The 144,179-nt window shown below is 43.4% G+C and overlaps 1 protein-coding gene across 4 annotated transcripts; it reads left to right on the top strand.

Moving 5' to 3' along the window:
• Window positions 1-58,079: 58,079 nt before the first annotated feature.
• On the top strand, window positions 58,080-126,324 carry kdm2ba (lysine (K)-specific demethylase 2Ba). 4 transcript variants are annotated; one of them, XM_034169663.1, is made up of 10 exons: window positions 58,080-58,231; window positions 80,422-80,646; window positions 91,335-91,478; window positions 93,619-93,705; window positions 95,827-96,117; window positions 104,640-105,454; window positions 105,580-105,743; window positions 120,810-120,971; window positions 121,232-121,450; window positions 126,104-126,324. In XM_034169663.1, the coding sequence occupies exons 1-10, from the start codon at window positions 58,178-58,180 to the stop codon at window positions 126,208-126,210; spliced, it is 2,268 nt and encodes a 755-aa protein (XP_034025554.1). In that variant the 5' UTR covers window positions 58,080-58,177; the 3' UTR covers window positions 126,211-126,324. The 4 variants fall into 4 exon arrangements, with proteins under 4 accessions (XP_034025554.1, XP_034025553.1, XP_034025552.1 ...); XM_034169662.1 differs by lacking the exon at window positions 126,104-126,324 and adding an exon at window positions 125,367-125,604 and having other exon boundaries at window positions 95,836-96,117; XM_034169661.1 differs by lacking the exon at window positions 126,104-126,324 and adding an exon at window positions 125,367-125,604.
• The last annotated feature ends 17,855 nt before the right edge of the window (window positions 126,325-144,179 follow it).

Genomic DNA, 144,179 nt, shown 5'->3' with positions numbered 1-144,179 from the left:
CCGTTAGTTCCCCCCTGGCAGATCCCGAGCAGCCGGGAAAGCAGGCTGACTGGGTGACTGTGAGGAGGAAGCGTAGTTCTAAACAGAAGCCCAGTGTACACCGCCAACCCGTTCACATTTCTAACCGTTTTTCCCCACTCGGCGACACACCCGCCGAGGATCAAACTCTGGTTATTGCCGACTCTGTTTTGAGAAATGTGAAGTTAGCGACACCAGCAACCATAGTCAATTGTCTTCCGGGGGCCAGAGCAGGCAACATTGAAGGAAATTTGAAACTGCTGGCTAAGGCTAAGCGTAAATTTGGTAAGATTGTAATTCACGTCGGCAGTAATGACACCCGGTTACGCCAATCGGAGGTCACTAAAATTAACATTGAATCGGTATGTAACTTTGCAAAAACAATGTCGGACTCTGTAGTTTTCTCTGGGCCCCTCCCCAATCGGACCGGGAGTGACATGTTTAGCCGCATGTTCTCCCTGAATTGCTGGCTGTCTGAGTGGTGTCCAAAAAATGAGGTGGGCTTCATAGATAATTGGCAAAGCTTCTGGGGAAAACCTGGTCTTGTTAGGAGAGACGGCATCCATCCCACTTTGGATGGAGCAGCTCTCATTTCTAGAAATCTGGCCAATTTTCTTAAATCCTCCAAACCGTGACTATCCAGGGTTGGGACCAGGAAGCAGAGTTGTAGTCTTACACACCTCTCTGCAGCTTCTCTCCCCCTGCCATCCCCTCATTACCCCATCCCTGTAGAGACGGTGCCTGCTCCCAGACCACCAATAACCAGCAAACATCTATTTAAGCATAAAAATTCAAAAAGAAAAAATAATATAGCACCTTCAACTGCACCACAGACTAAAACAGTTAAATGTGGTCTATTAAACATTAGGTCTCTCTCTTCTAAGTCCCTGTTGGTAAATGATATAATAATTGATCAACATATTGATTTATTCTGCCTTACAGAAACCTGGTTACAGCAGGATGAATATGTTAGTTTAAATGAGTCAACACCCCCGAGTCACACTAACTGTCAGAATGCTCGTAGCACGGGCCGAGGCGGAGGATTAGCAGCAATCTTCCATTCCAGCTTATTAATTAATCAAAAACCCAGACAGAGCTTTAATTCATTTGAAAGCTTGACTCTTAGTCTTGTCCATCCAAATTGGAAGTCCCAAAAACCAGTTTTATTTGTTATTATCTATCGTCCACCTGGTCGTTACTGTGAGTTTCTCTGTGAATTTTCATACCTTTTGTCTGACTTAGTGCTTAGCTCAGATAAGATAATTATAGTGGGCGATTTTAACATCCACACAGATGCTGAGAATGACAGCCTCAACACTGCATTTAATCTATTATTAGACTCAATTGGCTTTGCTCAAAATGTAAATGAGTCCACACACCACTTTAATCATATCTTAGATCTTGTTCTGACTTATGGTATGGAAATAGAAGACTTAACAGTATTCCCTGAAAACTCCCTTCTGTCTGATCATTTCTTAATAACATTTACATTTACTCTGATGGACTACCCAGCAGTGGGGAATAAGTTTCATTACACTAGAAGTCTTTCAGAAAGCGCTGTAACTAGGTTTAAGGATATGATTCCTTCTTTATGTTCTCTAATGCCATATACCAACACAGTGCAGAGTAGCTACCTAAACTCTGTAAGTGAGATAGAGTACCTCGTCAATAGTTTTACATCCTCATTGAAGACAACTTTGGATGCTGTAGCTCCTCTGAAAAAGAGAACTTTAAATCAGAAGTGCCTGACTCCGTGGTATAACTCACAAACTCGTAGCTTAAAGCAGATAACCCGTAAGTTGGAGAGGAAATGGCGTCTCACTAATTTAGAAGATCTTCACTTAGCCTGGAAAAAGAGTCTGTTGCTCTATAAAAAAGCCCTCCGTAAAGCTAGGACATCTTTCTACTCATCACTAATTGAAGAAAATAAGAACAACCCCAGGTTTCTTTTCAGCACTGTAGCCAGGCTGACAAAGAGTCAGAGCTCTATTGAGCTGAGTATTCCATTAACTTTAACTAGTAATGACTTCATGACTTTCTTTGCTAACAAAATTTTAACTATTAGAGAAAAAATTACTCATAACCATCCCAAAGATGTATCGTTATCTTTGGCTGCTTTCAGTGATGCCGGTATTTGGTTAGACTCTTTCTCTCCGATTGTTCTGTCTCAGTTATTTTCATTAGTTACTTCATCCAAACCATCAACATGTTTATTAGACCCCATTCCTACCAGGCTGCTCAAGGAAGCCCTACCATTATTTAATGCTTCGATCTTAAATATGATCAATCTATCTTTGTTAGTTGGCTATGTACCACAGGCTTTTAAGGTGGCAGTAATTAAACCATTACTTAAAAAGCCATCACTTGACCCAGCTATCTTAGCTAATTATAGGCCAATCTCCAACCTTCCTTTTCTCTCAAAAATTCTTGAAAGGGTAGTTGTAAAACAGCTAACTGATCATCTGCAGAGGAATGGTCTATTTGAAGAGTTTCAGTCAGGTTTTAGAATTCATCATAGTACAGAAACAGCATTAGTGAAGGTTACAAATTATCTTCTTATGGCCTCGGACAGTGGACTCATCTCTGTGCTTGTTCTGTTAGACCTCAGTGCTGCTTTTGATACTGTTGACCATAAAATTTTATTACAGAGATTAGAGCATGCCATAGGTATTAAAGGCACTGCGCTGCGGTGGTTTGAATCATATTTGTCTAATAGATTACAATTTGTTCATGTAAATGGGGAATCTTCTTCACAGACTAAAGTTAATTATGGAGTTCCACAAGGTTCTGTGCTAGGACCAATTTATTCACTTTATACATGCTTCCCTTAGGCAGTATTATTAGACGGTATTGTTTAAATTTTCATTGTTACGCAGATGATACCCAGCTTTATCTATCCATGAAGCCAGAGGACACACACCAATTAGCTAAACTGCAGGATTGTCTTACAGACATAAAGACATGGATGACCTCTAATTTCCTGCTTTTAAACTCAGATAAAACTGAAGTTATTGTACTTGGCCCCACAAATCTTAGAAACATGGTGTCTAACCAGATCCTTACTCTGGCCCTGACCTCTAGTAATACTGTGAGAAATCTTGGAGTCATTTTTGATCAGGATATGTCATTCAAAGCGCATATTAAACAAATATGTAGGACTGCTTTTTTGCATTTATGCAATATCTCTAAAATTAGAAAGGTCTTGTCTCAGAGTGATGCTGAAAAACTAATTCATGCATTTATTTCCTCTAGGCTGGACTATTGTAATTCATTATTATCAGGTTGTCCTAAAAGTTCCCTAAAAAGCCTTCAGTTAATTCAAAATGCTGCAGCTAGAGTACTGACGGGGACTAGAAGGAGAGAGCATATCTCACCCATATTGGCCTCTCTTCATTGGCTTCCTGTTAACTCTAGAATAGAATTTAAAATTCTTCTTCTTACTTATAAGGTTTTGAATAATCAGGTCCCATCTTATCTTAGGGACCTCATAGTACCATATCACCCCAATAGAGCGCTTCGCTCTCAGACTGCAGGCTTACTTGTAGTTCCTAGGGTTTGTAAGAGTAGAATGGGAGGCAGAGCCTTCAGCTTTCAGGCTCCTCTCCTGTGGAACCAGCTCCCAATTCAGATCAGACAGACACCCTCTCTACTTTTAAGATTAGGCTTAAAACTTTCCTTTTTGCTAAAGCTTATAGTTAGGGCTGGATCCGGTGACCCTGAACCATCCCTTAGTTATGCTGCTATAGACGTAGACTGCTGGGGGGTTCCCATGATGCACTGTTTCTTTCTCTTTTTGCTCTGTATGCACCACTCTGCATTTAATCATTAGTGATCGATCTCTGCTCCCCTCCACAGCATGTCTTTTTCCTGGTTCTCTCCCTCAGCCCCAACCAGTCCCAGCAGAAGACTGCCCCTCCCTGAGCCTGGTTCTGCTGGAGGTTTCTTCCTGTTAAAAGGGAGTTTTTCCTTCCCACTGTAGCCAAGTGCTTGCTCACAGGGTGTCGTTTTGACCATTGGGGTTTTACATAATTATTGTATGGCCTTGCCTTACAATATAAGGCGCCTTGGGGCAACTGTTTGTTGTGATTTGGCGCTATATAAAAAAAAAATTAAATTAAATTAAATTAATCAACACTGGATCCATTCCAGTTTGCTTACCGGGTCAACCGGTCGGTGGACGATGCAGTTTCTCGGACTTTATACAATGTAATGAAGCACCTCGATCTCAGAAATGTTCGTACCTATGTCCGACTATTATTTATTGATTTTAGCTCCACTTTTAATACAATTTTACCGTTTAAACTGCACTATAAAATGATTGAATTAGGTTTACCTCGCAATATTTGTAATTGGATTTTAGATTTTCTCACGGACAGGCCTCAGGTAGTTAGAACTGGTACGTACGTCTCAGAGTATTGTTCTGAATACTGGCACACCACAGGGCTGTGTTTTGAGCCCGTTTTTGTACTCTCTGATGACGTCAGACTGTGCAGCTATTTTTGATAACAATCTAGTCTTCAAATTTCCAGATGATACAACAGTGGCCGGATTCATTCGTGATGCAGATGAGGGCAACTACCGCCACCAGGTCGACGAGTTGATGAAGTGGTGTGCCGGAAACAACCTCGAGCTGAATGTCGCCAAGACAAAGGAGATTGTAGTCGACTTCCGTAGGAATAAGACTCCAATTTCACCTCTGGTGATAAATGGCTCTGAGGTAGAGTTTGTAGATACATTCAAGTTTCTCGGGATCCACATCTCCAACGACTTGACCTGGTCGGCGCACGTCAAGCACTGCGTTGCGAAGGCCCGACGCCGGTTGTTCTTCTTGCGGTGGTTGAGGGGATTTGGAGTTGACAATAGTCTTCTCCTGAAATTCTATCATTCTGTCATCGAGAGCGTCTTGGCGCTCTCGATTACAGTGTGGTATGGAGGAGCCACCGTTGAAAACCGTAGTCTTTTGGATGCTGTGGTTTCCACGGCGTCAAGGACTGTGGGAGTGGAGCTTCCTCAGATGAATGAACTATACTTGCAATGCATGGAGAGGCGAGCTGGAAAGATTCAGGCTGACAAGTCTCATCCCTCCAACGAACTTTTCAAGCTACTCCCATCAGATAGAAGATACCGGTCATTAGCAACCACCTCAACCAGAGCCTACTCTGGATTTTTCCCCTCAGCCGTCCGCCTACTAACAAGTAAATTGTAGTAGAGTATTTTTTGTTTACATCGTCTCGGGTCAACGTGGTGAATATATTTATTATGTAATGTTGTATTTTATTTTTCAAGAAAGCGCATAGGACCAAAATGATTTCCACATTGTATGTATCTGTATATATGATGAGGTGAATAAACGATGAACCTGACCTAAAACAAAACACAGACGCTGAGGGTTTGTCTCCTTCCTGTGACCTAAAACAAAATACTGAAGCTGATTGTCCTTCTGTGACCTAAAACAAAACACAGAAGCTGAGGGTTTGCACCCTTCCCATGACCTAAAACAAAACACAGAAGCTGAGGGTTTGCGCCCTTCCCGTGACCTAAAACAAAACACAGAAGCTGAGGGTTTGCGTCCTTCCTGTGACCTAAAACAAACCACAGAAGGTCACGGGAAGGAGGCAAACCCTCAGCTTCTCTGTTTTGTCTTAGGTCACAGAAGGACAATCAGCTTTAGTATTTTCTTTTGGTAACAGGAAGGACACAAACCCTTAGCTTCTGTGTTTTGTTTTAGGTCACGGGAAGGACGCAAATCCTCAGCTTCTGTGTTTTGTTTTAGGTCACGGGAAGGACACAAACCCTCAGCTTCTGTGTTTTGTTTTAGGTCACGGGAAGGACGCAATCCCTCAGCTTCTGTGTTTTGTTTTAGGTCACAAGAAGGACGCAAACCATCAGCTTCTGTGTTTTGTTTTAGATCACGGGAAGGGTGCAAACCTTCAGCTTGTGTCTTTTGTCTTAGGTCACTGGAAGGACACAAGCCCTCATCTTCTGTGTTTTGCTTTAGGACACAGGAAGGACACAAACCCTCAGCTTCTGTGTTTTGTTTTAGGTCATGGGAAGGGTGCAAACCCTCAGCTTGTGTCTTCTGTCCTAGGTCACAGAAGGACAATCAGCTTCAGTATTTTCTTTTAGGTCACAGGAAGGACACAAACCCTCAGCTTCTGTGTTTTGTTTTAGGTCACAGAAGGACAATCAGCTTCATTATTTTGTTTTAGGTCACAGTAAGGACGCAAACCATCAGCTTCTGTGTTTTGTTTTAGGTCACAGAAGGACAATCAGCTTCATTATTTTGTTTTAGGTCACAGGAAGGACGCAAACCATCAGCTTCCGTGTTTTGTTTTAGGTCACAGAAGGACAATCAGCTTCATTATTTTGTTTTAGGTCACAGGAAGGACGCAAACCATCAGCTTCTGTGTTTTGTTTTAGGTCACAGAAGGACAATCAGCTTCATTATTTTGTTTTAGGTCACTGGAAGGGCGCAAACCCTCAGCTTCTGTTTTTTGTTTTAGGTCACTGGAAGGGCGCAAATCCTCAGCTTCTGTGTTTTGTTTTAGGTCACTGGAAGGGCGCAAACCCTCAGCTTCTGTGTTTTGTTTTAGGTCATGGGAAGGACACAAATCCTCAGCTTCTGTGTTTTGTTTTAGGTCACGGGAAGGGCGCAAACCCTCAGCTTCTGTGTTTTGTTTTAGGTCACAAGAAGGACGCAAATCCTCAGCTTTTGTGTTTTGTTTTAGGTCACGGGAAGGACGCAAATCCTCAGCTTCTGTGTTTTGTTTTAGGTCACGGGAAGGACGCAAACCATCAGCTTCTGTGTTTTGTTTTAGGTCACGGGAAGGACACAAACCCTCAGCTTCTGTGTTTTGTTTTAGGTCACGGGAAAGACGCAAATCCTCAGCTTCTGTGTTTTGTTTTAGGTCACTGGAAGGGCGCAAATCCTCAGCTTCTGTATTTTGTTTTAGGTCACTGGAAGGGTGCAAACCCTCAGCTTCTGTGTTTTGTTTTAGGTCACAAGAAGGATGCAAACCATCAGCTTCTGTGTTTTGTTTTAGATCACGGGAAGGGTGCAAACCTTCAGCTTGTGTCTTTTGTCTTAGGTCACTGGAAGGACACAAGCCCTCATCTTCTGTGTTTTGTTTTAGGTCACTGGAAGGGCGCAAATCCTCAGCTTCTGTGTTTTGTTTTAGGTCACTGGAAGGGCGCAAACCCTCAGCTTCTGTGTTTTGTTTTAGGTCACAAGAAGGACACAAACCCTCAGCTTCTGTGTTTTGTTTTAGGTCACTGGAAGGGCGCAAATCCTCAGCTTCTGTGTTTTGTTTTAGGTCACTGGAAGGGCGCAAATCCTCAGCTTCTGTTTTTTGTTTTAGGTCACGGGAAGGACACAAATCCTCAGCTTCTGTGTTTTGTTTTAGGTCACGGGAAGGACACAAACCCTCAGCTTCTGTGTTTTGTTTTAGGTCACAGGAAGGACACAAATCCTCAGCTTCTGTGTTTTGTTTTAGGTCACTGGAAGGACACAAATCCTCAGCTTCTGTGTCTTGTTTTAGGTCACGGGAAGGACGCAAATCCTCAGCTTCTGTGTTTTGTTTTAGGTCACTGGAAGGGCGCAAATCCTCAGCTTCTGTGTTTTGTTTTAGGTCACTGGAAGGGCGCAAACCCTCAGCTTCTGTGTTTTGTTTTAGGTCACTGGAAGGACACAAATCCTCAGCTTCTGTGTCTTGTTTTAGGTCACTGGAAGGACACAAATCCTCAGCTTCTGTGTTTTCTTTTAGATCACAGGAAGGACACAAATCCTCAGCTTCTGTGTTTTGTTTTAGGTCACTGGAAGGACACAAATCCTCAGCTTCTGTGTCTTGTTTTAGGTCACGGGAAGGACACAAATCCTCAGCTTCTGTGTTTTGTTATAGGTCACAAGAAGGACGCAAATCCTCAGCTTCTGTGTTTTGTTTTAGGTCACGGGAAGGACGCAAATCCTCAGCTTCTGTGTCTTGTTTTAGGTCACGGGAAGGACGCAAACCATCAGCTTCTGTGTTTTGTTTTAGGTCACGGGAAGGACACAAACCCTCAGCTTCTGTGTTTTGTTTTAGGTCACGGGAAAGACGCAAATCCTCAGCTTCTGTGTTTTGTTTTAGGTCACTGGAAGGGCGCAAATCCTCAGCTTCTGTATTTTGTTTTAGGTCACTGGAAGGGCGCAAACCCTCAGCTTCTGTGTTTTGTTTTAGGTCACAAGAAGGATGCAAGCCCTCATCTTCTGTGTTTTGTTTTAGGTCACTGGAAGGACACAAATCCTCAGCTTCTGTGTCTTGTTTTAGGTCACTGGAAGGACACAAATCCTCAGCTTCTGTGTTTTGTTTTAGATCACAGGAAGGACACAAATCCTCAGCTTCTGTGTTTTGTTTTAGGTCACTGGAAGGACACAAATCCTCAGCTTCTGTGTCTTGTTTTAGGTCACGGGAAGGACGCAAATCCTCAGCTTCTGTGTTTTGTTTTAGGTCACTGGAAGGGCACAAATCCTCAGCTTCTGTGTTTTGTTTTAGGTCACTGGAAGGACACAAATCCTCAGCTTCTGTGTCTTGTTTTAGGTCACGGGAAGGACGCAAATCCTCAGCTTCTGTGTTTTGTTTTAGGTCACTGGAAGGGTGCAAATCCTCAGCTTCTGTGTTTTGTTTTAGGTCACTGGAAGGGCGCAAACCCTCAGCTTCTGTGTTTTGTTTTAGGTCACACGAAGGATGCAAACCCTCAGCTTCTGTGTTTTGTTTTAGGACACAGGAAGGACGCAAACCCTCAGCTTCTGTGTTTTGTTTTAGGTCATGGGAAGGGTGCAAACCCTCAGCTTGTGTCTTCTGTCCTAGGTCACAGAAGGACAATCAGCTTCAGTATTTTCTTTTAGGTCACAGGAAGGACACAAACCCTCAGCTTCTGTGTTTTGTTTTAGGTCACAGAAGGACAATCAGCTTCATTATTTTGTTTTAGGTCACAGTAAGGACGCAAACCATCAGCTTCTGTGTTTTGTTTTAGGTCACAGAAGGACAATCAGCTTCATTATTTTGTTTTAGGTCACAGGAAGGACGCAAACCATCAGCTTCTGTGTTTTGTTTTAGGTCACAGAAGGACAATCAGCTTCATTATTTTGTTTTAGGTCACAGGAAGGATGCAAACCATCAGCTTCTGTGTTTTGTTTTAGGTCACAGAAGGACAATCAGCTTCATTATTTTGTTTTAGGTCACTGGAAGGGCGCAAACCCTCAGCTTCTGTGTTTTGTTTTAGGTCACAAGAAGGACACAAACCCTCAGCTTCTGTGTTTTGTTTTAGGTCACTGGAAGGACACAAACCCTCAGCTTCTGTGTTTTGTTTTAGGTCACTGGAAGGGCGCAAATCCTCAGCTTCTGTGTTTTGTTTTAGGTCACTGGAAGGGCGCAAACTCTCAGCTTCTGTGTTTTGTTTTAGGTCACAAGAAGGACACAAACCCTCAGCTTCTGTGTTTTGTTTTAGGTCACTGGAAGGGCGCAAATCCTCATCTTCTGTGTTTTGTTTTAGGTCACACGAAGGATGCAAACCCTCAGCTTCTGTGTTTTGTTTTAGGTCACACGAAGAATGCAAACCCTCAGCTTCTGTGTTTTGTTTTAGGTCACACGAAGGATGCAAACCCTCAGCTTCTGTGTTTTGTTTTAGGTCACACGAAGGATGCAAACCCTCAGCTTCTGTGTTTTGTTTTAGGACACAGGAAGGACGCAAACCCTCAGCTTCTGTGTTTTGTTTTAGGTCATGTGAAGGGTGCAAACGCTCAGCGTGTGTCTTCTGTCCTAGGTCACAGAAGGACAATCAGCTTCATTATTTTGTTTTAGGTCACAGGAAGGACACAAACCATCAGCTTCTGTGTTTTGTTTTAGGTCACAGAAGGACAATCAGCTTCATTATTTTGTTTTAGGTCACAGGAAGGACGCAAACCATCAGCTTCAGTGTTGTGTTTTAGGTCACATTTCCCAGATCAAATCCAGTGTTTTGAGTCTCTTACATCAACAGTCTGCCTGTAATCGCAGATTGCATGTGACACTGGGAGAGATTCCACATGGGCGAAGGTGAAACAATATGTTTTGTCAGTTTGGCTAAAACGTGTCTGATGAGGCTTTTCAGCCGTTTTTGAGACAAGAATTGGATCTGACTGTGGAAGATGATTTTTTACTTTGGGGATCCAGAGTTGTCAAGCTGAGGATTTGTGTCCTTCCTGTGACCTAAAACAAAATACTGAAGCTGATTGTCCTTCCCGTGACCTAAAACAAAACACAGAAGCTGATGGTTTGCATCCTTCCCGTGACCTTCTGTGTTTTGTTTTAGGTCACGGGAAGGACACAATACCCTCAGCTTCTGTGTTTTGTTTTAGGTCACGGGAAGGACGCAAATCCTCAGCTTCTGTGTTTTGTTTTAGGTCACTGGAAGGGCGCAAACCCTCAGCTTCTGTGTTTTGTTTTAGGTCACTGGAAGGACACAAACCCTCAGCTTCTGTGTTTTGTTTTAGGTCACAAGAAGGACGCAAATCCTCAGCTTCTGTGTTTTGTTTTAGGTCACGGGAAGGACGCAAATCCTCAGCTTCTGTGTTTTGTTTTAGGTCACAAGAAGGACGCAAATCCTCAGCTTCGCTTCTGTGTTTTGTTTTAGATCATGGGAAGGACGCAAATCCTCAGCTTCTGTGTTTTGTTTTAGGTCACAAGAAGGACACAAATCCTCAGCTTCTGTGTTTTGTTTTAGGTCATGGGAAGGACACAAATCCTCAGCTTCTGTGTTTTGTTTTAGGTCACGGGAAGGATGCAAATCCTCAGCTTTTGTGTTTTGTTTTAGGTCACAGGAAGGACACAAATCCTCAGCTTCTGTGTTTTGTTTTAGGTCACGGGAAGGACGCAAATCCTCAGCTTTTGTGTTTTGTTTTAGGTCACAAGAAGGACGCAAATCCTCAGCTTCTGTGTTTTGTTTTAGGTCACAAGAAGGACACAAATCCTCAGCTTCTGTGTTTTGTTTTAGGTCATGGGAAGGACGCAAATCCTCAGCTTCTGTGTTTTGTTTTAGGTCACAAGAAGGACACAAATCCTCAGCTTCTGTGTTTTGTTTTAGGTCACAAGAAGGACACAAATCCTCAGCTTATGTCTTTTGTCTTAGGTCACAGAAGGACAATCAGCTTCAGTATTTTCTTTTAGGTCACAGGAAGGACACAAATCCTCAGCTTCTGTGTTTTGTTTTAGGTCATGGGAAGGACACAAATCTTCAGCTTCTGTGTTTTGTTTTAGGTCACAAGAAGGACACAAATCCTCAGCTTATGTCTTTTGTCTTAGGTCACAGATGGACAATCAGCTTCAGTATTTTCTTTTAGGTCACAGGAAGGGCGCAAACCCTCAGCTTCTGTGTTTTGTTTTAGGTCACATTTCCCAGATCAAATCCACTGTTTTGAGTCTCTTACATCAACAGTCTGCCGGTAATCGCAGATTGTATGTGAAACCGAGAGAGATTCCACATGGGCGAAGGTGAAACAATATGTTTTGTCAGTTTGGCTAAAACATGTCTGATGAGGCTTTTCAGCCGTTTGTGAGACAAGAATTGGATCTGACTGTGGAAGATGATTGTTTACTTTGGGGATTCAGAGTTGTCAAGCTGAGGATTTGTGTCCTTCCTGTGACCTAAAACAAAACACAGAAGCTGAGGGTTTGTGTCCTTCCTGTGACCTAAAACAAAATACTGAAGCTGATTGTCCTTCTGTGACCTAAAACAAAACACAGAAGCTGAGGGTATTGTGTCCTTCCCGTGACCTTCTGTGTTTTGTTTTAGGTCACGGGAAGGACATGTAGAAGAATTTTTAGGTCCATATTTGAACTGTGATGAACTATCAAGTGTCCTGATCCGAACTGTATGTCCTCTGGTTGAACTAGCAGGTGTTCAACCCAAAAAAAGGGCTCTATTAGTCATTTAGTCTGTCAGGGGCTTTCCAAGGCCTTTTAGGTGCTTTCCCGCAGGCCGCGTGCAGGGGCCTCAGGCCAGCTGCACGTGTGGCTGAGGCCACGTGCGGAGGGGGCCTCAGGCCAGCTGCACCTGTGGCTGAAGGTCTTTTAAAAAAATCAGTTGTAAATCCTTCATGTTTTAATGGGAGCGTTTGTCACATTGAAATAATGGCCTAACACCTGCTTAGGGTTCACTAGAGGACGCTTCCAATAGAAAACCATGTCTTGGGAATGAAATAAATAAAAAAGTTGAAGGAGGAGCGATGCCCGCGGGTCTCCAATAAATAGACGAGCGCGGTTGTCATATTCAGTCTCTCTAGAGGACTCAGTTTGTCTAAGCTTTGTGTCGAAGGCTTAAATAAACTTAAAAACTCTGTGCATTTTATCTTGCTTAAGGCTGAATTATTCTAAAGTGTTGTGTCATTTTCTAGCATATCACTTGCAATTAGTTTGTGTTATCTAAAAGACGACATCCTGAGAAGACTAAAGACGAGCCGCGACAGAACTTGGAGAGCCAGCTTCAGGAGGGTCCAGGGGCATTCCGGCAGCCTGGGGCAGTCCAGCTCATCCCTCCAGACCGTAAATAACAGTGATCACGACTAAAAGGTAAGCAGAAACCTTTTATAATTTCTGCACGATCTGGAGGAGTGAGTCGGGATTTCCGCCCAAGTTGACAGGTGATATTTTTTAATTGCCTCTTACCCAAAAGAACCTGGACTAAGAAAATTGATAAGAGACTAAAAAAGATAAGATTGAAAATTATCAGGCCTTGTAGATAAAATGCTCAGAAGGTGTGTGTGTTCCCGGGAAAAAGAATGTCTATGTGAGTGAAAGGTCAGGAATGTTCATGAACTCTGGTGCGGAAAGAGTGCGTGGAGAACTAACCTGGATGCTTGGGGAATAATTGGTGTTGAAATTCGTTACTAACGTGCCGGCTGATAGCATGCGCTGTAGGGGTTAATTTAGGGGAGTATACTGAAAAAAAAGAGTTTAACAAGAGAATACGTGCAGAGAAAGCACAAGATAAGCACCTGAGGGGGCGCAGTAGAAATACCGTACGTGATAAAGAGATTTAAAGAGAAAAGTGCAAAGAAGCACAGCTGACAGTAAGTAAAAGAGCTCAATAAAGGACGTCATTTTTTAAGAAAAGAGAAAAACTATAAAAAAATAATAAAATAAATAGAGAGTTAGTGCAGAATACATGAGAATTAATGAAGCAGAAAATAGTGCAGTAAGGCACCAAATACACGCTTGTGGGGCGTGGGAGAAGAATAAGTAATTAAGTACACAGTAATATGAGTTTTTTTATAAGAAAAGAAAAAGAGAATATTTTCAGTGCAAAGGCACATTAAGCTCACGAGGAGCTCAGTAAGTGAAAAAAAGAAGGTAGAAGAAAGTGCAGAAAGGCACAGGATACGCACGCGAGGCGCGGTAAGGCGTAGAAGTAAATGAAATATTGTATGCTCAGAAAGGAGCTTGTGAAAATAATATAGTAGGCACAGGATACGCACGCGAGGCGCGGTAAGGCGTAGAAGTAAATGAAATATTGTATGCTCAGAAAGGAGCTGGTGAAAAATAATATATTAAGCACAGGATACGCACGCGAGGCGCGGTAAGGCGTAGAAGTAAATTAAATATTGTACGCTCAAAGAGGGCTTGTAAAAAGTAATATATGAAGTTGCTGACAGCGCCGGAGAAGCTGTCTAACGTGAAGAAGAGATACATGCTTAAACAGAACACATTGGTGTTAAGTGAATAAAAAGGTTGTTTAAAGCCGCGGAGTGAAAAGTGGCAGAAGTCTAGATAGAGATATATAGAAAGTTGTTTTTAATAATTTTTGTGTATAAAGCTGTTGAAAATTGTGTGTGGGAGAGTGGAGAGTAAGCGGGGAGGTGCAAGCAAAAAGCTGTGAGGGCTTGCAAGCTGGCTGACATACAAGATTAATGTGAAAGAGTACGAGGGGGAGGTATTTAGACCCAACAGGAGGACTTGGGAGGTGCATGACAGGCAGAGAGGAAAGTGTGAAACAGAGACAGTGAAGAAAAAGACAGGAGAAGAGTGCTATGTAAATACAGAGAAGGTAGATATTATTTCAAAGAGAGAAAACTAATAAACAAACATAGCAGAAAAAGACGAGAAGCAGAAAGTTAAAAAAAAAAAAATTAAAATTAGAAGGGAAATAGAAAGTCGGGAGCAAAGACATTAGGAGGTGTTAGGGTTGTAAGAGGATTAAATAAATAAAGTTGGTTATAAATCAAAAGAGTTAAAGCTTAGATTATAGTGAAAAAGCTGACAGACTGATCAATGCTTGGGACAGTCATTGATGGGAGACTTAAGTGATGATGAAATAATACTCCCAGAACATTACTTGACTGACGGAGACATCAAAACCCAGGGAATCAGGACACATTTTTGGCTGGAAAGGACCTATTTTGACAGGGTAGGAGCAGAACATTGGCAGGACGAACAAGAGATCAATCAGAAATTATGGCAGATTACTAAGGTAATCAATCTGAAGCAAAAGAAAGAACAATTCCCTCTAATTAATTGGGAGCTGCTGATAAGACGTCTGTGGCATCAGGGTTTAACCCCGTGGCTGGAGCTGCTTTGTGCTGACCCTAATAAAGAACTTAGCATACCATTAAATCATTTAGTAACACTACCAACCGATCCAGGTGAAGAACTGTTTCCTAGGTTGACTCTGACTGTGGTCCCAAGGAAGGTTCGGTGGGAAACAGGTAAATTTTCATATTTAGTTAAAGAAAAAGAAGACGGGCATAGCAGTTGGAAATTTAATCCTTTAAAGGGTTTAAAATACAAAACAGGTGTTACAGCCAGCAAGTTATTGGTCTGGATCAGGACAGCCCCTGAGGGACTACCAGAACACCATAGAAACACCTCACATAGCGTTTGTCAGGGTTACATGGGTAACTCTCAAGGTCAAGGTCGGGAAAGTACCCCGCTAGACTTAGTACTAAGAAAATATCCAGGAAAACGCACTAAGGCCAACCAATGTATGAGAAAGTGGCACAAAAGGTCACATGGGGGCAGGCAATGGCCTTTGGAGGGATCATTTGATCCGGTGATGTGTGAAGCAGTAGCGGTAGAAATACAGAAAAAAGAAATTAAAGATCAGCAGAAGAACGTAAAAAACAACAAAAAACGCACTGAAGAAAAAGAAGTTTTGGCCTTGTTCAAGCAGGAAGCACAGAGGCTACAGCAGAAAAGAGAAAAAATGACAGAGGAAAGATCCAAAGAGACTAAAGCCAGTGCACCGAGCTGGGAAGCAGAGCCACCCCCATATAAACGTCATGATATGGGAAAGACAGCTGGACAATTTGTATTAGGAACTCGTGAAGAGGACCAAGGCATGGATGTGGAGGGCAAATTCACACTGACACTAAAAGCTCGAGAGCCACAAGGAGACAGGTCCTCAGTCTGTCAAATGGATCATACAAGGTCTCCAAGTCCGAAAGTAAGTGGTCGCTCACCACGACCAGCAGGGGGGGCCGCAAATAACAGTGACACGGAGGCAGACGAGGATAAAGAGAGAGACCTGAAGGCTCCGCCTGCACATCGAGGTCCACTGAAAACCGTCCCCTCCCACCATAAGTCAGCCGACTGGACCTTCACAGGCTATAGAGGCTCCGAAGAGTGGCACAAGAGCTTCTGTGACACACTGGATCTGGCCAGAAGAGATAATGAAGAACTAGCTGAGCAACTTTGGCTAGCGAAGGAAAGAATACAAAGACATAGGGACACCGAGGAAAGAAGAATATTACAACAGTCGACGCCCAATCAAGGGAATCACATTATACAGCCACCCACCCGAAAAATTTCTGGTGAGATCATCGAGAGTGCAAAAGAGGCCCGACTCAGGCAAAGACAACAATGTGTAGCCAAAGACATAGCGGCTTTAGAACAGAATATAACCGACTGGATGGACTGCCTGGAACCAGTCAGTCGCACTCGATCTGGAAGACAGTATGGAGCCCGCACAGAAGAAGAGGAGGACGAAGACCTCATATGCCCATTGGTGGTTAGAAATGGTCATCATGTGTATACCCCATGGAGCTGGACAGACATGGTGGGGCTGGCCAACAGACTGCCAGACATCACCCAAGGAGCTGGGAGATGGATAACTGCCTTAGAAGAAGGCACTGCAGGGGTAACCTTGTCTTTAGGTGACATAAAAGCCTTGCTAATGCATGTCATGGGAAAACATGACACTGAAGAATTAGCAGGAAAGGTTGGACTAACACAAATGATGGGCACTAATCAACATGATGAAGTCCCCTTTAATCGCTATAGAAACTCCATGTGGGAAGGACTGAGAAGAAAGTACCCTGAGGTCTTGGATCCCTCTAAATTGGATGATGAGGAGTGGACACCTGAAGAGTGCCCAAAGAAGTTCCTGCACCGATTCCAGAAGAGATGGGCGGAGGAAACAGGAAATGCATGGAACCATTCTCCAGCAACTGAAATCCTGTTTAAAATAACTGTAAAAAAAAGCTCTACCAGATGAGGTTCAGAAAGCCCTAGATGGAGTCGTGGGACTATCAAAAATGAATTGGGCTTTATACTCTGAGCATATTTGTCACCATCTTGAAATCTACAAGAAAGAAAAACAAAAAGAAGAAGATGCAGCAAAATCCCTGACGAAAAATTGGTGCAGATGCAGTTGGGAGAGCTAACCAAAGTCAAGAAAGAAAAAACAAAGACCCAGGCACCAATGATGACCCCTGTTCCTTCTGAGTCGGCAAGCCTAGCCCCTACGACAAACACTGCTGCCACCATACAGGCACCTGTGGTAACAGCCACACCGAGCCCCCAAGGAGCAGCAGGGAGCACTGCTGCAGGAGAAGTCTCGGCACCAGTGGAGCATCACTATCACTACCATAGCACTGGCACACCCGGAAATGGACCCACCTACAGTCATGGGTGGAGAGGAGAGTCACGGAACTTTCAAGGTCAAAGAGGAGGGTGGCGAAGAGGATCTCGCCAACCTTCATTTGGAAGCAGATTCCAAAACTCAGCTCCCAGGAACAGTCAAGCGGGACCGCCTATGGGACCAACACCCCCAATAGGGGATCAACCCTCTAATGAGTGTTGGAGCTGTGGACAACCTGGACATCGAATGAGAAATTGTCCGGCCCGACCTTGGGTTGGACCCTCTGCCTATTGGCAATAGGGAGGCCTAGAGAAGACAGAGGGGGAAACGGTGGCATTGGCTATTTCGATGATACCTAAGGAAGAGCCAACCGTCACTGTTAATATACAAAACAGAGATTTCCCGTTCATGGTGGATACAGGGGCAACATACTCTTGCATAGGGAAAATGGGCGCTCATCTCCCCCTCTCTGGGTCTGTAATTAAGACCATCGGCTTCTCTGGGAAGACTCAAATAATACCGTTTACACGCCCACTTCCTGTAACGATTGCAGGAAAAACAATTGAAGCACCCCTGTTATACTCACAAAATACACCTGTGAATTTGCTGGGAAGAGACATTTTATGTAAGCTACAAACCCAGATAGCGTGTACCCATCAAGGACTGCAAATACACTTTCCTGACGAAGCACTCACCAACATTATGGTGCTTATGGACATGGAAAACAAGGGCCGACCTGTGCAACCCATGGTATACTGGCTGAAGTTACAACCAGAAAATTCAAATCTCCAACTGGAATGGGAAAAATGGAAGCCCTGGGCAGAACAACACTATGAAGCAGTATGTACACCTAGTTTACCTTTACATGTCACCCTGATGTTCGACGCCAAACAAGAACAAACTGACTATGCATGCTGCTGGGATGTATTGATGAATCAACGGCTGTTTCACATAACCACCACAGAAATTTATTTAGGCCCCCAAGGGGCCGCAGCTTCTGTCAAGCTAACTTCAGCTGAACAACAATGGTATCAAGTGCCGAATGCCACACCTCATGTGACCCTTTTAGTCTCAGAAAAGTACGAATCCCATGACCTAGGTCCAATGGTAAAGACAGCCTCAGAAGTTGAAGAATGGCAAAACATGGAAAGTCCACAAGTACATCTGTCAAAAGACCAGCAGTTTATACGAATTAATTTAAAAGTAAATGATGAGGCTATAGCTCAAAAAGTGGAGCTCAATCCTAGACCAGAGGGACAGATGGTGTTATCGGCCCAACAAGAGAAATTGTTAGAGCAAATACCACCAGTGGTGTGGTCCAAAAGCAAAACAGATGTAGGACTAGTAAAAACAGCCTTACCAGTAAAATAAAAGTAAAACCGGGAGCAAAACTGCCTCACCAAAGGCAGTATCCATTAAAACCTCAGGCTATTGAAGGCATAAAACCAGTAATTAAGGGACTAATGGCAGCTGGAGTTCTAATAAAAACTGCAAGCCCATGCAATACTCCTATCTATCCTATCCCTAAAAACAATACCAAAGAGTATCGGCTGGTACATGATTTGCGTCCTATCAATGCAATAATAGAAATGGATGCACCTATAGTACCTGATCCGCATACTATACTATCAAGCATCCCTGCTGGAGCAAAATGGTACACAGTAATTGATCTGTGTTCAGCCTATTTCAGTGTGCCTGTGCACCCAGACTCACAACATTTGTTTGCATTCACATTTCTGGGACAACAGCTAACGTATACACGGCTACCTCAGGGACTGAACCTGTCCCCAGCCATCTTTAACAAAGTCCTGGCTGAAGATTTACAACACCTTGATATACCCAGTACATTGGTGCAATATATGGATGATCTCCTTATTGCATCAGAGACTCAAGAACAGTGTGAAAAAGATTCATTAATTGTATTGCATGCATTGGCAGATGGAGGTCATAAAGTAAGTAAGGACAAATTGCAGTTCTGCAAACAACAAGTAGAATACTTGGGAAGACAGTTGTGTGGGACCACGCGATGTATAGCCCCAAGCCAAGTGGAGGCTATAATCAAGGCTCCCAAACCCCAAACAGTGGGACAGATGCTTTCATTCCTTGGGATGGCAGGGTACAGTCGGCCGTGGATTTGTGATTATGCTATAAAAACTGCACCTTTGCGTGCCATGATTAGAGCAGTGGGGCAAACAAGCAATGCAGCTCTCCTCGTCTGGACAGATCAGGCAACGGGAGCTTTTGAGGCCCTAAAAACAGACATGCAATCTGCTCCCGCGTTAGGTAACCCAGATTATGGGAAACCTTTCCATTTGTATGTTACTGAAAAAACTGGATATGCTTGTGCTGTACTAATGCAGGAAACAAATGAAGGAAAACAACCATTGGCCTATTATAGTACAAAGCTTGACAACATTGAAACAGGATTGCCACCATGCTATCCGGGTCTAGTAGCAGCTGCCTTTGCATTTCAAAAAGCATCATCCATAATCATGGGACATGCAGTAACGTTGTACACGTCGCATCAGTTACATGCCCTGCTAACCAGTCAACGTTTTGTCTTAACACAAGCTAGACGCACTGGATATGAAGTTGTGTTGTCCGTCCCAGAAATAACAATACAACGTTGTCACACGGTGAATCCCGCCACCAAATTGACCACACCGTTAGATGGTACTCCACATAACTGTGTGGCAGAGACAGAGAAATTTTTGAGAGCCAGAGAACATTTGTATAATCACGCCATAGATGCAGATCTAACCCTGTTCGTGGACGGCTCATGCTTTCGGGATGCCGCGGGATTGCATGCGGGTATGGGGATTGTTAAACTAAACACGGATGGCGAGACCTTTGAATTACTGGAGTCCCAAGGAATTGATCAGCCTTGTTCAGCCCAACTGGCAGAAATCAAAGCCTTAACTATGGCTTGCCAGATAGCTAAAGATCAACGTGTTAATATCTACACAGACTCAGCCTACGCTTATGGCGTATGTCATGTACATGCAAACATTTGGAAACAAAGGGGATTCCTGAGAGCAGATGGCACCCCTGTCACTCATGGAGAAGCGATTTCCCAACTGTTACAAGCTCTCCAATTACCGTCTGAGGTAGCCATCATTAAATGTGCAGGTCATCAAAAGAATAATAACATCATAGCTCAAGGTAACAATCTAGCAGATGACGCAGCTTGCAAAGGAGCACAAGGAGAAAATATGTTTCCCCTGCTAACCATCCAAGATTGTGCCCCACTGGTTTCACTTGACGCACTGATAGTGGCTCAAAGTAGGGCCAGTGGAGAAGAAAAACGAATGTGGGTTAAACGAGGCGCTATTGAGACACGCAGTCAGGGGCCAGCGGACAAGCTGTGGCGCAGTAGTCATGGACATTTTGTGTTACCCACCAATTTATTACGACATGCAATCATTTGGGCCCACGGACCCGATCATTGTTCGCAAGTCCAAATTATGAACAAACTAAAAGCTGTCTGGTGGTCACCATATACGGCAGCAACAGTGGACCGTTTGTTGAATGAGTGTGAGGTATGTGCACAGTACAATGTCCGGAAATCATTCACAGCCCCTTTAGCCCACATTCCGGTCCCTGATGGGCCATTCAGACATCTTATGATGGATTTCATAGACATGGGAGCTGAAAATCGAGTTAAACAAATGAGATATGTTTTGGTAGTGATATGCAGATTCAGCCGATGGATTGAGGCAGTAGCCTCTGCAAATCAAGACCATAAAACGGTAGCCAAATTCTTGTGCTGAGATGTCTTTCCAAGATTTGGCATTCCAGATACTATCTCATCTGACAATGGTAGGGCTTTTGTAGCCAAGGTTACACAAGAAACATTCAAACAATTGGGTATCAAACAGAAGTTTGGGTGTGTTTATCACCCTCGATCAAATGGGGCAGTGGAACGGGCTAATGGCATTTTAAAGAACAAACTAGCAAAAATCATAGCAGACAGCAATGGCAAACTAACCTGGCTGGATGCGTTGCCGCTTGCTTTATTGTCAATGCGCTCACAAACTAACCGACTAACCCATTTGACACCATTTGAAGCTCTTACAGGTCGGCCGATGCCTATTCCATACCTGAGAGGACCCTACGAAGGACCATCGCTGGAGCAGCTACAAGACGAATGGCATAATTATCTGAGACAGTTAACCCAAATACACAAAACTATCTTTTTGCAGGTCAAAGGTGCTACAGAAGACAGAGAAGCAGAGATTCCACTCGAAAATCAGAGCATCCAGCCTGGTGATCTGGTTTACGTCAAGGTGTTCAAAAAGAAGTGGGACAGGCCCCGCCGAGAAGGTCCTTTCAAAGTTATTCTTGCCTCACGTACAGCAGTCAAAGTAGACGGTAAGGACACTTGGTTTCATTTAAACCACTGCTGTAGGGTTGGTGGCCCAGCGCCCCTGCGGCCCTCGGCAAGCTCGTCTTGGCAGAGCCGCCGGGCCAAGGGGGGAAGCAGGAGAAGCCAGAGACCCTACAGCAGCACCGAGGGACGGCCACGCCTCCCTGCAGCCAGAAGAAGCACCGAGGGAAGGCCACGCCTCCCTGCAGCCAGGCGAACACTGGACAAGGCGCTCACAGAGACTGATTGAACAAAGACGACGCACAGCTTCAGAGAGTAGTGGATCCCTGCCAGATAGAGCAGCGACAGACTCAGATGCAGACTCAGAGACAACTGGAGACGCAGGCCAACAGACAGACAGAATACAGACCGACAGATAGACAGGCCACAGGAGACATCAGACTCGGACAGCAACTCAGTAGATTTACCGACAGAAGAACCGCAGGAAGTACAACCCAGACAAAGCACAGATACACCACACATCCCTAGTGACAGCTCATCTAGTGACGGCTCACTTAGTAGCACATCTAGTAGCACATCTCAACAGTCATCAGAGCAATGATTAAGGAATTATTCAAGGGATTGACAATACTACTGGTGGTCAGTATGGGAGAAAATAGACATCCAAAACATACAACGGACTGTGCCGTGGCCATGGCCGCAATAGCAGCTAAACAAGGCATTCTAAACACAGGAAAAACATATAATTTGGTATACATTAAATCAAAAGCCTACAAGAACATAGGAATACAGGGAAAGCTGGGGGATTACATATTAGGCGAAGCCATTAGCATCAAATGTGAAGAGGAGGGAACACTCAACATAGAGGTAATTTGTGATAAAAGAGGATGCAGGGAAACCAAGCAAGACGTAACTGTTACAGTACATGAAGCCACAAAATGGGTAAAATCAAACCAAGGAAAAAGAGGACAATTAGAAGCCTAGAAACAAGCAGTCACTTAGGGAGATGGGATCCCAGTACAGACCTAGCCCGCACACAAGGGTTGAAGACCAATTTATTTTACCAATGGTTGAAATTTTCGGCTAGGCAGATCAGTGAAAAGCCTTGCATAGCCTGTCACCGGAAAGGTGTGATACCTCAGGCTAAACCCCTACCTGATATCAACAACTGTTATAGGAGTCCCCAACATAACTCAGACCAAGCAGAATGCTATACACAATGTGTTATGAAAATGGCAGTAGGTGATGAAAAATATGCTGCCGACAGTAAACTTTGTCCAGTGCCCCTAAGTACAGAAGGAACCGTTCCACCTATGATTAAAATAGAGAAAGGGATGATACACCCATTCTGTATAGCTAAAGGCTTAGTAGCACAATACATAAGCGATTGGCAGGTAGGGACGACCCAGCCAAAACACCACATACAGTGTATGCAAAGCAGCAAGAATACAAACCGGCCAAAACAGCATGGAACATTACCGTCTGTCACACCCTGCCAGCAGCAGGCATACAGTGTGAACAAATAGTACCGGCCACAGGGGGTCTGTATTGGACTGAATCTCACCCATGCTTCATGGGTATCTACTCCAAATTTAGCTAAGGGAACGGTACCCTTAGCTGACATCTTTTGGATATGCGGACAAAAAAGGAAACTCCTGTCATCGCTGTCCCCGAATTGGAAAGGCCTTTGTGCTCCTGTGATGCTCACAGGAGCAATAACAGTAATTGAAATGCCAAATTCAATACAACCCATGCCACAGAAACTTCGTAAGAAAAGAGGAATAATGACGTTTAAAACAGACTACAACATCACAGTAAGAAACGGGATACCAGAAGGGATACCCCAACAGTTAGAAGCCATAGACAGTAGCAGAGTTAAAGCAGATGAAGATGCGGATAAATGGGGATGGGCATTGGCTCTGTTTGGGGTTACTCCAAAAATCCGTTCTAGGTTCCAGGAGGTGCAGTGGATTAATTACTTGTGGTATAATCAGCAAAGATACCTGAACTGGACATTGGCAGCAGTAGGAGCCTTAACCGAACAACTGCACGCCACCTCGCTAATGACAATGCAAAATAGATTAGCTATCGAGATGATGATGGCTGATGAACAAGGAGTTTGTATTATGATCAAAGCCACCGAATGTTGCACAGCTATTCCCATGCGTACAGGGGAAGACGGAAATTTGACAGAGCTCTTAATCACACTTGAAGAGATGCAACAGGAACTGTTAAGTAACTCCATAGGAGGGAGAAATGAAACTGACGATTCTGGATACATTGTAGGGAATGGAATGAATATTGGCCCACTATTTTCACTGTTTGGGACTCTAAGGAGAGGGTGGATATCATGGAAAGACTGGTTATACCAGATAGGTGTAATCTTGGCACTAACAGGGGTGGCGGTCTTGCTGGTAATATGTTGTGGTATTCCCTTGATAAAATTTCTGGTCAATAAATTGCTTTCATCCACAGTAGGACAGCTCCCACTGTTAGCCATCCGAGCCCTAGAAGAAAGCACAAACGAAACAGACAGAGAACCAGAATATATGGAAATGGATGAAATACCAATTATCCTCCCCGACAGCCCCCAGCTCCCTAATATTGTGGCGTACACCCCAGATAGGGAGGACTGGGATGGACCGTGCTTGGTGATATTGTAGACGAGGAAGAAGACATGCACGCACATTTACATTCACACACATGCACCCACAAAAATGAGGGATAGGATAGACAATATCTGAAAGAATGACATGGAGCTGTAATAATGAACGTATATGTATATTACTAGGACACAGGAGTATGGCTGAGAGACCAGACTCCCCTGATCAGGGACCTATGCCTGATCTGCCTCTATCAAGTCTGATTGGACTCTCAGAGCTGTTTGGAGAAGAGGATATACAGGAGGGATGGTCGAGACATGATTGGTCGCCACAGCCGCCATCCATCCAGCAGCTAAACCAGTTGGCAACAGAAGGATCTTCATCGTTCCAGCACCTAGCGATGACAGCTTCACAGAATCTGCCTGCAGCAAGAATCGGCCCGAGGACTCCACCATCACCTGAAGGACCCTTTGGACTCAGGAACACACCCCTTCCGCAGATGCCATGGAGACAGTCACATGTGCCAGTGGCAACGATACCCTCCAGGGGAGGCAGCCAAGGTCGGCCATATGCAGCAACTGCCCGAGTGCATCCTAGACCCAATTCACTGCTAGGACCTGTCCCCAGCTTTCCACCCCCAAGGCAGGAGAGATATTCTGATCAGCCCAGTACCTCTGGAGGAGGATCAGCAGGGGTAGACCTTAGCCGAACTCACCCACCAGGACAGAGGGGAGCTTTGTACAGGCTGCTAAATGCCCAGAGTGTCCCACCCACTTGCCTGTGCGACATCAACAATACTCCCCCCACACACGAAATGCCTTCCCCCTTGTACTTCCTGTCCCCTGGACTGCACAACCTTAATCTGGTCATGGTCACCCCACAGGACATGGCAATCTTGGTTCGAGAGCTTCGTCTTCCACAAGAGTCTGTTCCAAAAACCTTGGAGCAGCTCCTGCCCCTCACAAATCACATTCCCCATGAGCTATTTGAGGAAATCATGCCACAACTAAGTCAGACAGCTGCATACCTGTTCAGGATACACCGTGACAATGCCAACATCTCTTGTGCTCAGGAGGGCCTCCATACTCAACTGTGTGGTCTTCAGTCTAGTATGGACATGCTAGCCTGCATGATGGAGCATATGGAAAGGGAACAGCTAGGGCTGGCCACCACCACCCTGAATGTGGGCAAGAATTCTCTGGGGGCCCTGTACAACCTGGCCAAGCAGCACAAGGAGCTGGAAAGATCCATCAGAGAACTGCACGACTGTCTGAAAGCCAGAATTCCTGATCCTTCCCCCACTACCCCTGAAAGGCCAACCTCCCCATGTTCCCCAACTTCTCCCAAAACTTCAGATGCTGAGTAAATGCTGAGGAGCGCGGACTGACGTAATGGCACTGAACACGGACTATGATCTTGGTTCTTGAGTTTGAATTGCGGACTGGTTTCAGAAATCTGAGTGTAAATAAAAACAAAGAAGGATATATGTTAGTAACGAAGGTTGGGTAAATGTCTGTCCTTACCATCATCTGCGTAACACAGATAAAGCTAAATGCATACACATAGATATCACATTGCAAAGTTATAAAAAGGGGACCCTTACACGGCGTGTTTGTAGATTTAGTAGTAAAAATGCACCATAGGGACCCCTTTTTCTTAAATTATAGCATGCCTCAAGAGACATGCATCGCCTAAATTTGGCGTCTGGCCAAAAAGGGCATTAGAAAACAAGCTGAAAAAGAAGAAAAACAAAGTGGAGAATGTTGAGAAATGGCCTATAATGAAAACCATTATACGATTGACTAAGGCAAATGACTTAAGGACGGACATGAAGGGAAACCATTTATTGTGTTTATCATTTAACTAGACATAGCTGCGCTAACCTTAGAATAGTTACTTGATTGGTTGACTAAATAGTGGTAACGTAGGGGTTATTTGATGCATTTAAATAATAAATGTGTGACGCTTTAACAAAATAATATGTAGAACCAAGTATAATGGGTTGGAGCCTCTGGTTGAGTGAGTCAATAGATGCCAGAAGATGATTGGTTGCACTGATGTCAATGTAAAGCCTTTACTTTGCCATGATTAAGAAGTTGCTGTAACTTGTTTTATGTGGCCATTTTAAGTGCCTTGAATTACACCAAAACTCATTGTTTGAATGTCACCTTGCGTTGATATAATCCGGCTAATTGCTCACCTTGTGCCTTAGTATGTAGGTTCACCTGCACTGCAATATATTTACCGTGTGAAGTATCACTGATATTCATATCCGCACCAGAGTTATCAGTAAGTCGAGTGATGTGTTTTTCTTTTTATTGCAATGCACAAATGAGGATGTCTTGTCAGTAAACAACCCAAGAGTATAGTTGATGTAATGGGACTCTTTCGAGTCCCAGAGGAGGGACTGTAGAAGAATTTTTAGGTCCATATTTGAACTGTGATGAACTATCAAGTGTCCTGATCCGAACTGTATGTCCTCTGGTTGAACTAGCAGGTGTTCAACCCAAAAAAAGGGCTCTATTAGTCATTTAGTCTGTCAGGGGCTTTCCAAGGCCTTTTAGGTGCTTTCCCGCAGGCCGCGTGCAGGGGCCTCAGGCCAGCTGCACGTGTGGCTGAGGCCACGTGCGGAGGGGGCCTCAGGCCAGCTGCACCTGTGGCTGAAGGTCTTTTAAAAAAATCAGTTGTAAATCCTTCATGTTTTAATGGGAGCGTTTGTCACATTGAAATAATGGCCTAACACCTGCTTAGGGTTCACTAGAGGACGCTTCCAATAGAAAACCATGTCTTAGGAATGAAATAAATAAAAAAGTTGAAGGAGGAGCGATGCCCGCGGGTCTCCAATAAATAGACGAGCGCGGTTGTCATATTCAGTCTCTCTAGAGGACTCAGTTTGTCTAAGCTTTGTGTTGAAGGCTTAAATAAACTTAAAAACTCTGTGCATTTTATCTTGCTTAAGGCTGAATTATTCTAAAGTGTTGTGTCATTTTCTAGCATATCACTTGCAATTAGTTTGTGTTATCTAAAAGACGACATCCTGAGAAGACTAAAGACGAGCCGCGACAGACACAATACCCTCAGCTTCTGTGTTTTGTTTTAGGTCACTGGAAGGGCGCAAACCTTCAGCTTCTGTGTTTTGTTTAAGGTCACTGGAAGGGCGCAAATCCTCAGCTTCTGTGTTTTGTTTTAGGTCACAAGAAGGACACAAACCCTCAGCTTCTGTGTTTTGTTTTAGGTCACTGGAAGGGCGCAAACCTTCAGCTTCTGTGTTTTGTTTTAGGTCACTGGAAGGACACAAACCCTCAGCTTCTGTGTTTTGTTTTAGGTCACAAGAAGGACACAAACCCTCAGCTTCTGTGTTTTGTTTTAGGTCACTGGAAGGGTGCAAATCCTCAGCTTCTGTGTTTTGTTTTAGGTCACTGGAAGGGCGCAAATCCTCAGCTTCTGTGTTTTGTTTTAGGTCACTGGAAGGGCGCAAACCCTCAGCTTCTGTGTTTTGTTTTAGGACACAGGAAGGACGCAAACCCTCAGCTTCTGTGTTTTGTTTTAGGTCACTGGAAGGGCGCAAATCCTCAGCTTCTGTGTTTTGTTTTAGGTCACTGGAAGGGCGCAAATCCTCAGCTTCTGTGTTTTGTTTTAGGTCACTGGAAAGGTGCAAACCCTCAGCTTCTGTGTTTTGTTTTAGGACACAGGAAGGACGCAAACCCTCAGCTTCTGTGTTTTGTTTTAGGTCACTGGAAGGGCGCAAATCCTCAGCTTCTGTGTTTTGTTTTAGGTCACTGGAAGGGCGCAAATCCTCAGCTTCTGTGTTTTGTTTTAGGTCACTAGAAGGGGCGCAAATCCTCAGCTTCTGTGTTTTGTTTTAGGTCACTGGAAGGGCGCAAATCCTCAGCTTCTGTGTTTTGTTTTAGGTCACTGGAAGGGCGCAAACCCTCAGCTTCTGTGTTTTGTTTTAGGTCACTGGAAGGGCACAAATCCTCAGCTTCTGTGTTTTGTTTTAGGTCACGGGAAGGGCGCAAACCCTCAGCTTCTGTGTTTTGTTTTAGGTCATGGGAAGGGTGCAAACCCTCAGCTTGTGTCTTCTGTCTTAGGTCACAGAAGGACAATCAGCTTCAGTATTTTCTTTTAGGTCACAGGAAGGACACAAACCCTCAGCTTCTGTGTTTTGTTTTAGGTCACAGGAAGGACAATCAGCTTCATTATTTTGTTTTAGGTCACAGGAAGGACACAAACCCTCAGCTTCTGTGTTTTGTTTTAGGTCACAGAAGGACAATCAGCTTCATTATTTTGTTTTAGGTCACAGGAAGGACGCAAACCATCAGCTTCAGTGTTTTGTTTTAGGTCACATTTCCCAGATCAAATCCAGTGTTTTGAGTCTCTTACATCAACTGTAATCGCAGATTGCATGTGACACCGAGAGAGATTCCACATGGGCGAAGGTGAAACAATATGTTTTGTCAGTTTGGCTAAAACGTGTCTGATGAGGCTTTTCAGCCGTTTGTGAGACAAGAATTGGATCTGACTGTGGAAGATGATTCTTTACTTTGGGGATTCAGAGTCGTCATTCCAGAAAGTCTGAGAAACAGGTTACTTTCAGAGCTACATCACAGCCACTAGGGCATGGTGAAAATGAAGTCATTGGCTAGGAGCTTATAGTGGTGCCTTCATTGGATGAAGACATTGAAAATGAGGTCTATCAGTGTGATATCTGCAAACATCTTGATTGTCCAGAGTCCAAGAAGTAACTGATAACGAACCTCAATTCATTTCAAGTGAATTTGAGACATTTCTGTGAAGCTGAATGCTGTGAAGCATATCAGAAGTCCGTCCTACCACCCAGTCTCAAATGGATTGGCAGAAAATCCTTAAAAGGTCCTTAGCAAAACGTAGAGCACTTGGTGGTCTATCTTTGCAGCACTTTATTACAATTTTTTTGTTTGGTTATGGAAATATGCCACACGTGAGTGGGAAGTCTCACTACAAAATGGAGGCCAGTATCCGGCCCAAATCATAGCTGGGCCTGTTGTCGGGCTCGCACACAGCCTGACGCAGAAGTGGGGTGTGATTGTGAGATGAGAACCAGTCCGTGTTTCAAGCTTGTAATAAAGTTAGTCGTGTTTCCAGTGGAAACTCGTTGGCTTCCTTGGCTAATATTCAAACAAACATCTGTGACACAACAGGGAGCACTGAGGACTGTGTCTTTTGTCCATGTGGAACTGGCATTGTGTCAAGAAGAGCATCCGGTGTAAAACGTGTCAGATCCTTATGTGGAACTTTGCCTGATGTGATGCGGTGACCCTGTACATCCTGAGGGTAACCAACCAACAGACAATCAATCAATCAATCAATCAATTTTTTTTATATAGCGCCAAATCACAACAAACAGTTGCCCCAAGGCGCTTTATATTGTAAGGCAAGGCCATACAATAATTATGTAAAACCCCAACGGTCAAAACGACCCCCTGTGAGCAAGCACTTGGCTACAGTGGGAAGGAAAAACTCCCTTTTAACAGGAAGAAACCTCCAGCAGAACCAGGCTCAGGGAGGGGCAGTCCTCTGCTGGGACTGGTTGGGGCTGAGGGAGAGAACCAGGAAAAAGACATGCTGTGGAGGGGAGCAAACAAACAAACAAACAAACAAACAAACAACAACACTGTGCTTCTGATCAAAGTGCAAATATCAATCTATAAAGCAAGACATGTCTGTGTGAGTGTGAGTATGTGTCCCGCATAGCTCTCTATTTGTCAGATCGGCCTCAGCTTTCAGATATGGCTTGCGCATAGCACGATGATGTGCATCTTTTATTATGAAAATTTTAGAACTTAATTTTCAAAACCTTTATTTTGAAACCTTTATTTTGATTAATTTGAGTAATATTCATACTAGCACTGGTACCACAGTCTCTGATACAAAGAGACGGGTAGCGTGTTTTTGAAAACATGCCTGTGATTGGTCCATCTGATACGTCAGCTACTATTGGCTATCACGCCACGCTTTGTGATTGGCTGTGGTGTAACCGCTGAAAATGTGAAAAACAAACCAAAAGACTTGAAAAGTGAGACAAACTAGTTGCAAAATGTCACAGATGTGGGGGGTAGGAGTTTATCTCACCCCTGTCAAACCAAAATGAAAACCAGGTATTTGCTTTGTGTGTCTGGAATTCACACGGCAACCGAAAACATTTGGAGGTTTGAAACGTTGTAAACAAAGGCTGCAGCCAATCAGAGAGCGGCGTGTCTCAGCCAATCAGCAAAATGTCAAAATCCTGACTAAAAGTCACGTGACCAAATAACCCGATACCAACTCCTTTGCATTGGCTGGAGGAGTGAAACCAACTTATATTCATACTACCTAGATGGCGTGGCTCGCTGACATTACTGGTAGCAAAGTTAAACATCACATAGTTCATGTTGCTCACAAAATTTTGCAATAAAATGCCAGTGTTCCAGCAAATACTTTTACTGTGAAATAGTATTCCTTGCAACTGGGTTTTGACAACACTGAGGAGACGTTAGCTAACATTGTTTTTTTTTTTTTTTGTGCTAACACCAACAAATTTCCCTCTAATTGTACAACGTCTTACTTTAGCTGAATAAAATCTTATATTTGCTGTAAGTTCAAGTTTAAATAAACTGTGTTCAGGAGTTGAGGTACTGTGTTTCAAATATTCTGAGTGTTCTGTTTAATTTTGTCTTTTTGTTTTCATATAATTGATAATAAAACTGATTTTTTCCAAAGAATATGAAATACTGAATTCAAATAATAATATGCATATGTCATGGACATGAATGAGCGAAGCTTGTCAGCATCTCACCATGTCATTTAGGTCCTTCAGACTTTATTTTGAGTAAATGCTTCAGGGGAGCATTAGCATGGCAAAAACCTTTCAGCTTAAAAAGGCAGGGTCCGGGGGTCAGAGCCCCCCAGACCCTGCCTTTTTAAGCATTTTTCTTTATTTTGCCTCTCACATACTTGGAAAAGCTCCTCAGCATCTAACCATGTCCTTTAGGTCCTTCAGACTTTTTTTTAGTAAAATGGGAGCATGACTAAAACCTTTTAGCTTCTGGGGGGAGCTCCACCCCCCTCCCTAAGACCCCCCACCTTTTTAAGCATTTTCCCTATTTTGCCTTTCAGCTTCTGGAGGGGCTCTGCTCCCATACTCTCCACCTTTTTAAGCATTTTTCTTTCTTTTTTTTTTTTTTTTTGCTTTTCAGCTGACACCCCCCCCCCCCCCCCCCATTACAGCCCTCTTAACCTCCTGCCACTTTAAGCATTTTTTAAATGTAAATTAATCTTCAAAGTTTTTAGCTAGTTGACAGTAGCGCTGTACAATATGACCAAATTATCGTATCTCAATATTGTCATATATATTGTCATGTAAATGTCACTTATATACATGCTGTCCATATTCCTGAGCTGCTTAGGTGGGTAGGGAGAGTTCCCATGGGATAAAAAAGCTTTTCAACCGACCATCCCTGGTTCTCAAGACCAGACACCAAAGTGGCTCTACTTTCTATCTCTCTCTCTCTCTCTCTCTCTCTTTAAAGATATTTAGGTGTACCTCAGTAAACACTAGTAGACTTCCACCTTAGATTTGGAAAGTATAATAGAAGATATACCTTACAGAATTTTCATATCAATATGATATACGATATGACTATGATTTGACACAAAGTGCAGCAACAGTGAAAATTAAACCTTCTAAACAAAACAGTAATAATACCACACTCATTTTGCACTCATCATAAGGTTGGGATTAATTTGTTTATGCCATTTTAAATACAATAAATACAATAAATAAAGAAAGAATAAAAATTTCTAAAATTATCTTCCTCAAACTCAAACTGAAAGCAAATCTGTAAAACTTGATAAAACCTGAAAAAAAATCAGTTTTATTGCCTGTTTTCTTTAGACAAGTCAGGGGATGGAAACATGATAAGTGATAAGAATGGTGACAAAGGTCAGATTCAGTTTGTACAAGGGTCAAAAGTTAAAGTTGCTCCATTAATTTTGCTCCAGCTTTATTTATCATTATATTCACACCTAAACTCTGTTGAAGGTGTGAATATAATAAAGACACATGAGGTGGTTCAAGCTATTAGAAATTTATCAGTTAATAAGTCTTCTGGCTTGGATTCCATCTCTGCTGAGTATCTTAAATTTGCTCGTTTAAGGTTGGCTCCTCTTCTTGCCCGGTGCTCCACTGCCTTCATGGTCCATGGCTATCTTCCTGACTCCATGATGACTGTGTTGCTGGTTCCTGTTATCAAAGATAAAGCAGGGAAATTATGTAGCTCTGACAATTACAGACCTATTGCTCTTGCTAATGTACTGTCTAAAGTACTTGAGCAAATTCTTCTGGAGAGAGTTAATACTCTGATTATCTCCTCAGTGTTGTGAAAGTGTAGGAACACGGACCCACAACAGGGGGCGCAAATGAACGGACAATGGAGGAAGTCAAATAACAACACTTTACTGTTGTGAATGAGCACAACAAACACAGCAGGTCACAATAGTATGCAATGAAGTCAATGTACAGAACGTGTCATGTGGGCAGGCTCGAAGATAAGAGACGTCTGTCCAAAGCAGAACCGGAACCACACGATTTCCTCCGCCACCGAACCCCGGGAATACTGGAGCCGCCAAGTCCCGAACTCCCAGGTGGTCACTGCCTCCGCTTGTCGGATCTGGTACTGCTGGCGAGGAACAAAAACAGTTAGATGTAGGTGGGTTTACACCCAGCAACACGTATGGTGGGAAAATCCACCTCCACCTCTCATCAAAAAGCTGGTAAATGCAGGAGTATGGTTACTTATCAACAGGTAGGAGAAAAGTCCAACTCAGTCTCCAGCTGCAAGCACTCACTCTGCTGTCAAAAACACAAAGCAACAATGTTCTGCTGTCAGAAAGATAATTCAATCGGCTGAGCTCGTTACCTCCTAAGAATAGCGATATCTCAGCAAAGAGGTGGAGATGTCGTCCTGCTGATATACAGATGAAGATCAGATGATTGGTGACAGCTGTCATAGGTGATGAGTGACAGCTGTCACACCAGCGGCTCCTGTGAGGCGGCAGCGCCCTCTTGTGCCTGGAGCCCGCACTCCAGGCAGGGTGCCCTCTGGTGGTGGTGGGCCAGCAGTACCTCCTCTTCAGCGGCCCACACAACAGGACCCCCCCCTCAACGGGCGCCTCCTGGCGCCCGACCAGGCTTGTCCAGGTGGCGGCGGTAGAAATCGGCCAGGAGGGCTGGGTCCAGGATGAAGCTCCTCTTCACCCAGGAGCGTTCTTCCGGTCCGTACCCCTCCCAGTCCACCAAATACTGGAAGCCCCGGCCCATCCGACGGACATCCAAGAGCCGGCGCACAGTCCAAGCCGGCTCTCCATCGACGATCCGGGCAGGAGGCGGTGCCGGTCCAGGAGCACAGAGGGGTGAGGTGTGATGTGGTTTTACACGGGACACATGGAAAACCGAATGGATCCGCAGTGAGGCCAGAAGCTGAAGCCTCACTGCGGCTGGACTGATGACCTTGAGTATCTTGAAGGGACCGATGTAACGGTCCTGCAGTTTAGGGGAGTCCACTTGGAGGGGAATGTCCTTTGTTGATCAATCAATCAATTCAATCAATCAATCAATTTTTTTATATAGTGCCAAATCACAACAAACAGTTGCCCCAAGGCGCTTTATATTGTAAGGCAAGGCCATACAATAATTATGTAAAACCCCAATGGTCAAAACGACCCCCTGTGAGCAAGCACTTGGCTACAGTGGGAAGGAAAAACTCCCTTTTAACAGGAAGAACCCTCCAGCAGAACCAGGCTCAGGGAGGGGCAGTCTTCTGCTGGGACTGGTTGGGGCTGAGGGAGAGAACCAGGAAAAAGACATGCTGTGGAGGGGAGCAGAGATCGATCACTAATGATTAAATGTAGAGTGGTGCATACAGAGCAAAAATAGAAAGAAACAGTGCATCATGGGAACCCCCCAGCAGTCTACGTCTATAGCAGCATAACTAAGGGATGGTTCAGGGTCACCTGATCCAGCCCTAACTATAAGCTTTAGCAAAAAGGAAAGTTTTAAGCCTAATCTTAAAAGTAGAGAGGGTGTCTGTCTCCCTGATCTGAATTGGGAGCTGGTTCCACAGGAGAGGAGCCTGAAAGCTGAAGGCTCTGCCTCCCATTCTACTCTTACAAACCCTAGGAACTACAAGTAAGCCTGCAGTCTGAGAGCGAAGCGCTCTATTGGGGTGATATGGTACTACGAGGTCCCTAAGATAAGATGGGACCTGATTATTCAAAACCTTATAAGTAAGAAGAAGAATTTTAAATTCTATTCTAGAATTAACAGGAAGCCAATGAAGAGAGGCCAATATGGGTGAGATATGCTCTATCCTTCTAGTCCCCGTCAGTACTCTAGCTGCAGCATTTTGAATTAACTGAAGGCTTTTTAGGGAACTTTTAGGACAACCTGATAATAATGAATTACAATAGTCCAGCCTAGAGGAAATAAATGCATGAATTAGTTTTTCAGCATCACTCTGAGACAAGACCTTTCTGATTTTAGAGATATTGCGTAAATGCAAAAAAGCAGTCCTACATATTTGTTTAATATGCGCTTTGAATGACATATCCTGATCAAAAATGACTCCAAGATTTCTCACAGTATTACTAGAGGTCAGGGTAATGCCATCCACAGTAAGGATCTAGTTAGACACCATGTTTCTAAGATTTGTGGGGCCAAGTACAATAACTTCAGTTTTATCTGAGTTTAAAAGCAGGAAATTAGAGGTCATCCATGTCTTTATGTCTGTAAGACAATCCTGCAGTTTAGCTAATTGGTGTGTGTCCTCTGGCTTCATGGATAGATAAAGCTGGGTATCATCTGCGTAACAATGAAAATTTAAGCAATACCGTCTAATAATACTGCCTAAGGGAAGCATGTATAAAGTGAATAAAATTGGTCCTAGCATAGAACCTTGTGGAACTCCATAATTAACTTTAGTCTGTGAAGAAGATTCCCCATTTACATGAACAAATTGTAATCTATTAGACAAATATGATTCAAACCACCGCAGCGCAGTGCCTTTAATACCTATGGCATGCTCTAATCTCTGTAATAAAATTTTATGGTCAACAGTATCAAAAGCAGCACTGAGGTCTAACAGAACAAGCACAGAGATGAGTCCACTGTCCAAGGCCATAAGAAGATCATTTGTAACCTTCACTAATGCTGTTTCTGTACTATGATGAATTCTAAAACCTGACTGAAACTCTTCAAATAGACCATTCCTCTGCAGATGATCAGTTAGCTGTTTTACAACTACCCTTTCAAGAATTTTTGAGAGAAAAGGAAGGTTGGAGATTGGCCTATAATTAGCTAAGATAGCTGGGTCAAGTGATGGCTTTTTAAGTAATGGTTTAATTACTGCCACCTTAAAAGCCTGTGGTACATAGCCAACTAACAAAGATAGATTGATCATATTTAAGATCGAAGCATTAAATAATGGTAGGGCTTCCTTGAGCAGCCTGGTAGGAATGGGGTCTAATAGACATGTTGATGGTTTGGATGAAGTAACTAATGAAAATAACTCAGACAGAACAATCGGAGAGAAAGAGTCTAACCAAATACAGGCATCACTGAAAGCAGCCAAAGATAACGATACGTCTTTGGGATGGTTATGAGTAATTTTTTCTCTAATAGTTAAAATTTTGTTAGCAAAGAAAGTCATGAAGTCATTACTAGTTAAAGTTAATGGAATACTCAGCTCAATAGAGCTCTGACTCTTTGTCAGCCTTTGTCAGCCTACAGTGCTGAAAAGAAACCTGGGGTTGTTCTTATTTTCTTCAATTAGTGATGAGTAGAAAGATGTCCTAGCTTTACGGAGGGCTTTTTTATAGAGCAACAGACTCTTTTTCCAGGCTAAGTGAAGATCTTCTAAATTAGTGAGACACCATTTCCTCTCCAACTTACGGGTTATCTGCTTTAAGCTACGAGTTTGTGAGTTATACCACGGAGTCAGGCACTTCTGATTTAAAGCTCTCTTTTTTAGAGGAGCTACAGCATCCAAAGTTGTCTTCAATGAGGATGTAAAACTATTGACGAGATACTCTATCTCACTTACAGAGTTTAGGTAGCTACTCTGCACTGTGTTGGTATATGGCATTAGAGAACATAAAGAAGGAATCATATCCTTAAACCTAGTTACAGCGCTTTCTGAAAGACTTCTAGTGTAATGAAACTTATTCCCCACTGCTGGGTAGTCCATCAGAGTAAATGTAAATGTTATTAAGAAATGATCAGACAGAAGGGAGTTTTCAGGGATAACTGTTAAGTCTTCTATTTCCATACCATAAGTCAGAACAAGATCTAAGATATGATTAAAGTGGTGGGTGGACTCATTTACTTTTGAGCAAAGCCAATAGAGTCTAATAATAGATTAAATGCAGTGTTGAGGCTGTCATTCTCAGCATCTCTGTGGATGTTAAAATCGCCCACTATAATTATCTTATCTGACCTAAGCACTAAGTCAGACAAAAGGTCTGAAAATTCACAGAGAAACTCACAGTAACGACCAGGTGGACGATAGATAATAACAAATAAAACTGGTTTTTGGGACTTCCAATTTGGATGGACAAGACTAAGAGTCAAGCTTTCAAATGAATTAAAGCTCTGTCTGGGTTTTTGATTAATTAATAAGCTGGAATGGAAGATTACCACACCTCCTGCCCTGGCTGGTAGGCAGGGGCCGGGGACCACCGGCGGTCTGCATGGGCTTTTGCCCTCATCCGGGCCTTCAGCAAGGCAGAACGGGCGGCGCGCCACACCCGACGGCACTTCCGCAGGTGGGCCTGGACCGAGGGCACACCGACCTCTCCCTCCACCACTGGAAACAACGGGGGCTGGTACCCCAGACACACCTCAAAAGGGGAGAGGCCGGTGGCAGAAGACACCTGGCTGTTATGGGCGTACTCGATCCAGGCCAAATGGGTACTCCAGGCCGCCGGGTGCGCGGCCGTCACGCAGCGCAGGGCCTGTTCCAATTCCTGATTGGCCCGTTCTGCCTGCCCGTTGGTCTGAGGGTGGTACCCGGACGAGAGATTCACCGTGGCCCCCAGTTCCCGGCAGAAGCTCCTCCAGACCTGTGAGGAGAACTGGGGGCCGCGATCGGAGACGATGTCTGTTGGAATCCCATGCAGCCGGACGACGTGGTGGACCAGGAGGTCTGCTGTCTCCTGGGCCGTCGGGAGCTTCGGGAGGGCCACGAAGTGGGCCGCCTTGGAGAACCGGTCCACTATCGTGAGGATGGTGGTGTTGCCCTGGGACGGCGGGAGGCCCGTGACAAAATCCAGGCCGATGTGGGACCAGGGGCGATGAGGAACAGGCAGCGGCTGGAGCAGTCCCGGTGCCCTGCGGTGGTCGGCCTTGCCCCTGGCGCAGGTGGTGCAGGCCTGGATATAATCCCGGACGTCGGCCTCCAGGGACGCCCACCAGAAGCGCTGCCGGACAACTGCCACAGTTCTCCGCACCCCCGGATGACAGGAGAACTTGGAGCCATGACAGAAGTCCAAGACTGCAGCCCTGGCTTCTGGTGGGACGTAAAGTTTGTTCTTCGGCCCGGTTCCGGGGTCCGGGCTCCATGCCAGGGCCTCCCGGATGGTCTTCTCCACGTCCCAGGTCAGGGTGGCCATGATAGCGGACTCCGGGATGATAGGTTCCGGTGGATCCGACAACCCAGTTTTGACTTCGTCTTCATGCACCCGGGACAAGGCATCCGATCTCTGGTTTTTGGTCCCGGGGCGGTAGGTGATCCGGAAGTCAAAACGGCCGAAGAACAGTGACCAGCGGGCTTGCCTGGGGTTCAGCCGCTTGGCGGTCCTGATATACTCCAGGTTCCGGTGGTCAGTGAAAACCATGAATGGCACGGACGTTCCCTCCAACAGATGTCTCCACTCTTCAAGAGCCTCTTTCACCGCAAGGAGTTCTCGATTGCCGACGTCATAGTTCCGTTCTGCCGGGGTCAACCTGCGGGAAAAGTAGGCACACGGGTGAAGGACCTTATCGGTCTCTCCGCTCTGGGAAAGCACAGCTCCTATCCCAGAGTCCGAGGCGTCCACTTCAACCACAAACTGGCGACTAGGATTGGGCTGCACCAGAACGGGTGCAGACGAGAAGCGCCGTTTCAACTCCTTGAACGCGGCATCGCACCGATCCGACCAGGTGAAGGGGACTTTTGGAGAGGTCAGGGCTGTCAGGGGGCTAACTACCTGACTGTAGCCCTTAATGAACCTCCTGTAAAAATTTGCAAAGCCGAGGAACTGTTGCAGCTTCCTACGGCTTGTTGGTTGGGGCCAGTCTCTCACCGCCGCAACCTTGGCCGGATCAGGAGCGACGGAGTTGGGGGAGATGATAAACCCCAGGAAGGACAAAGAAGTGTGGTGAAACTCACACTTCTCACCCTTCACAAACAGCCGGTTCTCAAACAACCGCTGCAGGACCTGACGTACATGCCGGACATGGGTCTCAGGATCCGGAGAAAAGATGAGAATATCGTCCAGATATACGAAGATGAATCGGTGCAGGAAATCCCGCAAGACATCATTAACTAATGCTTGGAACGTCGCGGGGGCGTTTGTAAGGCCGAACGGCATGACCAGGTACTCAAAGTGACCTAACGGGGTGTTGAATGCCGTCTTCCACTCGTCTCCCTTCCGGATCCGAACCAGGTGATACGCATTTCTAAGATCCAGCTTAGTGAATATTTGGGCTCCATGCAGGGGCGTGAACACTGAATCCAACAAGGGCAATGGGTATCGGTTATGAACCGTGATTTCGTTCAGCCCCCTGTAATCAATGCATGGATGGAGCCCGCTGTTAAAGATTTTGTATATATGTTATCACTGTTAAACATTTGTACCTTTGTCTTCTTTCTTATGAAAACGTTATTGTGCTGTTTTGCACCAGTCTTAAGATAACCCTGAGAATGCACATATTATTCAACTTTGTTTTAGCATGCTGGGGTCAGGCTGAACTGGGAGTAAAGAACTGGAGGTTGTTTTGACTGTTGTGAATTTATGGCCTTGTGATATATGATGCTTAGTGTGAAGAACAGGACACTCCAGGCAGATGCAGAACAGATGATAAGTGCAACAAACGAACGGGATGTGCTGACCTTCGACGATAAGATTAAAGGAAAGAAACTGTTTTTCCTTACAGCTGCACTTATTGACGTATGTGTTTATGTTACGGGAAGAAACTTGTCTTGCGTTGTTCCCCCCACCCTTAGGACAAGTTTTATGATGTGGTTAGGGCTTCTCCAATAAAAAGAGCAGGAGCGCAGGCCAGACTTTAGTGTAGCTTTGGTGTACAGCCTGACTTGCACTCCTCGCGAGCTAAATTTGACTTTCTGTCTCACTGGTGTTTCTTGACTCTGTTTGTCTTGTTAAAAGTTTTAAGAATGTTTGGAGGAGAAAATACCCAACATTGACTGGGGGCTACGTCCGGGATCTCAACAACACCGGAGGTGTCCGGCGGAGGTCGTCAAGTCCAGACGAAAATCCTTGGCCAAGGTCCGATCGATTGATCGTGTCTGCAATTGTCGACCGCCGTTGGCATCATCTGGTTGACGAGATTTTCCCGAAGAAGACAGACAGGAGGTCGAGTCAGTGAGTAGAATTTCTTTGTAACAGTACTGAGTGAGTGGTGATCAGATCACATAAACAGTTAAATTCCGCAAGCGATGATACAGAATCGTCTGTTAATGAAACACAGTTAAACTCTGTAAGGAGGTCGGACTCCTCTACGATGGCGAGGAACGCACGTAGTTAAATTCCGAAGGAGGGTGCGGACTCCTCTGTTTATATACGCGTACCGGTAGGGAATAAAAGTGTGATCACATAAACAGTTAAACTCTGTAAACGATGGCGTGGAATCGTCTGTTAATGTAAAGCAGTTAAACTCCGCGAGGAGGGCGGACTCCTCTACGGTTAGCGAAGGACGCATGTAGTTAAATTCCGGAAGGAGGGTACGGACTCCTCTGTTTTAAATACGAAGTAATACCGGTTTTGAGAATAAAAGTGTGAGAGTGTAGTACTTTGGACAACGTAAGTGACAACCGTGTGTGTGGAAGCAGAGGCAAGTGATTCCGCTTCCTACGGGGAGGTGAAAGGAATCAACCACACGACGGCAAATTAATTGTCACGTCCAAAGAAAGTGAAAACTTCAGATTTAGAACACCCTAGGTGTGCCCCCGTCTGAAGTCCAAATTATAACAAAGAATAATAATAAAAATGGGGGGAAAGACGTCTAAAAATAAGGAAAATTTATCAACTGACGACTGGAAATTTATGGAAGCAAAAAATCCAAAAGCAACAAAGAAATTGGAGACCTGGATAAATAAACATGACTTTGACGGACGACTGAACCTGACTAGTATTCAGAAGTTGAAGGAAAGGTTAGAAAAGGAACATAAAGGTGATGAAAAAAAAAAAAACAGATAGGGGCAGATTTAGTGGCGTTTTAGGAGTAGGGAAAGCAGAGGAAGATGTAATAGTACAACAAGAACCACAAGAACCTCAGAAACAGGCGGCAGGACCGTCTGGAAAATCATTATATCCTCAGGTAGAGGACGAACCACAGCATTATGACTTAGCAGTAGGACCAAAAATAAATTATACTGAAATTACCAGGACAGCTCAGAAAGAAGGAGAGCCATGGACAGAGTTTAGATGCAGATTTGAGAGTGTATTTAAGGTCCACAGTGGCATAATGCCAGGAACACCAGTGTATGAACAACAATTGAAAAACGCTCTGATCCAGCAATCCAACAAGGATATAAAAGCTTGGATACAGAAACATTGGATTGGACTGCCTACAGGCACATTGGAAGAAACACACACCCACTGTTGTCATGCAGAAGAAGTCTTAAAGCAGAAAAAGACAGGTAACAGCGACAAAGGAGTGTATGTAGCACAAGGAGATGATGAAATATATTACCAACAGGGTAACTTAAGACAGCAGAAGAAGTGGAAACGCCCCCAAAAGCCATGGCAGAACAGACAAGGTGGACAGCCACAACGTCAAGGACCATGGCAACCGCAACAGCAGCGCAGACAGGGAGGGCCACCACGTGGTCCCCCGATTTGTTGGAACTGTGGAAGAGAGGGACACATGTCTAGAAATTGTTCGAATCCACCTGCTGATGGCGCAGCAGGAAGAATTCCACAACGGAATAATCCTCCACAACCACAGTATCCACAATGACTAGATTCCATAATCCATGGCACCACTTCAGACAGCGAATCTGAGTGCGATATGGATTTATGTGCCTTACTGGGAAATCCAGTACCAAAACCGGAAGTGACTTTGTTAGTAAATGGACAACCAGTGGTATTTCTTTGTGACACAGGAGCATGTAGAACCACATGTAATAACAACATACCTGTCCATAAACTAAGCAACGAAACCTTCAGGGTTCGCTCTGCAAATGGACAAACATCAGACGTCCCTACCCATAACCTTGGAAGATCCCTTTGGAATGGCGTGTACAATGCCATTGTTGAACATGCCACAGTGTCCCGTAAATCTGCTAGGACGAGACGGATTGACTGCATTGGGCTTGTCCATAATTGTGGAACAAGGGAAATTAGTTGTTAAGCGCACAGGTGGTGTTAACATGGTGAGAGAAGAAAGCGATGACCCCACATTCCACTATTACTATACATTTGACATTTCTGAAGAAGATGCTGCAGGATGGGGTAAAGATGTCGTCTTGCAAGCGACAGCCCTACTGAAACATCCTGAACAAAAGATGTCACCACCTGACCTGCATGTCACACACAATGTGGCATAAAGATCCTCCAGGTCCGGATGGTGACTATGAAAACAAATTGAAAGACATTTCACCTGTGAAGCTGACAATGACAGATTTGATTCATGATGGCAACTCCACAGCTGTCATAACAGTGACAGGTGCCACTGAAGATGTTTTAAAATTGAGATTCACAGGTATGCCATTACATGTGTCACTTTGTAAACCATATTTGACAGAATGGCAAGATTTGGGACTGACAGTCATGACAGCTTTGTCAGCCACTGATTGGAGCAGAGTTGGACCACGAACGGAGTTCAGTCCATCAACTAAATTGTATAAAGTGCCAGTTAATGTCTCATTGGTGCTGACAGCCGGAACACATATTGATGTGTCCACTTCACAATCCTGAGTGTATCAGTTGAGTCCTGAAGAAGATGATCTTCTTTCTTCAGTACCATCAGGATTGTGGACAACAGGTCCTTCAGACGTAGGACTGATTAAAAATGCACAACCTGTAGTTATAAGACCAAAAACAGAATACAGACCATGTGTAAGACAGTATCCATTGAAACCTGATGCAATTGAAGGAATTAGGCCAGTAATAGAGAATTTATTAACAGCAGGAGTAATAGTGCCATGTCCAGATTCACCATGTAACACACCCATATTTCCTGTAAAAAAGGCTCCGCCCTCAGTGGGATGGAGAATGATTCAAGATCTGCAGGCAGTAAATGCTGCTGTGATTAAAAGAGCACCATGTGTACCAGATCCACACACCTTGTTAAATTCGCTGAGACCAAATTCTAATAGTTTCTCAGTAATTGACATAAGTAATGCATTTTTCTCTGTGCCAGTACACCCAGATAGTCAATTCTGGTTTGCTTTTACCTTTAAAGGACAACGATATACATTCACCAGATTACCGCAGGGTTACGCAGAGAGCCCAACTATTTATTCTCAAGTCATGTCAGCATGTTTAGCCAGTTTCATTCCACCGGCAGATAGCCAACTATTAGTGTATGTTGATGACATTTTGATTGCCTCTGACACACGAGAAAACTGCATAACTGACACAGTAGCATTATTATGTTTCTTATTTGATAATGGCCACAAAGTGAGTAAAAACAAAGTTCAGTTGTGTAGGGATAAAGTAAAATATTTAGGACATGAATTATCAGCTACAGGGCGCACGATCCTGTCTGACAGGAAGGAAGCGATTTTACACGCTCCAAAACCACAAACTAAAAAACAGATGATGTCATTTCTTGGACTGACTAATTACTGCAGGGCATGGATTCCCTGCTATGCAGAATTGACTAGTCCACTTTCTGATTTGATGTACAAAGATGATATTTCAATGTCAACTGTGCTGAAATGGAACAAAGATGCTGAGGAAGCTTTTGTAAAAGTCAAACAAACATTAGTGTCATCCACAGTTTTGGCACTACCAGATTATAGTAAACCATTCATTCAAACAGCTGATTGTAAGAATAAGTTCATGACTAGTGTTTTGGTACAAGTGTATGGCTCAAAATTAAGGCCAGTTGCCTACTACTCATCTAAATTGGATGCAGTGGCAAGTGCTTTACCACCATGCGTACAAGCTGTTGTTGCAGCCTCTATGGCTGTTCAAAGTAGCAGTAATGTTGTTCTATTCCATCAGTTGACATTGAAAGTTCCACATGCAGTTTCTGCACTTCTGTTGCAGACAAACATGAGTTTTTGTCCCCAGCAAGACATCTTTCGTGCATGTCCTTGCTATTATCACAACCACACCTTACGGTAGAGCGCTGTACAACATTGAATCCATCCACATTGATACCTTTACCTGAGGATGGTGAGCCGCACAATTGTCTTGATGTAGCAACAGTCTGTATGAAAGCACGCCCAGACCTCCAGGACACACCCATCCCAAACAGTACAATTGTGTATGTGGATGGTTCTTCCACTAAAAATGCTTATGGACAAACACAATCTGGATATGCTGTTGTCACAAATTCAGAAGTATTGGATTCTGCTTCATTGCCATCGTCATTTTCAGCACAAGCAGCTGAATTAGTTGCTTTAACTGCAGCTTGCCATCTGTTTAAAAGTACGGCTGTAACAATTTATACAGACAGCCAGTACGCTTTCAGCACAGTGCATGTGTTTGCAAAACTGTGGGAAGAGCGTGGAATGGTGACATCATCTGGAAAGCCGGTGACTCATGCCACTCTCCTAACTGCACTACTGAAAGCTGTGAAATTGCCTAAACAAATTGCTATATGCAAATGTGCGGCTCACACCAAAGGCTCTGATATAGTTTCACAAGGAAATGATTTTGCTGACAGAGCTGCGAAGGCGGCAGCAGCAGCAGCTTCTTCTATTTTTGTTGTACAGGAAACCACTCCAGATTTGCACTTAGGTCACATACTGCTTGCTGAGATGCAACAGCAGGCACCTGAGAAAGAAAGGCAGATGTGGTTAAACAAAGGAGCTACATTCGCAAATGATTTGTACTTATGACCACAAAAGAAACCCATATTGCCAAAAAATATGTTTAAATGGGCAGCTATCATGAGCCATGGCGTGACGCATGTCTCATCAGGGGGTATGATATCGCAATTGCAATCTATTTTTTGTCTTTATGGGTTCGATGCATATGCAAAACAGCATTGTAGAGCATGCATGACGTGCAAAACACAACTCACAAGGCAATTTGAGACCCCAAAGAGGCAAATTTCGAACACCACAATATCCCTTTCAAGTGATTCATATGGATTATATACAGCTGAGTAAACATGAAGGAAAAGAATTTTGTTTAGTCATAATTGAGGCGTTCTCAAAATGGGTAGAATTGTTCCCCACAAAACATGCAGATGCACTTACAGTGGCTAAAGCATTGTGCAAAGACAACATTCCACGATTTGGAATACCAGAAACAGTCTATTCAGATAATGGAGCGCATTTTGTTAATACAATAGTGCAATACGTAGGAGAAGCGCTACAGATTAATCTCAAAAATCATTGTGCTTATCATCCACAAAGTGCCGGATTAGTGGAAAGGATGAATGGAACAGTAAAAAACAGACTTAGAAAGACAATGGAGGAAACAGGCAGACCATGGACACATTGTGTAGATTTGGTAAAAATGTACATAAACATAACTAGTACCATGGGGTTGACACCGTATGAAACATCGTTTGGCAGAAAATACCGATTGCCATATTATGGGCAAATTTGGGATGTACCTGAGGAAGCCAATTTGGCAGATTACATGAGGAAGATGTTAGAAAGACAACGAGGGAGAGTTTCAAACACTGATGATCCCATTTCTCCACAGGATGACCCTAAAGTGGTACCTGGAGACTGGGTGTTGATAAAAAGCATCAAGAGAAAACACTGGCATTCACCTAAGTGGGAAGGGCCCCATCAAGTACTACTCACAACACCCACAGCTTTGAAAATTGGGGAAAGAAGTACATGGATTCATTTAACTGACTGTAAGAAAGTCATTTCTGCAGACACAGACAAACAGTAAGAGCAGTAGGGTAAGACTAGTAATAGTGTGTGAGCTTGGTGTTAAGATCCAGGTTAGACACGAAAGCTAGCAGAAGACATTAAGAAGCCACTGTTCTGAACATAGGTGTGCTGTAGTGTGTAGAAATGATGAAAGTAAAAAACAAAAAGAACGAGGGTCCCTGGACCCCATGGACAGTCCTTATTATGCTACTTTTCTTTTTCGGATTGGGCTTATTATTGAAAGCCATAAGCACAGGACACGATAAGGGACATATCAACAAACTGAATAGGCCAAAAAGAGAGGACAAAGACCCCAATCCACTTATACCTGTAGGGCATCGATGTAGTAAACAAAGAGCATATCAATTTGGTGTACAGGCCTGCTTTCCCCGAAATGCTTCAGTAGTAATCAAAGTCCCTTTTACATCCTTGACACGGACACAGGATGATCAACAGGGATCATGGTATAGTGGCTATGATTGGTATATGACCAATGATCAACTAGATAAGAGATGGGAAACGTTGGTAGCCGATGAATGGAGTAGATGGACACCAGGATGGGCACAAACCGAGTGGGCTAAGTACCAGAGTCAAATTCTTAAAATGTATCAAACAGATGATAAGCTGTTTATAGTGGTGAATACCACAGAAAAAGGAACCATATTCCCACCTGATATAAAGGGAGACTGTTGGTTGTTCCTCCTTTGGGTATACAAATCAGGAAAAGATCCGTATTTCCATTTTTTCCTCTGTGAAACAGATAGAGTACAGAAACCAATATTGACAGAATTAAGTACGTCAAAGGGGGTGTCCATACAAGGCACAAAACACATGAAAACAGATGACTGGTTCCTGGTAACCACAGGAATTAGTGGACAAAATAACAATTGGCTTCTAATGGCAGAACAAGCAGGACTAGCTACAAAGAAGGACTGTGTTGTATGTATGGGACCCAGACCTATATTACAGGTAATACCGGCAGCATTAGCCACAGACTGTCTGTTGACTGTAATGACACAGACATACATTGCAGCGAGCAATGATTGTTCTAAGTGGGACAAGATCTATCCATTGACCAAATTGACTAAGATTAAACCTTTATTTTCAAGCAAAGTTGGGCATGCTAACCATACATGTGTAAACTTGACAGGGACAAGTAAGACTTTGGGTAGCTTAAACCACACTGCCTGGTGTAAGGATGTGGTCCATAGTAATCCCACATTCAAACCTGTCAGTAGGAGTGACGTATGGTGGTGGTGTGGTGATAACAGAATCTTTGACAGACTGCCAAGAAATGTGTCAGGTTATTGTGCATTAATATCATTATTGTTACCAGTTAAAGCCATGCCCATGACACCTGAAGAAGTCATGACATACGAGGTCTGTCCATAAAGTATAGGTCCTTTTTATTTTTTTCAAAAACTATATGGATTTCATTCATATGTTTTTACGTCAGACATGCTTGAACCCTCGTGCGCATGCGTGAGTTTTTCCATACCTGTCGGTGACGTCATTCGCCTGTGAGCACTCCTTGTGGGAGGAGTCGTCCAGCCCCTCGTCGGAATTCCTTTGTCTGAGAAGTTGCTGAGAGACTGGCGCTTTGTTTGATCAAAATTTTTTCTAAACCTGTGAGACACATCGAAGTGAACACGGTTCGAAAAATTAAGCTGGTTTTCAGTGAAAATTTTAACGGCTGATGAGAGATTTTGAGGTGATACTGTCGCTTTAAGGACTTCCCACGGTGCGAGATGTCGCACAGCACTCTCAGGCGGCGTCATCAGCCTGTTTCAAGCTGAAAACCTCCACATTTCAGGCTCTATTGATCCAGGACGTCGTGAGAGAACAGAGAAGTTTCAGAAGAAGTCGGTTTCAGCATTTTATCCAGATATTCCACTGTTAAAGGAGATTTTTTTTAATGAAAGACGTGCGGACGGGTCCGCGCGTCAGCTCGCAGCCGCCGCGACGCTCCGCCACAGGAAAAACACCTCTGTTGGAAGCCTTAAAGACAAGTTGGAACATGTCCAGCTGTTAAACAATTTCTCATATACTCACTCCACTGAAAGCCATCAAAAGCCGCCTGGATTTTACAAATGGTTATCAACACGGAGGTGTTTTTCCTGTGCCGCCGCTCCGCGCCGGCTGCGTCCCGACGCGCGGACCCGTCCGCACGTCTTTCATTAAAAAAATCTCCTTTAACAGTGGAATATCCGGATAAAATGCTGAAACCGACTTCTTCTGAAACTTCTCTGTTCTCTCACGACGTCCTGGATCAATAGAGCCTGAAATGTGGAGGTTTTCAGCTTGAAACAAGCTGATGACGCCGCCTGAGAGCGCAGCGCGACGTCTCGCACCGTGGGAAGTCCTTAAAGCGACAGTGTCACCTCAAAATCTCTCATCAGCCGTTAAAATTTTCACTGAAAACCAGCTTAATTTTTCGAACCATGTCCACTTCGATGTGTCTCACAGGTTTAGAAAAAATTTTGATCAAACAAAGCGCCAGTCTCTCAGCAACTTCTCAGACAAAGGAATTCCGACGAGGGGCTGGACGACTCCTCCCACAAGGAGTGCTCACAGGCGAATGACGTCACCGACAGGCGTGGAAAAACTCACGCATGCGCACGAGGGTTCATGCATGTCTGACGTAAAAACATATGAATGAAATCCATATAGTTTTTGAAAAAAATAAAAAGGACCTATACTTTATGGACAGCCCTCGTATACAGCCTCTCTCATTCCTGAAGACTGGCAGAAAGGCATAATCAGACATAGAGTAAAAAGAGATTGGAAAGGAGTGGGAGATCCAACATATATTGATGCTATAGGAGTCCCCAGAGGAGTGCCTGACGAGTATAAACTGGCTGATCAGATAGCAGCTGGATTCGAATCCTCCATCTGTTGGTGGTGTTCAATTAATAAGAACGTGGACAGAATAAACTACATCCACTACAATGTACAGAAATTAGGAAATTGGACTGAGGAAGGGTTTAAGGCTGTCCATTCGCAGTTAGAAGCCACGTCCCTTATGGCCTTCCAGAACCGTATTGCTCTGGATATGTTGTTGGCAGAAAAAGGAGGTGTTTGTGCCATGTTCGGAGAACAATGCTGCACATTCATTCCCAACAACACAGCTGCAGATGGCAGCCTCACTCAAGCCATCGACGGTCTGAGGACGTTGAACAGGAACATGAAAGAGCACAGTGGAGTAAACACCGAAGGCTGGGACTGGTGGCTGGAAGGGATGGGAAAATGGAGGTCTTTGATTTCTTCACTATTAGTGTCTATAGCAGTATTTGCTGCGATTCTAACATTGTGTGGATGTTGTTGTATTCCATGTCTTCGAGGCCTTGCAAATAGAATGATAACCACAGCAATAGGTCCAGGACCAGGAGGGGGACCAGCTTCATATCCACTCCTGGGGCAAAACGACGACGAGGAGGAAGAGGGCTCTCCTGACCTGTACCCAGACCAATGGAAGTATGATGACCCAGACACCGATGATGATGACAATGATGACATAACCTCTGGGGTGTAAGCCTGTAGAACATACCATGATGAACCTCTTAGTGAAAATCTCAAAAGAAGTGCTAAGCTGGGTGATGCCTACTATATGTTTAACAGGCGATAAACAGGAGGGGAATGTTAAAGATTTTGTATATATGTTATCACTGTTAAACATTTGTACCTTTGTCTTCTTTCTTATGAAAACGTTATTGTGCTGTTTTGCACCAGTCTTAAGATAACCCTGAGAATGCACATATTATTCAACTTTGTTTTAGCATGCTGGGGTCAGGCTGAACTGGGAGTAAAGAACTGGAGGTTGTTTTGACTGTTGTGAATTTATGGCCTTGTGATATATGATGCTTAGTGTGAAGAACAGGACACTCCAGGCAGATGCAGAACAGATGATAAGTGCAACAAACGAACGGGATGTGCTGACCTTCGACGATAAGATTAAAGGAAAGAAACTGTTTTTCCTTACAGCTGCACTTATTGACGTATGTGTTTATGTTATGGGAAGAAACTTGTCTTGCGTTGTTCCCCCCACCCTTAGGACAAGTTTTATGATGTGGTTAGGGCTTCTCCAATAAAAAGAGCAGGAGCGCAGGCCAGACTTTAGTGTAGCTTTGGTGTACAGCCTGACTTGCACTCCTCGCGAGCTAAATTTGACTTTCTGTCTCACTGGTGTTTCTTGACTCTGTTTGTCTTGTTAAAAGTTTTAAGAATGTTTGGAGGAGAAAATACCCAACACCCGCCATCTTTTTTTCCCACAAAAAAGAAACCTGCACCCATCGGGGAGGTGGAATTCCGGATCAACCCGGCAGCTAAAGAGTCCCGGATGTAGGTCTCCATTGATTCGCGCTCAGGTCGTGAGAGGTTGTACAGCCTGCTGGACGGGAACTCAACGCCTGGAACCAAATCAATGGCACAATCGTACGGACGGTGCGGGGGAAGGGTGAGCGCCAGATCCTTACTGAACACATCCATAAGGTCATGGTACTCCACCGGCACCGTCCCTAGATTGGGCGGGACTCTGACCTCCTCCCTAGCCTGGGAACCGGGAGGAACCGAGGAACCTAAACATACCCGATGGCAGGTTTCGCTCCACTGAACCATTACCCCGGACGGCCAATCGATCCGGGGATTGTGTTTTAACATCCAGGGGAACCCGAGAATCACGCGGGAGGTGGAAGGAGTCACAAAAAACTCGATCTCCTCCCGGTGGTTTCCTGACACCACCAGAGTTACTGGTGGTGTCTTGTGTGTGATTAGAGGGAGTAGGGAGCCATCTAGTGCCCGCACCTGCACTGGCGAAGTAAGCGCCACTAGAGGGAGCCCTGCCTCCCTGGCCCATCTGCTGTCTAGCAGATTCCCTTCAGAGCCTGTGTCCACCAGTGCTGGGGCCTGAAGGGTTAAATCCCCATAAAGGATCGTAACTGGGAGTCGTGTGGCAATATGGGTATGTCCCACGTGAATGTCTTGGCCCACCCTTAGCCCAGTTTCTAGGGGCGGGCGTTGGTGTTTAACCGCTCAGGGCAGTCTCTCACTTGATGCTCTATCGAGCCACAAACAAAGCACGCTCCGCGGACCAGCCTCCTTTGTCTATCTGGTGGCCTAAATGTGGCCCTGCTCGTGTCCATAGCTTCGTCAGCAGGGGGAGCTGTAACCACACGGAGCGTAGAGGCCGTGGAGCGTGGGGAGGGCGGAACTCGGTTGGAACCGGAAGGAGGAGGGACGGCGCGTGCCCGGCCACACCCTTCGTCTCGTTCCCGACGGCGTTCTTCTAGCCGATTGTCTAGCCGTATAACGAGATCGATAAGCCCGTCTAAATCCCGCAGTTCGTCCTTAGCCACCAGGTGCTCCTTCAGGACCAACGACAGTCCGTTTACGAAGGCGGCACGGAGGGCAGTGCTATTCCAGCCGGACCTCGCAGCCGCGATGCGGAAGTCGACTGCATAAGCAGCTGCGCTCCGGCGCCCCTGTCTCATTGACAGCAGCACGGCTGAAGCGGTCTCTCCTCTATTTGGGTGATCGAACACTGTTCTGAACTCCCTCACAAACCCATCGTATGTCAGAAGGAGCCGTGAATTTTGTTCCCAGAGCGCTGTAGCCCAAGCGCGTGCCTCACCGCGAAGCAGATTAATCACATAAGCTATCTTACTAGCATCAGTCGCGTACATGACGGGACGTTGTGCGAAGACGAGCGAACACTGCATAAGAAAGTCCACGCACGTCTCCACACAACCCCCGTACGGCTCTGGAGGGCTTATGTATGCTTCAGGGGAAGGTGGGAGGGGTCGTTGAATGACCTGTGGAACGTCACTGTTGCGCACAGGATTGACAGGAGGGGGAGCCGCAGCAGCGCCCTGGGGGCGCGCTTCCACCTGCGCGGCGAGAGCCTCCACCCTGCGGTTAAGGAGGACGTTCTGCTCGGTCATTAGATCCAACCGAGCAGTAAAAGCGGTGAGGATTCGCTGCAACTCACCGATCATGCCTCCTGCAGACGCCTGTGCGCCCTGCTCTTCCATTGGCCGTTCAACAGCCGGGTGACGCCCCTCGGGGTCCATGATGCTGGCCGAGATATCCTGTTGTGAAAGTGTAGGAACACGGACCCACAACAGGGGGCGCAAATGAACGGACAATGGAGGAAGTCAAATAACAACACTTTACTGTTGTGAATGAGCACAACAAACACAGCAGGTCACAATAGTATGCAATGAAGTCAATGTACAGAACGTGTCATGTGGGCAGGTTCGAAGATAAGAGACGTCTGTCCAAAGCAGAACCGGAACCACACGATTTCCTCCGCCACCGAACCCCGGGAATACTGGAGCCGCCAAGTCCCGAACTCCCAGGTGGTCACTGCCTCCGCTTGTCGGATCTGGTACTGCTGGCGAGGAACAAAAACAGTTAGATGTAGGTGGGTTTACACCCAGCAACACGTATGGTGGGAAAATCCACCTCCACCTCTCATCAAAAAGCTGGTAAATGCAGGAGTATGGTTACTTATCAACAGGTAGGAGAAAAGTCCAACTCGGTCTCCAGCTGCAAGCACTCACTCTGCTGTCAAAAACACAAAGCAACAATGTTCTGCTGTCAGAAAGATAATTCAATCGGCTGAGCTCGTTACCTCCTAAGAATAGCGATATCTCGGCAAAGAGGTGGAGATGTCGTCCTGCTGCTATACAGATGAAGATCAGATGATTGGTGACAGCTGTCATAGGTGATGAGTGACAGCTGTCACCCCGGCGGCTCCTGTGAGGCGGCAGCGCCCTCTTGTGCCTGGAGCCCGCACTCCAGGCAGGGTGCCCTCTGGTGGTGGTGGGCCAGCAGTACCTCCTCTTCAGCAGGCCCACACAACACTCAGAATATCAATTTGGATTTAAAGCCATGCATAGTACTGATTTCTGTATATACGTATGTTTTAAAAGAATTACTGAGTGATTATAAAGGGGAAAAACTCATCAATATTCTTGTGTTTCATGGATGCTTCTAAGGCATTTGATCATGTGAACCATGGAAAATTGTTCAGAAAATTGAGTGATGCTGGCGTTCCCAAATCCATAGTGAGGCTACTAATGTATTGGTATGCACATCAAAAAATGCAGGTGAAATGGGGTATTTGTATATCTTCCCCTTTTCAGGTCAGCAATGGAGTCAGACAAGGGAGCATTTTGTCTCCAATTTTATTTAATTTTTATATGACTGGTTTGTCTGAACAGCTGAATGGGTGAAGAACTGGTTGTGTGGTTGGGGATACAGTGGTGAACCATTTGATGTATGCTGATGACTGTGTTTTGTTTAGTCCCAGTTCTGCTGGGCTACAGCAATTGTTGAATGTGTGTGCCATGTATGGAGAAAAACATGACATAAAATATAATGATATGAAAAGTATGATCATGATTGCTAGAACGAATGATGACAAACATTTGGTTTTTCCTGATTTTACTCTGGCAGGTCATGTACTGAATGTATGTAATCAGGTGAGGTATCTTGGTCATGTGATCACAGATACGCTGAGTGATGATGAGGATATTTTTCGTCAGTGTCGTACGCTATATGTCAGAGCAAACACATTAGTTCAAAAATTTGGCTACTGCTCCGACGAAGTGAAGCTGGCTTTGTTTAAAGCATTTTATACACCTTTGTACACAAGAAAGCGAGCCTTCAGAGACTACAAGTGGCTTATAATGACGCTTTGTGAATTTGACTAAAAAGGCCTCGATGGATCAGTGCCACAGAAATGTTTGTGACAGCACGTGTGAACACTCGTCAAGCCATTTTAAGAATGATGACATTTAGGTTCATCTCTCGTTTAAATAATTCTGATAATAAGATTGTTCTTAAACTGATTAATATTTCCTACAGTGCCACACGGTATACATCACAGATTTGGAAACACTGGTATAAGTGTCTTTTATTCAAGGGCGTTTAGTGTCCCTATTTTATTTATTTATTTATATATTTTTGTTTGTTGTTGTTGTATGTATGGTGTTTTGTTTCTTTTATCTGGACCTTGAGTCTGTAATAAAGTTTATCTATCTATATGTGCTGAATTTGATGCTTGTATCACCATTTGAAGGATTGTTTCAGTTATCTGCTGCACTAATAAGCCAACTGAGCATGAACCAGCTGCTGTCTGTTATCTTAAACATGTTTGCACTCTTAAACAGCTAACAGACAGACATGCCAACCTGAATTAAAGGAGAAATGCTGCTTTTAACAACCTGGACCTCATTTCTGGCATAAAATACGGTTGTTTACTCATCAATATAAATTTGGTGTCATTAGAAGTCCAGAGTTTAAACGACGTGTTCAGTTCAAATATGAAGCAAACATTTTTCTTCTTCTAATAAGGCGGATTAGAACTTTTTGTGGTACACAGCACAAACTCATGGACAGCAGGAACCTAGCAGTCAATGTGACTCACTGATTTGAAAATGCAGCTCTTTCAACCAGACGTGTGGTGCCGTGACATGTCAATCATCTGTGTCCAATCAGCTTTCAGGGGAGTCCAGTGAAGCCCCGGCCTCCGCTCTAGTTCCACCTATGCCAGGAAGTGTTCAACATTTCCTGTTTCACTGTGAGTGAGAATTCGGCTAGTCCCTTTCATAAGGGTTTGGCAATGGTGTTATGTACATAGCATCATCTGTTTCAACAACAACAACAACAACATTATTGTGTACATACAGTATGAGTAAACTTTAAGAATACTTTAAGGAGTATATTTTCAGTATATAAATAGTAAGCTACAGGTAATATGCCAAGCAAAATTAAAGTATAAAAAGTAAAATAGTGAAATAACCAATGTGTATAACAGTATACTTTAAGTATACGATAATAAACTAAAAATAGGGACTCAAAGTATACAACTAGTACAATGGCAGTATATTGATAAGTGCACTTGTGGTATACTTTAAGCATAGGAGAGGGATATACCAAGTACATTGGTAGTATATAGATGAGTGTACTTGTTGTATACTTTAAAGTGTATTTTTGCAAACTTAAAACAAACTTTAAAATATACTTTTATAAACTTGAAATGTTTCAATTTAGTCCGAAAAAGTATTAAATTTGTGTACTTTGTAGTATACTAACAGTACATGGTCTGTAGTATACTTGCTATACTTATACTGGAGCATACTTAATAAAATGAACTTTAAGTATACTACTTTTTGCTAACGGTTAGTATATCTTGCTCCAAGTGCATAATAAGTGTTAGTACTTTGTGGCAGAAAGACGTAAAAAGTATACTACAGTATAAGTATAAGTTTTAGTATTAAAGTACAAGTGTAAGTCTTAGTATTAATGTACTTAGACTTTTGTTTATACTTTTCAGTATAAGCCAAGTATACTTCACTATACTATTCTTAAGTATATAAAATATAGTTTATAAAAAGTCACCTTCAAGTATACTTCCTCAATTTTAGTAAAAAATATGTATACTCATAGTACACTTGAATAAACTTCTTTTTGCTAAGGGCATTCATCAATAGAACTAATTGTTTTACACAAAATGAGTGTAACATGACATTCAGCAACATCACGTTCAATGATGTCATGATGATGTCATTGTACTGTAGTGAGTGTCGTCTGTTTCAAGTTGCTAAAATGGTTCAGTTTTTGCTGCCCAAATATCCATGAGTTGAACTGCAAAGAAGTGACGTCCGTGTCACCTAAAGAACTACCTGAGGATCAGCAGTGGGCACAGCCACACCAGTGGCCCGGTGTCACAGTCTGAGCCGTCCTCCCTTCTGATCGGTCCACCCTGTCTTCACTGCAAGCGTCACTTCGGAGCGTCAGCATCGATTCACAGATTATCGCCTCGTTTCTGCTTAAAGCTGCATTGCAGTTACAATATTATCTGTCTCAGTGACAGATATCTGAAGCTTTTGTACAACAATCATTTCCACATAAATTCAGTATTATTTCATAATAAAAGACGGGGGAGCGATCAGAGCGCCACAGCGGCACGTCCGAGTCTGACTCTCTGAGTCTGACTCTCTGAGTCTGACTCTCTACACCCAAAGCAATCAAAGGGAAGACTGTGATTATTAACCATCGGATGACAAAGTAAAACCTCTTAAATCATTCTAAAGTCAGTTTTAAGCAGAAACAAGGTGATAATCTGTTAATTGCTGCTGATGCTCCAAAATAGCGCATGCACAGTGAAGACGTGGGCAAATAAGAGCACGACACCGGCACTCCTGGCAATTAACCCTCGAAGAACATGGACAGCAACAAAATCATTGATGCTTTTGCTCTTAACCACAACAACAGGTGGATTGTACTGTTATGAAGACATCAATGGTCGGGGAAAGACCTCCCCTCTGCCTGCTGTTGGTGTTTTTCCCTGAGGCTATAAATGGACTGCATTTATATAGCGCTTTTCCATCTGAATCAGACGCTCAAAGCGCTTTACAATTATGCCTCACATTCACCCCGATGTCAGGGTGCTGCCATACAAGGCGCTCACTACACACTGGGAGCAATAGGGGATTAAAGGCCTTGCCCAAGGGCCCTTAGTGATTTTCCAGTCAGGTGGGGATTTGAACCCATGATCTTTTGGACTCAAGCCAGAAGATCATGCAAGTGTAGGTCTGTGGATATTTGTATTGAACAGTAGACCAAAGGGGTATTTCAGCAAACATGATTAAGCCAAATCCCCATTTATTTTGACAAGTTGCAACTTTCTAAGTGAGGGTTCCATTCCAGCAATCTCACTAACGCCAAGTCTTGCTGTGTTACCGTAATAACTTACAGAGGTGGAACGAAGTCATCATCAAGTCACTCTCAAGTCATGAATCAGCAAGTCATAATGACCACCAATTGTTTGCAAGCTGACTTGAGACTTGACTTGGGACTTGCAGATCAATGACTTGAGAATCACTTGACAGTGACTTCGTCCCACCTCTGGTAATTTATACTTCTGAACTAGTCTGGTCTGAACCAGGCTAATTCTCAGCCTTAGCCTGAGTTGTCTGCTTAACCAAATCTGTCAACTCTGGAAAATATCAGAGAGGGAGATAGTTTTTGCCATAAACATATCATGAATGTGCAACCCACCCTTGAGCCCTGTTAAATTAAATTTCTGGGATTGTTCCAACATCACAACACTCCAGTAGCTCGAAGCTCAGCATTCTGAAGCACATAATCCAACCCAACCACTCACTTACGGTGTCAAGTTATTTCATAATTTAGACATCAAAAACACCTATGGACATAATTTTAACAAGCTCTAAGAAACTTCAACGTGTTCACCACAGCAGTAGCATAAAGCATTGCAATCTGTAGAATAACGACACATTTATTTATCAGTACATTTCACCCAGAATGCATTGCATTGGCATGTTAATTGTACCCATTTAGTGAATGCCATCCTTTCTCTCTGAGTTTATTTATTGCTGCCGTGTTCCCTCTTTTCCTTATTAGATGTTTTGATTCCTCATAGGTCTCCATTATAAGTGCTGCTCTGAGGCCGTGAACGTTGCTGCTCGCTCTTTACGTTTTGCCGTTGTGAATCCAGTTGATCTGTGTTCGACAGCATTGGCTGCCTATGAATGGCGTGCACACGCAATTAGTCTTACTGGCTGAATCTGTCTTGACTTAGTTTGAGTTATGTGAACATGGCTTGACATTATATGAAACTGCTTTAGCTTCGTCTCGTTTGTTTGGCTTATTCAAGTCAGGCGTTTCACATTAAACGCCGCTTTTCTGAGCTTGCTTCATGGAACGGGCCCCAGGTCTGTGTGTGATTTTGATCATTCGGTGTGTCATCAGTGACGGACACAGATCTCTTATCATGCACCTACTCTATGGAACAGTCTCCCTACGACTGTGAGGCTCTCAGATTCCGTGTACATTTTTACTTGTGTCTTTTAATTGTGTATTAGGTAGCATTAGGTAGCTTCTTTAGCTCAGGTAAAATGGGCCAAAAAGAGATTTAACAGACACTGAAAAAGTAAATGGAAATTGCCTTTCAAAGGGATGCGATAGCTAACCTATGGAGCCGAGATCACTGGACAGCCAAATGTTTTGTTCCAGTCAATGGGGTCACAGGAAACGTAGAGAAGAAAAGATGCAAGATTACAGCCAAAGACTTGAGAACAATTAATCATGACAGTACCAGGAACCCAGTGCCCTCCAGCACCACCATATTCCAGAACTGCAACAGTGCTCAGAGACATGCCCAAGGTCAGGAAGACTGAAACAGGACCACCACTGAACAAGACTTGCAAGCTAAAACATAAAGATTGGATCAAGAAATACCCAAAGACTCATTCTTCAAAGGTTTTTTTTTTTTTGACAGACTGACTCTTGATGGACCACTTATTTGGACTCACATCACCACTTGAGTCAGACACCAACCAGCAAGATGGAGGAGATGTGGTTTGGCCTGCTGTTATTAAGGAGGAGCTGGTTGGACCTTTTTAGGTTGGAGATGGACTTAAAATCAACTCCCAAACCTATACTGCCACTTTTTAGAAGATACCTCCTTGAAGCAGTGGTACAGGATGAAGTCTACATTATTCACATGCATCCAAGTCCTCCACTGCTCAATGAGGAAAGACCTCAAAGAATGTGAGAATGTGCAGAACCTTCTTAAACATGAGATTTGCAATGAGGGCAAACAATGCACCTCTTTGAACAGAGTTTGGGAGGCTGAGGTTGCTGCTGGAACTGAACTTGATCTTGCATGGAAGGATCATGGCACTTATTGAGGAGAAGGGCAGCCAATGGGTTCGATATGCAACATTTAGCCCCATGTTCAAATGTTGCATATCGAACCAAGTGCCAACTTCACAGTGCTAAGAAGTGATAAAAGTGATTATTTGTTAATTTTGAGTTATTTGTTATACTGGAAAACTGTAGTTCTTCCTTCAGTGGTTTAATGATGACGGCGCACCGGGGTGGCGGGTCTGTGTCTTTGACGGTGGGAGCTGTAGTTTCCGAGCGCGCCTGAACGCAGCACGTCTTGTCCTCGCGCAGGAAGCTGCAGCCATGTTGTCTTTCTGCGCCGCCGCGGACGATGAGCCTGAACGGCGGCCGTCGGAGCAGCCATGGCCCTGTCGCTGAGCGGAGACGACGAGGAGTATGATTCAGAGTCTGAGCAGGTCAGTCCCCGCCGGTCCCGTCGCCCCACAGCTGCGGCTTCTCTCGGTTAAAGTGGAGCTTTTTGTCTGGATTTTTTTCTCCGCCTCTGCTCGGCTCACGGGGACAAATGTGTCTTCGGTAACGTTTCTGTGTTCATAAAGAATAGCGTCAGATGGACCGGATCAGCCACCGTTCAGCTGCTCTTAAAGGACATTTTGTTCGGCTTTTGTGATGATAACGTTGACAATTTGTCCTTCGGCAGAGGTAGACCTCCCAATCCCTGGACTTTCTGTAGACCGCAGAGCTGTGGACTAGCTATTAGACCTCCCGAGCCATGGACTTTCTGTAGACCTCCCTAGCCGTGGACTTTCTGTAGACCTCTTGATCAGTGGACTTTCTGTAGACCTCCCAGTCAGTGGACTAGCTATAGACCTCCCGAGCCGTGGACTTTCTGTAGACTGCAGAGCTGTGGACTAGCTATAGACCTCCCAGTCCATGGACTTTCTGTAGACCTCCCTAGCCGTGGACTTTCTGTAGACCTCTTGATCAGTGGACTTTCTGTAGACCTCCTGAACCGTGGACTTTCTGTAGACCTCCCGATCAGTGCACTAGCTATAGACCTCCCGAGCCGTGGACTTTCTGTAGACCTCCCGAACCGTGGACTTTCTGTAGACCTTCCGATCAGTGCACTAGCTATAGACCTCCCGAGCCGTAGACTTTCTGTAGACCTCCCGAGCCGTGGACTTTCTATAGACCTCCCGAGCCGTGGACTTTCTGTAGACCTCCAGAGCCGTGGACTTTCTGTAGACCTCCCGATCAGTGCACTTTCTGTAGACCACCCGATCAATACGAGCGCCTTGGGGCAACTGTTTGTTGTGATTTGGCGCTATACAAGAAAAAAGTTGATTGATTGATTGAATACACTAGCTATAGACTCCCCGAGCCGTGGACTTTCTGTAGACCTCCCGATCAGTGGAATAGCCGTAGACCTCCCAATCCCTGGACTTTCTGTAGACGGCAGAGCTGTGGACTAGCTATTAGACCTCCCGAGCCATGGACTTTCTGTAGACCTCCATAGCCGTGGACTTTCTGTAGACCTCTTGATCAGTGGACTTTCTGTAGACCTCCCAGTCAGTGGACTAGCTATAGACCTCCCAAGCCGTGGACTTTCTGTAGACTGCAGAGCTGTGGACTAGCTATAGACCTCCCGAGCCATGGACTTTCTGTAGACCTCCCTAGCCGTGGACTTTCTGTAGACCTCTTGATCAGTGGACTTTCTGTAGACCTCCCAATCAGTGGACTAGCTATAGACCTCCCGAGCCGTGGACTTTCTGTAGACCTCCCGAGCCGTGGACTTTCTGTAGACCTCCCGATCAGTGGACTTTCTGTAGACCTCCCGAACCGTGGACTTTCTGTAGACCTTCCGATCAGTGCACTAGCTATAGACCTCCCGAGCCGTGGACTTTCTGTAGACCTCCCGAGCCGTGGACTTTCTGTAGACCTCCCGAACCGTGGACTTTCTGTAGACCTTCCGATCAGTGCACTAGCTATAGACCTCCCGAGCCGTAGACTTTCTGTAGACCTCCCGAGCCGTGGACTTTCTATAGACCTCCCGAGCCGTGGACTTTCTGTAGACCTCCAGAGCCGTGGACTTTCTGTAGACCTCCCGATCAGTGGACTTTCTGTAGACCACCGATCCGTGGACTTTCTGTAAACCTCCCGATCCGTGGACTTTCTGTAGACCTCCCGATCCGTGGACATTCTGTAGACCTCCCAAGCCGTGGACTTTCTGTAGACCTCCCGATCCGTGGACTAGATATAGACCTCCTGAGCCATGGACTAGATATAGACCTCCTGAGCTGTGAACTTTTTGTAGACCTCCCGAGCTGTGGACTTTCTGTAGACCCCCTCATGGCCCTATGAGATGGTGGTTGTTTTTTTAAGTGCACCCCAAAAGAAGCTGGGCTCGTGTTTGGGGTGCACCTGTTAGGCACCTATATGTATTCATATAGTGAACTTCTATTGGTAGGTAGCGTCTGTCTCATTGGTCAGTATACGTCACATGATCATAAAGCTATGTACTTCTACATGATTTTGTCTTGATACATAGATTCCTAAACTATGTTAACCACAACAACCAATCCCAACCCTAAAAATAACAAGGCTGCACTATGTATGAATAGAATTTGGAATTATTAACTCAGTAGGACTAGAATTTGGAATTATTAACTACACACAAATACAATATGGAATCATTAACTACACACAAATACAATATGGAATCATTAACTACACATGAATAGAATTTGAAATAATTAACTATGTACGAATAGAATTTGGAATCATTAACTACACACAAATACAATTTGGAAGCATTAACTGCACACGAATAGAACTTGGAATCATTAACTATGTATGAATAGAATTTGGAATCATTAACTACACACAAATACAATTTGAAATCATTAACTACACACAAATACAATTTGAAATCATTAACTACACACAAATAGAATTTGGAATCATTAACGACACAAATAGAACTTGGAATCATTAACTATGTATGAATAGAATTTGGAATCATTAACTACACACAAATAGAATTTGGAATTTACTACGCACGAATAGAGTTTGGAATTATTAACTACGCACAAATACAATTTGAAATCATTAAATATGTACAAATAGAATTTGGAGTCATTAACTATGTTCGTGGGGGGGCAAGGAGCCTGAGCTTGTGTGGGAGGTTGAGAGATACCGACTAGAGATAGTCGGGCTCACCTCCATGCACAGCTTGGGCTCTGGTACCCAAATCCTGGAGAGGGGCTGGACGCTTCATTTTTCTGGCGTTGCCCATGGGGAGAGGCGGAGAGCTGGGGTCGCATTGCTTATTGCTCCCCAGCTCAGTCGCCATGTGTTGGAGTTCACTCCAGTGAATGAGAGGGTCGCGTCCCTACGCCTTCGGGTCGGGGACAGGTCCCTCACCGTTGTCTCGGCCTACAGGCCGAGCGGCAGTGCAGATTACCCAACCTTCTTGGAGTCCCTGGGAGGGGTACTGGATAGCGCTCCGACTGGGGACTCCATTGTTCTCTTGGGGAATTTCAATGCCCACATGGGCGGCGACAGTGAGACCTGGAGGGGGGTGATCGGGAGCACGGCCTCCCCGATCTGAACCCAAGTGGTGTTCAGTTGTTGGACTTCTGTGCTAGTCACAGTTTGTCCATCACGAACACCATGTTTGAGCACAAGGGTGTCCATAAGTGCACGTGGCACCAGGACACCTTGAGCCGGAGGTCGATGATCGACTTTGTAGTCGTATCATCTGACCTTCGGCCACGTGTCTCGGACACTCGAGAGAGGGGCAGAGCTGTCAACCGATCACCACCTGGTGGTGAGTTGGATCCGCTGGGAGTGGAGGAAGCCGGTCAGACCCGGCAGGCCCAAACGTATCGTGAGGGTCTGCTGGGAACGACTGGCGGAACCCTTTGTCAGCGAGGTCTTCAACTCCCACCTCCGGGAGAGCTTCTCCCAGATCCCGGGGGAGGTTGGAGACATGGAGTCCGAGTGGACCATGTTCTCCACCTTCATTGTCGATGCGGCCGCTTGTAGCTGTGGTCACAAGGTCTCTGGTGCCTGTCGCGGCGGCAGTCCCCGAATCTGGTGGTGGACACCAGAAGTAAGGGATACCGTCAAGCTGAAGAAGGAGTCTTACTTGTCCTTGTTGGTAGGTGGGACCCCGGAGGCAGCTGACAGGTACCGGCAGGCCAAACGTGCCGCAGCCTGTGCGGTCGCAGAGGCAAAAACTCAGGTCTGGGAGGAGTTCGGGGAGTCCATGGAGGAGGACTATCGGTCGGCCTCGAAGAGATTCTAGCAAACCGTCCGACGCTTCAGGAGGCGGAAGCAGCTCTCCACCAGCACTGTTTACGGTGCGGGTGGGGAGCTGTTGACCCTGACTGAGGATGTTGTCGGGCAGTGGAAGGAATACTTCGAGGATCTCCTCAATCCCATCGTCACGTCTTCCGAAGAGGAAGCAGAGACTGGGGACTCAGAGGCAGACTCATCCATTACCCAGATCGAAGTCACTGAGGTGGTTAGAAAGCTCCTCGGTGGCAAGGCTCCTGGGGTGGATGAAATCCGACCTGAGTACCTTAAGTCTCTGGATGTTGTGGGACTGTCTTGGCTGACATGCCTCTGCAACATCGCGTGGCGATCGGGGACAGTGCCTCTGGATTGGCAGACCGGGGTGGTGGTCCCTCTGTTTAAGAAGGGGGACCGGCGGATGTGTTCCAACTATAGGGGGATCACACTCCTCAGCCTCCCCGGTAAGGTCTATTCCAGAGTACTGGAGAGGAGAATTTGACCGATGGTCGAACCTCGGATTCAGGAGGAGCAGTGTGGTTTTTGTCCTGGTCGCGGTACACTGGACAAGCTCTACACGCTCCATCGGGTGCTCGAGGGTTCATGGGAGTTCGCCCAACCAGTCCACATGTGTTTTGTGGATCTGGAGAAGGCATTCGACCGTGTCCCTCGGGGCGCCCTATGGGGAGTGCTCCGGGAGTACGGGGTCCGGGGTCCTTTGCTAAGGGCTATCCGGTCCCTGTACGACCGCAGCAGGAGGTTGGTTTGCATTGCCGGTAGTAAGTCAAACCTGTTTCCAGTGCACGTTGGCCTCCGCCAGGGCTGTCCTTTGTCACCGGTTCTGTTCATTATTTTTATGGACAGAATTTCTAGGCGCAGCCAGGGTGTAGAGGGGGTCTGTTTTGGGAACCACAGAATCTCGTCTCTGCTGTTTGCTGACGATGTGGTTCTGTTGGCTTCGTCAAATCAGGACCTTCAGTGTGCACTGGGGCGTTTTGCAGCCGAGTGTGAAGCGTCCGGGATGAAAATCAGCGCCTCCAAATCCGAGGCCATGGTTCTCGACCGGAAAAAGGTGCTTTGCCCTCTTCAGGTCGGTGGAGTGTCCTTGCCTCAAGTGGAGTAGTTTAAGTATCTCTGGGTCTTGTTCACGAGTGAGGGACGGATGGAGCGTGAGATCGATAGACGGATCGGTGCAGCATCTGCAGTGATGCGGTCGCTGTATCGGACTGTCGTGGTGAAGAGAGAGCTGAGTAGGGGGGCAAAGCTCTCGATTTACCGATCGATCTACGTTCCGATCCTCACCTATGGTCATGAGATTTGGCTCATGACCGAAAGAACGAGATTGCGAGTACAAGCGGCCGAGATGAGTTTCCTCCACAGGGTGGCTGGGCGCTCCCTTAGAGATAGGGTGAGGAGCTCGGTCACTCGGGGAGGAGCTCGGATTTGAGCCGCTGCTCCTCCACATCGAAAGGAGTCAGTTGAGGTGGCTCGGGCATCTTTTCCGGATGCCCCCTGGACGCCTCGCTGGAGAGGTATTCCGGGCACGTCCCACTGGGAGGAGGTCCCGGGGAAGACCCAGGACACGCTGGAGGGATTACATCTCTCGGCTGGCTTGGGAACGCCTTGGGGTTCCCCCGGAGGAGCTGGGGGAGGTGTGTGTGGATCGGGAGGTCTGGGCGGCTTTGCTTGAGTTGCTGCCCCCGCGACCCGACTCCGGATAAAGCGGAAGAAAATGCAATTGGAGCAGTTAGGGGGCTATTCAAACGGGCCAACTATTATGATATTGCTCCTGAAAACGATCTTTGCCATATCATGTGAGGTCAATCTGGCCTACGATTGGATTTTGGAAAACCATGTGACGGAGAACCAATTCTGATTGGACACTCACATTGCGCACGTCATCACACATCTTCTATGAGGAGTACCAAGATGGCTGATGGTGGATCGAAAGTCCGTGGAGTTAACTTTTCAGCAAAAAAAAAAAAAAGTAAGTTTCTATCTCAAATCATTAAAAAGTCGGTCCCAGAGGGTTAATGGTGAATGGCAGTAATTCCCAGACCCCTTCCGGACAACCAATGAATCTGAATGTTTCAACCTCTTAGCAGGAAAAACTACAGAGGATCTTCAGACAGCACAAAATCCCAGTTTACTTTAAACCGGTTAACACCTTGAGACAGAAATGAGTTCACCCTAAGGACAGGATCCCTAGTTACAAACAGAGCAATGTAGTGTATTCTATCAGATGTCAGGAAAACTGTAACGAACACTACATAGGTGAGACTAAGCAACCTTTACACAAAAGGCTATACCAGCACCGCAGAGAGGGCGCCAGTGGACCTCAGTCTGCAGTTCATCTCCACCTTAAAGACACTAACCACACGTTTGAGGACAAAGAAGTTGTCCTCAAACGTTAGAATTCATCATAGTACAGAAACAGCATTAGTGAAGGTTACAAATGATCTTCTTATGGCCTCAGACAGTGGACTCATCTCTGTGCTTGTTCTGTTAGACCTCAGTGCTGCTTTTGATACTATTGACCATAAAATTTTATTACAGAGATTAGAGCATGCCATAGGTATTAAAGGCACTGCGCTGCGGTGGTTTGAATCATATTTATCTAATAGATTACAATTTGTTCATGTAAATGGGGAATCGTCTTCACAGATTAAGGTTAATTATGGAGTTCCACAAGGTTCTGTGCTAGGACCAATTTTATTCACTTTATACATGCTTCCCTTAGGCAGTATTATTAGACGGCATTGCTTAAATTTTCATTGTTACGCAGATGATACCCAGCTTTATCTATCCATGAAGCCAGAGGACACACACCAATTAGCTAAACTGCAGGATTGTCTTACAGACTTAAGGACATGGATGACCTCTAATTTCCTGCTTTTAAACTCAGATAAAACTGAAGTTATTGTACTTGGCCCCACAAATCTTAGAAACATGGTGTCTAACCAGATCCTTACTCTGGATGGCATTACCCTGACCTCTAGTAATACTGTGAGAAATCTTGGAGTCATTTTTGATCAGGATATGTCATTCAAAGCGCATATTAAACAAATATGTAAGACTGCTTTTTTGCATTTACGCAATATCTCTAAAATTAGAAAGGTCTTGTCTCAGAATGATGCTGAAAAACTAATTCATGCATTTATTTCCTCTAGGCTGGACTATTGTAATTCATTATTATCAGGTTGTCCTAAAAGTTCCCTAAAAAGCCTTCAGTTAATTCAAAATGCTGCAGCTAGAGTACTGACGGGGACTAGAAGGAGAGAGCATATCTCACCCATATTGGCCTCTCTTCATTGGCTTCCTGTTAATTCTAGAATAGAATTTAAAATTCTTCTTCTTACTTATAAGGTTTTGAATAATCAGGTCCCTTCTTATCTTAGGGACCTCATAGTACCATATCACCCCAATAGAGCGCTTCGCTCTCAGACTGCAGGCTTACTTGTAGTTCCTAGGCTTTGTAAGAGTAGAATGGGAGGCAGAGCCTTCAGCTTTCAGGCTCCTCTCCTGTGGAACCAGCTCCCAATTCGGATCAGGGAGACAGACACCCTCTCTACTTTTAAGATTAGGCTTAAAACTTTCCTTTTTGCTAAAGCTTATAGTTAGGGCTGGATCAGGTGACCCTGAACCATCCCTTAGTTATGCTGCTATAGACTTAGACTGCTGGGGGGTCCCATGATGCACTGAGTGTTTCTTTCTCTTTTTGCTCTGTATGCACCACTCTGCATTTAATCATTAGTGATTGATCTCTGCTCCGCTCCACAGCATGTCTTTTTCCTGGTTCTCTCCCTCAGCCCCAACCAGTCCCAGCAGAAGACTGCCCCTCCCTGAGCCTGGTTCTGCTGGAGGTTTCTTCCTGTTAAAAGGGAGTTTTTCCTTCCCACTGTCGCCAAGTGCTTGCTCACAGGGGGTCGTTTTGACCTTTGGGGTTTTTACGTAATTATTGTATGGCCTTGCCTTACAATATAAGGCGCCTTGGGGCAACTGTTTGTTGTGATTTGGCGCTATATTAATAGAATTGAATTGAATTGAAAGGAAGTTAAAATATTAGCCAGAGAGAAGAAATGGTTTGAGAGAGGGGTCAAGGAGACATTCTTTGTGAAACGTTTGAAACCCAGCCTTAACCGGGGAGGGGGTCTGAGACACACTTTATCCCCTGTTTACAATGGGGTACTCAGATCAAAGCAGTTTCAGTCTTTTGTTCATGGTAATGAGTCATTCACATCATCAGCAGAGTCGTCAAGGGAGCCATCAGGAGAGGGACAGCTGCCCTGTCATTAGGAGGGTGCTAACTAGAGCACAATAGGTGCTAATTAGAGCTATTGTTTAGTCACTAGCCTCTAGCAGTCTGCCTCTCGGTAGGAGGGGTCTGGTTAGGTTTAAAACTCCAGCTTTTGTGACTTCTTGATTATTCTTCTCTATAAGAGTCAAGACAGAAGTCAGACCACCAGAGCAAGAATTTTAGCTGAGGAAGTTTCTGCGATTTGAAGCGAAACGTCCTCGCGTCAAGCAACCCAGTCCAGTCGAAGATTCAAGCTTCTCTACTATGGAAACCACCTGGACAACTGAGAGCCTACACAGAAACATTGCGACCAACTGTGGGCATGAGGCCCTGGCACTGGTACGTAAGCTGGAAAAGACTGCTGAAAAGATAGCTAACTTTAGAAACCACTTAAGATTTAACCTGAGATGCAACAAAACAATCTTATTCCCAAATGTATGAAGCAAAAGGCACTAGAAGCAGGTCACACAGCAGAAAAGATACAGCACAGTTACCTGAGGAGGATTTTGGGTCTTAGAATTAGAAGGCTTCATTTTAAAATATTAGACCTCCAAAATAATCTTGATAGTCTGCACAAAATGTTAGAAACTTTAGTGGCGGAAGAGGCCCATAATAAGATCACAAAGTTCATAGTTAAAATTCAAATGGCTGAGCATTTAAAAAGTAAGGAGCGGCAAATAGGAAGTTTCACAACCTTTTAGTGCAGAAAAGGCGTACTTTCAGTGGGAGTATTTTTAAAGATACACCCAGACAAATTAGTGACAACAGGGAAAATTGGGTAAAGAATCTCTCCAACAGGGTTCTTTACCCAAACAGAAAAGTATGTGCTCGCTAAAGGACTAAATTTCTCAGTGACCCCTAAACATATACCGACAGTAGATTACATCACTGCAGTAGAGTCAGCCATTAAACATAACAGTTTGTCAGAGTCAGAAGCTGGGGACCTCCGACTAAGAGTCACAGCAGTGCTGAACAGTGCTAAACCTCCTCCGTCCAACATCACAGAAGAAGAACGGAAAGCTTTGTCAGCACTGCAAAAGGACCAAAGCATCCTTATCCTGCCAGCGGATAAAGGCAGATGCACGGTGGTCCTGAACACATCGGACTACAAGGCCAAGATCAACAATTTGCTCAGTGACTCCAATACATACGAACATCTGAAGAGAGACCCCACGAGCGGCTGTAAGAAGAAAATCATTAGCTACCTCCAAAACCTGGAGAAAGAGGGACTCATCGACAGGCAGACATACTACAGACTGTACCCTGGGGATGCCACTCCATGCATCTATGGACTGCTCAAAATCCACAAACAGGACGTGCCACTCAGGCCTATTGTATGTAGCACAGATTCCATCACGTACAATTTGGCCAAGCACCTCAAGTGGATCTTGGCTCCTCTAGTGGGTAACTCAGAACACCATGTGGAGAACACACAAGATTTTGTGAACAAGATCAAGGACCTGCAGCTGGAGGCAGATGAAACAATCGTGTCATTTGATGTGACTTCGTTGTTCACCTGCATCCCCACCGCTAAGGCCGTCTCAGCTGTGAGGCAGAGACTGCTGGAGGATGTGTCTCTACTTGAAAGGACCAAACTCACACCAGACCACATCTGCCAACTCTTGGAGATCTGTCTTAACACCACGTATTTCCTGTTTAGGGGGAATTACTACAGGCAGATTCATGGTTGTGCGATGGGGTCTCCGGTATCCCCCATTGTGGCCAATCTGTACATGGAGCGAGTGGAGAAGACAGCCTTGACGTCTTTCACGGGCATCCCTCCCAGTCACTGGTTCAGATATGTTGATGACACATGAGTTAAAATCAAGCAGCAGGAAGTTGAGGACTTTACAGAACACATCAACTCGGTGGACGCCAATATCAAGTTCACATGTGAGGATGCCAGAAACAACCATTTAGCCTTCTTGGACTGTGATGTTACAATTGGAGAGAACAGGCAGCTCCAGACAGGGGTTTACAGAAAACCAACTCACACTGACCAATATCTGCTCTTTGGCTCAAACCACCCCCTTGAACACAAGCTCGGGGTGATCAGGACGCTTCAATACAGAGCCCTACAGGTGCCCACAACTGCAGAGGGAAGGGCTAAAGAACAACAACTTGTCTGGAAAGCCCTCACAGTATGTGGGTACCCACGATGGTCCCTGGACAAAGTGCAGAAGTCCCAGAGAACAAAGAGACCAGATAGACAGGAGACGGAGACAAGAAGAAGAGGAGTGTCTCTCCCTTATTTAGCAGGAGTAGGGGAAAAACTACAGAGGATCTTCAGACAGCACAAAATCCCAGTTTACTTTAAACCGGTTAACACCTTGAGACAGAAATTAGTTCACCCTAAGGACAGGATCCCTAGTTACAAACAGAGCAATGTAGTGTATTCTATCAGATGTCAGGAAAACTGTAACGAACACTACATAGGTGAGACTAAGAAACCTTTACACAAAAGGCTATACCAGCACCGCAGAGAGGGCGCCAGTGGACCTCAGTCTGCAGTTCATCTCCACCTTAAAGACACTAACCACACGTTTGAGGACAAGGAAGTTAAAATATTAGCCAGAGAGAAGAAATGGTTTGAGAGAGGGGTCGAGGAGGCATTCTTTGTGAAACGTTTGAAACCCAGCCTTAACCGGGGAGGGGGTCTGAGACACGCTTTATCCCCTGTTTACAATGGGGTACTCAGATCAAAGCAGTTTCAGTCTTTTGTTCATGGTAATGAGTCATTCACATCATCAGCAGAGTCGTCAAGGGAGCCATCAGGAGAGGGACAGCTGCCCTGTCATTAGGAGGGTGCTAACTAGAGCACAATAGGTGCTAATTAGAGCTATTGTTTAGTCACTAGCCTATAGCAGTCTGCCTCTCGGTAGGAGGGGTCTGTTTAAAACTCCAGCTTTTGTGACTTCTTGATTATTCTTCTCTACAAGAGTCAAGACAGAAGTCAGACCACCAGAGCAAGAATTTCAGCTGAGGAAGCTTCTGCGATTTGAAGCGAAACGTCCTCGCGTCAAGCAGCCCAGTCCAAGATTCAAGCTTCTCTACAACCTCTTAGCAGTAAAGGAAAGTTTTTCATGCTAGAAATAAGGTCTACAATAAAAAGTGTGACACATTACTGCATAAACTGAGTTAATCAAACTGAGTTGAACTGAAACGGGAGAAATGTGGGGTGAATGTAATCGCAAAGTTATTACAAACAACATCCTTATGCTTTTGTCAGCCGATCAGTGCAGTGTGACGGTGAACTACGGGGCCGGTGATGAACACATTTAAGCAGGGGTGTAAGCAGCTCTCAGTTGAATGGAGTCAGAGCTCCATCTACTGGACACAAACGGTGCAAGGACATTTTACATTGCTGACACAAACATTATTTCAGTAACTGTTCTGTTTATGAGAAATTATCGGCGTTCTATCGCCAAAATTTAGGCCGATAATGAGTACTTTGAAAAGGGCTTATATCGGCCGATAATATTGGCCGGCCGATATATTGGTCGGGTTGTAATAAAAATAGAAAAAAGGTCCAGCTTTCCTCTCCAGGTCAGCAGGTGCATTTCTGGAAAACGTCTTATTATTCTGCATTTTACTCTGCATTTGTTGGCATTTCTCAGCGTGTGATGTGCATTTTAGGAAAAGTAGAAACATCCCGATGGCTGACAGTGAACCGAACACCGCTTCGTCCGATAACGAAGTTTGTGAGCTTTTATTCAAAAGTGAAGGTGAAGGTTCAGATTTACAGAGGCTGTGCAGAGAGACAGAAGACGACAAACTTCACCCCGAAACTCTTAATTTTTTCAGAGTCTGTCCAGTTTTGGATTCTGTGGTGATGCTACTGTTTGTCGCTGGACACTATTTTAGTCCCGCCATGAGCGAATTTCGAGTCCCATTCTGCCGTTTTCTTCATAAAAGCCTCCTTGTTCACTGCCACAGAGGCAGTATCGCTCTTAGTCTCTGATCTGATTGATCCCAAAGCAGACAGCATTGATCAAGTCGGCTGTGTACCCGCCTCCTTACGCTCGGCGCTGGGGTGCCTCCTCCCCAGGCGTTGCGGCGATTGCTATCCCCCGCATGGGCTGTGGTCAGGCCAAGACGAAACTAAAAATGCAGATCTCGTCCTCTGATCATTTGGCTTCATGTAACGTTTGCATTTTGTTATGGTTTGTGTCATCTGGATGTAAACTGGATCAAATAAAGAGCTGAAGTTGTTTATGTGAAATTTCCCGCAAAAGCAGGTTTGCACACCAATAGATTCCCACCAAGTCTCCCGCTAAAACATCATGAGATGACACTACACTATAGTGGTGCTAGATGGCAGTATAACGGCGTGGCGCCGTTGTTCTATTCGTCTGGGGAGAACCCTGTAAGCACTAACCTGTTTTTGCGCTGACAGTACTAGGAAGACATCATGTCACTCTGAATCTCTGTTCAGTGCAGTGTTGCCAGATATAACAGACAGTTTCCACGCTAAATGCTCATAAAAGCGGTCTTCAACCTGTAAAGTAAAATTCCAAATGTCTCAATCTGGCAACCTTGCTCTGCTGCTACCAGGGGCTTATACTCTCTCTCTCTCTCTCTCTCTCTCTCTCTCTCTCAGAGAGAGAGAGAGAGCGAGCGCGCACGAGAGAGCGCTTTTATGAGACGATGCGACACAGTGAAACAGTCCTCATATATAATTAGTCCAGTATGATAAAGTGAAGCAATGATCTTGTGATGACAGTGTTATAGGTGGAGATCACATCGATTAAATATAAACCTTATATGGTCTGACAGTTCAATGGACGTAGAACATTGGATTATACATGTACATGTATGTTTGTTGACAAGTGTGCCATGCTGAAAGTGGAAAATGCTGAAAATCAAGTAAGTCTAGCAGGGCTTGACAATAAGGCAATTTATGCACTGGCCCACAGGGCCAGTAGAATCTGAAAGTTACTGGCCCGGATGAAAATATCACTGGCCCATACTTTCACGCCTGTGCCGAACCGGGGGGTAACTGATAAGAATTTTTTAAATCAACACTCAGACATTAGAATTGGGTTTCCTTAATGTAAAAACACTTGAAAACAAACACAAAATTCTTATACTACATGATAAAAACCTTAAAGTGAGTAAACTTTGAAAAAAATGTCGGTAGGTAACTGATAGGAATTTTTTCAACACTCAGACATTAATACAAAAATAAATTTATTTCTTGATCATTTACAAAATTAATATGTTAAATTTCATAAACCAAGTTCCCTTGCTAATGTTGTCACCGTGGGGTTTCCACAAGGGCATACTGATTAGACTTTTAAACTGGCGTATGAAATCATACCACATTGTCTACCAGGACATGGTATATTTATACTTACTTGTTAGCATATTCTGGCATGGCCCTACAAGTTCCACAGAAGACAACCTCACTCTCCTCATCACGCTCCAGCCATGGCCGTCTTTTCTTCCAGGAAGTTTGCCAAGTTTTCCTCACCCTTTTCTTCTTATATTCAGCATCAGCAGCCTTCCTCTTCTGTGCTTGTTTTGAGGGTGATAGCTGTTCTTTCCTTTGCTTTCCTGGTTTCTGCCCAGGGGCAGGAGGTTTCAAGAAATTCATAATATTCACTGCGCTCGATCTTGCTTAAGCGAAAATGACGCGTCGATGTTGAAGCGAAATTTGCGCCACATCAGAAGATGCGCCTGCAGACGAAGTTTGTCTGCACTTCGGCAGTGTTCCCAACATTGCGAAGTGGTGCAACATGTCCTGTCTCTGGTAGCAGCCTGTGAGCAGGACGTATGTCTCTTTTGTCCTTTATTTCACAACTATGACAAGAGTTTTTGGAGGAGCAGCAGCCCCACAGCAGCGGGAGCGGAGTTTCTTTTTCTTTTTTTTTCTTTTTTTTTTAATTGTTTACATGTGCGCGCGTGAACGGGACAGTTGGTCCTCAAGTTGGGTCCTGCAGAGGCAGAAGGACCGCTGAAAGCAGCCATCATCCAGACGCAGCTCCTGCAGCAAATAATGATACTGCCTGAATTGGGAACGTCTCATGACGTTTGTCAGCTTTCCACAACAACTCGCTCCGTGTGATCAAGGTCCGTCATGTTAACATGACTGACAACCGGAGCCGGCGAGCTGAATGGAAGCTCCTCCTATTTGATGATGCACCGGGGCGAATTTTCGCAGCAAAAGCAGAGCGACACACCGGGTGAAGGAGGTGCGTCCGTTGCCACGCGACCCCCGCGAATTTGTAGCATCTGATCGCGCCTGGTGTGAACGCGGCATTAGACTAATAAATCTGCCCAAAGCGATTTTAATTCTTACTGGCCCATACGGACCAGTGAAATATGAACTTCACTGGCCCGTGGTGGCCCGGAACATGTAAAAAAGGCTGCCGGGCCATCGGACCAGTGCTATTGTCGAGCCCAGGATATTTGTATCAAACGATCTCCAGACTCGTATAATCGAGTGAAACGATTTAAGGGCCTTTCATCAGGCCAGTCCGTCAACGTGTCCCAAGACGCATGACGTCAGACGCATCACTTCGGAAGCAGCAAGGGGGCGGGATTGCTACGTCACACTCTGGCTGTTTCCACAACCTGAAAAAAGTTCAGCGATCACCATCTTGAATTTGCGTCGCCTGAACCACAAAAAAGCTTTAAAAAAAACAGCACCCTGCTGGGAGAAGCTTTTTTTCAGCTACTTTACGGAGTGACGCCGACCGAGGGAGGAGTGACGACTTGGTGGGATATCGATCGAACCGCGACAGTGGGCCGACCTGCACGGAGAAGCCGGCTTTCAGGCATCATTCCTGGGCAGAGCGAGGCAGGCAGCCGGGGTGATGGAGCAAACCCACTCAGTCCGAAATCTCCCACTTTTTGGATATATGCGAAGTCCCAGTTTGCCCAGCAGAGTTTAGTTCTGCAGCTTTATCGAGGTGAGAATAATGTAAAAATAAAACGTGACGTTTACTGAACTGCTGTGAAAGTTTAATGATCGGCTAACATTAGCTTAGCCTTTTAGCACATTTGAGCTGAGTGAACGCTTTAATTTGTAAATGGTTCAGTCTTTTTTATTTTTACCAAATAAAGCTACAGCTTTTTTCAGACACCACAAAAGCTCAACTTTAAATAACTTATTTTTTGGGGGTATTTTTTTTCCATCGTTTTCCACCGTTTTTTTTCCCTTTTTTATATATAAACTGTTTAGTGTTTCTTTATATTTAAAGAAATATTTTTATTTGTCCTAATCAGGAACATTTGCTGTGCAGACAACCAAACTTCCATTGATGAGCTGAACACCACGTCCTGTTATGTGTCGGACGCAGCCTGGAGAACTGACCAGCGTTTGAAGGACCCAGTATAAAATAAGCAGAGCACGGTACAAAGGATAACAGAGTTTAATGAACATAACAGTGCTGTGAAAAAATATAAAAGTGCGCGGTCTGGCGTGGTGGTTTTGCGGTGCACTCCCAGCAGCGCTAACGGTCCGGAGCCAGAACCAATTCGGACCCAAGGACCCCGCCGACACCCCCCAGGTGGCCGCGACAAACCGAGTCTGTGAAAGAAGAAATCATCATGTGAGTCCACACTCAACACACAGAGAGAACGCTCAAAGGTGCACAAACAGCAAACACTTCCTGGCTTAATTACTAATCAGCTTCCCACCCTGCAGGCATGGAACACCCAGTTCACAAAACTCCTCTGCAGAGGAAGCTGATTACACGACCAACATACAGCTCAATATAATAAGGTGTGAGGGACACATTTACTGACTGTATAAATGTTAGTCACAAAATCTAACGTACCTCAGGAAGTGTGCTGACGAGCGTGAGACCTCACCCCCTCCTCTTTCACAGACCATGCATCAAACCTGGACGTTCTCTGCATCCACTGATGATGAGATGGCTCCCGAGACGACGATCTCACCCGTCTGGTCACAAGGTCGAGTCTCTGGCAAATACACACTGTGTACTCCAGTCTTAAATGCCACCATGTTCCAATCCATGTAGATGCACCACAGCTGTGAGTCCTGACGAGCCGCAGGTGATCAGGGTGAGGTCCTGATAAACTCAGCTACACAGCCACTCAGTCCCAAATGCAAGCCACCTGGAAGGAAAAACAAAAGACAGGACAAAAGACAGAAACAAAAAGGCAGCCAGCCCCCCCCAGCCATACAACACGTCCAGTTGAAAGAAACAGCACCAGAGTTCAAAGCTGCAGAAGAGACCTTCATCTGGTCCCGAGAATTCAGCATAACATCACCTGCTTCTAAATAAAAGGCTCTTTCAACAGCAACTATTTTATTATTTTTAAAAAAGCTGTTTCATTTTATATTTTAACAATAAATGAACGGATAAATTTCTCCAAAAGGAGATAAGGAGACGTGGTCAAGGGAATGATGACAAAAATACAAACTAATGAACATAAATTGAAACAAAAACAATGCAGCCGCACTATGTCCTAGTAGCACAAGTCAGGGAGATGCCCAAAGACACTGACCAACTGGTCAGTGACAACAAGGAAGGGAGAGTAAAACAGAAAAATAATATATAATATGATATTTTTAATATTTATTTTATTCATTTTATGTTTTATACAGGTAAGGTATAGTACATTTTTAATTTGGAGGTTTTGCGCACATTGTCTATAACAATTTTTTTTTTTTATAGAGTGAGAGAAATGCTGAATAAATGCATTGTGTAACTAAAAAAAATAATCATTTGAATAATCGTGATTTCAATATTATCTAAATAATCGTGATACTGATTTTTTCCATAATCGAGCAGCCCTAGCTCTACATAGCCATTTACCTTCTGGCCCGGTGGTGGGCCAGAAACAGATTTTGTTTATTTCTATTTATATTCAGAGATCAAGGATCCACCATGTAGAGTTTATTTATGTCCAGAGTTTAACCCTCTGGGGTCTGAGGGCATTTTTTGGACAGTTCACTTGCTTGGCATAAATGTTTTATTATTGCTGTTAACAGCTCTCCCTGCATCCCACAATCAAGTTTTATGTCTCTTTTTTTTACAGGACAACCTGTGCTTTCAGAATATGTATGTTTTTGTTGTGCTTTATAAGTGTAATAAAGGTTTTCAATCAAAACTAGGCAAGGAAGAAATAAAGTGAAAAATAATTTTCCACATACATTTATTCAAAACACACAGCAAACTATAATAAACAACTGTTTTGACACTTTATAAAGGTAATATGAGGTCTTGTGTGAAAGTCTGTACAACAAAAAGGTTCAAACAACACAAATGCATATTTTGAACAATATATACAAAATAGTTGGTATGCGTTTTGTTGTCCATTGATATGGTAAACAGTGCTTTACGCAGAGAAAGCAACAGAGTTATCCAGTAACATTCACATGCAAACTAGTGGAGCAATCCTGATAGACGCTCTTTGAGCACGTGAGATTGTCATCGAGGCTTTCCGTGTACTCCTGCTTTCACTGATCGCTGTGCGTAATGCTGCAGAGCGCACCGAGTATGTACTAATAGTATGTACTCATTGGAGCACCCAGGGGGGCTATTCAAACGGGCCAACTAGTAACACATCACTCCTGAAAATGATCATTGGATTTTCACGTGAGGTAAATCTGCCCTACGATTGGATTTTGGAAAACCATGTGACGGTGAACCAATTCCGATTGGACACTCACGTTGTGCACGTCATCACACAGCTTCTATGAGGAGTACAAAGATGGCCGATGGCTGGCTCGAAAGTCCGCGGAGTTAACTTTTAAGCAAAAAAAAAAGTAAGTTTCTATCTCATATTATTCAAAAGTTATTTATGATTTAGTAAAGCTTGGTCTTAGCCATCGTATACGACGGCGTCGACCCCAGAGGGTTAAGGATCCAGTGACCAATTTCATATTTATTTACTTTAAGACTCAATAAAATGTTTTTGACATAGAAAACCTTTAAAGCCTACTTTTAGTACACAGAAAATTCACAAGCGGTATCGATAAGGGAATCGATAAGGAATTAGATCGATAAGCGGAATTGATAATGGTATCAATATCGATAAAATCTTATCAATACCCATCCCTAACCATGCTCCATGCTCCCGCAGAATCTCGCGCACATTGAAATGTATGTTGTTGATGCATGGAGCATGCGTTTGCCCGTTTCCGTCACCGATCTTCGGCAATGTTCGTTAGCATCTTTAAATGTGCGGGAAGCTGCAAGAAATGAAGACAAACAAGACGCAAATGTAACAGAACACTTTGAAATTCGAATTGAAATATGTTTAAACTCCAACCACCCAAACCTGGACAACAACCAGGAAAGAGTTTTGCTAAAGGAATTGGCCAGAAGAGGAAGCTTAGTGATGATGAGTTCAGGGAGAGAGACAGGCTGTATGAAAGAAACAAGAGGAAGAGAGGTTTTGTCCCAACCTGGCCACAGAAATGGGCGTGGCTTGGTCATGACTAAGAGAAGAATGAGGTTTTCTGCCAAATCTGCAGGGCCTATCCATCGTATGCTGTAAGTAAAGTATATGCTTGGTCCTGGTAGACCCTGGCTGTTTAAAAGCTAGTTTAAAAGTCTAACCAGCTTGCCTTTGTGGAAACCCCACGGTGACAACATGAGCAAAGGAGCCAAGCATAATTTTTTTTTTTTTTCAATTTTTAGATCTAGAACTCCAATCCAGACAAGGCATACTTTTTAGTTTTGATATGGACCTACATCAAGCCGTGATCAAGCCTTTTTGCTTAACGATTCCCTTATCGGTCCTTCAGAGCGGACGTTGTTTTTAAGGGTGTTTGTCGGGAAAATGATAATTTCTCTACATTGACTGCAGACCCTGCAGTGGCTCTGTAATCGGCTGCTTCTGCAGCACAACTCCACTTTGAAGCGTGAACCAATGAAGCAGTGCTTCGATCTGCTGGCTTATTGGTTCTTTGATTCACTGCTCTCCAGAATTGGCAAGTCTGCTTCTTAACCCCTCTCAAAGCCATTAAAATATGTCCATCGTGAGTCACTTTTGTGTGGATTAAAGTCACTAACTGGGACTCTTGTTTTGTTGCAGTCAAGAAACTAGAATCGTACTCTGTTCCGTTGGCACAGCTCCAAATGCCGAGTCCGGTCAGAATTAATAACTTCAAAACGAATTGCTGCTTTAAATAAAATGACACCTCTTTCCAAACGCTGTAATACAGACAATAAACTCATGGCTGTGAGATCCGCAGATCCGTGAAACTCTGTGGATTTTATCATGGGGGGGGGGGTGTTCGTGTTGTACTCTAATTGTGATCATCACTGTAGGAGAAGCTTGAATCTTCGATTGGACTGGGTTGCTTGACATGAGGACATTTCACTTCAAATTGCAGAAGCTTTCTCCGCTAAAATTCATCACTGATCATCACTGTTTTTAAAGTCTTTCGCAAAGTGTTTTTTTTTAAGTTTTATAAATACACTGATCTGTGTGTTACAGATACAAATTAGTTTCCTCTGATCTGCGGAACTTCGCAGAGGATAAATGCCACTCAAAGCCTGGCTGTTACGACAGTTGTCGTAAAGTTTGGACTGGTTGGTTGCTGCGGTGACGCCATGTGGCTCCTGCAAGACGCTTAAGCTAAATGTAGCATGTGGACATTGCAAACGTTTAGAGCTCTCAAGTTTTTAAAATAATTTTGCAGCATGTCTGTGTCACGGAGCGACATCAGACAGAGTGAAGATGGCAAGAAAGAAGTCTGATAAGGACAAGAATCCGTGGAATTGTTGCTGGCTTCATCAACACACCTGAAAGAACGGGGAAAACGAGCTCTGCCCTCATTAAACTCTCTGGAAAATAAACATTGTGCTGTTCAAACAGGATTTTAGACAAGATTATGTGACTTTTCCTTCATTAATCTAGACTTCATTGGAAAAAAGATTGTGGCTTTGAATAATGGATTTACATGAATTTGCACAAGAATATAAATGAGTTTTTATTAATGTAGACTTTTTTCATGGGAAAAATACTAAATGGTAAATGGACTGCATTTATATAGTGCTTTTCCATCTGCATTAGACGCTCAAAGCGCTTTACAATTATGCCTCACATTCACCCCGATGTCAGGGTGCTGCCATACAAGGTGCTCACTACACACTGGGAGCAATAGGGGATTAAAGACCTTGCCCAAGGGCCCTTAGTGATTTTCCAGTCAGGCGGGGATTTGAACCGAGGATCTTCTGGTCTCAAGCCCAACACCTTAACCACTAGACCATCACCTCCCCCAGATACTGTGGCTTTGAGTGGATTTATAGGAATTTACACAATATGTGGCTTTTTTACAATAAGGTATGTTATTGATATTTTACCATGATTTTCAAAATATTCTCCAAGCTTTAGCTGTGGTTTTTGAAATGCTTTAACAGTCTTTTCAGTCTTCATGAATTTCATGTTGTTTAACTGTTCTGCGTTAAAAGGAAAATCAGTCCAGGTCCTACTTCCACGTCATATTCTGTTATTTCAACATGATCATTGACGGTTTAAATGAAAGGGCGAATACAGGGTCATTTAAATATGCACTAATTTTGAGTTTTTTTTTTCTTCCAGGAGATGCTGAAAATGTACCATTAGATAAAAAATGACTTTGGTTTCTAGGGCCCCCTGCCCCTGGCGGGGTTGCCATGGTGCAGACTAGTGTGAGGATGCTTGGCACGTTAACCTGTCACACTTTAGAATTTTGACTCTTCATAATGTTTGTGTTTCAGTGGTAGGATTTATAATGTGGATGAAGAACAAAAGATAGAAAATTATTGTTGAGACAATTCTTTGTCATAAGTTGCACATTAAAGGACAACACCACCCCCTCCGTAACTGTTGGTGTAAAAGTAGGTAGTGCTCATCACCAAGCTGGATGATCTCGTTTGATTTGCAGGACTTGTTCAGACCTTTCCACTCTTATTTCCTCCAAAGTGAGTCCCCATTTCCCTGAACACAAAGTAATTAGTCACCTGTGGCGTAACTGCTGGTAAGATGGTAATGGAGTATTTTCAGTAGAGCCGGAATGCCCTGCTTCCCCCTCATATCATAGCAAATGTCAGCGCTTTAGTGGTAACAATTTTGATGTCAGGATGAATCAAAATACTTATTCAGGAAGTGAGAAAAGGAAGAAACTCCATGAGAGTGTGAGTTATAAGCACAGCAGTCAGATAAACATGTTCTCTCTCCTCCTCTGCTGGGTCCAGACAGAACAGCGCCCTATCCAGCTCTGCCACTGCTAGCAAAGGTAAATGTTGTAGATAGTTCATGTAGCTAAAATAGGATAACAGAATATTGACAGTGGAATCGTTTAAATGATGATGCAAGCACCAAATTCAGCAGAAATACTCCTTAGACATTACTCTTTTGAAAGAAATGACTGGCCACTTGAATGTTTAATAGGCAGCCAGGTAGGGTTCAATTGAGGAATTACACAGGGGTCAAAATTAAAAATGCTTCAGTCATATTGAAAACAATACCACATTATTTGACTGATCATAAAGATTCCAAAAAGGTATAGTTTGCACAATCTACAACTGAATGTTCCGGAGTTATGAGGTAAAAACAGCAAGAATGATGACAAAGGTCAATTTCAGTTTGTACAGGGGTCAAAAGTTACTCCAATTTTGGTAAAAAGTGGTGCAAATTATTGGTTGAGTTAATAGGGTTTCAAAAGAAACAGTTTTAGTTCTTATGTTACGGGGTAACATATGTCACATGTCATAGAATCCAATGGACATTGACGTTGTTTGACCTTTACTTTGGAGACCAAACATTCAACACATCAAAACTATTCCGTTTATTAATTTCTTGACTGATGGGATTTCTTGTCAGAATCCCGTCAGTCATCACTGACAGATCTCAGGTGCTTCTGCACCGAGTGAACAGGTAATCTGACATTTTGGTTCAACTCCTTTAATTAAAGCTGAAAGTCGACGCCACAAACGCATCATGATTGTTTGGTATCAGCTCCACTGTGGTGGTGGAGAAAAATCCTTACGGTCCAAAGACTTATGGGCCGGACTGTAAACAGAGTACATTTTTTCTGTGACAGTTTTTTAGTTTTTGATTTTTTAACCCACTCTTGTTTGTCCTCAGCAACGAGCCGCCAACCGGCCTAAACCCAAGATGGGCTCATCGTCGGCTGTTAAGCTGCCGTCCAACCGCAGCTCATCTGGAGCCAGACGCCGGAGGACACGCTGCCGGCGGTGCGAGGCGTGTCAGCGGACCGAGTGTGGCGAGTGTCACTTCTGCAAGGACATGAAGAAGTTTGGAGGGCCGGGGCGCATGAAGCAGTCATGCATTATGAGACAGTGCATCGCTGTGAGTCCACTGTGGAGCACGTCACACCTGACAGTGGGATCAAAGTGGGGCATGCACTCATGTTACAGTTACACATTTACACAACGCAGTCATCAGGGTTCCTTACACAGAGGCGCATGTCTGTGTTCATGCTTTAAAATGAGCTTGTTTGTTCATACATGCTTAAAAACTTTGGTAAGAAGGTTGGTTCCAGTTTAGACTACAAACCCTGAAGTTTGGGGGTAAAACTGCAAAAGGGGTGGGGCCAGGAGATGCTAAATATTGTGAAACTGCACAGTAAGTTTTTATGAAACATAGAGAAAGTATTATGACTGTCCTTGGACATGTGCCATCAGCAATGTTCCTGGTCCCTGCAGGATGAGGAACGTTATCATTTTGTTCTGGTTTTTATTTATTTTATTTGTGTTTCCCCAATACTGGAGCCGAGATGGTTGAAGCTGTGGAGATGAAATTTTCAGAACTGACCCAAAACCCTGCACATAACTTGGGTGCAAAAAACAAAACACATCCAATTGCAGGGAGCACTATTTGCATTTTGGTCTATAACTCCCAAATTGTACATCTCACATTCAAGTGACCTATGTTGATGTGTAGGCCAGGACATAGGCCACACCCATTTGCATCTGGACTATTTGTGTGTAAAATCTGTTAAATCTGCCTTTTCAAACTCCTCTGAGGCTGTGACTTTTGTCTGTGTGACTCATGGATCCAAAGTTAGTAGAGGTTGTTTTTGTCAAAGCATTTTTATTCCAGTTCAACCCATATGGCCTTTGGCCGATAATATTAATCAGTCTTTCACACATGGGTATCTGTTAGTTTTGATGATATGATGAGAGGCGCAGCAGTAACCATTAAGTCAGTAGTGAGCAGTATTTGTTTTTTATATTTACATTTTGCTTATTACCCTGTGTGCCAGCTATACAATGCTGCTGGGACCTCAATTTCCTTGAGGGAGTCTTTCCAAGGGATTAATAAATTTCTATCTAATCTAATCAAATTTAATGGAAACTTATTTTACCAAATAAACGATGAAGTAAATGATGAAGAAAAAACACTTTGACTACTGGAAATGGGCCATTTCCAACAGCCAGTAGAGGGTGCTCCAACTCCATTGTTTACAGTGCTGTCAAGCGTGGCTGGGACCCCTTTCACCCCTTGGTCACATTAGCTCTAAGAGACAGAGACAGTCTGGTGCCATTCATTTTCAATCAGTGGGTGTTTTACAGAGACACAAGGTCACTATGGTGCCAACTGGGCAAAAATGGATGAGTTGTCTACTTTATTAGAGCTCCAGACTGCCCCCAAGTGGTATTTTGCGACCATTTTTTGAGACACTGAATATATATTTTTACAACCACTCTTGCACACTGGTGGGCACAGTTCTGCTAATCTGCTAACTGCTAATTATCAAAGCTATCTTTTTTGTTAGTGGATTATCTTTTCGGCTAATTTTGAAAATCATCAGTAGACCACTTCTGCTAACTTTAGTCCGTGAACTGTTTTGCTGGCATAGTGAATAAAACTTGATGGCCAAAATCATACATGTTAGTACCTACCTGCTGCGTGTATTGCAGTAGTCAGGCTGTGAGCTCAACCCTAACCCCAGCAGAACAGAGTGGAATATGCCGGCTGCTGTTGCCCCAAAAACAAACAAACAAAAAAATGAATTTATTTTCCACATGCAAAACGACAGACAATGGGGAGGAGACGTGAAACACATCACACTTTTCTCTTATAGTTTTACTCATAAACAACTAATTCCAGACAGTTTATCAATATTAACGGTACCTCTGTCATTTTTACAGAGAGAAAATATCACACATATGACTAGGGATGCATCGATCCTGATACCAGTGTCGGGTATCGGCCCGATCCCGTATTCATTTACTCGTACTTGTAATCATAAAATGTCTGCGATACTACGTGACCCGATACCCCTTTACAGGAGAGTGATGTCAACCTCTCAATCTGGGATTTTCACACACGCTCCAAAATTTTAAGCCACTACTTTTTTCATACGTTTTGAACACTGCGGCTTAAACAGTGATTTTTACAGGCTTTCATGTAATTTACTCATAAGTTGAAATGCGACCTTCAGTGCTGCCCATTAATTGGCTGAAAGCCGCGGTCCATCATACGGACAAAATTCACAGAGTACAACCCCAATTCCAATGAAATTGGGACGTTGTGTAAAATGTAAATAAAAACAGAATACAATGATTTTCAAATCCTCTTCAACCTATATTCAATTGAATACACCACAAAGACAAGATATTTAATGTTCAAACTGATAAACTTTATTGTTTTTGTGCAAATATTTGCTCATTTTGAAATGGATGCCTGCAACATGTTTCAAAAAGCTGGGACAGTGGTATGTTTACCACTGTATTACGCCGCCATCACCCAGATCTTCAGTTGCTGTGCCACATCCTCAGAATTTGCATAAACAGGACTCGAGACTAACTTTTTTCAGGATGAGCATCGCAGACCCTCGCTGACCAGGAAGTAGAACATTTAGGGGCAGAGACCATACACCGTCCTGCTACGTGATTATCGACATTTCCCCACTTTAACTGTATTACTGATAAATGCTTTGGGCATAAATTAACTCCCTCAGCCGGCATTGCGTAGCGGAGCCCTAAAACGGATATGTTCAACCATTTAAACAGCATGAACATCTGCATATCATCAGACACAACAGGGTTATTCCCATTATAATACAATCGTTTGCACGGTCTGTTTTTCTTTAGGTAATTCGGCTTGCCGTGAAGTAGCGATCATTTCTCCAACAGCGGTCAGGGGGCGGAGTAATCCATCAAATGTGAAAATCCATCAAATGTGAAACAGTAATTTTGTATCAGAGTCAACATCAATACTTTTGTACATTAGCTTAAATTCACCCATTTCGGCGGCGGCATGCGACGTTCTGTCATTCTGAGCTGACAGCATTAACAGCTAGCAGCACGCACAGCTGGTGTTCTGAAGAATTGTTCGTCTCAAAAGTTCCACGTCACTAGGGCTGTCACAATTATTACAATATTCGTCAATCGCGATTATTGTTCATATTCGCAATTATTTTTCATATTCGCGATTACCGTGAATTATTTATTTTATCCACAAAGCATAAAACGACTCAGAATCTGATGTCATTGTGCTGCAGCCTCGCTCTCGTCTTAAGGCAGGACAATAACATGGAGGCTGAGGAGCGATCTGTCCTGCCGTTTGGATAAGACGGCCGATTAAAACAGTGGCCGTCTTCTTCTTCAAAAGCCGTCTAAAATGCGGAGCTGTTGGTGTGTGTGTGTGTGTGTGTGTGTGTCTGTGTGTTTGTGCGCACGGAGTCAACAGGCTGCAGACTGCGAGGGAGGGGGTGCGTGAGGGAGATTCCTGAATGCAGGCGCGACACGTTACAGTCTGAGAACCATCAGTGCGCATCGAGCGTGGAACAGAGAGAGGATTTTAACCCGAGTGAACAAGTTAAAAAAAAAAAAACCCAAAACGTGGTGAAGCTGCCTTTACTTCTCTCTGAACTTTCTCTAAAGGTGTGATTCTGCCGTTACCGTCCTGTTTACACGTCGTATGCTGAATTTATGAGATCATGAGATGAAATAAACGGTCAAATAGCTTTAAAAACATATTTAAAAAATGAGAATATATGAATGAACTGAGCCACAAAAAAAAAACAAAAAACCCTGACATGGAGAAGCTGTGGTGATGTTCAGATGCACAGATCACAAAAAGCAGGTGAGAACTCTGAACTTTAACAGCTGTTATTTTCCAAAGGTATTTATTTGTTCTATCTTGATCTTAATGCAGTGTTTAAGCACAAAACGTGACTGATGAGGAGAAACGATTTCAGAAATGCAACAGAAACAACCACAATTCAGAAAAAGTTGGGACTGTATGTAAAATGAAAATAAAAATGTTGCACTTGTTGGGAAAGTGTAGTGACACGGACCCACAACAGGGGGCGTAAATGAACGGACAATAGAGGGAGTTAAATTAGAACACTTTACTGTTGTGAATGTCACAACCACACACAGCAGATTACAGAATGAATACAAGTCAATTAATGAAGGTGTCGTGTGGGCAGGCTCGACGATAGGAGACGCCCGTCTGGAGATGAACCGGAACCACACGATTTCCACCGCCACCGAACCCGAAGGATACTGGAGCCGCCAAGTCCCGAAGTCCCCAGGTGGCCACCGTCTCAGCGTGTCGGATCTGGTACTGCTGGCGGAGAACAAAGACAGTCAAGTGTGGGTGTGTGTACACCCCGTAACAATAATGGTGGGAATTCCACCTCCATCTTTAACACACACTCGTGCAGCATGTTTAACCACTTATCTGACGAGACGAAGGACGAAACAGTCGCGACCCACGCCAGTCCTCTGGTTGACAGCTGCAACACAAGAGCTCTTGAAACACTGAATGCTGGCAGAGAATATTACCTCTCACAGAAGTCGATATCTCGGCGATGTGGTGGAGGTGTCATCCTGCTTTTATCCCGGGTGAGATGCAGATGATCGGTGACAGCTGTCATAGTTGATGAGTGACAGCTGTCACCTCGGCTGTTCCTGTAGGCGGCAGCGCCCTCTCGTGCCTGAAGCCCGCACTTCAGGCAGGGCGCCCTCTGGTGGTGGGCCAGCAGTACTTCCTCTTCTGGCGGCCCACACAACAGGACCCCCCCCTCAACGGGCGCCTCCTGGCACCTGACCAGGCTTGTCCGGGTGGCGTCGGTAAAAATCGACCAGGAGGGCCGGGTCCAGGATGAAGCTCCTCTTCACCCAGGAGCGTTCTTCGGGTCCATACCCTTCCCAGTCCACCAAATATTGAAAGCCCCGGCCCATTCATGTCCAAGCCGGCTCCCCGTCGATGATACGGGCAGGAGGCGGCGCCGGACCGGGTGCACAGAGGGGTGAGCTGTGATGTGGTTTCAACCTGGAGACGTGAAAAACTGGATGGATCCGCAGTGAGGCCGGGAGTTGGAGCCTCACTGCGGAGGGACTGAGGACCTTGAGGACGCGGGTGAAGAACCTTATCGGTCTCTCCGCTCTGGGATAGCACGGCTCCTATCTCTGAGTCAGAGGCGTCCACTTCAACCACAAACTGGCGACTAGGATCGGGCTGCACCAAGACGGGTGCAGTCGAGAAGCGCTGTTTCAACTCCCTGAACGTGGCATCGCACCGATCCGACCAGGTGAAGGGAACTTTTGGTGAGGTCAGGGCTGTCAGGGGGCTTACTACCTGACTATACCCCTTAATGAACCTCCTGTAAAAATTTGCGAAGCCGAGGAACTGTTGCAGGTTCCTACGGCTCGTAGGTTGGGGCCAGTCTCTCACCGCTGCGACCTTGGCTGGATCTGGGGCGATGGAGTTGGAGGAGATGATAAACCCCAGGAAGGACAAAGACGTGCGGTGAAACTCGCACTTCTCGCCCTTCACAAACAGTCGGTTCTCTAACAACCGCTGCAGGACCTGACGTACATGCTGGACATGGGTCTCAGGAGCCGGAGAAAAGATGAGAATATCGTCCAGATATACGAAGACGAATCGGTGCAGGAAGTCCCGCAAGACGTCGTTAACCAAGGCTTGGAACGTCGCGGGGGCGTTGGTGAGGCCGAACGGCATGACCAGGTACTCAAAGTGACCTAACGGGGTGTTAAATGCCGTCTTCTATTCGTCTCCCTTCCGGATCCGAACCAGGTGATACGCATTTCTAAGATCCAGCTTAGTAAAGATTTTGGCTCTATGCAGGGGGGTGAACACGGAATCCAACAATGGCAACGGGTATCGGTTGCGAACCGTAATCTCATTCAGCCCCCTGTAATCAATGCATGGACGGAGTCCGCCATCTTTCTTGCCCACAAAAAAGAAACCTGCACCCATCGGGGAGGTGGAGTTCCGGATCAGCCCGGCAGCTAATGAGTCCCGGATGTAGGTCTCCATTGATTCGCGCTCAGGTCGTGAGAGGTTGTACAGCCTGCTGGACGGGAACTCAGCGCCTGGAACCAAATCAATGGCACAATCGTACGGACGGTGCGGGGGAAGGGTGAGTGCCAGATCCTTGCTGAAGACGTCAGCAAGATCGTGGTACTCAACCGGCACTGCCGTCAGATTGGGAGGGACTTTGACCTCCTCCTTAGCACGTAAACCGGGAGGATCCGAGGATCCTAAACACACCCGATGGCAGGTTTTGCTCCACTGAACCACCACCCCAGACGGCCAATCAATCCGGGGATTGTGCTTCAACATCCATGGGAAGCCCAAAATCACGCGGGAGGTAGAAGGAGTTACAAAAAACTCAATCTCCTCCCGATGGTTTCCAGACACCACCAGAGTTACTGGTTGTGTCTTGTGTGTGATTAAAGGGAGGAGGGTGCCATCTAGTGCCCGCACCTGCAATGGCGAAGGAAGCGCCACCAGAGGGAGCCCTACCTCCCTTGCCCATCTGCTGTCCAGCAAATTCCCTTCTGACCCCGTGTCCACCAGTGCTGGGGCTTGAAGGGTTAAATCCCCGCTCAGGATTGTAACTGGGAGTCGTGTGGCAATCTGTGTGTGTCCCACATGAATGTTATGACCCCCCCCCCTTAGCCCAGTCTCTAAGGGCAGTTGTTGTCGTTGTGGCCGTTTGGGGCAGTTTTTCTGTATGTGCTCCTTTGAGCTGCAGAGAAAACACTCCCCGTGGACCAGCCTCCTCATTTTGGCCCTGTGCGTTTCCCTAACAATGTCAGCAGGGGGAGCTGTTGCCCCACGGAGCGCTGCGGCTGTGGAGCGTGGGGAGGGCGGCCCCTTTTCGAACCCGGAAGGGAGAGGGACGGCGCGTATCCAGCCATGTCCTTCGCCTCGCTCCCGACGGCGCTCCTCCAACCGATTGTCTAACCGTATAATGAGATCGATAAGCCCATGTAAATCCCGCGGTTCTTCCTTAGCTACCAGATGCTCCTTCAGGACCGACGACAGTCCGTTTATGAAGGCGGCGCGGAGCGCAATGTTATTCCAGCCGGACCTCACAGCCGCGATGTGGAAGTCAACTGCATATTCGGCTGCGCACCGGCGCCCCTGTCGCATTGACAGCAGCATTGTTGAAGCGGTCTCTCCTCTGTTAGGGTGATCAAACACTGTTCTGAACTCCCTCACAAACCCAGTGTACGTGTGAAGGAGCCGTGAATTTTGCCTCCAAAGCGCCGTAGCCCAAGCGCGTGCCTCTCCCCGAAGCAGATTAATCACATAAGCTACTTTACTAGCATCTGACGCGTACATGACGGGACGTTGTGCGAAGACGAGCGAACACTGCATGAGAAAGCCCGCGCACGTCTCCACACAACCTCCGTACGGCTCAGGAGGGCTTATGTATGCTTCAGGGGATGGTGTGAGGAGTTGTTGAACCACCACTGGAACATTCATATCCTGCACAGGGTCGGCAGGAGGAGGAGCTGCAGCAGCGCCCTGAGCGTTCGCCGCCACCTGCGCGGAGAGAGCCTCCACCCTGCGGTTCAGGAGGATGTTTTGCTCGGTCATTTGATCCAACCGAGCCGTAAAGGCGGTGAGAATGTGCTGCAGCTCACCAATCACGCCTCCTGCAGACGCCTGCGCTCCCTGCTCTCCCATTGGTCGTTCAACAGCTGGGTGACGCCCCTCGGAGTCCATGACGCTGGCCGAGATATCCTGTTGGGAAAGTGTAGTGACACGGACCCACAACAGGGGGCGTAAATGAACGGACAATAGAGGGAGTTAAATTAGAACACTTTACTGTTGTGAATGTCACAACCACACACAGCAGATTACAGAATGAATACAAATCAATTAATGAAGGTGTCGTGTGGGCAGGCTCGACGATAGGAGACGCCCGTCTGGAGATGAACCGGAACCACACGATTTCCACCGCCACCGAACCCGAAGGATACTGGAGCCGCCAAGTCCCGAAGTCCCCAGGTGGCCACCGTCTCAGCGTGTCGGATCTGGTACTGCTGGCGGAGAACAAAGACAGTCAAGTGTGGGACGAAACAGTCGCGACCCACGCCAGTCCTCTGGTTGACAGCTGCAACACAAGAGCTCTTGAAACACTGAATGCTGGCAGAGAATATTATCTCTCACAGAAGTCGATATCTCGGCGATGTGGTGGAGGTGTCATCCTGCTTTTATCCCGGGTGAGATGCAGATGATCGGTGACAGCTGTCATAGTTGATGAGTGACAGCTGTCACCTCGGCTGTTCCTGTAGGCGGCAGCGCCCTCTCGTGCCTGAAGCCCGCACTTGAGGCAGGGCGCCCTCTGGTGGTGGGCCAGCAGTACCTCCTCTTCTGGCGGCCCACACAACAGCACTATTCCCAGTTTCTCCACTCACAGAAGCCAAACATTCTTCCAGAGTTGTGTAATTATACTACAATAGTAGAATATAAAGAAGGGCGAAAAAAGAAAAAAAAATAGACAATATATTCGTCAATCGCAATTATTTGTCTGACAATTAATCGTCTCCAGAAATTCCTAATCGTGACAGCCCTACACATCCCGACAATACGGCACATGTGCAGTTGCGTGGAGGGCAGGAATGACATTTGACAGTAATCACATCCCGTCAGAACACCAGTCAGAGCGCAGAGTAACACATCTTTTGCCACCGTTGTTGCACAAATTGCACGTATATAAGGTATACGGTCTGTGCTCTCACACAATTAACTAATTAGATTTGTGGAAAAAATGTAATTTGATTAGAATTGTATTTATTATTTGGCACATTTAGTTGATGTCATATTTTACAACTGGCAACGCTGAGATATTTCCTTTGTTCTGAGCTTGTCTGTTTTCCAGGGACTGATTCACAGGGATATTAACATCCATTGTTCACTGTTGTTACCCAATATTGCTAATTTCTCCAAGAATATTAGTCCTGCCAACTTTCCATTTTCACGGTGTTCATCCTTGACCCAAAGTACATAAACACGCCAAACTGCAAATGTCAGCTCTCCCCAGTTTGTCTGTGATCACAGGTACGCACATGCACACAGAGGCCACTTGGCTGTTAATATATAGATTGTAAATGGTAAATGGACTACATTTATATAGCGCTTTTCCATCAGATGCTCCAAGCGCTTTACAGTAATGCCTCACATTCACCCCGATGTCACAGTGCTGCCATACAAGGCGCTCACTACACACGGGAACAACTAGGGGATTAAGGACCTTAGTGATTTTCTGGTCAGGCTGGGATTTGAACTGAGGATCCTGTGGTTTCAAGCCTAATGCTTAACCACTAGACCATCACCTCCCCTCGATTCTGACTTTTATTTCTTTTTTCTTGGTAAAGGTGCGTTTACACATGAGCAAGACGCGTTACGAATGTCATTTTTCTGTCATTTGTGACACATTCCTGACATTCTTAATGTGACTTAACACATCTGAATAGGTTTCTTAATAGTGCGTGTTGGTGCGTGATATTCTTGATATTCGTGGAGCAAGTTTTGCCTGTCAAAAAATCTTCCACGAATGTCACACACCACCCTCATTTCGTCTCACGTCGTGGAGATCGCAGCTGAGCGTATTGATCCGTCTTGATGAGTATTGATCCTTAATAGAACGTGACAACGTTCGTAGTGGTTCCTGTGATGGTTCTTGGAGCCCAAACTGTCACGCGTTATTACGAAGTGACACGGAAACTGTCAAGTTTTGACACGACTTGTAACGCAGCGTCACATTTCACTGCGTGCCACGACAAATCAGTTTTCTGTCACGTGCGCACAATTAAACTCGGCCCCAAATGTCGTTCCACAGTTCCTGCTGAAGCTCCTCAGGATGCTCCTGCAGGTGTTCCACCTGCTGTTGTAACCGATGAGCGAGAGAACGAGTCTGAGCAACCAGAGGAGCGAGAGGAGACTCACATGCAGCCAGACATCTCTGCACCTCCTCCAGTCCGGCGGAGGAAGAAGCGCGCGCACAATTAAACACTGCTGCACCGCATTCAGTTTGATTGCTGACACCAAGTCGGCTAAAAGTCTCATTTCAGTGCTCTTCAGCGCGCTCCTGCAGGTGTTCCACCTGCTGCATGTGCATAATGTTTGGGAAAATGCACGAGACGACAGCCGCATGAAGCCACACATCTGGCTCTGTCCTCCTCCTCCTCTCTGCACCACTCCATGGCACAGAGCCCAACTACGCATGCAGTCACAAAGTTCTTCTGAAAAACTGGAGCGATCTGAATTCGGTTGGATGAATATGGGTGTGGGTGTGTGTGTGTGTGTGTGGAGACAATTCACCTCGTTCACAATGTGACACAACTTAATGATGCTCTGTTACGCGCAGTAGCGCGCAACAACGCACAACAACGCAGAACACTATTCTTGACCGTGCGTAATGGTTCCTGATAATTCTCCAGCAACACGTACCATTAATCTTAACGTGTGTGGGTTGCAGCAATTCCTGAGGACACCTGACGCCTCTGCCCTGAATCATCACATTCGTGATCAGCGGCCAAGAATGTGTACTTCATGGCATTCGTGACTTGTCATCGTTATGTGTAAACGCAGCATAAGCTGGGTTGTTTTGGAATCTGGCAGAGGGGCTGCACTCAAGTTTGAAAATGAACGTCTGCGTTCATGCGTCTGCATGAAGGAGCCTGTTTGTATGTGAAGACTGAAATAACCACGTGTACATGCAGTTGATGTTGTGTTTGTGTGTGTGTGCGTGCGTGCAGCCGGTCCTACCGCACACGGCTGTGTGCGTGGTGTGTAAGGAAGCTGGGAAGGAGGACACTCTGGACGAAGCAGATGACAAGTTCAACTTCATGCTGATGGAGTGTTCCATCTGCAACGAGATCGTCCATCCCCACTGTCTGAAGGTACAAACCGCCAGCTGGGAAAGTGAGAGGCACACGCGGTGACTCACTGTGTGTGTGTGTGTGTGTGTGTGTGTGTGTGTGTGTGTGTGTGTGTGTGTGTGTGTGTGTGTGTGCGTGTGCGCTTTCAACCTAAGGGCCACAGTGACCTCCCCCTTGATGCCTCCAATCATCATGAAAAGGTTGGTGTTGATTGCTTAATAACTGTGGCTGTGCATAGAGAACACACATACAGTGGGGTAAAAAAGTATTTAGTCAGTCCCTGATTGAGCAAGTTCTCCTACTTAGAAAGATGAGAGACGTCTGTAATTTTCATCATAGGTACACTTCAACTGTGACAGACAAAATGAGAAAAAAAACTCCAGGAAATCACATTGTAGGATTTTTAAAGAATTTATTTGGTCCATTCCTCCATGCAGATCTCCTCTAGAGCAGTGATGTTTTGGGGCTGTCGCTGGGCAACACGAACTTTCAACTCCCTCAACAAATTTTCTATGGGGTTGACATCTGGAGACTGGCTCAGCTACTCCAGGACCTTGAAATGCTTTTTACGGAGCGACTCCTTCGTTGCCCAAGCGGTGTGTTTGGGATCATTGTCATGCTGGAAGACCCAGCCACGTTGCATCTTCAATGCTATCACTCGTGGAAGGAGGTTTTGTCTTAAAATCTCACGATACATGGCCACGTTCATTCTTCCTTTAACACAGATCAGTCGTCCTGTCCCCTTTGCAGAAAAACAGTCCCAAAGCATGATGTTTCCACCCCCATGCTTCACAGTAGATATGGTGTTCTTGGAGTGCAACTCAGCATTCTTCTTCCTCCAAACACAACGAGTTGAGTTTTTATCAAAAAGTTCTATTTTGGTTTCATCTGACCACATGATATTATCCCAGTCCTCTTCTGGATCATGCTCTCTGGCAAACTTCAGGCCTGGACACGTACTGGCTTAAGCAGGGGGACACGCCTGGCACTGCAGGATTTGAGTCCCTATCTGCGTAGTGTGTAGCCTTTGTCCCTTTGGTCCCAGCTCTCTGCAGGTCATTCATCAGGTCCCTCTGTGTAATTCTGGGATTTTTGTTCACCATTCTCATGATCATTTTAACCCCACGGGATGAGATCTTGCGTGGAGCCCCAGATCGAGGGAGATTATCAATGGTCTTGTATGTCTTGCATTTTCTTACAGTTGCTCCCACAGCTCTTTGGTCTTGGCCATGGTTGAGTTTGGAGTCTGACTGTTTGAGGCTGTGGACAGGTGTCTTATATACAGATAACGAGTTCAACCAGGTGCCATTAATACAGGTAACAGGTGGAGGACAGAAGAGCTTCTTAAAGAAGAAGTTACAGGTCTGTGAGAGCCAAAAATCTTGCTTGTTTGTGGGAGACCAAATACTTATTTTCCACCATCATTTACAAATAAATTCTTTAAAAATCCTACAGTGTGATTTCCTGGATTTTTTTCCTCATTTTGTCTAGTGTACCTATGATGAAAATTACAGACCTCTCTCATCTTGCTAAGTAGGAGAATTTGCACAAACAGGGACTGACTAAATACTTTTTTTACCCCACTGTACACACACATGGTCAGCTTTATATATTCGATATTAGATATATTTTATATAAGTCACACAGGAGTATAAGTCACAGACCCCCAAACTAGGGAAATAAACATGACTTATACTCTAGAAAATACCAACAATTCAGCCAGTCACCCTCCACGATTTTAACCTTACCTCTGATTATTCACTCAGGACCACTGCGTTCCAAAATCCTACAAACCCCCCGATACACAAAATAAAATCTGCTCTGTCGCACAGCTGACCTTTGACGACGAGAGGAGCAGAATTCTGCACCCACCCCCCCAAAGACACACACACGCGCGCGCACAGTGAGCTGGAGTTTTTCTTCAGGCCTTTTGTGGAAAGCTGATGACACATACCCGTCAGGAACTGTTGGTGCTCAGTCAAACCAGTTTTTTAAGACTTGTACCGTCTGGTTTCTTATTAAATGTCAGTTTGAGCCGTGCCCGTTTTAAGTTTACTTCCTGTTTCTGTGGAATCCGCCGTTACACTGCACAACACTGGCTTTCACTTTTCCTGTTAAGATTTAGGCCCTTCAAGTAAGCTTGATCTTCTTCGTGTTCCAGGTGAGCGATGTGTCGGGCGTGGTCAACGATGAGCTCCCCAACTGCTGGGAATGTCCCAAATGCAACCACGCTGGCAAAAGTGGAAAAGTGAGTATAAATGTATGTGAGTTAAAGGACTGAAGTGATTTCTCTGTTTTTTAAGGTGATTTTGTCTGCGTCATGTCTTTTACATGGCGTCACATCCACCAGAGTCTGGTGCAAGAACATAAATCCACTTTGATTTGATACTTTTCCTTTTGGTTTCCACTGCCCCAGTTGGCTCAGTTCAGCTCTGCGTTGGGATTTCACAAATACACTTTTGTTTTTCACAACTAACCAACAAAAGACGCTGAATTTACTTGAATAAAGGATCCTGGTAATGTGAGTGCGTGACATGATGCACCTTCTGCTTCGGTGCTCTCTCTGAGTCACATTCTCAGCTGAAAAAAGACAAAAACAACCCACCTGGAGCACCGTATTTTAACACCGAAGGACTTCTTTAAAAATGCTCTTTATTCACAAGTAATTTCCGCGATAAGGAATTTATGTATTATTTCAAATGAAATTTTCCAAAATAAGGGCGTCTTCTGTTATAGGGCTATTCCACAGGGCGCCATTGCTTCCCGTTTCATCCCAAATAGCAAATCGAGGTGCATTTTGAAGCATCACGGTAACTTCTTGATCCATCTTTGTCCATCTTGAACAAACTTGGTATACGTAGCAGTTATGGCCATCATCCTCAATAGTTTTGAAATAGAGAGGAAATTTTTGAGATGTTCAAAAATTTCAGTTTGCTAAATTTCCGTCATTACGTGGTCACACTCGTGGTGTTTGTAGTCTTCATAGCTTCAGTCATGTTCCGACATCTTTAAACAGGGTCGTCCTTGTGAGCACAGCTCAGTGCCTCTTTGTGCTCCACTGGGGTCAAAGTCTGAAGCAGAAGCAGCGTTTGTGGTGGTTCTGGCTGATGATGCAGCTGTAATTTTGTTTTTAAGCAGGTCTGCACTTTATAAGCCGTCCTGATAGGAGGCATGTCTGAGTAAGTTGTTTTATCCCATTTTTATACTTTTTCTGGATCGAGGGGGCTCGTGATAGAACTGTGTCCTGTGGAATAGGGGTGTTAACATTTTTCTGTGGCTGTGATGATGAATCCGGCTGAAACGATGAACCAGATCAAAATAAAATACTTTATTTACTCAGTTTGCCACTTTGAAATGTTGTCGCCTTTTGCTGCTGTGTTGATTTCCTGGGTAATTACTTCCTTTTTCACGCTGTTACAAGTTTCGGAGCTTTAATCCTGACAGACTGCGTGTGAACATGAACACAGCCTGTGAAAAACTGAGCTGAGTGCAGTTTTTCTGCAAAAGGAGCATTGATAAATCCGCTGCTCACCCTGTTGATCTGAGCGAATCAGAATAAAGGCATTTTTTAATAGTTAAACTTGATTCAGTTAAAATGCGTGTCCTTTCTCTTCATCTGTTGAACAGTTGTAGAGCAGCCATGAGTTTAAATACACAAACACGCTGCTTTGTTTTAAATATGCAGTGAGTCTGTTTCAGAAGATCAGCATGAACCCTCTTTCTCTTAAAAAGCTTTTATTTTACTCAGGGTGCTGCTGTGCAGAAGTTGGAGCTTCTGTTGGTACATTGACTAGACTTTCACCCTTCATATTCTCTGTTTTTGTGGAATCTCCACAAAACGTTTCCACAGTGGAAGTGTTACAGCACCACATGCAGGCCTGGTATATGTACTACAGCATTTTCAGTGTATCCAGAAAAATCCTGTAAGATATTTATATATCGCCATGGGCAAAAACAACATGCAGTGTTAATTTTTTTCCAGTATTGTGCAGCCCAAGTATGGCCAGTGTTACAAAAACATTCATTCATTTTCTACACCTGCTGACTCATGTCAAGGGTGACGGAGAGCAGGAGCCTATCCCAGCACTCACAGGGCGTGAAGCGAGGTTCACCCAGGACAGGACGGCAGTCTGTCACAGGGACACGTATAGACAGACTCAGTCTCACACCTGCAGGCACTTTTAGAGTCACCTGCATGTCTTTGGACATGGGAGGAAGCCGGAGTGCTGCAGGTGTTTACATTTGTTAGTGTTTTTGGAACTTGGGCCAGGTGACAGAGACAGGAACCCAGCGTCATTATTCTTGTGACTTTCCTGGCAGTTCTAGGCTAAAGGTATAAAGTTGTCTTGCTGTGTTTTTGTCCCTTTTGGTATTGAAGCAAAAAAGGGGCCCCGGGTTCAAATACGCCTCCAACCTCCCGGGCTCACTGCTGAGGGAGCAGAAGCCTGTGAAGGAGGAAGGTGATGTTTGTTCTTCAGCTAAAAGGAAACTCGACAGAGAGGAGACACCCAGGTACAGACCCGAGGATTCCCTCCACCACCGTCAGCCGCCACTGCTGTCCCCCAGCGGTCTGCCCCGACCCCGGCCCGAGGACAAACTCAGGAAGAAGAGGAAGCTGTTTGATGATGATGAAGAGGAAGACCTCAGCGTGAGGAAGAAGGTACAGCTCCAGTAGTCCTAAGCAGTCCAATACACCATGGACCACAACACATTTAATTAATTTTTTATTTTTTATTTATTTAATTCATACAGCTCCAAATTACAACAAAGCTCCCTCATGGTGCTTCACACAACTTAAGATCTAACCTTACCAACCCCTAGAGCAAGCACACAGGTGACAGTGGTAAGGAAAAACTCCCTCTGATGGTTTTAGGAAGAAACCTCAAGCAGACCAGACTCAGAGGGGCGACACTCTGCTTAGGTCATTCTGACAATGACAAGGCTTTTACAGAGTTTTACAAAGGTGAAGAAACAGAAAGCAGGAAATGAAAACAACATGACATAATAACAAAAGAATATGTATTTGAAGAAAAGTTTATGCAGGCGATTATGCCACAGGCACCCTGTCTTCAGTAGCCATCCCAGCCATGAGCCCTAAACTTTATCAACAGACCCAGAATTTAGATAAAGTTGAGGCCGAGACCTGTGCCATTACTAATAAAATGAATTTAAAAGTACAAGAAGCATAGTACCATACTATGCCAGTATGCAAGTCTGGACTTGACAGTCTCTACAGAATCTTTGATCTCCGTGGGGAGATCATTCCACAGAACAGGTACATGATAAGAGAAAGCTCTGTGACCCACAGACTTTTTATTGACCCTAGGGACACAAAGTAGTCCTGCACCCTGAGAATGCACCCTGAGGTGCTAGTCTGAATAATTTTATCGGTTAATATCTGAACCTTAAAATCTGATCTCAGAGGGACAGGAAGCCAGTGAAGAGACACCCAAAATGGGTGCAATGTGGCCGAACTTCGTGCTTCCTCTCAAGAGTCTGGTAGGAGCATTTTGAACCAATTGGAGACCCCTAATGCTGGACTGCAGTAAACCAGAATATAGAACATTGCAGTAGTCCAATCTAGAATAGATAAATGCATGAATCAGAGTCTCAGCATCTGCCATAGACAGGATGGGACAAATCTTCACTATATTTCGCAGGTGGAAGAAAGCAGTCCTCAAAATATCTCTAAGTGGCTAGGCTAAGTGTTAGCTGGTCAAGTTGATGCCGATATCTCACTGGACCAAGAACCATCATTTCAGTCTTGTCAGAGTTTAAAATTAGGAAATTGCTAGACATCCAGCTTTTCACTGATGCAAGGCAATCTTCTAAGGTTTTTATGTGGATGAGATGACCAGCAGTAATCGGCATGTATAACTGAGTATCATCAGCATAGCAATGAAAGGTAATCCCAAAACATCCAAGGGGTGCTCTGTCAAGGGAGAAAAGCAGGGGGCATAAGACCCTGACATGAGATATGGGGTTCCACAGGGGTCTGGTCCCTGTGGAACCCCATATCTCATGTCACGAAGGTTAGAGGTAGTGTTGTACAACCCCAGTTCCAGTGAAGTTGGGACGTTGTGTAAAATGTAAATGAAAACAGAATGCAATGATTTGCAAATCTTCTTCAACCTATATTCAGTTGAATACACCACAAAGACAAGATATTTAATGTTCAAACTGATAAACTTTATTGTTTTTGTGCAAAGATTTGCTCATTTTGCTATGGATGCCTGCAACACGTTTCAAAAAAGCTGGGACAGTGGTATGTTTACCACTGTGTTACATCACCTTTCCTTCTAACAACACTCAATAAGCATTTGGGAACTGAGGACACTAATTGTTGAAGCTTTGTAACACGTGCAGAATGTGGCTTGCCATTGTCTTGCTGAAATAAGCAGGGACGTCCCTGAAAAAGACGTTGCTTGGATGGCAGCATGTGTTGTTCCAAAACCTGGCTGTACCTTTCAGCATTGATGGTGCCATCACAGATGTGTAAGTTGCCCATGCCATGGGCACTAACACACCCCCATACCATCACAGATGCTGGCTTTTGAACTTTGCGCTGGTAACAATGTGGATGGTCTTTTTCCTCTTTTGTCCAGAGGACATGACGTCCATGATTTCCAAAAACAGTTTGAAATGTGGACTCATCAGACCACAGCACACTTTTCCACTTTGTGTCTGTCCATTTCAAATGAGCTCAGGCCCAGAGAAGGCGGCGGCATTTCTGGATGTTGTTGATATTTGGCTTTCACTTTGCATGGTAGAGTTGCACTTGTAGATGTAGCGACGAACTGTGTTAACTGACAATGGTATTCTGAAGTGTTCCTGAGCCCACGCGGTAAGATCCTTTACACAATGATGTCTGTTTTTCTGTTTTTTCCTCACCCCATCTTTGCTTGTGAATGGCTGAGACTTTTGGGGATGCTCCTTTTATACCCAATCATGACACTCACCTGTTTCCAGTTAACCTCCTGTGGAATGTTCCAAACGGGTGTTCTTTGAGCATTCATAAACTTTCCCAGTGTTTTATTGCCCCGTTCCAAGTTTTTTGAAATGTGTTGCAGGCATCCATTTCAAAATGAGCAAATATTTGCTCAAAAACAATCAAGTCTATCAATTTGAACATTGAATATCTTGTTTTTGTGATGTATTCAATTGAATAAAGCTTGAAGAGGATTTGCAAATCATTGTATTCTGTTTATATTTACATTTTACACAACGTCCTGAATTCATTGGAATTGGGGTTGTAGAAGACACAATGAGAACGACTAGTCAAGTATGATGTCAACCACGCAAGGGCACTCCCAGTATTCCCAGAATGATTTTCCAGCCTATCAAGTAGAATATGATGATCCACTGTATCAAATGCAGCACTGAGATCTAACAGCAACAGAACCGTAGTGGTGTCCGAATCTGTTGCAAGCAGAAGATTATTCACCACTTTAGTGAGAGCCGTCTCTGTGGAATGATATTTTCTAAAAGCAGACTGCAGTGGCTCTAAGAGATTATTCTCAGTAAAATAGTCTACGAGCTGCTGTGACACCACTTTTTCCAGAATTTTAGAGCAAAATGATAGATTTGATATCGGCCGATAGTTTTTCAATACACTAGGGTCAAGATTAGGTTTCTTAAGTAATGGTTTAATTACTGCAGATTTGAAACATTTATGAACAGATCCAGAAGTTAAAAAAGATTAATCATTTCCAGCACAGTCAGCCCAAGAGTGGGCCACAGGTCCTTAAACAGTTTTGTTGGTATAGGATCAGATAAACAGGTTGTGCTTTTTGTAGATGTTCCGAGTTTCCTTAGCACACCCAGTGAGATTCAGTAAATCTAGGTAATGCCTCAATGATGGCACCCACCTCAATAACAGGGTGTAGTGGCTGGATTAAGGCATGCTGGGATATGTTTAACCTAATGTCATCTACAACCCCTGGCAAAAATTATGGAATCACCGGCCTCGGAGGATGTTCATTCAGTTGTTTAATTTTGTAGAAAAAAAAGCAGATCACAGACATGACACAAAACTAAAGTCATTTCAAATGGCAACTTTCTGGCTTTAAGAAACACTATAAGAAATCAGGAAAAAAAATTGTGGCAGTCAGTAACGGTTACTTTTTTAGACCAAGCAGAGGGAAAAAAATATGGACTCACTCAATTCTGAGGAAAAATTTATGGAATCATGAAAAACAAAAGAACGCTTCAACACATCACTAGTATTTTGTTGCACCACCTCTGGCTTTTATAACAGCTTGCAGTCTCTGAGGCATGGACTTAATGAGTGACAAACAGAACTCTTCATCAATCTGGCTCCAACTTTCTCTGATTGCTGTTGCCAGATCAGCTTTGCAGGTTGGAGCCTTGTCATGGACCATTTTCTTCAACTTCCACCAAAGATTTTCAATTGGATTACGATCCGGACTATTTGCAGGCCATGACATTGACCCTATGTGTCTTTTTGCAAGGAATGTTTTCACAGTTTTTGCTCTATGGCAAGATGCATTATCATCTTGAAAAATGATTTAATCATCCCCAAACATCCTTTCAATTGATGGGATAAGAAAAGTGTCCAAAATATCAACGTAAACTTGTGCATTTATTGATGATGTAATGACAGCCATCTCCCCAGTGCCTTTACCTGACATGCAGCCCCATATCATCAATGACTGTGGACATTTACATGTTCTCTTCAGGCAGTCATCTTTATAAATCTCATTGGAAGGGCACCAAACAAAAGTTCCAGCATCATCACCTTGCCCAATGCAGATTCGAGATTCATCACTGAATATGACTTTCATCCAGTCATCCACAGTCCACGATTGCTTTTCCTTAGCCCATTGTTACCTTGTTTTTTTCTGTTTAGGTGTTAATGATTGATTTCGTTTAGCTTTTCTGGATGCAAATCCCATTTCCTTTAGGCGGTTTCTTACAGTTCGGTCACAGACGTTGACTCCAGTTTCCTCCCATTCGTTCCTCATTTGTTTTGTTGTGCATTTTCGATTTTTGAGACATATTGCTTTAAGTTTTCTGTCTTGACGCTTTGATGTCTTCCTTGGTCTACCAGTATGTTTGCCTTTAACAACGTTCCCATGTTGTTTGTATTTGGTCCAGAGTTTAGACACAGCTGACTGTGAACAACCAACATCTTTTGCAACATTGCTTGATGATTTACCCTCTTTTAAGAGTTTGATAATCCTCTCCTTTGTTTCAATTGACATCTCTCGTGTTGGAGCCATGATTCATGTCAGTCCACTTGGTGCAACAGCTCTCCAAGGTGTGATCACTCCTTTTTAGATGCAGACTAACGAGCAGATATGATTTGATGCAGGTGTTAGTTATGGGGATGAAAATTTACAGGGTGATTCCAGAATTTATTCCTCAGAATTGAGTGAGTCCATATTTTTTTCCCTCTGCTTGGTTTAAAAAAGTAACCGTTACTGACTGCCACAATTTTTTTTCCTGATTTCTTATAGTGTTTCTTAAAGCCAGAAAGTTGCCATTTGAAATGACTTTAGTTTTGTGTCATGTCTGTGATCTGCTTTTTTTCTACAAAATTAAACAACTGAATGAACATCCTCCAAGGCCGGTGATTCCATAATTATTGCCAGGGGTTGTAAAAGCCAGACGTAGTGCAACAAAATACTAGTTATGTGTTGGAGCGTTCTTTTGTTTTTCATGATTCCATAATTTTTTCCTCAGAATTGAGTGATTCCATATTTTTTTCTCTCTGCTTGGTCTAAAAAAGTAACTGTTACTGACTGCCACAATTTTTTTTCCTGATTTCTTATAGTGTTTCTTAAAGCCAGAAAGTTGCCATTTGAAATTACTTTAGTTTTGTGTCATGTCTGTGGTCTGCTTTTTTTCTACAAAATTAAACAACTGAATGAACATCCTCTGAGGCCGGTGATTCCATAATTTTTGCCAGGGGTTGTATTTTGTTCTTGAAGTCATCTAAAAACTCTTGGGCTGTAAAAGCACAAGATTTAAAACTGGAGCTGAGAAGATCATTTGTCAGGTTTTACCTAATATTTACATCACATTGTAGCCATAACTAAAAGGGCATCCTGATTGAAGCTGGGTATCGATTCATATTTCAAAAATCGATTTGATTCTGATTCTTAAGATTCAGAATAGATTGTTTTGATTCGATCTGATATAGATTTGGGTTAGTGTTATTAAAACCATTTTTTGACCTGTTGCATGATTGTCTAGTTTTGCAACATATTAATACAACTTCACAAAATTTGGCCCTCAAAATGTTGGCAGTGGTGTTTCAGAGTTATAAATTTTTAAAATTTTCAGGGGGGTAATGGTCCCGGCCTCCTCTGCCAAACGCGTACCTGCAGCAGTCGCTGCACGGCACGCGGCAGCTGGAGAACGTGGCTATTAGAAAAGTTATCCTGCAGTGGGGGAAGTTCTCCTAAGTTCTTCTGAAGAAGGAGAACGTGGATATTATTAAAGTTAACCTGTAGCGGGGGAAGTTCTCCTGCAGCAGGAGAACGCAGCCCCCACAGTCCACACATGCGCTGTTTAACGGAAATGGCACGTTATGAGGAATGGAAAAAAAAATGACTGTGTGAATTAAACAGCGGAAGATTCTCTTTTCTTGCAACAATAGTCCCAGTAGTCAGGTATTTTTTTTTTGTGGACAAGTGGTTAATGCACTTGATTTCATTGCGGAAGGTTCCCGGTTCGAATCCCACCCCTACCACATTTCTCCATGTAATGTGGAGTTGCGTCAGGAAGGGCATCCGGCGTAAAATTTGTGCCAGTTCAACATGCAGATCCATCTTGGATTTGCTGTGGCGACCCCGAGTACAAAACAAGGGAGCAGGCGAAGGGACTTACTTTTATAAAGCGACAAATTACAGCAAAAGCCGTCTCAAGGCACCTTACATGGAACAATTCAACATAAAATTTAAATAAATAATTAAAAATGAAAAAAAAAATTAAATACATAATTAAAAACAGAAATAAAAGAATAAAACAGATTTAAAAAACTATTCATACGAAAGAGCATAAAAATGGGTTTTCAGTCTTGACTTAAAAATGTCCATGGACTCTGACTGCCCCACAGTCACAGGAAGACTGTTGCACAGGGTGGATGCATGATACGAAAAGGCTCTTTGACCTGCTGACTTCTTCTACACCCTGGGAACACAGAGAAGTCCTGCATCCTGTGACCGCAAAGCCCGGGCCGGCACATAAAGTTCCACCAGATCAGCCAGATAAGATGGTACCAGTCCATGAACAAATTTATAAGTCAATAACAAAACCTTAAAATCTGCTCTCAGAGAGACAGGGAGCCAGTGCAAGGATGCCAAAATGGGTGTGATATGTTCAGACCTTCTGCTACGTGTCAAAAGTTTGGCGGTAGTGTTCTGAACCAGCTGAAGACCCCTAATGCTGGACTGCGGTAACCCTGAAAATAGAACATTACAATAATCTAGTCTTGAAGAAACAAAAGCATGAATAAGGGTCTCAACATCAGCCATAGACAGGATGGGGCGTATCCTAGCTATATTTCTCAGATGGAAAAAAGCAGTCCTAGTAACATCCCTGATATGGATGTGGTATGTCTTCTATAATACATTCCAATTCTAAGATAGAACTCTATTAGTGTATACTAAGGTACTGTATATCTAAATATCTAAAAAAAAGAAGAGTGGAATAAAGTAGAGCCACTTAGGTGCCTGGTCTTGAGAACCAGGGATGGTAGGTTTAAATATATATAATTCTTTGGATGTATGAATCGATCTGTGGGAATTAAAATGAGAATCAATTTAAAAATCGGCGAATTGATCTTTTCAACCCAGCACTAATCCTGATTAAAAATTATTTCTATTCCAGTTTCTGAGAACGGTACTGGCATCGACCAGTGACACTGACCACATTGAAGTGAAAGACGCCATAAAATCATAAGAAGATGTAGTGCAATAATCAAGAATTCTAATCCAGTCTACATAATGAGTGCTGCTTTGCAATAACTCAGTATTTTACTTGAAACAGAGTATTTCTGTGTCTCAATTCCAGGGCATCATAGAGCTGTGCTAAGGTTATCTAATCTCGAAGTCTCCTTGTAATGCAGCCTCCCCCCTCCCCCCAGATAAAATGAAAGAACAGGTGCATCCTTCATGGGCCAAACAATCCCAAGAATCATTGGTAGATCCCCTCCCTCCCCCCAAGATGGTAAATGTAAAGTTTGGGATTCAGATGTACAATTATAAACAGCTAATGTTTCTAAGTAAATATTTGTATATAAATTCAGTACTGTATACAGTATTGAGAAATAATAACAAAACAACAGGTTTCGCCCACTACGCTAGTTTGGCGTGTGCAGCTGTCAGAGTTGGTAGGTAACGTGGGGTAAGCTAATAATGCAACAGTACAATGCTCTGTGAGCTAGACGTCTCATTTCAGAACAGTTGGTTTGGTCTTCATGATCACGACTATGACAGGCTGCCACAGTCTAAGTAGTTCATGGCAAACCTGCGTTGTGTTTCAGTTTAGGGGCTGCGTCCTTCTAAGGCTGCATTTATCAACTGCAGGAGTCAAAGTGGTGCAGCTAGGCTGTCTGATTTCAAAGGCTCCTTGGAAGGTGGCTGATGAATGCCTTCATTGTCCACACAATCCCAACAGTCATGGAGCAGTTCCCCCCAACACAAAATGGTCAGTAATTTTAGAAAAGAAATAAATAAATTAATAAAGGGCAATTTTGGGCTCCATATCCACAATTATAAATAATGTTTTAAACTAAAGTATAAATAAGTATTGTAAAATAATAGTTAACAGTTTCTAACTATGGATTACAGCCACGATGCTAGCTTGTTGTGTGCCGCTGTCAGACTTGCTAGGTGACGGAGTAGGGGAGGGTTAAGCTAAAGACAGAATAGATCTCTGTGGGCTACATCATCGAATTTCAGAACATTTGGTTTGGCCTCCGCTGTCTCAGAAGGCCAGATCTTTGTAGAACACAGCCTACAAAGGATGTGGACACTTAAATGGGACACAGCCACTCATGGAAGGGCACTGGGTACCAGGAGGCATCCAGCCTAGCAGGACTACAGCGACTTCCAGAGGAGCTGAGGCCCTTTGAGGGAAGTTTAAGGACTTCTTAAATGTCCTAAATGACATGTCTTTAGGCAGTTGAAGTAAGATCACACTGTTTGTACACAGGACAAGTCCGAGGATCCTTACTTATCCAGACTGCTGCACCAAATCAAAACCGAAGATGATGATGAAGAAGCGTATGAAGAAGGGGAGGAAGATAGAGAGTCTCGCTTCCGGAGTGTTGCAGAGAGGAAAGGACGCTTTGGAGAGCCTGATGAGGACGTGGAGGATAAAGACTACAGGAACGAACTCGTGAACGCTGCTGTTAAAATGCCTCTGGTGGACAGTGACCAGTCCCACTGCAGCTCTCCCCAGGCCGGCCCCAGCAGTGAGGGCGGGAGTGAGACCCAGGAAAAAGGCCCACGTCCAAAAGCTCGCCGAAAGCGCCGTTTACCGAATGGAGAGCTGAGCCGAGAGCTAAGCAAAGCGCTGAACCAGGAAATCCAGAAGACCGAGGACTGCCTGGCCAACGAGAACCGCCAGCTCCTCAAGGCGGAAGTGGAGAATGAAAATGAGGAACCCAAAAGGTCGTTCCGTAACGGTGGCGAACTGGGCGATAAGAGGTCCCACTTCAAAGCCAAAGACATGAAGGGGACCCCCTGGGAACTACGCCACTTCTACCCGAGCCAGATCACCCCGCTGGGCTTCAATAGGAGCACGCCGACCAACCGGCCAGTGCCGCCGCACTCGCCGCCAAAGTGCATCCAAATGGAGCGCCATGTTATCCGACCTCCTCCGATAAGCCCGCCTCCTGACAGACTGCCGCTGAAAGACGGGAAAGCCCACATTATCCAGCGTGAGATCTGGATGAAGGTCTTTTCCCATCTCAGTCACCAGGAGCTGTGTGTCTGCATGCGGGTGTGCAAGACCTGGAACCGATGGTAACTATGACTCATTTTGGCACAGACATTTCATGGCATCACACGTTAAAGTTTAATGAGTTATTTTTCCTGTTGGTGCATAATCAATTGCACGAAGACAATTCATGGTTTTTAATTTTTTTTAGGTGCTGTGATAAGAGACTGTGGACCCAGATTGATTTGAATCGATGCACCTCAATCACACCGCTCATGCTAAGTGGTATTATCCGCCGGCAGCCAGTCTCCTTGGACCTCAGCTGGACCAACATTTCCAAAAAACAACTCAGCTGGCTGATTAACAGATTACCAGGTACTAGTGGTGGGTCCAGACCTGTTTATTTAAGTTATAGTCAAAGTAATAATGGGCTAAGTCCTACAGCACCCAACCCAGACAACCAAAGCTGCATAATGACTACTACACCGCTACGTGTATAACTAACGAGCTGTAACTTCAGTTTCAGTGCCCGGAAATAAGCCACAATGTCACTGATATTATCAAAGCCACCAAATAACTGCTGAAACTATTCCTGCCCATGGACTGTATTTTCCAGAATACAAGTCGCAGTTTTTTGTGAAAAATCAGGTGATCGTTATTAACAATAGTAATAATAATGATGAGTATTTATGGAGGAGTGTCCCGGGAATCACTGCACTAAACAAAAGAAACTCCAATATCAAACATGACCCACAACAGAGCAAAAAAGAAGCCAAAATAAAGAACTGATAAAACAATCTAATTGACTGACAATTTAGTCATAGTGTTTCCAGTGTTGTAGGTGAGCAGTACAGGTTGACCTGCAACAGATTACATCCAGTATGTTGTCCAATGCAGGTTTATTTATCAATCTTACTTATTTTTGTAATTTAAAAGTCCTAATATGAGGTAATACTACATGCTGTGGTGCGCACTGAGTTCCTGTCTGTTGCACAATTCACTGCCAAGGAAACAGTTTAAAAAGTGAGTTCCATATACAGAAAAATGGTTTGATTTCCTCTTCAAGATGTGTTTTTTTTTGTTAGGTGTGATTTACACTCCTCAACATATGGTCTGTAGACAACTATAGACTAACTGTAGACTGGCTAGCTGTAGCCCCACTCATTTTTCTCGAACATTAATTGATATTACCCAAGAAACCCATCAAAAAAGTCATATACAACGAACTATTTCCTTGTTAATGACACACCCATCTCTCTCGACATAACTTTCAAGTTTATATTACAACTATATTCCTTAACATAAATAACAATGAAATTACCCTACCTAATTATACCCTAATATAAGACTTTAAAAATAAATATTATTGCATTTCCAAAAACTTAGAAATACTTTAATAGCATATCATCTTATACCTGTCTGAGAAATCTCAGGTACATTTCTCACAAGTATCCCCAACCCAGAATGCGTTTAACACACACTGCGCACTTTACCCACTTATTACCCATGATCCCATCAGCCGGGCGTTCTCTCTACGGTGCCTGGGGTGTAGAATCATCTCAGGAACATCTCACCAATCATCGCGTCACCCCGTGAATATGTGCTCCGATTGAAATGTGTTAATGGCGATTACCCATGATCCCATCAGCCGAGCGTTCTCTCTAAAGTGCCTGGGGTTTTTTTTTTTGGTAGCCTTTCCCCCGCATTTCAGAGTGCAGAGCGTCAATGGCAATCAAGCTAGTACATTTTCTCTTGCATTTGGAAATTCAGATCATTCACTTAAACTTTGAAACAAGGGATTGCATATACTGTACTAGTACATAATATTTTCTCTTTCATCAATCATTCCATCGTTCCATGGTTGGGGCTCCCTCAGCCCCAACCAGTCCCAGCAGAAGACTGCCCCTCCCTGAGCCTGGTTCTGCTGGAGGTTTCTTCCTGTTAAAAGGGAGTTTTTCCTTCCCACTGTAGCCAAGTGCTTGCTCACAGGGGGTCGTTTTGACCGTTGGGGTTTTACATAATTATTGTATGGCCTTGCCTTACAATATAAAGCGCCTTGGGGCAACTGTTTGTTGTGATTTGGCGCTATATAAAAAAAATTGATTGATTGATTGATTGATAGATCATCTGTAGACTAACTGTAGGCCAGCTGTAGACCAACTGCGGACTGTCTGTAGACTAACTGTAGATCATCTGTGGACTAACTGTAGGCCGGCTGTAGACCAACTGCAGACTGTCTGTAGACTAACTGGATCATCTGTAGACTAACTGTAGGCCGGCTGTAGACCAGCTATAGACCAACTGCAGACTGTCTGTAGACTAACCGCAGGCTGGCTGTAGACCAGCTATAGACCAACTGCTGACTGTCTGTAGACTAACTGTAGGCCAGCTGTGGACCAGCTATAGACCAACTGCAGACTGTCTGTAGACTAACCGCAGGCCGGCTGTAGACCAGCTATAGACCAACTGCAGACTGTCTGTAGACTAACTGTAGGCCAGCTGTGGACCAGCTATAGACCAACTGCAGACTGTCTGTAGACTAACTGTAGGCCTGCTATAGACCAACTGCAGACTGTCTGTAGACTGACTGTAGATCTTCTGTAGGCCAGCTGTAGACCAGCTATAGACCAACTGCAGACTGTCTGTAGACTAACTGTAGGTCATCTGTAGACTAGCTGTAGGCCGGCTGTAGATCGTCTAACCCGATAAACAGATAAAAAAAATGATCGGAAGCTCCAGATAACCGATAACATTTAGTATTGACTCTGGTGTCACGGGCGCACGGCCACATTGGATTACACTAATGGCTTAATACGTTTGGATGTCAGAGCTGCAGGCGCTGCTGCTGAGTAAATTTAAAGGTCAAGTCACACACAAAAGCAAATGCACAAAAAATAAATAAATAAAACCCCAAACACTGTCATTATCTTCATCAAAAGCAGTAAATCACAGTATGTGAAGTCAGTTTATATTATAATATAAAATTATATGCAGCTATGGTTCATATTGTGTTCACAAAAAATGCACGAAAATAAATAAAAATACAGACTTTTGAGCTGCTCACATACCGTTTTTGTCCACAGTGTAACTTCTTTCGGCTTGTTCGTCTTCACCGAGTGTTGCAACAGCAGCAGAGTTTTGCCAGCACTTGGGTTTTGACCTGTGAACTGGAAGTGTTATCTAGTTATCTTTTTTTTATTTAAATGAGTACTGTGTTGCTAAGCAGTTGCTAAATACGACCTCAGGTTGTCCAGATGACGTACAAATTCCAACATAGTGAATTTAGCTTTGGCTTAATTTTTTCCCTCTAAAACCCTGAAAAACAGACAGAGAAAGCTGAAATTTTAATATGTTGTAGCACAGACACGGAGCTTTCAAAAAAAGGTGCAGCATACCAAGATCAGATGATCAACATGCACATAAATTAATTACAAAACAAATTAAATTAAGGAGTACAACATATTGTTAATTAAACACTGTTTATGAAATAAATATATCCTCAATAGAACTTTATTGAGGATATATTTATTATGTAATCCAAAAAGTATTAAATAAGAAAGTTGTTAACCCCCAAAACATGAATCAGCTGCAAATAGCAAATTATCCGCAGACCTTTAACTGATATGTACGCGCATAAACTATATATATATATATATATATATATATATATATATATATATATATATATAGTTTATTGCCATTGCCAGTGAACAGGATTCACAGACTATGAATTTGCTTCGGTACAATGGTGCAACATTAAGAAGAGATAAAATGCTAAGATAAAATATAACATGTGTGAAAATAAGATAAAATATAAGATAAAAAAAAAAAATATGAAATATGAAAGGCTGTGTGCAACAGAAAAACAGAGAAACAGAAAAAAACAGTGCAGTGGGAGGAGTGCAATTAAAAACCAAAGTACACTGTCTAAAGTGACCCGTGATAAAATGATAAAGTGACAGAGTTAAGCTTAAGGTGACTGAGTTATGAGGTGTTCATGAGTCTAACGGCAGAGGGGAAGAAACTGTTCTTATGGCGGGAGGTTCTGGTCCTGATGGACCGTAGCCTCCTGCCCGAGGGGAGTGGTTTGAACAGACCGTGTGCAGGGTGAGAAGGGTCAGCTGTGATCCGACCTGCTCGGCCCAGAGTCCTGGAGATGTGCAGGTTGTGGAGAGATGGAAGGCTACAGCCGATCACCTTCTCAGCAGAGGCCACAATGCGCTGCAGTCTGTGTCTGTCCCTGGCTGTGGCCCCGGCGTACCACACCGTGATGGAGGAGCAGAGGATGGACTCGATGATGGCTGTGTAGAACTGCACCATCAGCTGGACAGGCAGCTTGGCCTTCTTCAGCTGCCGCAGGAAGTACATCCTCTGCTGGGCCTTCTTGATGAGGGAGCTGATGGTTGACTCCCACTTGAGGTCTTGGGTGATGGTGGTGCCGAGGAAGCGGTGACAGTCCACAGTGGTGATGGGGCTGTTGGTGAGGGCGAGGGAGGGCGGGGGGGCTGTGGCTTTCCTGAAGTCCACGATCATCTCCACTGTTTTCTGGGCGTTGAGCTCCAAGTTGTTGCTGCTGCACCAGGTCACCAGCCGGTCCACCTCCCTCCTGTAGGCAGACTCATCCCCATCCGAAATGAGTCCGATGAGGGTGGTGTCGTCCGCAAACTTGATGAGCTTTACAGAGTCGTGGCTGGAGGTGCAGCAGTTAGTGTACAGGGAGAAGAGCAGAGGGGAAAGGACAGAGCCCTGTGGAGATCCTGTGCTGAGAACCCGAGTGTTCGAGACATTTTTTCCCAGCCTCACACGCTGACTCCGGTCCGTCAGGAAGTCTGTGCACGTGGAGCAGAGAAAGCTTGTCCTGGAGCAAAGCTGGAAGGATGGTGTTGAATGCAGAGCTGAAGTCCACAAACAGGATCCTAGCGTAGGTTCCTGGAGAGTCCAGGTGCTGCAGGATGGAGTGCAGGGCCAGGTTTATGGCATCATCTACAGACCTGTTGGCTCTATAGGCAAACTGCAGGGGGTCCAGGAGGGGGTCGGTGATGGACTTCAGGTGGGATAAAACCAGGTGTTTGAAGGTCTTCATGACTACAGACGTGAGAGCCACAGGCCTGTAGTCATTAAGTCCAGTGATGCGTGGTTTCTTGGGGACTGGAACTATGATTGAGGACTTGAAACAGACTGGAACATGGCATGACTCCAGGGAGGTGTTGAAGATCCCCGTGAAGACTGGGGCCAGCTCATCAGGGCAGTGTCTCAGGGTGGCAGGAGAGACACAGTCTGGTCCCGGGGCCTTACGTGGATTCAGCCTTTTGAAATGTCTCCTCACGTCCTCCTCTTGGACCGAGAGGGCAACAGGGGGAGTGGGGAGGTCCAGAGTGTTTGAATATTCAGTTGTGTGGGGGGTGGGGAGGTGTGAGTCCTTGTCTTCAAACCGTGAATAGAAGATGTTCAGGTCGTTGGCCAGCTTGAGGTCATCAATAGAACAAGGTGCTTTGGGCTTGTAGTTGGTGATCTCTTTCAACCCCCTCCACACAGAGGCAGAGTCGTTGGCAGAGAACCTTTGCTGCAGACGTGAACTGTACATGGATTTAGCCTTTGCCACCTTGCTAAATCTGTACTTTGCACCTCTATAGCTGTCTCTGTCTCCTTCTCTGAAAGCCACCTCTTTCTGCTGACGGAGCTGCTGGAGTTTAGGTGTGAACCAGGGCTTGTCATTGTCCGGACGCAGCCGCAGGAAAAACACCTCCGTGTTGATAACCATTTGTAAAATCCAGGCGGCTTTTGATGGCTTTCAGTGGAGTGAGTATATGAGAAATTGTTTAACAGCTGGACATGTTCCAACTTGTCCTTAAGGCTTCCAACGGAGGTGTTTTTCCTGTGGCGGAGCGTCGCGGCGGCTGCGAGCCGATGCTGCAATCCGCCCGCACGTCTTTCATTAAAAAAATCTCCTTTAACAGTGGAATATCCGTATAAAATGCTGAGACCGACTTCTTCTGAAACTTCTCTGTTCTCTCACGACGTCCTGGATCAATAGAGCCTGAAATGTAGAGGTTTTCAGCTTGAAACAGGCTGACGATGGCGCCTGAGAGAGCTGCGCGACGTCTCGCACCGTGGGAAGTCCTTAAAGCGACAGTATCACCTCAAAATCTCTCATCAGCTGTTAAAATTTTCACCGAAAACCAGCTTAATTTTTCGAACCGTGTCCACTTCGATGTGTCTCACAGGTTTAGAAAAAATTTTGATCAAACAAAGCGCCAGTCTCTCAGCAACTTCTCAGACAAAGGAATTCCGACGAGGGGCTGGACGACTCCTCCCACAAGGAGTGCTCACAGGCGAATGACGTCACCGACAGGCGTGGAAAAACTCACGCATGCGCACCAGGGTTCAAGCATGTCTGACGTAAAAACATATGAATGAAATCCATATAGTTGTTGAAAAAAATAAAAAGGACCGTTACTTTATTGACAGACCTCGTATCCCAGGTAGGGGCGTGCGCGTGCCCCTTCGTCTGAGGCGCACGAGAGCTCCAGCGCGTTTCCCTCTCCGCCGTCGTCTCACTTTTTTGGCCAAAAAGTGAACCAGTTCAGCTGCAGGCACTAAAAAAACTGGCGTAATGTCCGTGGGTGTTGATGATTTGATGTTTAGAAGCTCCTCGCGGGTGTAGGGACACGATGACACACAATTCACGCACAAAAACAGACAAAACAGGGAGCACCAGAATACCAGGGCGCCTTCACGTGGCGCCATCTTGGAAGGGTAAAATTGTCCATTTTTCCCAAAAGTCTTCATATTTAGCTTCTTGCAACCTTAAAATAAAGGTAAGTCTTTCCATACTGTGAATTTCTTCAACAATGTCCATCCAGTTTTTAACTGTGGGGGTTCTTGTTTGTACCATTTGTGTGTGATGGCTTTTTTTGCTGCTGCCAACAAAATTTTAAATAAGTATACATCTTTTTTCTGAATCCCTGCTCCCATTACATACCCAAAGTATAATGTCAGTATTGTTCTTGGTATATTGTACCCAAATACCTTTTCAATTTCACTACCAGAAGATGTGTGCATGCCCCACATCCTGCTCTCCACACACTTTCTCCAGCAGGGTTGGTGCAAGGATAGTGATGCCTTTTTTTTTTTATCTTTGGTGTAATAAAATATCTCACTAAATTTTTCCAACAGTAAATTTTCCAATTTCTTGAGCTAGTTGAAGTTACTTCAGATTTGCAAATATTATACCACGTCATTACTTATGTCCTCCTGCAACTCCTTTACCCATTTATCTCTAATATACAGTGTTGATGTTTTCCTATTAACTATCAGTCCTTTATACAACTTTGATATGGCTTTACTACTTTTGTTTTTATATGCATCATTTAATATTTGTGTAATTGCATTCATTTCACATGGGAGGTTTGGCTTTACTTCTTTTAAATAATGGTCCTGTACCTGAAGGTACATATAGAAATCTCAAGATTCTAAATCAAATTCTTTCTGTAGTGTTTGAAAGCTTTCAATTTGGCCTTTTTAAAGAAATTTATTTAGAATGTTTAATCCTTTAATTGCCCTTTCCTTGAATTTAGAATTCATATTGCCTGGTTTAAAGTTTAAATCAAAAGCTATCCAGCCAAATACTTTTAATTTCTTCCTCTATTTTACATCTCTTTACTAATTTAAACCAAACCTCCAAGGTGAATCTAGTAATGGAGTCCAACTTATTTTCTCTTTCCTTAAACATCTTCTTATTTGCTATCATAGCTTGTACATGGTCCACATTGCCCATTTCTATTTGTTTCCACTTTTTCATGTAGTTTGAGTCACACCAGACAATGGTATGTTTGAGCTGTGCTGCATAGAAATATTCTTCTAAATTGGGCAGTGCCAATCCACCCTCATCTTTAGGAATTTGTAGTGTTGAGAATTTAATTCTAGGTTTGGCCCCATTCCAAATGAATCTAGAGATTTTTCTGTCCCACTCTACGAATTGATTGCTTGGTATTGGCACTGGCAGAGATTGAAATAAGTATAAAATTCTAGGCAGCACATTCATCTTGATTGTTTCAATTCTAGATCGTAAATCTAGCAAAAGAATATTCCATCTCACCATGTCTTGGTATGTTTGTGTACTTAAAGATCTATAGTTAGTTTCATACAACTTGGTAAGGTTATTGGTGATTTGAATTCCCAAGTATTTGATTGACTTTTTATTCCACTTAAATTTATATTGCTGTTTCATAGATGGAGAGGGGCTATAATTAATGGGGAGCACTTGAGTTTTATCAGTATTCAACTTAAAACCTGAAAGGTGACCATAATAGCTTAATAAGTCCATTAGCTTAGGTAAACATTTGTCAGGTTGTTTTAAATATATTAACACATCATCTGCAGACAGTCCAATTTTGTTTTCTATATCTCTAATTTTTATTCCTTCTGTTTCTTGCTCTTGTCTAATTGCCTGAGCCAGGGGCTCGATATAAATGGCAAACAGAGTTGGAGACAGGCAGCAACCCTGCCTTGCTGATCTTTCTAATCTAATCCAATTTGTGAGGCTACCATTTATCTTAATTCTTGCTTTTAGGTTTTGATATAATGTTTTAACACAGTTTATTGCTTGTGAGTTAAGCCCAAACCTTTCTAAACAGAGATAGAGGTATCGCCAACTAACGGAATCGAAGGCCTTTTCCGCATCCAAACTTAAAAGGACAGCACTTTCGTTTGTTTTTTGTATTTCTTCTGTTATATGTAGAGTCCTTCTGACATTGTCTTGAGTTTAGCGCCCTCTAATGAAGCCTGATTGATCTTCATCTATAATTTCTGAAATGAATGATTGGAATCTATTTGAAATGATTGATGTGTATATCTTATAATCACAGTTCAAAATTGATATTGGTCTAAAACTTTCACAATGCTCCCTGTCTTTGCCCTCCTTATGAATGACAGTAATTACAGCCTCTCTCCATGATGGCGGCAGTGCACCATTCTTCAGAGTTTGATTAAAGGATGCAAGTAACATTGGATATAGCTCTTTCTTAAAAAAAACTATACCATTCAATAGGATATCCATCTGTTCCTGGAGTTTTGTTTGAGTTCATTCTTTTTATTGAATGTTCTAATTCTTTCTCTGTAATCTGTGCACATAATATTGAGTTTTGTTCTTCTCCTATATTTGGGAGGTCTAATGTATTTAAAAATGTTTAAATTGTTTCATCATCTGCTGATTCAGGTTGAGAGTACAGATTTGAATAATAGTCTTCAAATGCCTTCTCAATTTCCTCTGGTTTATACATTAGTGTATAAACCAGAGGAAATTAGTGTATTAGTGTACAGGGTCTCTGATATTATTTATAGTATTTAGTTGTTTGTTTCTTAATCGCCTGGCAAGAGATTTAGTTAATTTAGAGCCTCCTTCATAGTATGTTTGCTTTAAAAATCTAATTTTCTTTTCTACTTCTTCTGATGATGTTTTATCTATTTTCATCCTTGCTTCTTTAACCCTTTTCATGTACGAGTAATTGTAATTGTCGTAATTGTTCTGATATTTCCAATTCCTCTGTAACCATCTGGAATTCCTGAATTCTTTTTTTCTTGTTGTATGAGGAGTAAGAAATTAGTTTGCCTCATTACTGCTTTCATAGCATCACACACCATTGTGGGATCTGTCTCTCCATTATCATTTTCTTTTTGACAGGCATTTATTTGATTTTTTTATATCCTGCACTAATTGCTGGTTGTTTAGCAAACCAGTATTTAACCTCCAGTTTGTGACCTTAGGTTTCCTATTGAGATTCAATGTTAATTTCAAGGAACAGTGATCTGATAGGTCAGCTGTCCCAATCTGACATTCTACAACCCGAAACCGGTCTTCTGTGTTCATAAAAAAGTAATCTATTCTTGTGTGAGCTGAGTGTGGAGCAGAATAAAATGTATAATCCCTCTCTAAAGGGTGACATTCTCTCCAAACATCCATCACTCCCAATTCAGTTAGTGTTACATTGCTGTATCTACACAAATGTGTTTTACTTTTCTTTTTGGTACTATTAGAGTCGAGAAAAGGATTTAGCACTACGTTCCAGTCTCCTGCACAGATTAGAATTCCTTCCGTTTCTTGTGGAATATTATCAAAGACAGATTCATAAAAAGATTTATCAGATTCTGGTGGGGCATAAATATTTAATAATGTGACCATTTGATCTTCCAATTTTCCCCTGATCAGAATGTATCTTCTATCTTTATCTTTAATTTCCTTTAAACACTCAAATTTTACATGATTAGAAATTAGGATCGCTACCCCCCTTTTACTTCATCCTTTAAATTAACTATAGAATGTATTTTTAAAACCCATATTTTGTAATTTCTGGTGCTCCTTGTCTGACAAGTAGGTTTCCTGTAAGTAAATTATCTCCGCTTTTTCTTTTTTAAACTTTGTTACAACCTTGCCCCTTTTTATTGGATTATTTAAGCCATTCACATTTAGTGATGTGAACCTTACAGTATCAGGACGCATTATAACTAAAATAATCATTCTGAAGACAGTCTGACCATAACAACACAATGAACTCTAGAACTGTAGAACACAAAATGAAAAAAAAGAAAAAAATCTATCCGGTATCCTGAGGAACCACTAACTGGTCCCAAAGTCCCGTTGGTAGGAGAGGGGTAAAGCCTCCTGAAAAAGAAGGGCCCCTCAGTAGACGTAGGTGTTGACTCAGAGTCCTCCTTCCAATCTACCCAAGTCCAACATAATTTGTATTTTGCTTCTTGCCAGTTCTTTATCTCCCCCCCCCCCCCCCCCACTTTTTTTTTGTCCCCGGGAGGCAGATTATCGGATTTTCACTCACTAGTTTCTTTTTTCAGAAAAATTAAATAAGACGGGTGTTAATATGAAGAAACATAAAATAATTTGAATTTAATTATATTTAATTATCTCTATGCAACTTTGTTTTTCACCCCTTTGCTCACTCAGAAAGTAATAAGAATAAGATAAAAAAAGGAATTTTAAAAAATAGATGATAATCTGTCATTTATAATCAGTTACCTTCCTTTAATTACTTTTCCGCCTCATTTCCGAAACTCCTGTAGTCTCTCCCTCGCTCTTTGGCCCGCACTGCTCGGTGTATCAGACGCTGTAGAGGTGCGCGTCCAGGGAAAAGCCTGGTGAATGTTTACGATAATGGACCTGGGCGTTGCTCCGTGGTCGGGTTTCCCAGCCCCAGTCCGGTGCGCACGTTGTATCATGAGTCTTGTCTCTGCGGGGAGATCCAGCTCTCTCTGCAACAGGTCCTCCATGAAGCGTATAACCGAGTCCCCTTCGGAAAGTTCCGGAACTCCGAAAATGCGCACATTATTTCTGCGGCTCCTTCCTTCTAAATTTGTCAGCTTAGCTTTCAATATTTTCTGCTCTTTAAGAACCATAAGCAGAGCATCTTTTGCTTCCATGTTCCAATCTTCCACTTCACTTATGCGCGTTTGTGCTTCGTTTAATGTCTCCCGTTGGTCTTGCAGCTCTGTATTAGTGTCGTCAATTCTCTTGTTTATGTCCATCTTAAATGTTTCAAACTCCCTCTTGAAGTCAGCCTTAACGTCATCTTTGAGAGTCAAAAATCCGTCTTTTATTTCTTTTTGTAGTTCCACAATTTGCATGGTCAGTCCAGGTATCCCCTCTCGTGGCTCCAAGTGTTAGCCGTTAGCATGCTAGCTTCGGAAGCGATTGGATTTTCTTCCATTACGGTGTTTTCTTGAGTTTTGTTTCGCGTGTTTCGAGTCTTTTGCCCCTTACGTTTGTCACCCCCACTCATCACACTCTTTGATGTATGAACTCAGGCTTCTTGGTTGTTTTGTGGGGTATAATTACTTCTGGCAAGAGCTCTGAGTTAAGCTGCCATTTCCCTCGCTGTCCAACCAGAAGTCCCCTGTATTGATTATTGTTAATAATTGAAATAAGAAATTTTGTATTAGACAATATTACAACGAATAGCAATAATGTTAAAATAATCATAAAAAATTATTTTGGGATTATTATTATTGTAGTACCTTTCCTATAAAAATCAACCTAAGTGTAACAAAATTGCTTTTCTGAAGGTTTTAGTGAGACAAGGTTGCACCAAAATGAGGAAAATTTTAAATATTAAAATAATAATATATAATATTAATAAATATATAATAAATTAATACACAGAACTGATTTCTCAGTTGACCTAATTAACCGAATGGGTAGCAAAAGCTTATACTCCACACCTACCCCTTTATACCTCAGTAAATTTTACCAGCTGTACTAAAGCACCTAATGGAGCGAAATGGGGACTGATCACGAAATGGAGTAGATGGACCCAGTGGCTGAAATTTTATCTCTTGAGCACCAGATGGCGCACCTGAATACATTAGCCCGACAACCGGGGCGGTTACTGGCCCCCATTTTGGAGTGAGAGTTCCCACTCCCAAACGAGCAATAGGAGAGCAGCGCTCGCGCCACACCCCCAAACTTGCCCAAAGTGAGACTGACCAACACTGATGTCAGTGTCTCGGCCACCGACCAATCACAGGCTAGGAGAGAGAGAGTCCAGTATCTGGCCCAACTCATACCGGGCCGGTTGTCGGACTATGAATACATGTACTGAGCCCATCTCACAAAAAAACAATAACAAATGCCAAACAATTAAATAAAAGTGCTTATTTGGAGTCAGTCTGCTCCATTTTGTTACATTTTAACCACATTTCATAATTTTCACCTTTCAGTCCCCATTTCGCTCCATTTCGTGTTTTACCCCCACAACAAAAGCAAAAAGAGAGCAGAAGAACAAGCAAAACACAAACATTTGAAGATAATAAACTTAAATTTCTCATCGTCATCATAACAAAAATGTCATTGTGCACATCTCGCTTTGTACAGAATTGCAATGGATTCCAAATACAGTACACTTTGTTTTGCCAAAAGTACCTTCTAAGATAGCACGTTGCACACGAAGAGGTCCACGATCTTTGTTTCCACCACAGACTGGTGGCCGCCAGCAGCCGACTGAGCAAAGGCCCCCGAATGGTCGGCTGGGACAGCTGACATTGTTTTTCTGCGGGTGGCTGAGCCTGCGATGAAGAAGAAGACTGGCTGCTGCTCCGCTACTGCAGCTGAAGACGATCGCCTGTGTTTCCCACGTGAAGAGCCGGCCTTGATCCTTTCCTCAAATTGGATTGCATGGCCTGGGTGGTTCCTCTTCACGTGGGACTTTAAATTAAACAGGCTGGTTGTGTATCCCTTAATTGTTGTCTCCTTCGGCTGACACATTGGGAAAAAAAGGATGTTAGCGTTCCTCTTGTCCACTGATTGGAAGACAAAGAAGCCCTCCAGGTGAGGCTACAGGTTCTTGGACCTCGTGGCAGGCATGGGCTGCCTGGCCCTCAGCCTGGCCTGTGTCCGCTACCTCTACACTTGCTCCAGGCTCCCCCTGAACGTCATCCTCAGGCCGTGGAACACAAAAAAGAAGTCTTCACTCATTTTACAAAATAAAGACACCTTAAACTAACAAAAAACCAATAATGCTCGCTCGCTAGTCGTGTCCAACATGCGACTAGCAAGACGCAAGCACGCTGCAGTCTGGAGCTTAATGTTGACGTCATCTGCCAGTGACCGCCAGTCAGAGCATGCACAGAGAGCACAGTGAAGTTTTTATTTTGTAATCTTGTTTTATTATATATATATAGATAGATAGATATACAGTAGTGTTCAGAATAATAGTAGTGCTATGTGACTAAAAAGATTAATCCAGGTTTTGAGTATATTTCTTATTGTTACATGGGAAACAAGGTACCAGTAGATTCAGTAGATTCTCACAAATCCAACAAGACCAAGCATTCATGATATGCACACTCTTAAGGCTATAAAATTGGGCTATTAGTAAAAAAAGTAGAAAAGGGGGTGTTCACAATAATAGTAGTGTGGCATTCAGTCAGTGAGTTTGTTAATTTTGTGGAACAAACAGGTGTGAATCAGGTGTCCCCTATTTAAGGATAGCACTACTATTATTCTGAACACTACTGTGTGTGTGTGTGTGTATACATATATATGTATATATATATGTATGTGTGTGTGTGTGTGTGTGTGTGTGTGTGTGTGTGTGTGTGTGTGTGTGTGTGTGTGTGTGTGTGTATGTTAAAGACAGTTTCTGTAAAAATCAGTAAATCACAGTAGTCATAGTTTATCTCTATATAACGTCACCCGTGTTGTGTTCAATGTGACTGGTAAAATTCCGTCGGGCTCTGAGAGCGCTCACGTCTGTTATTATGAATTTATGTGGAAATGATTGTTGTACAAATCTTCAGATATCTGTCACTGAGATAGATGATAACTGGAGTATAGTTTTAAGCAGAAATGAGGCAATAATCTATGAATTGTTGCTGAAGCACTGAAATGACGCATGTGCAGTGAAGGCACCGTGAGAGTGCCCTGCCCCTTCTGAGCTTCCCTGACAGCAGCCTGACTGTTGCAGACAGCCAGGAACGATTTTAGCTGTTTACAAACTGTTAAACTTTATTCACTTCACCACCAACAAAATGTTATTGGATTGAGAGTTATCGGAACTAAATTTATTGGAAGGTAACTGGTCCGTTGATGGTTGTCAAAGTTATTTAAAAAGATAATCCGATAATGAAAACATTAGTTTCGATAATTAGCAGTTATTGGATTAGCTGAACTGTGCCCACCACTGCTGTAGATTGGTTGTAGACTAACTGCAGACTGGCTGTAAATTAACTGTGGACTGGATGTAGACTAACTAGGCTGGGTGTAGACTGACTGTAGACTAACTATAGACTTACCTGTATACTACCTGCATGCTGGCTGTAGACTAACTGTAGACCGACTGTAGACTACTTGTAGCATGCATGCAGACTGGATGTAGACTGGTCGCACACTAACTGTGGACTGGATGTAGACTGGAAATAGACTGGCTGTAGACTAACTATAGACAACTGCAGACAGGGTGTAGACCAGCTGTAGACTAACGGCAGGCTGGCTGTAGAGTAACTGTAGACTGGCTGTAAGCTGTAGAGCTGGTGTAGACCGGCTGTAGACAAACTGTAGGCCGGCTGTAGAGTAACCACAGATTAGCCCTGCCGACTGCGATGTTGTAGATTCTTTTCTCTGGCCGACTTTCTGAATGTTCTGGTTTCTGTTCATACTCCATACTAATCCCGCATGTTGGTCTTTTTTGGGGTTTTGAACATGTTGCATTTTGAAATGAAAGAGTTCAGTTTAAGTCCCGCCTCTGGGCAGCTTGCCAAACAGAACTTACAATAAAGGCATGGCACCTGGCTTTGCCCAAGAGTGGGTCATGTGACCCATGTCCACAGCAGGTACCCAACCCAGGCAGAGAGGAAGTGTGTGTGGGACAGTGGTTCCTTGAGTGACAGTGTCTCTGTATGAGTTCCTGGAGTTTACGGAGCCGCTCTGTGTTTCAGGGCTGAGAGTCTTGAAGTTGTCGGGATGCTCCTGGGTGGCCGTGTCGGCTCTCTGCACCTCCAGCTGCCCTCTGCTGCGCACTCTGGATGTCCAGTGGGTGGAAGGGCTCAAAGATCCACAGATGAGAGACCTCCTCTCCCCTCCGACAGACAACAGACCAGGTAGGTCAGCCGCATCAACCTCGCCAGCACAACTCCTTAACACGGATCCGTTGGGGGTTGTGATCGGACTTTAGCCTTTCTGTAGTCCTTTTACAAAAACTTCCCACTTCAGTCCCTGTGGTGGCACTGTACGTGTCTCCGTCTGAAACCTGTTTCACGAGCTCTTTGTCTTTTGACGTCAGGCTGGTTCAAAGTTCAGGCGGGGCTCACTGTGACAAAACCTCACTGCTGGTTAACGCGGTAAGTTTGTTTGATCTCAGGTCAGCTGGATAACCGGTGCAAACTGCGTAACGTGGAGGACCTGCGGCTGGCGGGGCTGGACATCACCGACACGTCTCTGCGTCTCATCAGTCGACACATGCCTCTGCTGTCCCGACTGGACCTGAGCTACTGCAACCACATCAACGACCAGTCGGTCAACCTACTGACGGCAGCAGGAACCACCACCAGGGACTCGCTCACAGAGATCAACCTGTCAGGTGAGACCAGGTACAACACACACACACACACACACACACAGCCTCATTATGACAGACCCTGATTATGAGACGACTTCGTTTTCTTCCAGAATTATTACTGGGAAAACACTTCCTGAAGGTCTTTTTAAAAAATGAAAAGTTAATGATTTAGTTTTAAATTGATGTAATTTTGTGGGTGGTCCCTGGTTTTACTTTCCCACTCTTTGAGGTCTTTGACTTTATGAGCGTAAACGTGTCATACTGATTTTCTCGGCCCTGTACTTACAATATACTGCATGTGTTTCTTAGCAAAAAAAAGGCCTTGCCGTGGTGCTTCCTTATTGTGTTTAATGAATGAATGAATGAATTTACTCAGCACACACAGAGTCAAAATAACAAGAAAAAGCTCATAAAGAAAACAATTTAACAATGTACCCATATGTCTGAAAGGGTGTAGGCAGAATCAGAAGCTTATCAATGCCCACTCCTTTAACCAAAAACTTCAAAATGTGTTTGTAAAAATATACATCCACTCATGATAACTGATACAAAATATAAATTAATCACTGAACTAAGATTTTAAAACAGATTTCAAAACAGCAGTGCTCCAAAAACAAAACAAACTCAATAAACCTAATTCATCTTGATATAACGAGTAATTAAATTATTTTTGTAGAGCCTTTTAAAGCCAACCAAGTTACAGAGTGATTTAAAGTTACCAGGAAATCCATCCATCCATCCATTTTCTTCCGCTTTATCCGGAGTCGGGTCGCGGGGGCAGCAGCTCAAGCAAAGCCGCCCAGACCTCCCGATCCACACACACCTCCCCCAGCTCCTCCGGGGGAACCCCAAGGCGTTCCCAAGCCAGCCGAGAGATGTAGTCCCTCCAGCGTGTCCTGGGCCTTCCCCGGGGCCTCCTCCCAGTGGGACGTGCCCGGAACACCTCTCTAGCGAGGCGTCTAGGGGGCATCCGGAAAAGATGCCCGAGCCACCCCAACTGACTCCTTTCTCTCCACAATTTCACTGATACTTACTGGACTGGTAAGCATTGAAAGCCGAGATAGACATGTCCAAACTTGTCCTCTGACACGCTGAAACGGAGGTGTTACTTTGTCTCGCTTCCAAAGCGAATCGGTCGTGACGCGCGAAGCCTCCGCGCGGCTTTCCATGACAAAATCTCTTGTTAAAAGTGAAATCTGCTGGAAAATGGCTGATGTCCAGCTCTTGTGATAACCAGAGAAAGAGCACACGACGATCCCGTATCCACAGAGCCATCTGTTTAGAAATGGTCCAGTGGCTTGTGCCGCGTCGTCGCAGCTCGGAGCACCGAGCGTCCTTAAAGGGGTCCTTAAAGCTGTACTAACAGACTTTATTCTCTGTGAAGCCCGTAAAATTTTCACCAAAAGCCAGATAAATTTTTCGAATGGTTTCCAGGTGCCAGTCTCTAACAGCTTCTGAAAAAATTCTGATGGAAAAAAAGTCCTTTTCATTCCGCCATTTCCAGACAATGAAAATCAGACGAGGAGGCTGGACCACTCCTTCCCAAGGCGTGCTCACAGGCGAATGATGTGACTGACAGGTGTGGAAAAACTCACACATGCGCATGAGGGTTCAAGCATGTCTGACGTAAAAACATACGAATGAAATCCATATAGTTTTTGAAAAAAATAAAAATGACCGTTACTTTATTGACAGACCTCGTACAATGATTTTCAAATCCTCTTCAACCTATATTCAACTGAATACACCACAAAGACAAGATATTTAATGTTCAAACTGATAAACTTTATTGTTTTTGTGCAAATATTTGCTCATTTTGAAATGGATGCCTGCAACACGTTTGAAAAATGATGTACGACTTCAGTGTTTTGCGCTTCATAATGCGCCACATTTTCAGTGGGCGACAGGTCTGGACTGCAGGCAGGCCAGTCTAGTACCCACATTCTTTTACTATGAAGCCACGCTGTTGTAACACGTGCAGAATGTGGCTTGGCATTGTCTTGCTGAAATAAGTAGGGACGTCCCTGAAAAAGACGTTGCTTGGATGGCAGCATGTGTTGCTCCAAGACCTGGATGTACCTTTCAGCATTGATGGTGCCATCACAGATGTGTAAGTTGCCCATGCCATGGGCACTAACACACCCCCATACCATCACAGATGCGGGCTTTTGAACTTTGTGCTGGTAACAATCTGGATGGTCTTTTTCCTCTTTTGTCAGGAGGACACGACGTCCATGATTTCCAAAAACAATTTGAAATGTGGACTCATCAGACCACAGCACACTTTTCCACTTTGTGTCTGTCCATTTCAAATGAGCTCGGGCCCAGAGAAGGCAGCAGTGTTTCTGGATGTTGTTGATGTATGACTTTCACTTTGCATGGTAGAGTTTTAACTTGCACTTGTAGATGTAGTGACGAACTGTGTTAACTGACAGTGGTTTTCTGAAGTGTTCCTGAGCCCATGCGGTAAGATCCTTTCCACAATGATGTCAGTTTTTAATGCAGTGCCGCCTGAGGGATCAAAGGTCACAGGCATTCAGTGTTAGTTTTCAGCCTTGCCGCTTACATGTAGAACGTTCTCCAGATTCTCTGAATCTTCTGATTATATTATGGACTGTAGATGATGGAATCCCTAAATTCCTTGCAATTGAACTCAGAGAAACATTGTTCTTAAACTGTTGGACTATTTTTTTTCACACAGTTGTTCACAAAGTGTTGATCCTCACCCCATCTTTGCTTGTGACCAGCTGAGTCTTTTGGAGATGCTCCTTTTATACCCAATCATGACACTCACATGTTTCCAATCAGGAGTATTCATCAACTTTCCCAGTCTTTTGTTGCCCCGTCCCAACTTTTTTTAAACTGTTGCAGGCATCCATTTCAAAATGAGCAAATATTTGCACAAAAACAATAAAGTTTATCAGTTTGAACATTAAATATCTTGTCTCTGTGGTGTATTCAGTTGAATATAGGTTGAAGAGGATTTGCAAATCATTGTATTCTGTTTTTATTTACATTTTACACAACGTCCCAACTTCACTGGAATTGAGATTGTATAATGTAGATAAATAAATCAGTAAAAAGACACCGCAAACAACAAATGACAAAACAAACAAACCCTCACCAGCATCATCCCGCTGCTTCTAAAGGGGTCAACAGCTACGCATATGTGGGACACACTTGTGTCATATGTATTTAGTGCCACCTGCTGTTGTGGATGTATTATTACATGTAAATGTCTTGACCTTGAATATAATATGGCCTTTTTTCTTAACCCTTGTCAATACATGAAAGATCAAAGCCAGTGATATGACTGAAATATATATTTATTATCATCATCTTCATTAAAGTCCAGTTTTCCTAACACATTAGGGCGTGGCCACTTTGAGTGACAGTTCGTGCGCTCAGAGTTCGGTCTGTTTTTTAAGCATTTTATTGCAAATATATGCAGTAATCCACCTTGTGAGATTAACTTACTGAAGAGGTCGTGTGCATTTGTGTCAATAGTAGTTTTGGATGCTAACAGCATTAGCACTTTCAGCAGCTATCACAGCTTTGTGGCATTAGCTGGAATTAATCTGGGATGACTGAGGAAATAAGCAGGTTATCATTTTTAATGGCCACACTATTAAAAACTACTAATCTGAATGTCCTAGCTTTTCTACAATTGTGTGAAATTGAGATATTAAAAAAGGTTACTTAATTTTTTTAAAGATGCATCATAATTACAAACATTTAGCAATTTGAAGATAACAATTGTGAGTTGACAATGAACAACGATGAAGTTAACTGCCATTACACATTTGAATCGATTGACAGCCCAAATACACACACACACACACTCAAACACACTAGGAAAAGAGGGGGAAGTAAAAGAGTGATGTCTGGTGAGTAAATCCCGTCATTCTGGTGTGCTGATTATTGTGTTTCCCTTCAGTTTGTAACCGGGTCACGGACTATTCCCTTAACTTTTTCAAGCGCTGTGGGAGCATCTGCCAGATTGACCTCCGCTACTGCAAGCAGGTCACCAAGACGGCCTGCGAAAGATTCATCGCCGAGATGTCGGTGAGCGTCCAGTTTGGACTCAAAGAAGAGAAACTGCTGCAGAAGATCAGCTAGTTCCTGAGAGGACGAAACAGACTTAAGGACGCCGCGTCCCCGAGGGTCAAACCCCAGCTCTGGGTTCAGAGGCCAAAAGTATTTGGACAAACAGTACAAGGATTCTTTCTGAATGCAGATGAGAGCTACAGAAGCCTGTACCAGCTTCAGGGTGGTCCAGGTGTCTTCCCTCACTTGCTCAGTCACTCAGGTTATGAGAGCTGCCTCATCCACACGCAACTCTTTGTGTTTAATGATTGATGGAAAATGTTCATGTGTTCATTCTCAAATAATAATCCTGTCCAGGTGTCTCGGTTCGTGGACCGACGTCTGTAATTCCTGTTTTTCTTGAATTTGAGCTGAACATCGGCGCCGCACTGACAGTTTCGTGGTTTTATTTGAGCTCTGCCGTGGTTGAAGAATAGCGGTAAAATGTCAGTTCTGGGCCTGACGGGGACCGGCACCACCTTTGTGTTCAGATCCTGCTTTTCTAACGCCGTGTGCTCGAAACAGACTGTGGGATTTATTTTAATATTTAAAACAGTATTTTTGTACAAATGTTTTGCGTGTTTGCAGAGTTCGAGTCCAGGACAAGTTTCAGGGAGACGACGGCGTGCGGAATGACTTCCTGTCGCTTCATCTGTGCCAAACGTCTCTTTGACTTCAGATACATTCATCGCTGACATCCCCAATAATTTAGAGCTCCTCATTTGTCTCCGGCTGTACACTAACTAATGCCCCCCCCCCCCCCCCAAAAAAAACCCCCTTATATTTGTATTTATTCATGAAGCCATAACGTGTCCGCCATTGGGGTCTTGTTGGGATTTTAGGTCTGAAACGCGGAATCGTGTCTGACGGCCGCGGCTGTGCTCCACAGCGCCACCTGCCATTTGTTTGGCAGTGTTCTTGTATTGTGGAAGGTGTTGTGCTGTAATTAACCAGTTACCGTTTCAGGTGAATGTGATGTTTATATTTGTAAATCCTAAAAGTAACTTCTAATGTGCATTAAAAGAATTTCATTTCTACCATCTCCAAGTGTCGTTTCATTTCTTATGTTGCCAGGTTCAGTTCAAGCTGACGGTAATAAAAAATTACCTAATTGGAGCTCGACTACTATGGATTAATTGGGGGGATTGATATGGGGAAGTAAAATATTTACGATAGATATTATCTGCCGATTATATACATAAAAGAAATGGCAATTCTGAATGTTCTGAATATTTGATCAGTGTGAGGACAAAGAAATGTAGTTTAGGCTTCTTCTTTTGCAGTTTAAACGAAAACTAAAGTAACTATGATGAGCAATTGGAAATTTCTGACATCTGCTGAGAGTTGATGAGGACTCAAAATGACAGATAACGTGATTGACATGCATTGCATTTTTCCTGGATCTGGATTCCACAACACAGTGCAATAACTGCAGACTGATCAAGATGCTGCAATCTGAAATTTAATTCACAAGTTGAAACAAAATAGTGTCTTCCTGATCTTGGTTTAGCCTGACAACCCACCTGGCTATGAATTGGGCCAGATACTGACCTCCACCTTGGAGTGAGATTTCCCACTCCTAAACGACCAATAGGAGAGCAGCGCTCGTGCACAACCAAAGTGAGGCTGATGAGCCGAGTATTCCTTTAACTTTAACTAGTAATGACTTCATGACTTTCTTTGCAAATAAAATTTCAACTATTAGAGAAAAAATTACTCATAACCATCCCAAAGATGTATCGTTATCTTTGGCTGCTTTCAGTGATGCCTGTATTTGGTTAGACTCTTTCTCTCCGATTGTTCTGTCTGAGTTATTTTCATTAGTTACTTCATCCAAACCATCAACATGTCTATTAGACCCCATTCCTACCAGGCTGCTCAAGGAAGCCTACCATTATTTAATGCTTCGATCTTAAATATGATCAATCTATCTTTATTAGTTGGCTATGTACCACAGGCTTTTAAGGTGGCAGTAATTAAACCATTACTTAAAAAGCCATCACTTGACCCAGCTATCTTAGCTAATTATAGGCCAATCTCCAACCTTCCTTTTCTCTCAAAAATTCTTGAAAGGGTAGTTGTAAAACAGCTAACTGATCATCTGCAGAGGAATGGTCTATTTGAAGAGTTTCAGTCAGGTTTTAGAATTCATCATAGTACAGAAACAGCATTAGTGAAGGTTACAAATGATCTTCTTATGGCCTCAGACAGTGGACTCATCTCTGTGCTTGTTCTGTTGGACCTCAGTGCTGCTTTTGATACTGTTGACCATAAAATTTTATTACAGAGATTAGAGCATGCCATAGGTATTAAAGGCACTGCGCTGCGGTGGTTTGAATCGTGTGATTTGGCGCTATATAAAAAAAAAATTGATTGATTGATTGATTGATTTATCTAATAGATTACAATTTGTTCATGTAAATGGGGAATCTTCTTCTGCTGGGGGGTTCCCATGATGCACTGAGTGTTTCTTTCTCTTTTTGCTCTGTATGCACCACTCTGCATTTAATCATTAGTGATCGATCTCTGCTCTCTTCCACAGCATGTCTTTTTCCTGGTTCTCTCCCTCAGCCCCAACCAGTCCCAGCAGAAGACTGCCCCTCCCTGAACCTGGTTCTGCTGGAGGTTTCTTCCTGTTAAAAGGGAGTTTTTCCTTCCCACTGTAGCCAAGTGCTTGCTCACAGGGGGTCGTTTTGACCGTTGGGGTTTTTCTGTAATTATTGTATGGCCTTGCCTTACAATATAAAGCGCCTTGGGGCAACTGTTTGTTGTGATTTGGCGCTATATAAATAAAATTGATTTGATATATACACACACGTACACATATATATACATACACACACAGTCAAGCTGGAAAAGGATTAGGGTGTGCCGGGTACATAGTGTTTCATAGTCTCCTAGTTCGCATACAGCACAACATGAGCTTTGAACTCAGTGTTGCTAAAAAGCGGTCTCCTTTTGCATATGTCATTTCAGACCGCCAGCAGTGATTCACAGATTTTCATCTTGTTTCTGGTTAAAACTGCAATCCAGTCATCATCCATCTCAGCGACAGATAGGGTTTTCTACAACAATCATTTCCAAATAAATTCAGCGTTATTTCATTAAAAAAAAAAAAAAAGGGAGCGCTCAGTCTGACTTTCTCCACCCAAACCAAGGGAATAATGTGATTATTAACCACCACTGTTATATGGCTGGGGGGGGGGCCTGGCTGCCGGTTTGTTTCTGTCTTTTGGTTTTCCTCCCAGGTGGCGTGCATTTGGGACTGAGTGGCTGTGTTGCTGAGGCTGTCAGGACCTCACCCTGATCATCTGCGACTCGTCAGGACTCACAGCTGTGGTGCATCTGGATGGATTGGAACATGTTGGCATTTAAGACTGGAATGCACAGTGTGTATTTGCCAGAGACTCGACCTTGTGACCAGACGGGTGAGATCGTCGTCTCGGGAGCCATCTCATCAACAGCGGATGCTGAGAACGTCCAGGTTTGATGCACAGTCTGTGAAAGAGGAGGGGGTGAGGTCTCACGCTCGTCAGCACACTTCCTGAGGTACGTTAGATTTTGTGACTAACAGTTATACAGTCAGTAAATGTGGTGTCCCTCACACCTTATTGTATTGAGCTGTTTGTTAGTCATGTATCAGCTTCCACTGCAGTGGAGTTTTGTGAACGGGATGTTCCATGCCTGCAGGTTGGGAAGCTGATCAGTAATCAAGCCAGGAAGTGTTTGCTGTTTGTACACCTTTAAGTGTTCTGTGTGTAGAGTGTGGACTCACATAATGGTTCCTTCTTTCACAGACTCGGTTGTTGCGGCCACCTGGGGGGTGTCGGCGGGGTCCTTGGGTCCGAACAGCTTCTGGCTCCGGACCGTTAGCGCTGCTGGGAGCGCACCACGCCAGACCGCACTTTCTGTTATTTTTGTATCACTGTTATGTATTAAATTCAGTTAGCCTTTGTACCGTGCTCTGCTTATTTCATACTGGGTCCTTCAAACGCTGGTCGGTTCTCCGAGCTGCGTCCGACACATAACAACCACATGACAAAGTAAAACCTCTTAAATCATTCTAAAGTCAGTTTTAAGCAGAAACAAGGCAACGTTCTGTTAATTTGCTGTTGACGGTCCGAAATGACACATGCGCAGTACACAAAAGGGGACAGTTCAAACTGTGACACAGGGACCAGTGCATTACTGCTAGGCCACCACAGCCCCCTTCATAATTGAATAATATAAAAAGGTAAAACTTGAGTAAATTAAACATACCATCAATATGCCCAGCATCTGCATGATGCTCCCAAGTCCTTCTATTGGTGTCAACTCAACACGAAGAATCTCAGACGGCTGTGCATCTGCAGCAGAAACACTTGCCAAACGACGACATGCTGTAAGCTCAGCTGCAGGTCTTTTTGCAGATGACAAACCTTCAAAAAACAAAAGCAGTGACATATATATAATCACCATTTCCAGGAAAATTACAAACATATGGAAACACAACCACTCATTGGCTAGACAAGAGAATGTGCAAGATGCATAATCACTAAACGTCTGTATTATGATCACCCCAGAGTTCTTACATCAATACAAATGATTTCAATCTACATTATATGAAAACTTGTAGACTCTAGAGCAGGGGTAGGCAACTTGTTCCAGAAAGGGCCAAGAGGGTGCAGGTTTTCTTTGCAGCCACTGACTCCACCAGGTGATTTTACTGATTAATATCACTTTGAGCAGATGGAATCAGTGAAATCACCTGATGGAGTCAGTGGCTGCAAAGAAAACCTGCACCCTCTTGGCCCTTTCTGGAACAATTGGTTGCCCACCCCTGCTTTTGAGCATCCTGTAGAGAATTTGTCAACTGCTGCTGTCTGCAGGACATGTGTCTTCACACAACTGCCAGGCACATGTCCAGAAGGTGTCAATTCTCAGTCAAGACTAGCTGATGTTTCTATGCCAAAAGAAAATAAGCACTCAATATTAAAAGTAAGTCGCTGTACAATCTCATATAAACAAAGTACAAACCTGTGGATTCACTACTACTTTCCGATTTAGACTGATCGGGCTGTTGGTGAGACTGAACTGCCGTCATGGTGTTTGGCTCAGGCTCACTGATGTGGCAGCTCTTATGACAGCAGGCATGGTTACTCTTGAAAAGAAAAATAAACAATAATCCAAAAAATTATTATTGGTCACATTTGTAAAGGGCAAACAAGTTGAAAAAATTACACATGCAAAACCTATGGCAGTAATCAAAGTTACAATCAATAATTAAATATTCACACAAAAATATAAAACAGTTGTGGCAATGCAAAAACACAACTGAATCAAACTTATTTTCACAGTCTCTTTCTGTGCACTAATGTTATTTGAACTTCAATTTCCTGAACGCCTAGTAACTGACAGCATATAAATTTTAATTATGGTCATAAAAAGTTATGTACATAGAGAGGAAGGATACACTTTTCTTATATTTATTTCATGCACACATGAACAGAAATATTTCTGTCAAAGGAATTACAACTGACACATTTTCTGGATTAATACCAAGCTGCCGTTGCATTTTCCTGATCAGCCACATCATCTTGGCTTCTTGCCTCTGCTCTCCCTGGTGGTGTTATGTCTGCGGAGTCCTCTCCATTAGTTTCACTTTCAGTTGTAGACAGACCTTGTTTAGCAAGTGCTGCCTCACACTTCTCTAATTCCAGGAATGTTCCCAATGGCTTGCCTCTGCGCTGTGTCCATTTGTCAAGTCCAGTTCTGAACAATTTCTTACAAGCATCTTCATTTTTGATGCAGTAGCCTCACTGCTGTCTTCTTTTGCCACCAACACTTGTAGAATAATTCATAACAGCCATCACCTAAAGGCTTCTTTAGGTTCTTGAACGAAGACACCCATGACTTTGGGACACAGTACAAGGATCGTTCATCTACATTAAAATAGAAGAGGCATCATTCCTTCTTCTCAAGTATTAATTAATACTTGAAATAAATTATTTACAAATTATTTTGTTTCAGATTTCCATAATGTGCAATGTATAGAACTTTTATAAAACTTGCCTTAATTTTCTAATGCCAGTGTTGTATACTAAAGGCTTTTCATGAAAATCATGTTAAAATCAGATATATCTCAATTATACAGCAAGAATGTTTAACTCTTTGAAGAAACTTACGTCTTTTACAATCATTTTACGTCGTTTTCTGCTTCTGTTTTGTACACCAGCATCACTGTCACTAGCTACTCTCTTCTTTTTGTTTCCTTGGGAACCCATCAGGTCAGGCTGAGGCTGATGTGGAGGAATAGCATTTGACTAGTTAAAACATTAAATTTTGTGCCAACTGTAAATTGAAAAAGTATTGAAAGTAGAATACAGAACAATGAAAGCAACAATGGCAGTAATGTTTCTATTCTTTCACTACAAGTTTGATAACTATGAATGCTGGGTGTGTTAATTAATGCCATCAATGTTGTGTAAAAGTGTAATGACACGGACCCACAACAGGAGGCGTAAATGAACGGTCAATGGAAATAAAAAGTAACACTTTTAATGTTGTGAAATGTGCACAACGGATACAGATACAATTCAATACTACAGTTAATTATACAGTTGGTGTTGTGTGGGCAGGCTCAAGGATAGGAGACGCATGTCCAGATAGGAGTCGGGACCCACACGATTTCCACCGCCAACGGATCTGGAACACACCGGAGCCGCCAAGTCCCAAGTCACCAGGTGGCCACCGTCTCTAGCTGTCAGATCGAGTACTGAATACTTCAGATGATTTCTCGGCAGGGGTGTGGTGTCTTCTCCAGGCTTTTATGGATGGCGTGATGAGTGACAGCTGTCAGGGTTCCTGAAGCTCCTGGCGGCGAATTGCGCCCTCTGGTGCCTGAAGCCCGTCTACAGGCAGGGCACCCTCTGGTGTTGGCCAGCAGTACCTCCTCTTTGGGCGGCCCACACAACAATCAATTTGTTTATTGCACGTTAACCCAGTTGTTTTATCAGCAGAGTACTTCAAGTCTTAAGTATCACCTAAATGCAGCACACAAGCTGATACCAAACACACTGCGGCGCAAGGCTGCGGCAGACGTTAGATGCAGCGTGTAGAAATGTGGAATGATCTGCCTGCGCTAATATGACAGTCGGACTCTGTGGAGACTTTTAAAGCCAGGTTGAAGACGCATCTGTTCTCCCTGTTTTATCATTAGTATTTTATATGATTGTGTGTCTTTTTTTAATTCCTTTTATTTATTTCACTTCTTTTACCTTTTATGGTTAAATTTTTTTATTGTGTTTTAATCTTAATTCATTTTATTCTACTTTTAAATGTTTGTGAAGCGCCTTGAGGCGATTACTCGTGATTTGGCGCTATATAAATGAATAAATTATTATTATTAAACAAAGGCAAGATAGGCTTGCAAATGCGACAGTGAAATGGACTGCTACAGACTAAAGCCCCTTTCACACCGGGGCTGCTTCCAGTTGCATTGTGCGTCATCATCATAACGCCGCGTGGAAGCAACTTAGTACCGAGATGATGCAGCTCAACGCAACAACAGTGCAAGGGGCGCAAAGGACGAAACGAATCGGACACCAAAAATTAAACACGTTTAATTTTTTTGCCGTCCCGTGCTCGACCCAGAAATTAAGTGGTTTCAGTGCAAGTCAGAGCAGTGTGACGCCACTCAACGTGACTGAAGCCACACCCTCACAATACGTTACCCAATGCCAATTTATGATTCCCGCTGTGTTCCATTGTTCCCTAAGTATAAATCACACAGAATTGTACTCTCTACCCAGAAGGCTACAACCCAAGGCTGTTGTTTTGTGACCAGAGAATCCTTTTGAGTTGTTGTGCAGTGAGGTTTACAAATTGCACGCACAGCAACAGCTGCCTCCATTACATAAACGCAACAAAAAAAAATTTAAGCTCTGCACCACACAACCAAATATAAACACAACAAAAAATGCTCTGCAAATCACCACATATCCCAATATACATACAGTAAAAAAGAAAAAAGGCTCTGCTAATTATCATGACGCAACCAAATGAAAACACAGCCAAAAAAAAAACAAAACAAAACAAAAAAACGCTCCACTATGGCAACTAAATATAATCACATATTCTATGAACGTTTGATACATGTTTGCAAATGTTCGCTTCCATGCAAACATCACACAAACATCGCGAACATTACATGAATGTTCTCAAACTTGCTGAACAATAAGCAAACATTCTAAGAACATTTGATTGATGTTTGCAAATGTTCGCTTACATGTTTGCAAATATTACGACCTGTAAAAAATATTATTTGTCTATGAGCTGTTTTATTTAAATGTCAATGTTTCTTGCTCATGCATGTTGAAAACATTATTTTGTAAATCAGTTTTTAATACCTTTAATGTATTTTCCTTATTTACAAAAATGTTAAAGATATTATGCTTTTATAAAATTTGGCAAAATGTATATAACTCAGGTCTGTGGGTCTTCTGGATAATAAGCTGTCATTGCAATCTGTTTCCATTAAAAAAAATATTTTTGGTAGCTGACAATCACAGTCTGTAGTGACTTAAATTATTTTGCAAAAATTAATATTCCAACAGATTGCATGTTTATGCAAGTTGCCCAAGACATGTTTTCTGTCAGTTTATCACAGTAATCTTGAAATTATATATTCAGTAGGCCTGAATAAATCATAAATCGACAAATTCTTGGTTACCATGGTAGAGTGCTTAAATTATTTCCTGTTCATTCTACCTATGTTTGCATACATGATTTAAATGGAGTCCAACATTAACTTTCTGTAGGCAGTAAATGATATTTATTGTTTTCCTGTAATAATGATATGAAATTTTACAAAATTTTAGAATATATATTTTTTTATTTAGAGGCAAGCTTTACACATACAACATGAACATTATGTAAATGTTCGCAAACACACTGAACATTAAGCATACATTCTATGAACATTTGATTGATTTTTGCAAATGCTTGCTTACATGTTTATCTAATGTTCTCTTCAATGCAAACATTAGACAAACATCACAAACATTATATGAGGGTGATTCTTAGACTACGGGCACTTATGTCCTTTGATCATATTGTATGAAAAACAGAAAAAAGGGGAAATTTCACACTTTTATAGTTATCTTTACAATGAAAGTGTTTTAAGAAATTTGTTCTAGTAGTCTATAATGACTTTTTCACCTTTTTTCAGCATCATTATATGCAAATATTGCAGTTTTGTGCTTGTCCCACACCCAGACTTTTGATCTTCAATGATAAAAATGAATGGTAAAAAAACATTTTTTCTAATGTTTTAAAATATCTCTGAATAAAATATCAGTGAAATAATCAAAACATAATTGGGGTATTCAATGTTATACAACTGTTGTGATTTTTTTTAAACAAAATGTAGTTGTCCCACACTATTGCCGTAATTTCCACCACAACACTGTGATGTCCCTTTAAACAGTTTGTATGAAAGATTGTTTGGGTAGTTTCTATGGAGATAAACAGTAACATCAGAGCACATGTATGTAGCACCAAATCACAACAAACAGTTGCCCCAAGGCGCTTTATATTGTAAGGCAATGGTGTGGTGGAAATTACATTTACAAGGCCAATAGTGCCCGTAGTTAAAGAATCACCCATGAATGTTTGCAAACTTGCTGAACAGTAAATGAACATTCTATGAACGTTCAGTTGATGTTCGCAAATTTTCGCTTCCATGCAAACATTAGACAAACATCACAAACATTACATGAACGTTCGCAAACTTGCTGAACAGTAAACAAACATTCTATGAACGTTTGATGTTCACAAATGTTCGCTTCTGGGTGGCTTTACACTGTGCGAGTTTTGGCCCTTTTTCATCTGATTTTTCATTCGTGCGAGAATTTTTTGGATCACACCAAGTTTCAGGTTAATCACGCGTCCTGCATCGTTTAGTATACATGGAGTAACAAGCTGCGTTTAACATCTCACGACCATCTCACAACCACCTCCTGATCGCCGATCGTATGGTCGAATGAAAATCAAACCTGTTTGATATTATTCTGGTTGGCCGTCGTGAGGGTATCCTGCTGCTAAAGAGCTACAAGTATCCAACCACTCGCACTGTGCCTGTGCAAACACCACAGACCTGTCTTGTAATGTTTTTTGTTGTTTTGTTTTTAAACTTTGATGTCTCCCATCGACAGATTTTGTAAATTAAGTTTGGGAAAAAAAGCTTCTGTTTACGTTTTGCTTCTGGAAACACAAGTCCGACGTGTGGTTTTTGAACGTATAATGTGTGTGAGAACATAAATCGTGTGCTCTGAACTTTTACACTGTGCGGTTCTGTGGTACAGTTTGAACTGAAACCGAGTACAGTATTTAAAAATATCATACAGTGTGTGCCCAGCTTCAGGATGAACACTGCCATGAACAATACTGGCCAGTAGATGGCAGTAGAGGCCTTGAAAACTTGCCAAAACAAAATTCCAGATAATCCGTGTCTGCTACATTTAAGATGCGTGGAATTTAAACCCAAATACAATAACATCTATAAACCCAGAGAATATATTCACGAGAGTTTTAGGCACTAGAGTTTAATGCTGTTGTCCGTGGAACCTGAACAGAGTGTCGTGAACGTACTGAGATTACCCTATCCTACCCATAATGCACTGCTGGGCACAGCATGTGCTCACTAAAACCTTAAAAATTAGCACATTACTTTAAAACTAAAACATATATCTGATATTTTCACTTTATAAAACTTCAGACATGACAGTAATTTTAAATAACTTGTCCAAAGTTAGTTTGGTTAAAATTTGAACCATAAGTTAAAAATGTATGCCTCTGGATGACTTGGGTGATATTGCCAGCGTAGCAGTATGGTGTTAAAGGAAATGGGTTTTTTTTTATAACCAATTCTCCTTTGCCTGCAGAGGATTTTGCAGTTTCTCCTAGAAGCAGTTCTCTTCTGTTTGCAGAAGGTGGAACTATACATCTGTTAGGAAACTTTTAATAGGTAGGTGCTCAACTGATTTTAAATTTTAAAAATGTTGCTATGTTATCAGTCTAAAAGTTATCGGACAAAAATTTATCGGAAGATAATTAGTCCGATAATGGTTTTTAAAGTTATCTAAAAAGATAATCCGATAATGAAAACATTATCTTTGATAATTATCTGCTATCGGATTATCGGAACTGTGTCCACCACTGGGCACAGCTAAGTGAATACTTTGGTTTTATCAATTAAACATATATAAAAAGATCAGCTGGTTTTATCAATCAGACAGCTGGAAAAGGATCTGATAGTTTTAGAAGTGATGCACATCCAAAATGTCCTTGTAACTATCTGATCTTGTAAAATGGCTGACACACAGCTTCCCCTGTTGGCATGACCTTAGTCACATCACTAAAGAAGAAAAGAAAAATAAAACTGAGGTGCAAAAAAACCCCCAACAAAAACAAAACAAAAAGAGAAAATAAAAAAGAGAAGAAAATACAATTAAAAAACGTAAATAAAAACTCCTGAAGGTACATGTGCCCGTAGCTAGTACAATTTTAAATTGTTTGATTTCAACAGTGGTGGGCACACTTCCGATAATCTGATAACAGATAATTATCGAAGATAATGTTTTCATTATCGGATTATCTTTTTAGATAACTTTAAAAACCATCATCAGACTAATTATCTTCAGATGAATTGCCGACCGATAACGTAGTAAACCAAGCTGAACAGTGAAAAACATTTTCAAAACATAAAAGCAGTTGAGACCTACCTGTTAAAAGTTTCCTAGTAGGTATATTATTCTACTCTCTGCAAACAGAAGAGAGCTGTTTTCAGAAAAAACTACTCTACCCTCTGTAGGCAAAGGAGAACTGGTAACCCCCCCCCCAAAAAATCATTTCCTTTAACACCATACAGATATAACCACAATATCACCCAAGTCATCCAGAGGCATACATTTTTAACTTATGGTTCAAATTTTAATCTACTCATTTACTGTCATGTCTGAAGTTTTATAAAGTGAAAATATCAGATATATGTTTTCATTTTAAAGTAATGTGCTAATTTTTAAGGTTTTGTGAGCACATGATGTGCCCGGCAGCAATGCATTATGGGTAGCATAGGGTAATCTCAGACGTTCACGACAGGACAAATGCATTTCAGACACTCTGTTCAGGCTCCACGGACAACAGCATTAAACTCTAGCGCCTAAAACTCTCATGAATATATTGTCTGGGTTTATAGACGTTATTGTATTTGGGTTTAAATTCCACGCATCTTAAATGTAGCAGATTGATTATCTGGAATTTTGTTTGGCAAGTTTTCAAGGCCGCTACTGCCATCTACTGGCCAGTAGTGTTCATGGCAGTATTCGCCCCAAGTACTAAGCGTCTGGGCACCAGTAGATGGCAGTGTTCTATTTATTTTGACCCGGTTATATCAGATGGTGGTCAAATCAAGTTTTTGGCTTTGCAAATGGCTTTTTTTTTTTTTTTAACAAATTAAGTTTAAAAACAAAACAAAACAACAAAAAAACATTACAAGACAGCTCTGCGGTTGGATGCTTGTAGCTCTTCAGCAGCAGGAGGTGAACGTGAGATGTTAAAGCTTGTTACTCCACTACACGATGCAGGATGTGCGATTAACCTGAAACTCGGTCCAAAAAATTCTCGCACAAATGAAAAATCATCTGAAAAATGGCCAAAACACGCACAGTGTAAAGCCAACATTTATGTGTCAAGATAAGGCTTTTCAGAACTGACCAATTGTTAACCTTGTCCTTTGTTTTATGTTTTTATTATTGCATTTTAACCTGTGAAGTGCTTTGTGACTTATGTCTGTGAAAGGCACTATATAAATAAATTTACTTACTTACGTACTAATATTGAGTGCACGTTTTACAACATCATAAAACGTGTGCACATCATCAAACATTCTCTCCACATGCAAAACATTTTGCGATGACACTTCCAGGGCTCCGTAAAAATGCCTGTTTTTACAAATAAAAATGGAATATTTTACAAAAGCACATTTATCTTTAAACCAACACACGTCACATTGTGTTGGTTTACATAATGAATGACTGAACCAATCAGTGTTTAGCAGAGGCACTTTTACCCAGAATGCTTTGCAGTCTGTGTTTGTTACAAAACCTCAGAATTAGTGCATTATTCAACATTAAAAGATATATGTTATATTTTAACTTTGTACAAATGACAGAATTGACATTAATGGAGTTGTTCTATCAGTATTTTCACAAAACCATAAGTTAGTATGACTATTTTTCAAGACCTCCGCATTATTAGTAGAGAGTTCATTTTGTGGGTGCTCTCAGGATTCTTATGTACAGTTTCCTACAGGTGGCAGCATGGTCAAACATGGAAATACTGGCTCATTCTTTGGGTCTTTTGTCGCTTTTGATGCTTTCAAAAGTGATCGTGTTAAAAGTCAATTTCAGCTTCTTAGTAATTGCAAACGTACCAAAGCCAATACCGGAATTAATCGTTTATCGATTATCTGTAACTTACGATACATTTTTGGGTGGTTTATCGGTCTATCTTTATCAAAGATAACTTTTCAGTTATCTGATTATCTGTTATCGAAGTTAATTTTTTGGTTATCTGTGCCCACCACTGGATTTCAATTTATTTTCCATTTATGTAGCATCAAATCACAACTAAAAAAGGTAAGGTCTAACCTTAGCTACCCCAGAGCAAACCAGGAGGTGGCGACAGTGGCAAGAAAAACTCCTTCTGATGAATGAATGAATGAATGACAAACTTCAAGCTTTGATGATTTGAGGAAGAAACCTCAAGCAGACCAGACTCAAGGGGCAACCCTCTGCTTGGGCCATGCTACAGCTAATGATGTGTGGCTATACAGTGGAAATAAACATTAAGTGGTATCAGAAAGATAAAATATAATTAAACATTTCTAAGACGTCCATGAGCACAGTGTAACCATATATATATATATATAAATTTCAAATTCCAAATAGAATTAAGAGTATTGGAGTTGAGTATATAATCTCCGTACATGAAGTTTCCAAAATAGTTCAACTGAAACATGGTAAATCTGATGGAGAGGAAGGTACACAGTCAGATCACATAATACGAGGGCTGTCAATAAAGTATAGGTCCTTTTTATTTTTTTCAAAAACTATATGGATTTCATTCATATGTTTTTATGTCAGACATGCTTGAACCCTCGTGCGCATGCGTGAGTTTTTCCACGCCTGTCGGTGACGTCATTCGCCTGTGAGCACTCCTTGTGGGAGGAGTCGTCCAGCCCCTCGTCGGAATTCCTTTGTCTGAGAAGTTGCTGAGAGACTGGCGCGTTGTGTTGGGAAAGTGTAAGTACACGGACCCACAACAGGGGGCGCAAATGAATGGACAATGGAATAGGTCAAATAACAACACTTACTGTTGCGAACGTGCACAACAAACACAACAGATTACACAATAGATCAGAGGTCAAATTACAAGGTGTCGTGTGGGCAGGCTCGAAGATAGGAGACGCCTGTCCAAAGCAGAACCGGAACCACACGATTTCCTCCTCCACCAGACCCCGGGAATACTGGAGCTGCCAAGTCCCGAACTCCCAGGTGGCCACTGCCTCCGCGTGTCGGACCTGGTACTGCTGGCGAGGAACAAAAACACAATTAAACGTGGGTGCGTCTGCACCCAGCAATCTGCACGGCAGGGAAGCTACCTCCACCTCTCGTTGGAGAAAAAGTCTGTTATCACTCACAAAAATCACAAAAAGGGCTTTCTATCAAGTAGTCAGGCTGAGGATATTACCTTTCAGGTAGAACGATATCTCGGCAAAGAGGTGGAGATGACGTCTTGCTGATATACCGATGCAGATCAGATGAGTGGTGACAGCTGTCACAGGTGATGAGTGTCAGCTGTCACCCCGGCTGCTCCTGTGAGGCGGCAGCGCCCTCTGGTGCCTGGAGCCCACACTCCAGGCAGGGTGCCCTCTGGTGGTGGTGGGCCAGCAGTACCTCATCTTCAGCGGCCCACACAACACGTTTGATCAAAATTTTTTCTAAACCTGTGAGACACATCGAAGTGGACACGGTTCGAAAAATTAAGCTGGTTTTCAGTGAAAATTTTAACGGCTGCTGAGAGATTTTGAGGTGATACTGTTGCTTTAAGGACTTCCCACGGTGCGAGACGTCGCGCAGCGCTCTCAGGCGCCATCGTCAGCCTGTTTCAAGCTGAAAACCTCCACATTTCAGGCTCTATTGATCCAGGACGTCGTGAGAGAACAGAGAAGTTTCAGAAGAAGTCGGTTTCAGCATTTTATCCGGATATTCCACTGTTAAGGGAGATTTTTTAATGAAAGACCTGCGGACGGGTCCGCGCGTCGGGACGCAGCCGACGCGGTGCGGCGGCACAGGAAAAACACCTCCGTGTTGATAACCATTTGTAAAATCCAGGCGGCTTTTGATGGCTTTCAGTGGAGTGAGTATATGAGAAATTGTTTAACAGGCAGGACATGTTCCAACTTGTCCTTAAGGCTTTCAACAGAGGTGTTTTTCCTGTGGCAGAGCGTCGCAAGAAAACTACAAGAAAAGTAATATTTTAAGCATTCTGATAAAGTAGACTACAGCAAAGTATTTTTTTTTAGTCATTCCCATGGTTAGAATTGGACTTCAGCATTTTCACTTTTTTTTTTTTTTTACCAAATTGTATTATTTGTATCTATATCCTGCAGCATTAAGCACATATTTCAGTGTCATAGAAATATTTTCCTATCTCAGGCGTTAGTTTATTATTATTTTTGGTCATCATTTCAGAATGTGGTCTGTGTTATTCTTCAACCCCGTTATGTACACTATGGAAGCTGTCTGAATATGGTCATTAAATATAAAGCAGATGCCCCCCTCCACCCCCCCCCCCCCCCGATTCAATAATTTGAAATATAAAAATAAAATCTCTCCTAAAGCCTGAAATGTACTTATGTGTGAAAGCACTCTTGGGGTTTTTCATCAAAAATGTAGTGTAGTTGAAGTATTGTAATCAAAATCAATGATCTTATTGATAGCTCTCAACATTTTAGACAGTAGTCAACAAACATTACTTTCAAATTCAGTATGTAGGATTTTCCATTAGCAGATATAAAGGTGATTCTTTAACTACGGGCACTATTGGCCTTGTAAATGTAATTTCCACCACACCATTGCCTTACAATATAAAGCGCCTTGGGGCAACTGTTTGTTGTGATTTGGCGCTATATACATGTGCTCTGATGTCAGTGTTTATCTCCATAGAAACTACCCAAACAATCTTTCATACAAACTGTTTAAATCCCTTTAAACAGTTTGTATTACATTACAGTGTTGTGGTGGAAATTACGGCAATAGTGTGGGACAACTACATTTTGTTTAAAAAAATCACAACAGTTGTATGACATTGAATACCCCAATTATGTTTTGATTATTTTACAGATATTTTATTCAGAGATATTTTAAAACATTAGAAAAAATGTTTCTTTACCATTCATTTTTATCATTGAAGATCAAAAGTCTGGGTGTGGGACAAGCACAAAACGGCAATATTTGCATATAATGAAAAAAGGTGAAAAAGTCATCATAGACTACTAGAACAAATTTCTTAACACACTTTCATTGTAAAGATAACTATAAAAGTGTGAAATTTCCCCTTTTTTCTGTTTTTCATACAATATGATCAAAGGACATAATAAGTGCCCATAGTCTAAGAATCACACATAAATTGCAAAGTGAATTGAGTTTTATTAGCCTAAAGTAAAAACAACTTCAACACTGTTACTACCCACTGTCCTAACCTCGAAGATCTCTGCTGTGGAGGCTGATCTGGCTGATCTCCCTGATCTGGACTGCTGTTCTCTTTCACTCAGGTCTTTGATTGCTTTCTTTTTCCATCTCTCACGTTCACTCTGCAGGTACCTCTTCCTTGTTTCAGGATCAGGTAACAATTAATTAAAACAAAAACATCACCAGCAAAAGAGTACAAATAGGTGTTCTGGTTGATATCAAAATTTACTGACTTTTGTATTTTCAAGTGGTATTTTCAAAGTATACTTTCATTGAGGTCATGAGGGACATGACAAAGTAGGTGGTGTCAACTGAAAAAATGTTTTTATTTCTCATAAAAAATAAAAATTTGTTTCATGTTTTTACAATATTTTAATCCAATTGAAAATCTTTGGTGGAAGTTGAAGAAAATGGTCCATGACAAGGCTCCAACCTGCAAAGCTGATCTGGCAACAGCAATCAGAGAAAGTTGGAGCCAGATTGATGAAGATTACTGTTTGTCACTCATTAAGTCCATGCCTCAGAGACTGCAAGCTGTTAGAAAAGCCAGAGGTGGTGCAACAAAATACTAGTGATGTGTTGGAGCGTTCTTTTGTTTTTCATGATTCCATAATTTTTTCCTCAGAATTGAGTGATTCCATATTTTTTTCCCTCTGCTTGGTCTAAAAAAGTAACTGTTACTGACTGCCACAATTTTTTTTTTTCCTGATTTCTTATAGTGTTTCTTAAAACCAGAAAGTTGCCATTTGAAATGACTTTAGTTTTGTGTCATGTCTGTGATCTGTTTTTTTTTTTTCTCTATTAAACAACTGAATGAACATCCTCCGAGGCCGGTGATTCCATCATTTTTGCCAGGGGTTGTGACTGAATGTCACACTACTATTATTGTGAACACCCCCTTTTCTACTTTTTTTTTTACTAATAGCCCAATTTCATAGCCTTAAGAGTGTGCATATCATGAATGCTTGGTCTTGTTGGATTTGTGAGAATCTACTGAATCTACTGGTACCTTGTTTCCCATGTAACAAGAAGAAATATACTCAAAACCTGGATTAATCTTTTTAGTCACATAGCACTACTATTATTCTGAACACTACTGTATATGTCGTGGACATGAACAAGAGAAGCTCTTCAGCATCTCACCATCTCATTTAGGTCTTTCAGACTTTATTTTCAGTACATACTTCTGGGGAGCATTAGCATAGCTAAAAACCTTAAGCACAACTGTGGCCCTCTTAACCACCTGCCACCTTAAGCTTTTTTTTATGTATGATTTTTTATTTTTTTTTTATGATTTGACACAAAGTGCAGCAACAGTGAAAATTTAACATTCTTAAACAGTAATAATACCACACTCATTTTGCACTCATCATAAGGTTAGGATACTGTGCCCTCCAAAAGTATTGGAACACTTTTCACACATTTTAATTTGTTTATGCCATTATACAAAAATACAAATACAAAAAATATAAAGTAAAAAATTTCTAAAATTAGCTTCCTTTACCTGAAAACTTTATACTAATTTATTAAACATATAAAAGCCAAGATAATGGGTTACGTAAGTAATGCTATGCTTTGGTAAAATACCTGTAAATAATAATCAGTTTTATTGCCAGTTTTCTTCAGACACATCAGGGGATGGAAACATGAACATTTCCAAGTCACTGAATATGTCTTGGACTTTATTTACATCAATTATGAAGAAACACAAAAGTTTCTTTCACCAAAACATCAAATATAGACTTAATCTCAAATGAAGTTTCTGTCATATTGCAGCTGAACTAAAGGGTCTTCTGTTTAAGAAAATCCTCTACACTACTTGTGTTTTATATTTTTAATTAATTTATGTCAAGTTGTAGAGATTTACTTTC

This window comes from Thalassophryne amazonica, chromosome 5 (assembly GCF_902500255.1).
Source record: "Thalassophryne amazonica chromosome 5, fThaAma1.1, whole genome shotgun sequence".
Lineage (NCBI taxonomy): Eukaryota > Metazoa > Chordata > Actinopteri > Batrachoidiformes > Batrachoididae > Thalassophryne > Thalassophryne amazonica.
The sequence above is the reverse complement of the archived record's forward strand: the minus strand, read 5'-3'. Positions and strand labels throughout refer to the sequence as shown.

What these genes read in the sequence shown, in the direction of transcription:
- kdm2ba (XM_034169661.1), top strand. Translation starts at nt 58,178, where the DNA reads ATGGCCCTGTCGCTGAGCGGAGACGACGAGGAGTATGATTCAGAGTCT. An exon ending in ATGATTCAGAGTCTGAGCAG is followed by an intron (nt 58,232 to 80,421) that starts GTCAGTCCCCGC and finishes GTTTGTCCTCAG; the next exon opens with CAACGAGCCGCCAACCGGCC. An exon ending in CACAGAGATCAACCTGTCAG is followed by an intron (nt 121,451 to 125,366) that starts GTGAGACCAGGT and finishes GTTTCCCTTCAG; the next exon opens with TTTGTAACCGGGTCACGGAC.